Here is a 144,179-nt window from a genome sequence, read left to right as displayed (position 1 = left end):
CCAGAGAGCTTTGGCTATCAGGAGGTATAGAAATTACATAAATAAATGAATGAATGAATGAATGAATGTGGGGCAGTAGATACTTGTGGGATTCTCTCCTCCCATACCTGCTCTCTGAGAACAGAAGGAGAGGCTCTTCTCTGTGCATCCCCTGAGAAAATAGGGCTTTCTCAGTGGCTATATTTTGAAACACCTTGCTCCATGTAGCATGGATGATCCCCTCTCTTGCTCTCTTTTGCCAGTGGCTAAAAATATTTGTTTGTTTGTTTGTTTATTTACTTATTTATTTACAAACAATTATTTCTAGGCCACCTTCAAGAGTGGAACCCTCTCAAGGTGGCATACAAGATCAAAACCATACAAAGTTGATACAATAAAAATCTCATCAAAGGCAATTGAGGCTCATAGTTTATTTAAAATTAGTCCATAGACCATTTACATTTCTTTATAAATGAAAGGTCAGTAAAAATAAATACCTATACATTCAATAAAAATTATAAAAAACAAAGGATTATCAATAAAAATCAATAGAAACAGAAATCACCTATAAAATCCAGTAGCCCAAGACACTCTGTGAAGTCCAGCAAAAACAGCCAGTTTGGTCTTCAGAGTTTTCTTGAAGACCTGCAAAAAAGGGGCCTGATGAACCTCCCAATAGAAGCAGATTTTAGTGGTGCAGGGCCACCACAGAGAAGGTGGCCCCGCACCCTTGTAACTGATCTTGGTGGTGGGCAAGTGAAAAGGGCCTCTGTTGATGACTTCAGAGTGCAGGCAGGCTGGTATGGAGAAGGTGGTCATTTGAGTAACTTGGGCCCATCCCATTTAAGGCTTTAAAAATGAGTGCAGAACTGGATGATGTCAGGGGCTGTGGCCCCGCCCTTGAAGTTACATTGGGGGCATGGGCCTGTCCCCTGAAATCAACCCCTTTTTTTCTTTGTTGGGACTTTCTGGTGTGTGGGGATTAGTGGGTGAGTCCTAACGCCCACCGCCTCTCATCCCCACTGTTACCTCTGAGATCAGAGATACCAGCGGGGATCCTGCTGCTGGCATGTGGCAGCAAGGGAATCCCTCCTATTTCCTCCTATTTCCTCCCATTTCAGATCGGAGATAGTGGTGGGGTTGCCATCTGAGAGGTATCCTCCAGGGGGCGTGACTTGGAACCTTAGCCCCGCCTCCTGGAAGAACCTGAAGAGGTGGCACGAGCCAGGCTGGGGTGCCTCACTGGCCAGAGGTTCTGCACCTCTCCTTTAAAGGTTAAAACCAGCATTTTAAATTGGTCTCAGAAACTTACCGGCAACCTGTGCAACTGGTACAGTACCGGGGTCACATGAACTGCCCGCCAGGCTCCCACCAATATCTGGGGGCCATATTCTGCTGAAGTTCCAGAACCACCTTCAATGGGGTTGGGTTTTTAAAACTTCAACAGGCTTTTGCCTGCTAGGCATCTGCTGTTTTATCAAAAGGTTAGGTTTTATCTGTGGTCTCTGCTTTTGTAATGTATTTTAGGGTACAATGATGTTAAATTGTTGCAAGCCACCCTGACTGGTCTACATAGGTAGTAGAAGGGCAGGATGTTTGTTTTAAAAAACTCTCCAAAAATAAATACATAAGTATGTTTCCCAGCCCTCTTTGAGGCAGATTTCAACTTACATTACTGCTAGTAAATCTAAAGAAATGTCAAGGATAATTACATTTCAACCACCTGAAATGGAAGGTTTCAGACTAATATGATGTGCCTGATACAGATCATAATGTAAATAATTATAGACATTCTCAGCCTGAAAGGTTTGCTCAGCTTTTCTTCTTCTTCCAAGGTGACATTCACTGGTGTCTCTCTGTTTGCCTAAATGTCTGACTATGTACACAGTGGATATTTTTGTGCTTTACAAATCTCCTTGAGGAAGGAAAGCTACGTCTGCCATACAACAACCTATATCAGTCTAGCCCAATTTCATGCCCTCCAGCTGTGATGGATTACAAGTCCCAGCACCTCCAACCAGCATGGCCAGTGCTGGCTGGGGATGATGGGAATTGCAGTCCAGTACATCTGGAGGGCACAAGGTTGTGGAGATTTACATGGAGAAAAATAAACTGCAGGCGGGGAGGGAAAGTAGACGTTAGGCAAGCAATTTAAGAGACAACTTTATGCATGTTTAGACTGAAGAGCATCCTACATCTCTCAGCATTCCCCAGCCAGCATGGCTGGCTGGGGAGTGCTGGAAGCTAAAGGTCTTTTTTTCTGTCTAAACATGCATAGGATTACACCCTTAATTGCTTTGACCGCCTACTAAAGGTGTGCACCCACCAGAGGGTTTGATGCAGAGCCCCATTTGGTGCTTCAGAAAATGGCCTGATTCTGCAGAGACTGATTTGGGGGCTGTCCACTTTGCCTCCATAAAATATGGATGTTTTCAAAGTATGAGGAAATATAGCGGTTCACTGTGGGCATGCGTTTGCCTAAGGTTTTCAAACACAGTCGTTTACTACCAAATAATGCCAGTGGCAATGATGTCCTTCAGTCCCGTAAAGTTCCCATTTGCCATTTCCATACTGCTGTTTCTCCCTGTTTTGTTCCATAGATTGAGAGAAAAATGAGCAGTTACCATATTCCTTTTTACTGAGTATGGGAAGATGGAGGACTGAGTGTAAGCCCTGTAGAGGTAGGCAGGCATCTCACAAGAGATTTGCATGAAATGTCAGCCTGTTATACAAAATGCTGTCTTATATTCTAATGATGAGCTCATTCTCCGAACTAGCCCATACAACCTCACAACCCCTGTCACCAGTCCTTTCAACATGTGGTGGTGGTGGTGGTGGTGTGATCCACCCTAACAAGGCTTCTACACTGAGATTCTGGTAATGTCATCGTTATTATTGCATGCTTATCCCACTCTTCCTAGCAAAGAGCTTCGAGTGTTATGCATGGTTCCTCCCTCATATTATCCTCATTTCAACCCCATGAGGTAGTTAGGGATGTATGAAAGTTCCGCCACGGATCTTGGGGAGGCCGAATGCCAGTGCATTTGGCCCCCCGAAATCGGTGGCGGAAAGGCCCGCCCCCCCGGGATGGGACTTACCTGGGGCGGATCTTCCTGGCAGCGGCGGCTGCGGCGGCGGCAGTTTGGCGGCACCTGCGGCGGCCGGTCTTCCGACCGGCTGCCGCTGCCGCCATTTCCAGTTAAAAAAAAACAAAACGCAAAAAAAGTTATAGGCTACATAAAAATTTACGTAGCCTATCATGGCTAGATTTTAAAAAAACACTGTGATAGGCTACGTAAATGTTTACGTAGCCTATCATGGCTGACTACGCTACGCTATTTGCGTTCCCCTTATTTTCACTGTCTTAGTCTACGTAAATGTTTACGTAGACTAAGACATGCCAAAATAAAGAACGCAAATGGCGGCGGCTATGGCCGCCGCCATTTGCGTATGCGCGTTTTTTTTCTTTTAAATCAGCCTTGATAGGCTACGTAAACATTTATGTAGCCTATCACAGCTGACTGCAGGGACGCAAATGGCGGCGGCTACGGCCGCTGCCATTTGCGTCCCTGCTAGCCAGCGGCCGGATGTCCGGCTGCTGGCGGAGCCGGCTGGTGGCTCCGCAGAATTGCTGTGGAGCACAGCCGGCCGGCCAGGATTCCGGGGGGGAGGAACGGAGCACCTCCCCCCCCGGCCAGGACCGAGGGGAGGGACGGAACGCCTCCCCCCCAGCATCAACATAATCCGTGGAAAGGTAATTCACTTTCATACATCCCTAGAGGTAGTAGGGATGGGCAGATTCCCTACCTTCTGGTCTGTGGGAAATCCGCCCGCAGGGGTGTGTGTGATCCATTCCTCCCCCGGAATCCACTTTGGCCGGCTCCGCTCCATGGCGATTCCACGGAGCTGCCAGCCAGGTCCAAAGTGCCAGCGATACGGCTGCCATGCCATATTGCTGGCTGAAGGGGACTTGACTGCGGACGCAAATGGCATCCAGGACTCCAGCACTATGCCATAAATGGCTGCATTTAGCTTAAACTAAGACCTTTATGGCTGCAAATGGCATTCTGGATGCCATTTGCGGCTGTGCTTTTCATTCACGTCATAGACTATGCATATATTTGCGTAGCCTATCACGTGAATGAAAAGCATGGATGCAAATGGCATCCAGGATGCCATTTTTGGCCGTAAAGGTCTTGGTTTAAGCTAAATGCAGCCATTTACAGCTGCATTTACCTTAAACTAAGGCCTTTATGGCTGCAAATGGCGCCCTAGATGCCACTTGTGTCCGCAGTCAGTCTCTTCAGCCAGCGATATGGCATGGCGCCCGTATCGCTGGAAATCCGGAGCCGGAGGATCCGAATGAAGAGGATTCTGCGGGGAGGCGGAGATAAGTGTTTTGTTCTGCCACAGACTCGGGGGGGGGGGATTCTTTAGAATCTAGCCTCATTGGAGACTGTGGCGGAATTCTCCGCCATCTCTGTGAGGTAGACTAGGCCGAGAGTGACTGACCCAAAATCACCTAGTGTGCTTCATGGCTAAGAGGAGGAGTTAAATCCAAGTCTCTGTGCTCCACATTGGCTCCTGCCCTTTTATTTAATATGCCTGTTTATTTAAAACAGGGGTAGGGAACCTCTGGCCTGCAGTGGGTTCCCATCTGGCCAGTGGCTTCTATTCCCCAGTCTGCCTCCTCCCCCTCACTCCTACCTACCAGCTGAGCCACCAGTGGCTTCTATTCCCCAGTCTGCCTCCTCCCCCTCGCTCCTACCTACCAGCTGAGCCACCAGTGGAGGAACAGCACAGAGTCTGCTGTGTTTCTGGATGCTGTGCTGGATGCTGAGCAAGGGAAGCCTCTTTCTCAGCACCTAGCACTGACCCCAGTGGGAGGAAGAGGTTGCTCTGTGTGTCATGGTCCCAGGAGTCATGCGGAATCATCCTCAGAGGAAGAGCTTGAACCTTTGGAGCCAGATGTCCCCAGGGAACAGGTAATCTCAGAGGACTCCAGCACTACCCAAGATAGTCCTGGGTCCTCAGGGATGGTGGCTTCAGATCCTCCTCCTTGTGAGACAGAGAGCTCAGCTTCTGAGGCAGAGGGGCATGCTGAGCCACCACCTAGCCCCCAAGAATTCTGATGCCTTAAAATTCAGGCTAGGATGGTGGCCAGGTGAAGGAGTGCCTGCTTGTTGAAGAGGGCTCCTCATGCATAAAGGACTCCTTGTGAGTAGGGTCCTCCTGATGAGGAGGACTTCACACACAAGACTCTAATGTGATGCAACTAAGCCCAGGGTGGGATGCTGGAAGGTCCGGCATATAGGTCTTCAGTTTAGAGGTGCTGCTTGCTGGAACAACATCTTTCTATCAGCTCCAGTGCCCTACCCTTGCTTCCTTGACCTTGCTTCATAATTTGCTTCCCTGACTGCTTCCCTGTGTTTTGACCTTGGCCATGCATCAGACCTTTTTCTTGGAACTCTCCCTCTTGACTGGTGATACTGTACTTTTACCTTTGCCTGTTGACTGACTTCTTCTGCTTTGAACAGCCCTCTTGCTGGACTGATGCAACTGTGTGTGACCTTTTTGCCAGTTTGCTGACTTGCTATTGGATTTGCCTAATAGTTGGCCTTGAGCTGAGCTTGACCCAGCCATATCAGGAAACTGAGCAATGATCAGTGTGAACGTATATGGATGTATGGATGTATATATATGGGGGAGTGTTTGGCTGGATGGATAGGTATGAATGGGGCATGCATGGATGTGTGGGGCCCCACCACTTTCCGTTGAGTGAATGTAGCTCTCAGCTTAAAGTTTTTCACCCCTGATTTAATATGTCATTGTTTCATATCTATTAAATAAATAATAGTTAAAAGACAGATGATGGATCAACTAAAAATTATTAAATTGGCCAACAGCCAATCAATTTGTATTGTAAGAATAAAGAGGGAGAATCCAAACAAAATTATTAAATTGGCCAACAGCCAACCAATTTGTATTGTGAGAATAAAGAGGGAGAATCCAAACAAAACGAGAATAAAGAACACTGGGAGGGACATACCCTAGTTGTGACTGTCCAGGCAGAGAGAGGACTTCGAGACTCTTCAAAACGTTTGGCGACTCGTAGAAACCGAGTGTTTCTTGACTGGCCCTCCCACATAGGGAGATTTAACATTAAAAGATGGTGCGCAGAAGTACAGACCCATCCATGTATGTCCCAGTTAAATATCAAATGCATGAAAGCAAGCTGTATATTAGATGTGCATGTAGGGTTAGGTGGCAGCATGCTCCTATTGCATGCTCAGTTTACATGGTTTTCTGAATATGTCCATGGGCCTTTTGCGTTGCCTGAAAGGTTTGCTGGGCATTTTGGATAAAACTATGCACTGATTGCCACATAACACTTTTCTGCCGTTTCTAATTTTTTCTATATTTCTCTACACTTTTCTTCTTGTTGTTTATTTGCTCAGTCGCTTCCGACTCTTCGTGACTTCATGGACCAGCCCACGCCACAGCTTCCTGTCGGCCGTCGCCACCCTCAGCTCCCCCAAGGTCGAGTCCGTCACCTCCAGAATATCATCCGTCCATCTTGCCCTTGGTTGGCCCCTCTTCCTTTTGCCTCCCACTTTCTACATTTCTGAAAATCTACAGTGTTCATATGAAATTTGACTCAGTAAGCTTCTTATGTTAGAGACTCTTTGGGAGGTGATGGGTATCTGGAAGGATTTAAGCACTGGAAGGATTTAAGCAGGGGCTGGCTGGCCATCTGTTAGGGGTGTTGCCACTGAACTCTCCAGGGGAAGAGCCCACACTGTACAGGGCATTGGACTAGATGATTTCTGAGGTTCCTTCCAACTATTTGATTCTATGTTGAGTAACAACCGTAATGCTGAATTTTGCTTATTTAAAGTGTTGCTTTCTTGTATCATCTCCCAGGGAATCTATTTAACTTAACGGTGGTGAACAATAGCTACTGCTTAATTAGGATGATATAAAGAACGTCCCCCCCCCCATTTAATGGAACTTGGCCACTGACAGCTAATTGAATGGTGACTTACCCAGGTATTAAATAAGCGGAAAATGCTACATTTTGCTTTTCCTGAGTTTTTCCCTCTCAGTTAAAGATTAAAAACAAACATAAAGTTAAATGGAGGGTGGGTTGTGATTTAGCTCTCATAATTACCCTTTCATTGCAGTGACCATTTTGGAGTCATTTGAAGACCATCAAGATGTTTGACTTTAAATGCAACTTCTCCCTTCTTCAGAATAATGTCTGTGTGTGATTTTGCTATCATTCATTTAACCTTTTTATAAAAACAACCACCGAATAATTCCTTCACAGGAACATCTGCTAGTTCTCTGTAGGTAAGTATTCAAACAACCACAGTTTTACTATCTCAGTAAAATATACCAGAGGGGCTCTTAAGTGTGGAAAGAATAATAATTCCAAGCAAACACTAAAATTACAAAAAAAAAGAAAAAAGAAAGTAAGAGATACATAGAAAGAAAGCCAATGGCAAAGGAACGATGAATCATTACTACTCCAGGCACCTCATTTTTTGTGCCTTATGCAAAACAATGTGACCTGCTCAAAGCCACAGAAAAGCTGGTGGTTCAATGAAAGCAGAAAAGTTGAAAAAATCACGGACCTTTGTCTAGGAAAAAAAGAGACAATGACTATAGAAGAAGCTTTCCCCTTCAAAGGCTATAGCACCAAAGGTGCAGCCAGGTAACATTATACTCTGAATGGAATGAATAATTCCCTTGAGACCACCATCTTGTGTTAATTCAGTTGTGAAGCATGCAAGTAACATTTTTTCTCCCCATCACCACCTTCCTTCCATTCCATGCTTTACAGCTGCTTCTACATTCCTGTTATGTTAGCGAACAGACAAAGAAAAAATACTCTGAACATGGGCAGGTTTGTATTTTAATCTCACCTATATTGTAAACACCATCATGACTATGGGAATAAAATGGAGTTTGCTTCTGCTGTTAAACACATTTTCCTGGGAATAAGCACTATTTTGTTTAGAAAAGGATCTCTCTCTCTCTCTCTCTCTCTCTCTCTCTCTCTCAAAATGAACATCTGGAATAATGTGCCCAGCCAGCTACCCCTTGACTATGAAATATATTTTTTAAAAATAAGAAAGAACACTGTGCTGAGTAGTGTTAGCCCCAGTGGTTTCTGGCATGCCCAGGTGCTAACACTGGGCCTGTTTGCTGCTGGTCCCATCATCTGCCCTTTGGGCAACCACTGGGGTGTGGCAGCCCTGGACTTTGGCCCTGAAATCTAGTCCTAGCTGCGCCATTGTATACCTCTGTCTGTTTCCCTAATTTCTCTTTCAACAAATTCCATAAAATGCCATTGATCTCCAGCTGGTGAGTGAGGGCATATGAATGCTATGTACACTGCAGGTGTTGATAATGAGTTTATTCTTTTTAATTATAATAATTTCCATACCATCACTGGAGCCAAATAGCGTTTTTTATACCTCTGGTTGTGAATAAATATGAAAGCAGAAAACATATCATTATATCTTAGTGAGATGATAATGAAGCCCTTTGCTCACATGAGGGGGAAAATCATGAGGCGAGCTCCATCCATGATGACTCAGAATTGCGGAATGGGCTACCTGGGCATTTACAGTCCTGCAAGGAGGTCAAGTTATTAGGAAACACAGCCAGGTGCATCACCATAATTGCAGCAGTAGCAGAGCCCAACTTTTTCTGACACCCAGATTCTCTACATGTCTATATGAAGGTATAAGGTGGTTGATGCATGCAAACCAACCATTTTGCCCACCCACTCCTCATAATACTATCCCTTCCATATACAGGATATTTCTGGAGAAGAACCCCAATGTGAACTAGGCTATCTCACAGCCACCTCCATGACTGAACCAACACTTACAAGTGTACTTTCATTATTTTATTGACTTACTCATTTGGAGTGTTTAGGCAGTATCCAATGTGACATGAGCACTAATGTAAATTATGGTGCGGTAGTGTAAAGGACCGCTAGTGTCACACCAACAGCATCCCCAGAAAACTCACCATGCCAGCTAACACTTTGTTGTTCAGTCATTCAGTAGTGTCTGACTCTTCGTGACCCCATGGACCATAGCACGCCAGGCCTTCCTGTCCTGCACTCTCTCCCGGAGCGTGCTCAAGTCCATATTCATTGTATCGGTGATGCTATCTAGCCATCTCATCCTCTGCCGTCCCCTTCCCCTTTTGCCTTCAGTCTTTCCCAGCATCAGGGTCTTTTCCAGAGAGTTTTCTCTTCGCATTAGGTGGCCAAAATATTTGAGCTTCAGCTTCAGTATCTGTCCTTCCAATGAGCACTCAGGGTTGATTTCCTTTAGGATTGACTGATCTGACCTCCTTGTAGTCCAGGGGACTCGTAAGAGTCTTCTCCAGCACCACAGTTCGAAAGCATCAATTCTTCGGCACTCAGCCTTCCTTATAGTCCAGCTCTCACAGCCATACATTACTACTGGGAAAACCATAGCTTTGATTATACGGACCTTTGTCGGCAAGGTGATGTCTCTGCTTCTTAATCTTACTATGCTGTCTAGGTTTGACATAGCTTTCCTCCCAAGAAGCAAGTGTCTTTTAATTTCAGGGCTACAGTCTGCGGTGATCTTGGAGCCCAAGAAAATAAAATCTGTCACTGATTCCATTTCTTCCCCTTCTATATGCCAGGAAGTGATGGGGCCAGATGCCATGATCTTAGTTTTGTTAATGTTGAGTTTCAAACCAGCTTTTGCACTCTCCTCTTTCACCCTCAACAAGAAGCTCTTTAGATCCTCTTCGCTTTCTGCCATTAGGGTGGTATCATCTGCGTATCTGAGGTTGTTGATAATTCTCCCGGCAATCTTAATTCTGACCTGTGATTCATCCAACCCGGCATTTCTCATGATGTACTCCGCATATAAGTTAAATAAGCAGGGCGTAGGGATGGACGAAAGGGACTTACCTGGTCCCGCAGCTTGCTTCGTGGTGGGGCTAGGGATGGCGGAGAATTTCTCCCCGAAACTTCGGGGGGCCGAGCGCCAACGTGTTCAGCCCCCCGAACAAGTTTCGGGGAGAAATCCTCCGCACCCCCCTGCCCTCCGCACCCCCCCCGGGATGGGACTTACCTTCACCGAATGTCCCTCCCGGTGGCTGGTCCGGCCGGCGGTTCGGCGGGTGTTCGAGTGAGGCGGGAGCGGCAGCCGGTCTTTCGACCAGCTGCTGCCACCGCCATTGCAATGAAAGGAAAAAAAAAAAAAACGCCCCCTGATAGGCTACGTGACGATTCACGTAGCCTATCACAGCTAGATTTGCAAAGTCAGCCGTGATAGGCTACATGAATCGTCACGTAGCTATCATGGGTGACTTAAAAAAAAAAGAGTGTACGGATAATGGCGGCCCCCATAGGGAGCCGCCATTCCCGTTCCTTATTTAGTCGCTGTAGTCTACGTAAATGTTTACGTAGACTACGGCGAAAATAAGGGCAACGCTATTTGCGTTGCCCTTATTTTCGCCGTAGTCTACGTAAACATTTACGTAGACTACAGCGACTAAATAAGGAACGTGAATGGCGGCTCCCTATGGGGGCCGCCATTCGCGTACGCGCTTTTTTTTTTTTAAAGTCACCCGTGATAGGCTACGTGACGATTTACGTAGCCTATCACGGCTGACTTTGCAAATCTAGCCATGATAGGCTACGTAAATCGTTACGTAGCCTATCATGGGTGTGTGTGTGTGTGTGTTTTTATTTTCCTTTTTTATTTTTCAATGGTGGCGGCAGCCGGTCAGAAGACCGGCTGCCGCTGCCGCCCCTGCCGAACCACCGCCGAACCGCCACCAGGACCTGCCGCCGAGAGGGACATTTGCATGAGGTAAGTCCCATCCTGGGGGGGGGGCAGGGGGTGGCGGAGAATTTCACCACCAATTTCGGGGGGCCGAATGCATTGGCATTTGGCATCCCGGAGATTCATGGAGAAATTCTCCACCATCCCTAGCAGGGCGACAATATGCAGCCTTGTCGTACTCCTTTCCCAATTTTGAACCAATCGGTTGTTCCATGTCTGGTTCTTACTGTTGCTTCTTGACCCTCGTACAGGTTTCTCAGGAGACAGGTAAGGTGTTCTGGTACTCCCATCACTTTAAGAATTTGCCACAGTTTGTTCTGATCCACACAATCAAAGGCTTTAGTGTAGTCAATGAAGCAGAAATAGATGTTTTTCTGGAATTCTCTTGCTTTCTCCATGATCCAGCGAAAGTTGGCGATTTGATCTCTAGTTCCGCTGCCTCTTCGAAACCCCGCTTGTACTTCCAGTAGTTCTTGGTTCACATACTGCTGAAGCCTAGCTTGTAGGATTTTGAGCATCACCTTGCTGGCATGTGAAATGAGCACAATTGTACAGTAGTTTGAACACTCTTTGGCGTTGCCCTTCTTTGGAATTGGAATGTAAACTGACCTTTTCCAGTCTTGTGGCCACTGCTGAGTGTTCCAAATTTGTTGGCATATTGAGTGCAGCACTTTAACAGCATCATCTTTTAGGATTTTAAATAGCTCAGCTGGAAGACTGTCATCTCTGCTAGCTTTGTTGTTACTAATGCTTCCTAAGGCCCACTTGACTTCACTCTCTAGGATGTCTGGCTCAAGTTCAGTGACCGCACTATCATGGCTATCAGGGACATTCAGATCTTTCCTGTATAGTTCTTCTGTGTATTCTTTCCACCTCTTCTTAATCTCATCTGCTTCTGTTAGGTCCCTGTCTTCTTTGTCCTTTATCATGCCCGTCTTTGCACAAAACGTTCCCTTGAGATCTCCGATTTTCTTGAAGAGATCTCTAGTCTTTCCCATTCTGTTGTTTTCCTCGATTTCTTTGCATTGTTCATTTAAGAAGGCCTTCTTGTCTCTCCTTGCTATTCTCTGTTCCATGGGGTTTTCTTGGCAAGAATACTGGAGTGGGTTGCCATTTCCTTCTCCAGTGGACCACATTTTGTCAGAACTCTCTGCCATGACCTGTCCATCTTGGGTGGCCCTGCCCGGCATAACTTAGTTACACAAGCCCCTTTGCCACAACAAGGCAGTGATCCATGAAGGGGCAGCTAACACTACTGGTGTTCCATTAGAGATCCCTTACCATAGTGCAACACAATTCGTTAGTGCTTGGATACTGCCCATTATAAGAAGAAAGAATGCTGTGGTGAGTAGTGTGAGCCCTAGCGGTTCCTGGAATACCCAGGTGCTGACACTGGATACTGCCCTTTATATCCTGCCTGCTTACTGAATTTCTCAAGGCGGCTTATAACAGATTTAAAATACATCAAAATAAGCAACAGTTATTAGGGAGAACTAAGGTGTGTATCTATTTATTAACAACATTGAGTTTCCCCCTCAGATGTGCCCAGCTGCTACTCTGCTTCTTAGTCTCTGGAAAATGGCAGATCTCAGAGGAAATAACCCCAGCTTAGTAATGGAGGTCAAAGTAGCCAAATCAAATGTTAGTCTCTCATAAGGCTGGGCCTCTTCACCTGGGTTGCTACTGCTCATGTCTCTCTTAGTTCCAGGAGGCAGAGACAAGAAGCACTGGAGGAAAAAATTGTCTGTAAGTCTTCCGCTGTCCATGTTTTAACAACTTTAATTTTTCCAATTAACAAAACTCTTCAGAGGCTGAGCACTAGTACGAGTTGCAAAGATCTGTTCTTCATCCCCACACACTGTCTATCAGTGGCCCAATTTTGGTGGAGCCCATTTCTACTGCCTCAGTTCAAGGAGCAAAAAAGCACTCAAACAATAGGTGAAATATCACCTTTACAACCACACCTCCACACAGAAAAGTCCATTACCAATGCACCAGACTAGAACTTGCCCTGTGGTGGCCTTCCTAAATCTTTTCAGCTCAGTTTTAAAAGGAGTGTAAGGCCATAACTTACAAAGTCAAACTCCCACATTTAGTCCCAGGGCACCTTGCTCTAACTGCAAGCAAAGAACAGTGTAATCTCAATTTTATTTTCAAGCAGTTGTTGACTGCCTGCTTCCTTTAATCCTTTTACAATTAGTCAATATCCATTCAGGTGAAGTAGCTAGTACTATTGAAAGAACATATTGCAGTAGTCCTAATGAACTTAGCAGAGAAACAGTACAGCAATGCCCTGTAGTTCTTCTTCCCTGGCTCCAGGCTTGTAAAGTGGCATGTTGTAGATTCCTCTGTTTGTAAAGGGAGCCTAAAGCAGGAAAGATAGAGCGGGAGAACTCTTGCACCCTACACTTCTCCCTAACCTCAAAAATGGGTGGGGGCAGAAGATGGTGTGTACAGCCATAAGATGCTGCAAGGGAGATCTCAGCCAGCCAGCTTTGTTTCTGAAAGACAATCCCATGGCTCCAACAGCATGCACTATGCATTCACTGCAACGTATCAAGGTTCAAGGACAGACATTCAGCAATCTTTTGGCAAATGCCAACATGAAAACTGTACTCTGAAACCAACATGTGTGAAGATCTTATTATGTTAAGGGTGGAATCCTATGGGGATAGGCAGCCACCTCCAAACTCAGAGGGGACCACCTATCCAATGCAGGGCAGGAGAAGCTTCTTCAGCTACCCTGCATTTGCATCTAGACAGCAGCTGCCTAGTTGTGGGAAGGCGGAGCAGGGGAGGAAGCTGCCAGACGATACACAGGATGTGTCCTGCCGGCATTTCCTCCTTCCCTACCCTGGAACACCACCCTGGAATGTCCCATTTTTGCCGCTCTGCACTCCTCTTCCTAGCATGGGGCTGTTCCGAGCTGCTTGCAAGGCAGCACTGGAGGGGGGAAGGTTGGTTCTCAGGGAACCAACCTTGGAGCACAGGCTCCAAAGTTGGTTCCTGGAAACCGACATCTCCTATGGCTGTCTAGCCACTGACTAGCGGCCATAGGATTGCTCCCTAATAAGACTACTGCCTTATTACAGGATAAAGTCCATTTCCTAAACATCATGGGCCCGATGATCATAATCCCTCAGAGAATAGGTGAATACAACTGTTCAGCAATGTAAATCAATGCAAATAGGGCTGTGATGAGTAAGAAAAACAGATTTTCACTTGTGACTCCCCCACTTTTTTCATATGATGCTTCCTATTAAGTTTCTTGTGAAGAATTAAATCAAAGCGTCCCACAGAGCATTCAATCTCCTATTATTAATAAAGAAATCAATTACCACACAACACCAATTTATCATTTGCATTTGTTCTGCATTGCTTCAGAGGTTTAATAATCATAATGGTATGTGAAAAAGTTTTTAAAAAGAATAACTGTTTCTTAATTCGTCAAACAAACAATGCTCCAGTTACTTATCTAAGAAAACAAAACCTTTAATAATAAAAGGAACATAAATCAAATGAAGGGCTTTCCCCCGTTTCTGTTTAACAAGATTTTGCTAGTTATTAGAACAGCCACTTCATCCTATGCATTTTATTTTATGTGAAGCTTTTATATCTTTCCTTTGTATGAAGTAAGGCGGCTGTGAAATTTGCAATTTTTGAAATTTGTGAGTTGCTTCTCTATTAAATGTTTTTTTTTAAGCCAGGGTGGGAAGAAGGCAGATCTGAATATACAGGTAAAACGCTGGTTGATTTGCAGTAGGTTGGCAAGGATTTCTTTTGACTCCCAGTTGTTTAACAATAGCAGCAAAAAGATGACCCCACCTCCCATCAAATTATACTGCTGAAATTAAGGCACCAGGTGTGGATTTTATTCTGGAAGGACAGGGACCTCCATTCAGTTCTGGTACTCAATTCACTGGGCTCAAAATTCTTTAATTCTAGTGCATGTCTATTGCACCTGGTTCCATTTGGTGGATCTCAGGCTTCTAGTAGAAAAACAAATATAGCACAGAAGCCTTCAGTCTGCCCATGCCTGATATAATCCATAAAGACATGCAAGGTAAACTGTTCATTTGTCCACATTCCGTTTGCATGGGCATACTACGCCCCACAAAATATTTGTGTACCTTGTCCCAAGGTAGTAACCTTTTGCTCTGAAGAGTGCTACCTTGGATTTCCCTAAGTCTTAATGTGGGGATTAGTAAACAAAACATGCACAACAACATGTTACCCAGAATTTTTGCCACATGCTTGAAAATTGGAGACTGTGTTAATTCAGCTGCTGGGGTCACTTTGATTTTCTCCCCATTCCTTTCTCCCCTTCACTTTTGTGATTAAAAGCTCCATTCATGTTGTTATTCATTTTTAAATCACATTTGTTTTCAGTTCTTTTATTCATTTTCCTTAGCTTTCCTTTTTCTTTCTTTAACTTTTCTTTTCTGCAGTGTTGGTGGCCACTGAGTTTATTTTGTCAGCGGCCTCCTGGTAGCTGCCATTTTATTTTTCTAGAATACCCTTGATTTTGCCTAATTCAGGGGCAATCTGGGAAAAATACAGTATCGGGGGCATTCTAGGAAAATAAACTGATACCATTTCATTTCAGTAGCCACCAAATTCTACTTAGCTGCTGCTGCTGTTGGCAAGGAAAGCTTTCCATTTATTTATTTATTTATTTTTTCATTTCATTTCATTTCATTTCATTTCATTTCTATACCACCCAATAGCCAAAGCTCCCTTGGCAGTTCACAAGAATTAAAACCACAAAGTACAACATAAAACAATATAAAATATGAAAGCTTAAAACTATAATATAAAAGTATGACCAGAATAAAACCTAGCATCAACGCAGAGATTTAAAATACAGATTTAAAACAGCAGAGCTAAAAGACTAGAGAACTAAAATGCTGGGAAAATAAAAAGGCCTTCACCTAGTGCTGAAAGGACTACAACATAGGTGCCAGGCAATTGAGGCAAACATCTCTAGAGAGCTCATTCCATAGTCAGGATGCCACAGCAGAAAAGGCCCTCTGTCTGGTAGCCATCTGCCTCACTTCCTTTGGCAGGGGCTCCTGGAAAAGGACTTCCATCTCCTCCTCTTAGGGGTGAACGAAAGTCACTTACCTTTTCTCGCAGCTTTTTCGCGGTGGGGGGGAGTGCTTCGCTGCTCCCCCCGCGAAGTTCAGGCCGGGGGGGGAGGCTTCCCGCCTCGCCCGGCCGAAATTCAGGCCGGGGGGGAGGCTTCCCGCCTCGCCCGGCCGAAATTCAGGCCGGGGAGGAGGCTTCCCGCCTCGCCCGGCCGCGAACACGAAAGTAAAAAAAAAAAAAGTCCCCTGATAGGCTACGTGACGATTCACGTAGCCTATCACGGCTAGATCTGGAAAGTCAGCCATGATAGGCTACGTGAATCGTCATGTAGCCTATCACGGGTGACTTAAAAAAAAAAAAAAAGCGCGTATGCGAATGGCGGCCCCCATAGGGAGCCGCCATTCGCGTTCCTTATTTAGTTGCTGTAGTCTACGTCAATGTTTACGTAGACTACGGCGACCAAATAAGGAACAGGAATGGCGGCTCCCTATGGGGGCCGCCATTATCCGTACACACTTTTTTTTTTTATTTTTTAAAGTCACCCGTGATAGGCTACGTGACGATTCACGTAGCCTATCACGGCTGACTTTGCAAATCTTGCCGTGATAGGCTACGTGAATCGTCACGTAGCCTATCAGGGGACATTTTTTTTTTTCTTTCATTGCAATGGCGGGGGCGGCAGCCGGTCGAAAGACCGGCTGCCGCTCCCGCCCCGCTCGAACACCGGACGAACCACCAGCCAGACCCGCCGCCGGGAGGGACATTCAGGGAAGGTAAGTCCCATCCCGGGGGGGGCGGGGGGGCGGGGGGGGCGGAGGATTTCTCCCCGAAACTTGTTCAGGGGGCCGAACACGTTGGCGCTCGGCCCCCCGAAGTTTCGGGGAGAAATTCTCCGCCATCCCTACCTCCTCTGCTCTCTCTCTCCCGGTAACATCTAGTAAGACAAAACACATGGCAGGATATCACCACATTATGAGTTTCCCTGCACCTGCAAGTGACCGGCCACTGAGGTGGGCAAACCTCCAGATGTTGAATGGATTCCTCCTGAATGGATGATGAATGAAATAATGACAAAAGCCCCATTCTCTCACCCATTGGTTACTTGTGGCATTCATTTAATAAGGAATGAATAGTGAACTCAATGGCCACCATGCAGCTGAACTTCTTATTCTTTAGGAAACACCCCACCCACCCCCCGTGAAAGACTGGGCCTGGGTGGAAATGCTGCTAGGCTTGTAATTGTCTTCAGGAGGAGCAATGGTGCTTCAGAAGGAGGTGAGGCTGGGATGCTGCCTCATACAGTCCGTGAGCCCACTGAGATATAAATGGTGTCAGAGAGACAGGACAGGAGGCAGTGGAGAAAAGGTAAAAAAGCCCTGTTGGTGAGGGTGGACAAGCAAACAGCCAGGCAAGTATGGTTTCTTGGAGGATGGCTAGCAGTGGCGGCTGATGACTCCAGTTCCAGAGGGGGCGGTGATTCCATCTGGTTTTCGTTAGGGCTGTGCACAGACCCCCCACTTTGCTTCTGGCCAATTCGGACCCCATCCGCTTTGACTTGGATCTGGATTTGAAGTGAGAGTTGGACATCCAAATCGTTCATTTTTGGCGTTTTCCCATTGACTTGCATGGGAAAATACAAACGGACATAACTTTTTCAGTTTTCATGAAACATACATGAAATTTGGGGAAAGTTCAGCCCCCATAGAGGGGTATCAACCTACCAAATCTCAGACAGTTTGTCCAGCTAGTTTTGTGCATGGCACAGGTGCAATTTGATTGTTTCACGGAAAGCTCTCAAAGCAAAGAGCTATAACTTTTCACTGCTTTTACAGAAGTGCATGAAATCAGGGGAATGCACAGCCTCCCTGGAGGTTATCCCACCTGACATTCCAGACAGTTTGGTCTAGGGATGGCGGAGAATTTCTCCACGAATCTTCGGGAGGCTGAGTGCCGACGCATTCGGCCCCCCGAAAGTGTTGGGGAAATTCTCCGCTGGCCCCCTGCCCCCCCCGGGATGGGACTTACCTTCGGCGAATGTCCCTCTCGGCGGTGGGCCCCAGCGGCGTTTCGGCGGCGTTTCGGCGGGGGCGGGGGCGGAGGCGGCGGCCACTCTCCCGACCAGCTGCCGCCGCCACCATTACAAAATAAAAAAGTACAGAAAAAAAACCCACCCGTGATAGGCTACGTGATGATTTACGTAGCCTATCACGGCTAGATTTCCAAAGTCAGCCGTGATAGGCTACGTAAATCGTCACGTAGCCTATCACGGGTGACTTTGGAAATAAAAAAAAAAGCACGTACGCAAATGGCGGCACCCCATGGGCGCCACCATTTGTGTTCCTTATTTTGGCATGTCTAGTCTACGTAAAGATTTACATAGACTACGGCGAAAATAAGGGAATGCTATTTGCGTTGCCCTTATTTTCGCCGTAGTGTACGTAAATCTTTATGTAGACTAGACGTGCCAAAATAAGGAACACAAATGGCGGCGCCCATGGGGCGCCGCCATTTGCGTATGCGCTTTTTTCCCCCCCAAAGTCACCCATGATAGGCTATGTGACGATTTACGTAGCCTATCATGGCTGACTTTGGAAATCTAGCCGTGATAGGCTACGCAAATCGTTACGTAGCCTAACACGGGTGTGTGTGTGTGTGTTTTTACTTTTTTTTCGCGGCCGGGGAGATGGGGCGCTCCTCCCCGGCCTGAATTTCGCCAGCGAGGGATGGGGTGCCTCCCCCCACAGCCTGAATTTCGGCCGGGCGAGGCGGGGCGCCTCCCCCCCTCGACTGAACTTCAGGGGGAGAACCGAAGCACCTCCCCCCCACCGCGAAGCAAGCTGCGGGACAAGGTAAGTCCCTTTCGTCCATCCCTAGTTTGGTCTAGGGATGTCAGAGAATTTCGCCACGAATCTTGGGGAGGCCGAATGCCAGTGCGTTTGGCCCCCTGAAATCGGTGGCAAAATGGTCTGCCACCCCCTCACCCCCCCCGGGACGGGACTTACCTTGTGCGAATGTCCCTGGTGGCAGCGGCTTCGGCGGCGGTTCGGCGGCGGTTCGGCTGCGGTTCGGTGGTGGTTCGGCGGCGGTTCGGCTGCTGTGGCAGCCAGTCTTCCGACCGCCTGCCACCGCCGCCATTTCCAGTAAAAAAACCCAACAACCCAAAAAACATGATAGGCTACATAAACATTTACGTAGCCTATCACGGCTAGATTTCAAAAAAATACCGTGATAGGCTACGTAAATGTTTACGTAGCCTATCACGGCTGAGTAAAAAACAAAAAACCACGCGTAAATGTTTACGTAGCCTATCACGGCTGACTTAAAAAACAACAACGCACGTACGCAAATGGCGGCGCCCTTGGCCGCTGCCATTTGCGTTCCTTATTTTGGCACGTCTAGTCTACGTAACCATTTACGTAGACTACGCAAAAATAAGGGGAACGCAAATAGCGTGGACGCTACGCTATTTGCGTTCCCCTTATTTTCGCCGTCTTAGTCTATGTAAATGTTTATGTAGACTAAGACGTGCCAAAATAAGGAACGCAAATGGCGGCGGCCATGGGCGCCGCCATTTGCGTACGTGCGTTGTTTTTTAAGTCAGCTGTGATAGGCTACGTAAACATTTACGCAGCCTATCATGTCTGACTGCAGGGACGCAAACGGCGGCGGCTACAGCCGCCACCATTTGCATCCCTGCTAGCCAGCGGCTGGATATCCAGCTGCTGGCAGAGCCGGCCGGCAGCTCCGCAGAATTGCTGCGGAGCACAGCCGGCCGGCCAGGATTCCGGGGGGGAGGGACGGAACGCCTCTCCCCCAACCATAAACATAATTCGCGAAAGGTAAGTACCTTTTGTACATCCCTACTTCAGGGGCACCTCACTGGTATTATGATCTGCTTCTGATCACAACGAGGCACCTCTGAATCATCCCACTTTGCCTCATTATTCAGCCTTCGGACCGAAGCAGTGCACAGCCCTAGTTTAAGTTACAAGCAGCCAAAGCTCAGAAGGTACTATCCAAGGTGCTGAACCCATTTTGGGGATATGGTTCAGCACCTTGGATAACACAGTTAGTGTTTCTGCAGGCGCTAACTAAAACCCAGAATGGGATTACTGCCCCTCTGGAACTGGAGTCACCAGCTCTCACTGACTGCTGGAGAGAACAGGACTAAGAAGTGGATGAATTGAGTTGGGGGAATGGATTAGTGATATACGAATGTTATGAAATCCATTCTGTTTCTTTTCTGTAGCTTGTTAGGGATCTTTCGTTCTGTCAGATGCAGTGATTTGAGAAAGTGTGTTGAATCCGGTCTGTGTTTTCCAGTTCGCCGTTTGCAAACTCTGGAAGTTTGCCCCTGTCTGCCTCTTTTCAAGGAGGGAGGGAAATCCCATTGAAAGCAAATTGCCTTCTGATTTGGAGGTGACAGACACTGCTTTCCCACCCAAGCAGGAGTGCCTAAAACAACTGCTTAAAATATCTTAAATTAATATCTTAAAAGATGCCAAGCTCTGCCAGATGAATTGCATGAATGGCACAATCCTATGCAAGTTTAGACAGAAAAAAGTCCTACAACTCCCAGTATCCATGCTGGCTTGGGAATGCTGGGAGTTGTAGGGATCTTTTTCTGTCTAAACATGCATAGGGTTGTGCCCTAAATATTTATTTTATTTATTTATTATTAAATTTATTAATCGCCCATCTGGCTGGTCACCCAGCCACTCTGGGCGATGTACAACATACAATAAAAACAGTTTAAAACAATAAAATTCTACAATAAAAACATTTTCTAAAATACCCTAACCCAACCCACCCCAAATGCCTGCCTGAACAACCACGTTTTTAATGCGCGGCGGAAGCTCATTAAAGAGGGGGCATGGCGGAGTTCCCTAGGGAGGGAGTTCCACAGAGTGGGGGCCACCACAGAAAAGGCCCTCTCCCTCGTCCCCACCAGTCTAGCTGTCCTGGCTGATGGGACAGAGAGAAGGCCATCCGAGGCTGATCTTGTTAAGCGGCCTGTCTGGTGCTGCTGGAGGTGCTCCTTAAGATAGGCTGGGCCGGAACCATATAGGGTTTTAAAGGTCAAAACCAACATCTTGAATTTGGCCCGGAAAACAACTGGTAACCAGCGCAACTCCTTCAGCACTGGAGTGATGTGATCTTGCCGGCGGCTGCCTTTAATCAGGCGAGCCGCCGCGTTCTGTACCAGCTGCAGTTTCTGAACCGTCTTCAAGGGTAACCCCACGTAGAGCGCATTACAGTAGTGTAAACGAGAGGAGACCAGGGCATGTACTACCAATGGGAGCAGATGGTCGGGAACGAAGGGGCGCAGCCGCCGTATCAGATGGAGTTGATACAGCGCTGTCTGGCTCACAGCTGACACCTGAGCCTCCATGGACAGGTGGGAGTCCAAAATGACCCCCAGGCTGCGGACCTGGTCTTTCAAGGGTAGCCGTACCCCATTCAACACCAGGTCAACATCCTCCAGCTTCCTCTTGTCTCCCACCAAAAGTACCTTGGTCTTGTCAGGGTTCAGCTTCAGCCTATTCCTCCCCATCCAGCCACTCACCGTCTCCAGACATTTGGACAGGGATTCTACGGCCAACCTTGGTGAAGATTTAAACGAGAGGTAGATCTGCGTGTCATCCGCATATTGATGACACTGCACCCCAAACCTCCTGATGATAGCCCCCAGTGGCTTCACATAGATGTTAAATAGCATCGGGGAGAGGATGGAACCCTGTGGCACCCCACAAGTAAGTGGCCACGGGTCCGAAACCTCCTCTCCCAGTGCTACCCTCTGGTACCTGCCGGAGAGGAAGGACCAGAACGACCGCAATACGGTGTCCCCAATGCCCAACCCCTCCAGGCGGTCCAGGAGGATACCGTGGTCAACGGTATCGAAAGCCGCTGAGAGGTCGAGGAGAACAAGGAAGGAGCATTCACCCCTATCCAGAGCCCTCCTCATATCATCCACCAAGGCGACCAAGGCCGTTTCTGTCCCATGCCCAGGCCTGAAGCCCGACTGAAATGGGTCTAGATAATCAGTTTCTTCCAAGTGTGCCTTCAACTGCACCACCACCACCCGCTCAATCACCTTGCCCCTAGGGGTGGACGAAAGTGACTTACCTGTCCTCGAAGCTTGTTCGCGGTGGGGGGGAGGCGCTTCGCTGCTCCCCCCGCGAAGTTCAGGCCAGGGGGGGAGGCTTCCCGCCTCGCCCGGCCGAAATTCAGGCTGGGGGGGAGGCTTCCCGCCTCACCCGGCCGAAATTCAGGCCGGGGAGGAGGCTTCCCGCCTCGCCCGGCCGCGAACTCGAAAGTTTTTTAAAAAAACAAAAAAATAGCGTTGCCCTTATTTTCGCCGTAGTCTATGTAAATCTTTATGTAGACTACAGCAACCAAATAAGGAACGGGAATGGCGGCTCCCTATGGGGGCTGCCATTATCAGTACGCGCTTTTTTTTTTTTTTAAAGTCACCCGTGATAGGCTACGTGACGATTGACGTAGCCTATCACGGCTGACTTTGCAAATCTAGCCGTGATAGGCTACATTAATCATCACGTAGCCTATCACGGGGGCGTTTTTTTTTCTTATATTGCAATGGCGGCGGCGGCAGCCGGTCGAAAGATCGGCTGCCGCCCCCGCCCAGGACGAACACCCGCCGAACCGCCGGCCGGACCCGCCGCCGGGAGGGACATTCGGCAAAGGTAAGTCCCGTCCCGGGGGAGGTGCGGGGTGCGGGGGGGTGCGGAGAATTTCTCCCCGAAACTTGTTCAGGGGGCCGAACACGTTGGTGCTCGGCCCCCCAAAGTTTCGGGGAGAAATTCTCTGCCATTCCTACTTGCCCCAAAATGGCAGATTTGAGACTGGGTGAAAGTTGTTCAAAACTTGAGGATCCAAGGAGGGCTTCTTTAAGAGCGGTCTTATCACTGCCTCCTTGAGGGCTGATGGCATCACTCCCTCCTCAAGGGAGGCGTTCACCACCGCCTTGATCCCCTCACCCAGTCTCTCTCTGCAGCTCATAATGAGCCAAGATGGGCAAGGATCAAGGAAGCAGGTGGTCGGCCGTACCGATGAAAGCACCTTGTCCACTTCATCAGGAGGAAGAAGCTGGAACCGATCCCACAAAACCGGTTTGCCACAGGCCGCCTCTTGCTCACTAACTGTATGCATAGTGTGCAGAGTAACACACCTAATCTGATCAATTTTATCTGCAAAGTGCCTTGCCAAGGCCTCACAGGAGGCCTTAGATTGCTCCAGTGGTTCCAGAGCCACAGGACCGACCAGGCTCCGGACCACTTGGAACAGCCTCCTGGGACAGCACTCTGCAGACGCGATGGAGGCAGCATAAATAGCCAGTGAAATCCAAACTTCGAAGGCTTTCTCCTGCTTGGGTGAAAAAGAAGACTCCCCCATCCACCCAGGGAGTGAATGTGTTGGAGGTAGTGGGTAAAACAAGGGTTCATAAAATAAAAAAGGGATCCTCATAATTTCATATGATTTTTAAAGGAGAGACCCACAAAACCAGTATCCAGTCACAGAGCACATCTGCCTCCACTGACTGAAGTAAAAAAAAATATGGATCTTCCACCAGCCTAAAAATCCTGCATTTAAAATGAGGTTTTCTGCTTCTGTTTTAAATGCAGGCTCACAACTGACTGCCTTTACACACACTCCCTTACCCCCCTCCCCCTAGTCCTCCTGGTAGCTTAACTTCTGCTTTACTGTTTTCTAGTGCCCCCAATCCTGGGCATTTACTTACTTGGGAGTAAGCCTCATTGAACTCAATGGGACTTACTTCTGAGTAGGCATAAGATCACTCTGTAAGTCTGCAACCCTTGGGTAAGCCCCATTGAACTTAATAGGGTGCTCTGAAAGAACAGAGGACGTTGCTTCTGAGCTTGGTGGGGTGGGGGATCAGATGTGCCTCCCTTCATTGCAGGGAGGCATTTTACCCTCTTCTCCCTCCGATTGAGAAGTGCAGTGGCAGGAGATGCCATCGGCAGACATTTGTCTGTATTTGTCTCAGTGATAGGCTAATGGCAGCCGCCATTAGTGTTTCACCTTCTGGAGAACCGCTCCGCAGGAAATCCTCCAGAGCTGGAGGTAAGTGATGTGTTCCGCCGTGGAATCCGGAGGTCAGGTTCTCTGGAATCTGGCCTCATCCAAGTCCATGGCGGAATTCTCTGACATCCCTAGAATGGATATAAAAAAAGCTTTAGCCTTTGTGATGAGCAAGCTCCCCCTAGTTCTAGGATGCATCTGGGAGGCATTTTTGGTTCTTTTTCAGAATGCAGAGCTGATAAATTGGCTCTGAAGTTTTATCAGCAGGGGACTTCATCACCTGTTAAACTTGAATGAAAACCCCAAGAAGGATAGGAAGATGTGATCCACTGAACTGAAAGGCACAAGCATCATAATATTTCAATACTACTGCTGAAGTCAAGGTAAAATAGACAAAATGAGACATGTCGCTGCCACTGAAAGTAACATGTTTCTGGTACCGTGTTACAAAGCAAAGCATGTGACATGCCTACAGTCGGCAAGTGGAGTTGGGTTAGGGAAATGTAGATGGTGAAAACATCATGAGTTTTGTTTTACAACACCTTACCAGGGAGAGAGAAGGGAGAGACATGTGTTCGCTCTTTTTATCATCAGCTGCACATCTCCCATGTTGTCTAGTTCTGGCCTCAGTGTTTTGTCATCATTTTAAACATCCCCAATGCTATTTGCATTGCCCTTATTTTCGCCGTAGTCTACGTAAATCTTTACGTAGACTAGATGTGCCAAAATAAGGAACGCAAATGGTGGTGCCCATGGGCCGCCGCCATTTGCGTACGCGCTTTTTTTTTTCCCCCCAAAGTCACCCGTGATAGGCTACGTGATGATTAACGTAGCCTATCACGGCTGACTTTGGAAATCTAGCCGTGATAGGTTACATTAATCATTACGTAGCCTATCACGGTTTTTTTTTTCCACTTTTTGTTTCGCGGCCAGGGAGACGGGGCGCTTCTCCCCGGCCTGAATTTCGGCCGGGCAAGGCGGGATGCCTCCCCCCCCCTCACCTGAACTTTGGGGGGAGAAGCGAAGCACCTCCCCCCCACCGTGAAGCCAAGCTGCGAAAAGGTAAGTGACTTTCGTACATCCCTATCAGAAGCTGAGACTGGAGGCTTCCCTCCGACAAAGGTGCAACCTATAGGAGTGTGCCCTTAAGCATTTAACACAGGGGTGCCTCTCTGGATGTTTTGAAGCTCCAACTCCCATCAGCCCCAGCCAATTGTAAGGGATTATGGGAGTTGTAGTCTAACAATATCCGGAGGGCCACATGTTCCTCATCTTTGAAGTAGAATATGGCCAATTTCACTGCAATTTTTAAATCATTCTATATGTTTGTTTTATTCATTTTTTACAATGTGCAAATACTGTGGTGGGAAACACTCAAAGCATTCCTGAAGAACCTTTTTTTCCCCATTCGGTATGAGCGAACCCTTTTGTTAGATGCTGAAATAACCCCAGGATTTAGTTTTGAACTCTTTGGACTCTTCAGCATATTTACCATATTTGACTCAGTCCTCAGATATTACAATCATCCTGCAAGGCTGCAAGGCTGTAGGTTTTGAAGTCCCAGAAGCCATGTTAAAACCACCAGGCAGCTTCCCAGATGTGTTGAAGAGTCAGCTTTACTATGAATATGTATGCTCAAGAAGCTAGCTGTGTTTTGACTGTGACTGTGAATTGGATAATAATACAGCAGTCAGAAAGTGACTCTGTGTTCATTCCAGGCTAGAGTGCTGTGCTTCTATTGAGGCTATGAACTTTTGTTAATCTTGTAATTAAAGGGTAGTGAATTGTAGCACAGGGCATATTGATTTTACGCCACAATCATATTTTGTTTTCCTGCATTCATTGCCACTGTGTTTACTTCTGTTTGATCAGCTTAAAGACAACATTAGCCAACTGAGAAAATAAGATTAGAATAAGTTGTTCAAGGCTTTTTTTAGAAAGATTGTCCCTTCATTGACTCCCCCCCCCCCCAGACTAAAACAGTTGCTGAAGAGCCACTGGGAAAAGAAATAAATGGGACCCCTCCCCCAAGTTACAGCAGCCATGGGTACAAAAGGGAAGCTCATATTACAACTGGTCAATGAGGATAGAAAAGGAAAATGTGTGCCTTCTTCCATGTTGTAACTATATCCCACTTTTGAGCATATGAGTGAAAAGGAGGGATATGAATTAAAAAGTAAATAGCCCACACTGGAATGAATGGGAGCTGTGAAAAAGAACTACTGGCCAAAGGATTGCCAACTTATGGTAGCTTATATCCCCTCTTAGTAAAACGTAGCCTAGTGCCACCACTGACAGAGGCACATCAACTCCTGGAAGCTTCTGTGGGCATGTTTCCACGCGATTGGCTTCACTTTGCAACTTTGTTGCGATGTTTCCCCAATCGCATCTTCTCCTTTTCCTGTTTTCCACAGCCCTTAAAGACCCAGCTTGTCATCACTGTAGCCTGGGGCTCTGTGCTGTTCCCACTGAGATCTAATCGAATTATTTTCTTGATGGCTGGGTGGCGTCTGAGTGGCGTCTGGGCTGGGTCTGATTACATCATCAGTGTTCCCACCTCCTCGGCCATGTTGCCGGGACAACAGAAGGAGAAGCTAATGGAGGAGTATGGGATTTTAAAAAAGGAATAAGCTTTGCTGTGAAGAGAGGCTTTCCCCCAGATGCACCTGCATTTCAGGAGCAAGGCTCATTGAGCATAGTGGGAGTTATTGCTGAGTAGACACACATATGCTTGTGCTGGGAAAGGGAGGAGGGAGAACACAAAGAGGGAAACTAACCCCCATTTTTACCCAGAGGACCTCATTGACCACAAGGGGAGTTATTTCTGACAAGACAGTAATGGGTTTATTGTGGGAAAGAAAGCAAAACCAGCCCCCATTTTAATGCACAGGATCTCTATATGGATGCTGTGAAGGAGTTACGTCCTAAGGCAATGGACCAAAGCCTTGAGATCACACTTAATCACACATAAGGAATTGGGCTTAAAAATGTGCCATTTCAACTGAGGGGGCATCTCTGTAAGTTCTGACATAGGCATTCAAAGGCAAGCCTCATTCAGAACAATGGGAGTTACTTCTGAGTAGACACTAATGGGTTTGTTGTGGGAAAGAGAGTAGTAGACAAAGAGGGAATTCAGCCCCCATTGTAACCCACAGGATAGCTATAGAGAAGCTGTGAAGTATTTTCTTCCTAAGGCAATTCATCGGAGCCTCGCTTGGTTGCTTAAACGCATTTAAGCAGTTGGGCTTCAATGTGTGCCATTTCAATTGAGGGGGAATCTCAGCCTCATCCACCACAATGGGAGTTACTTCTGAGGAGACACTAATGGGTTCATTGTGGGAAAGAGACCAAAACCAGCCCCCATTTTAATGCACAGGATCTCTATCTGGAACTGTGAAGGAGTTACGTTCTAAGGCAATGGACCGAAGCCTCAAGATCACACTTAATCGCATTTCAAGAACTGAGGGCTTTGATATGTGCCCTATCAATTGAGGGGCTTCTCTGTCATTTCTGTGGTTACTGAGAGGGCAAGCCTCATTCAGCACAATGGGAGAAAACACCCCTTGACTGGGGTCATGGGCTGTGTTCTAGTGCTTGTTTTCAATGATGTTTTAAAAGTTGGTCCCTCAGCATCCTGCTCCAAAATGGCGATGAAACTTCTGGAAAACAGGGAGGGAAATAGGGGTGCACGAAAGTCCCTTACCTGTCCTCGAAGCTTTTCGCGGTGGGGGGGAGGTGCTTCGCTGCTCCCCCCGTGAAGTTCAGGCCGGGGGGGGAGGCTTCCCACCTCGCCCAGCCGAAATTCAGGCCAGGGGGGAGGCTTCCCGCCTCGCCCGGCTGAAATTCAGGCTGGGGAGGAGGCGCCTCGCCTCGCCCAGCCGCGAACTAAAAAGTTAAAAAAAAAATGCCCCCGTGATAGGCTACGTGACGATTAACGTAGCCTATCACGGCTGACTTTGCAAATCTAGCCATGATAGGCTACGTTAATCGTCACGTAGCCTATCACGGGGTGTTTTTTTTTTCTTTTATTGGAATGGCGGCGGCGGCAGCTGGTCGAAAGACCGGCTGCCACTCCCGCCCCGGACGAAGACCTGCCGAACTGCCGGCCGGACCCGCCGCCGGGAGGGACATTCGCCAAAGGTAAGTCCTGTCCCGGGGGTGTGTGTGGGGGGTGGGGGGGTGCGGAGAATTTCTCCCCGAAACTTGTTCGGGGGGCTGAACACGTTGGCGCTCGGCCCCCCGAAGTTTCGGGGAGAAATTCTCCGCCATCCCTAGAGGGAAAGGGCTGGGTCACTGAGGTCAGAGCGACACACCCACAAAGGCCAGGCTTCATGCCCCATGGGCAGGACTATGATACTGGACCCAGTGCGATTGTGGAAACAGGTCAGTAATGGAGCCGCCATAACTGGGAAAAGTCGGACTATAGGCAGTATCAGAAGAAGTGGTTTTTCTGCGTTAATATGTGGGGCTGGTGCTGAATGGCCATGACATCATGGAAACACAGAGACCTCACTGAGCAGCCAGGTTGGAGTAAATCGCTGGTGGAAACACAGCCTGGCTATCCTGGCTAAAGCTATCCTAGCTGTCAATGCTACTGGAATTATAAAATGAACAAGGTGTAGGGCAACCTGATCCCATGCATCAGACAGTTGGCCTCCAGTTGGTGGCAGTCTGTACCCCTTTTCATCAAGCAGTCCATTTCCGAGGGGAGGATAAAGATGCCAGGGCTCCACAAACTGGCTAGAAGACTAACAACTGAGTGGGCCTTGTTATCTCCTCCCTTTCAGCCCCAACCCCAGGGAATTGACACTGTTCCTGAGCTGCAGCAAAAAGCTTCAGACTGAAGTGGTGTACAGCCCTACTTCAAACCCAGGCCTTTGCTGCAGACTGTGTAGCTTTCTTCCAAATGCCCCACTTTCCCCAAGGGAACCAGAACAGGACCATATTTGGCAGTCAGGCAGAGCGCTGCTCTTCTTGGACAACCTGCCTGGTGTCTGCCCTACCCGTTTATGCTTTGGCCTGACTGAGGGGAGTATGTGCAGTGGCAACACCACAGCAGAAGAGGCCAAAGAACACGCACAGCACTAATAGTCATGGAAGGTGGCAGACGGTTGTGCTCGTCAGAGAATGCAGAGTGCATGCACTGCTGCAACTCCAGCAGCTATTGACTTGGGGGGGGGGCGGTGTTTCTAGGGAACAGAGAATTTGGGGGCTATCCATGCTGGGAAGCTACACCCTGCCCACCCAGAATGATGTCCTACCCCTGAACGGATGATGTTTGTAAGTTTAAATTGGCTCATTCCCACCACCCTGCTTCAATGCAGTCGATCCAGAAAGGTATAGTATACTTTTTCTTTTAAATATTTTCTAAAAAGGGAGAGGAAGGCTAGCACTTTTACAAAAGAACTAGGAACTAGAACAGATAAAATTCTTCTCCGTGAGTTTTATCACCAGCTTCTCTTTCATTACATAATGTAATGCTATCAGGTTGTCATTTGCTATTACACTGTTGAGAAAATAGCCTATGACAAGTCATGCAGATATAATGAGAACTGTAAGTACATCTACATTTGGATGTATAAAATATTCCTAATACGCATGGTGCAAAGAGTTGCTTGAATACACTGTCACCTTTGGTTTGATCATAGGGAAGCCAATCTCAGATGCCGTGTATCATCATCATACTTTTTTAAAAAAAAAAATCCATTTGATCAATGCTATGTTGAGCTCTCCTCTGGAGATCAGGTACCATATTTTGAAACATTTATGCACCAGCATCACTTTCACAGGCTCCAGTTCTGCATGGGGGCATTGCTGGGGGCAGGGTGGCTATAACGTTCAGTGCATCAGAGGACATAGCCCAGACACACACCGACTCAACAGTCAAATGTGGACAGCCCTCACATCAAATTATTTTACAGTGTTCTAGTTTTGTAAGTTTCTATTCTGAATAGGTTTTGTATATTAAAAGGGGGGCAGGGAAGTACTAGAATTCTCCCCTTCATATCGGGGATTGCCTAGATGTGTGGAGCATGGTTGTTATATGCTACTCTCCCCAAATCTGGTGTCCTCCAGATGTTTTGGACTTCTGCTCCCATCAGCCCCAGCCAGCATGGCCAATATTCAGTGCTGGGAGTTGCAGTCCAAAACATCTGGAAGGCACCAAGTTGGGGAAGGCTGAGATATGCAGTTGATCCTCCATCTCCAAGGAAATAAAGTAAGAATATAAGAAAAGTCCTGCTAGATCAAAGCAAAGGCCTACCCAGTCCAGTGTGCTTTTCCCCACAGTGGCCAACCAGATGCTTCTTGGAAAGGATGAAGGCAATAGCCCTCCCCTGCTTTTGCTCTTCAGCAACTGGTATTTAGAGGAATGCTTCATCTAATCCTGAAGGCAGGCTCAAGGTAGCACATAGCCATCATGACTAATAGGGAGCCATTTATTGCTTTATCCTATATGGATATATTTAGTACTTTGTAAAAGCCATATAAACTAGTAGCCATCACCTCTCACTTGGCTGTGAATTCCATAAATTAATTATGTATTCTGAGAATTATTTATTTAGGTATTTAAGGGCAGAATCTCATGCATGTTTAGACAAAGAAAAGGCCTACAACTCCCAGCATGCTCCAGCCAGCCATGCTATCTGGGAGATGCTGGGAATTGTAGGCCTTTTCTCTGTCTAAACATGCACCTAAGGGAGCAATCCTACTGGGATAGGCAGCCGCCTCCAAACTCAGAGGCGACCACCTATCCTATGCAGGGCAGGATGCAGGGCATACATTTGTAATCTTGACTGATGCGTTGAGCTTAAAGGTCCAGTTTGTGTATCCCAAGGTTAAGAGTGCTTGGAATAAGTCCCACTGAACCCAGTGGGACTTATTTCTGAGTAGGATTGGTCTGTAAGTGTAGTGCTGTGATCCCCATTGGAGTTTTATTGCCCAAGACACATAAAGCCATAGGGCTGTATCTGGACTTAGTCATAGTCATGACTCATTTAGATCCCATTGATTTCAGTGGGTCTATTGGGATGATGGCTCTCTTCACACCTTGAATTTTATTCCATTACAAACCATTCCTTTTGATTCCTGATCCTTTCTGGGATTTAGACTGGCCCTGTATACAGGTATCTCTCATACAGCTTACCTCTGCTGTATTCCTTTTCATGGCTAGGGATGTACGAAAGTCACTTACCTTTCCGCAGGGGTGCTTCGCCGTGGGGAGGAGGCGCTTCGCTTCTCCCCCCGAAGTTCAGGCGAGGGGGGGTAGCTGTCCCGCCTCGCCCGGCCGAAATTCAGGCCGGGGGGGGGAGGCTTCCCGCCTCTCCCGGCCGAAATTCAGGCCGGGGAGAAGCGCCCCGTCTCCCCGGCCGTGAAACAAAAAGTAAAAAAACAAAAACAAAAAAACCCCGTGATAGGCTACGTAACGATTAACGTAGCCTATCATGGCTAGATTTCCAAAGTCAGCCATGATAGGCTACGTAAATCGTTATGTAGCCTATCACAGGTGACTTTGAAAAAAAAAAGAAGCGCATACGCAAATGGCGGCAGCCTATGGGCGCTGCCATTTGCGTTCCTTATTTGGTCCCGATAGTCTCCTTAAAGATTTACGTAGACTACGCTGTAGTCTATGTAAATCTTTACGTAGACTACCGGGACCAAATAAGGAACGCAAATGGCGGCGCCCATAGGCCGCCGCCATTTGCGTACGCGCTTTTCTTTCCCCCCCCCCAAAGTCACCTGTGATAGGCTATGTAACGATTTACGTAGCCTATCACGGCTGACTTTGGAGATCTAGCCGTGATAGGCTACGTTAATCGTTATGTAGCCTATCACGGGGTTTTGTGTTTTTTTAACACTTTACCTTGTAATGGCGGTGGTGGCAGCCGGTCGGAAGACCGGCTGCCGCCCCCGCCCCCGATGAAAGGCCGAAGAACCGCCGCCAGGACCCGCCGCTGGGAGGGACATTCGCCAAAGGTAAGTCCCATCCCTGGGGGTGGCGGGGGGGTGGCGGAGTATTTCACCGCCGATTTCGGGGGGCCGAATGCGTTGGCACTCGGCCCCCCGAAGATTCGGGGAGAAATTCTCCACCATCCCTATTCATGGCTAGGTGGAGCTGCATGGAAAGATTGGGACAGAGGGTGGCTCACGCTCCCCCACCCTGATCATTGGTTCCTGTAACATGATTGATGTTTCACCCATCCCTCCTGTCTGCCTGCCTGCATCCCCTCCTTCCTTATCTGTCATCAGCAGTGGCTGCTCTCCCCCTTATTCTGCTTTCCCATCAACTGGCTTGTTCTCCCCCCCCCTTATTCTGGCTTCCCAACAACCCTGCAAGGTGGGCTAGGAGAAGAGATAGGGGCTGGCTAGGTGGGAAGGAGTACTATGGAAAACCACCTCAGCATTACTGCCTTATCTAAAACAACTCCACACCCCAAAAGGAAACCATTAAAAATGACCATTCCAAGCTCTGCATGATGAATTTATTCAGGGGAGGAGAAAAGGCACTTTTAAAACCCATTGAAATCTTAACTGTCAAGCCTTTCTCTGGCATGGCTGAGAAGGGAGACTCCCCCATCCACCCTGGGAAGAAAAAAGCCCATCAATCTGGTGAGCAAAAGGGAGAAGAAACATTCAGTGAAGTCAATGGGAGGGTGAGGTTCAAAGTAAATGCATTGAAGGGGATGGGAGACCTTAAGACTGCTACTCTAAGTAGACTTACAATGCACTCCTATGCATGCCTACTCAGAAGCAAGCCACACAGATTTCAGTGGCACTTACTCCCAGGAAAGGAAAGCCTTACAGCCAATGAACTTACTCAGAAGTAAGCATTGCTGTGTTTAGGAGGTTCTCAGAGAAGCATTTGGGATGGTTATCCACTTTACAGCTCAAGCTGTAGTGGAATGGGAGAGAGGCAGAAATGGTCACTGGAAGCCCACCCCCACCAATTTGTTGACGTGACAATGTTATTAAACACCACCCAGCAATACCCCCTAGCACACCCCCACACAAAGTGGGGCAAACTGAGAGCAGCAGCGTCATTTCAAGCTCCTGTGAAAACCAGTGCTTAAAGAAGAACGATCCTGCTAAAAAACCAAGGTGTGAAGAGGGTTGATGACTTAGCCTGGTTCCAGCCCATTGAATCAGGCCTGCCATTTCGAATGCCTGCTGACTTCATTTCTTGCAAAGTATTCATGGTGGCTTCTGTATTGTTAATTCTTTGTTCCACATTGTTGATGCACAACTTTCTTAACAATTAGTTTCCAAACAGATAGAAAAGAAGAAGCCGGCGAAGAAGTCAGTTTGGTCAAATGTTAAAAAGAGAGAAGTGAATGCTACTGGCAAACAACTTAATTTAGAATCATCAGCCATTAGCCAGAAGCAATTAGCCAGGATCATACATCTATGTAATGCTAAATTTCTGAAACGGCATATGAATGTGTTGCTCCTCTTGCCTTGAGAGCCATTTACCAGTTCATATGCACGGTGAAGATACAGGTGTAGATCATTCAACATCACCAGGACATGCTCTGCTACTTTTTGCTTTTTTGCTTGAAGGTCCTAAAGTATTCAAACAAAAATCCCCCCCCCCCCCGCCAGCATATATAATCTCAAAACTTTGTCTGGATATGTAGGTTTTCACTTCCCTGCTCTGATGATTTTGAAATACCCTGGATCTGACATTCTGTCACTTGATTTCAGTAATGAAGTTGTTCAAATGGACTGAAAGTATTTTGCCAACTGTCACTCTGTATTGAGATTCATGGAGTTTCGTTTTTATTTGGAGGTAAAGGATGAGTCAGCTTGAAATATCAAACAAAGTTTAAGACACTATTGCGCATAATAATGGAGCTTTTAAAATAGCTAGCGGCTATGCAGTTCCATCAAACTGTCATTTATCATGCAATCGGGCTTCTTGCAGAAATGATGTTATGAAATGAATTTGCTAAAACAATGCCCTCTTTCCAACTCCCAGTGGAGGATTCTTAAGAAATGAAACTTCATGGCTACCATTTGAGCAATCAGAACTCAGATAAATGTTGCCTAGGTCATTCTGGTACTGAAATGATGGCCATATTTTTGGGAAAGCGAAACTCATCTAAATGTATATTTTAACCCATTTTTCAAATATACAAAACATGGAAAATAGGAACAGATTATAAGCTCATGTGATTTCCAGCGCCCTCCTCTCTTCCCCTTTTCTCAATATGTGCCCCTATATGGCCCTATCTGCATAGCTGTATTTTATCCAAATACTGGCTGCTTAGGCCTATGCCCTGCCATGTAACCTTCTGTCTGAAAAATGAATTAAAAAAAAGGAATTAAAATGAGAAGCAAAAGGGCGAGTGTGAGGGAAAGGGAGAGAAGGAATTGTTGTTAGTGCCAAGATATATGTCTGGCTTATGGGACTTGCATGCATGACACAGAACCGATTTTGGCTATTAGCTGTGCTCTGCATATTCAGGCTACTTTAGAATGTGTCAGTCAGTACTTATACAATAGATAAGGTTCCTATGGTAGCAAGGATAATTGTTGGTGATCTGCCAAAATTCCCTCACCAGCTTGATCATCCTGTTCGAAAACTCTGAAGAGGGTTCCCCCTTTCAGTGATTTTTCACAGGGGGGGTGGTGGTGCTGCAAGCAGGAGTGAGGTGTTCACCTTACTTCATGGGACAGTGCTTGAGTGTGCCCCTCTACTGATGGATACAATTTTTTTGCCCACTCAGCTACCAATAAACATAGAGAAAAGGCAGGAAGTATCACCCTCATTCTGAGTTGCCTTCTGTCATCATTCATCAGCTTATGAAATCTTATTGGCCATGTATCATTGTCATGAAGCCAAATCAGAGTCAGGGCAATGTTTCCTTCCCTTATACTGGCATCTTGTAGAGAGGGTTGGAGCGGGTGTGTGCGTGTGGGGGATAAAATAAAACTGTCTTGTGACCACCAAAGAATTTTTATGTTGCCTCTATTGCATTTGTAGAGTGCTGTCCCAGCAGGCTGTTTCAAGTGGTCCGGAACCTGGTTGGTCCAGTTGTTCTGGAACCAATGGAGCATTCTAAGGCCTCCTGTGATGAGTTTGCAAAGCATTTTGCAGATAAAATTGACCAGATCAGGAGTGCTATTCCAATGTGCTGTGGATACAGTTAGTGAACGAGGGGCAGCCAGTGGCAGACTGGTTGTGTGCGATTGGTTCCAGCTTCTTCCTTCTGAGGAAGTGGACAAGGTGCTTTCATCTTTAAGGCTGACCACCTGCTTACTCGATCCTTGCCCATCTTGGCTCATTATGAGCTGCAGGGAGAGACTTAGGGAGAGGATTGAGGCAGTGGGAATGCCTCCCTTGAGGAGGCAGTGACGCCATCAGTCCTCAAGGAGGTGGTTATAAGACCACTGTTACAGAAGCCCCCCTTGGATCCCCAAGACTTGAACAACTTTCGCCCGGACTTGAATCTGCTGTTTTTGGGCAAGATGAATGAGCGGCTGGTGGCTTTGCAGTTGCAGGCACACTTGGAAGAAGCTGATTATCTGGATCCATTTCAATTGGGCTTCAAGCCTGGGCATGGGACAGAAACAGCTTTGGTCACCTTGGTGGATGATCTGGGGAGGGCTCTGGATAGGGGCGAATGCTCCTTCCTTGTTCTCATTGATTTCTCAGAGGCTTTTGATACCATTGACCATGGTATCCTCCTGGACTGCCTGGATGGGTTGGGCATAGGGGACACCATATTATGGTGGTTCTGTTCCTTCCTCTCTGGCAGTTACCAGAGGGTAGCAGGGTAGCTCTGGGGGAGGAGACTTCAGACCTTGGCTGCTCACTTGCGGGGTGCCACAGGGTTCTATTTTCTCCCCGATGTTATTTCAAATCTATATGAAGCCACTGGGGGCTATCATCAGGAGGTTTGGGGTGCAGTTAGGAGTGTACAAAAGTCACTTACCTGGTCTCGCAGCTTGCTTCGTGGTGGGGGGGCGCTTTGCTGCTCCCCCCGAAGTTCAGGCCGGGGGGGAGGCTTCGCCTGGCCGTGAAATAAAACGTTTTTTTTAAAAAATGCCCCCGTGATAGGCTACGTGACGATTTACGTAGCCTATCATGGCTAGATCTGCAAAGTCAGCCGTGATAGACTACGTTAATCATCTCGTAGCCTATCACGGGTGACTTAAAAAAAAAAAAAGCGCGTACGCAAATGGCGGCCCCCATAGGGAGCCGCCATTCGCGTTCCTTATTTGGTCGCTGTAGTCTACGTAAATCTTTACGTAGACTACGGTGAAAATAAGGGCAACGCAAATAGCTTTTTTTTTTACTTTTCTTGGAATGGCGGCGGCGGCAGCCGGTCAAAAGACCAGCTGCTGCCCCCGCCCCTGTCGAAGCCCTGCCGAACCGCCGCTGCGACCCGCCACCGGGAGCGACATTCGGGAAAGGTAAGTCCCATCCCGGGGGGGGTGCGGGGTGCGGGGGGGTGCGGAGAATTTCTCCCCGAAACTACTTCGGGGGGCCGAATACGTTGGCACTCGCCCCCACGAAGTTTCGGCGAGAAATTCTCTGACACCCCTAGGTTCAGTGTCACCAATATACAGATGACACGCAACCCTACCTCTCATTTAAATCCTTGCCAAGGTTGGCTGTAGAAACCCTGTCCAAGTGTCTGGAGTCAGTGAGTGGCTGGATGGAAAGGACTAAGCTGAAACGGAACCCTGACAAAACCAACATACTTTTTGTGGGAGAGAAGGGGAGGTTGGGGGATGTTGACCTGGTGTTTAATGGGGCATGACTACCCCTGAAGGACCGGTTCCACAGCCTGGGGGTCATTTTAGATTCCCAGCTGTCCATGGAGGCTCAGGTGTCAGCTGTGAGCTGGACAGCGCTGTACCAACCCCATCTGATACAGCGGCTGCACCCCTATCTCCCTAACCATCTGCTCCCATCAGTAGTTCATGCCCTGGTCTCCTCTCACCCAGACTACTGTAATGTGCTTTATGTGGGGTTACCCTTGAAGATGGCTCGGAAGTTTCAGCTGGTGCAGAACACGGCCGCCCACCTGATTAAAGGCAGCCATCGGTGAGATCACAACACTCCAGTGCTGAAGGAGTTGCACTGGTTACCAGTTGTTTTCCAGGCCCAATTCAAGGTGTTGGCATTTAAAACCCTATATGGTTCCAGCCCAGTCTATCTTAAGGAGCACCCCCAACAACACCAGGGATGCCACTCAACAAGATCAGCCTCGGTAGGCCTTCTGTCTGTCCCATCATCCAGGACAGCTAGGCTGGTGAGGACTTGGGACAGGGCCTTTTCTGTGGTGGCCCCCACTCTCTGGAATTCCCTCCCTAGTGACCTCCGCCATGCCCCCTCTTTGATGAGCTTCTGCCGGACTTTAAAAACCTGGCTGTTCAGGTGAGCATTTCGGGTGGGTTAGGGATTTTTAGAGCGGTGTTGTTTTGTTATGTTGTTTTGTTCAGTTGATTATGTAAATTCGTTGTATTTCATGTTATTAGTATTGTACACTGCCTAGAGTGGCCAGGTAGCTGGCCAGATGGGCGGCAAATAAATAAATAAATAGGCAATGAAAAGGGGCAAAAAAGGTGTGCAGATGGCATTCATGAACAATGTTACGTATACACTTACAAGTCCCTTTGACAGCTCTTTGACAGATACCAGATAGTTCCTTGACAGATGCAAGCTCACTTTTACAGAGAGTTTAAAGGTAATATAATTGATCCATATGTATACACTCATTTATATATTCTCTCTTTCATTCAGGCTGGCTATTTTCAAGTCCTCTGCAGAGAAGAACATCTTTGTGGATTGTGCCCTGTGGAATAGACATATGAACATAGGAAGCTGCCTTATACTGACCATTGGTCCATCTAGCCCAGTAGTGTCAGCACTGACTGGCAGCAGCTCTCAAGGGTTTCAGGCTGGGTTCTTTCGTAGCCCTACCTGGAGAAGCCAGAGATTGAGCCTGGGACCTTCTGCATGCAAAGCAGGGGCTCTGTCACACTGCGCGGTGGCCTCTCCCTTTAGGCCTGGAGTGTACAGTCTGTTGTCCTTCATGGAACCAAAAATCCACCATCTACAGCAACCAGAACGGCTACAGTAGCTGTGTTAGTCTGTTGCAGCAAAATCCACAAAGAGTCTTGTGGCACCTTAAAAAGTAACAAATTTATTCTGGCATAAGCTTTCGTGGACACTGATGAAGTGGACAGCTTCCACGAAAGCTTATAGTAGAATAAAATTGTTAGTCTTTAAGGTGCCACAAGACTCCCTGTTGTTTTTATTTACTTGCTTGCTTGGTTACCCTCCCTTCCTTCCTTCCTTCCTTCCTTCCTTCCTTCCTTCCTTCCTTTTTAACATTTTATAAGCCTGCTTTTCTGCAAAGCCCCCAACACAGTCTGGTGTGGAATGAATTCCAAACTACACTAAAACAAAAATACAACCATCACAATTAAAACACCAAATAAAATGAGAACAACAACAGAGCAAAACAAGACACCAAAGAAGGCAGATAAATATCGAACGGGTCAGAGGAGTGCAGACAACCCAAATTAAAGGCCCGCCTAAATAAACACTAGCTTTGGAGTCCCAAAGTCTGGATGCAGCAACCGAGAAGGCATCATCCTGCATAACTACTGACTGTGGGATGTGGAACAGGCTGCCCAGGCAGCTCCCTTTCTCTAGGCAAACAGAATTATACACAATGATTGTGGGCAATGATAGCTACATTAACCACTGAACACTGTGTGTGTGTGTGTGTGTGTGTGTGTGAGTTGTACTCTAGGTAAGGGATCCCCATGTAGGCTTAAACAAAAAAATCAGAGAAAATAAGAGTTTCAAAGGACAGTATCCAATTCGACACAAGTACTAATGTAAATTACAATGCCCTAGCATAAGCGACCTCTAGCACAACACCACTAGGATTTTCTGGTGTGACGGGTTTTCTCTGTCATGCCAGCAAAGGCTATTGGTGTTGGGCTAGAGGTCACTAATGCCAGGGCATTGCAATTTACGTTAGTGCTAGTGCCGAATTGGATACTGCCCAAGATGATTTAGAATGTGTGGTTCTTCATTTTGGTAAAGTCCTTTGGTGATGCTAGTGGGTTGGGAGAATCTCATCTCTACTGTAATTTTTAAGTCTCTACATTGTGATTTTTTTGGTCTGTGGTGTATGGTCTTGGTCTGTGGTGTATGGCCTCTGGTCTGTGGTGTATGGTCTTTTTTTAAAGGAAACTTCATTGTCCCTCCTTCAATTTCTATGTACATCTAATAAATAGAATTGAATGGAGCAAGAATCTTGTCCTATCATGCTGAATTAGTTTCTTTACTGGAAATGCATAGTTTCTTTGTCAACCATACCAATTAGTATAAATTAGCATAGCTATGTGAATTAAATTGTTAATGAAACTGTAATTTGTAATTTGCTATTGATTTCAGGGGTGCCAGCTTCCTTCCAATGAAGCATTAACTACTTTCTCAGTTAGGCCCCAATGCTCCATGACAAGGTAGATTATTAAACTCTAAGTGAAATACATCAATAGGAATTTATTTTAGGTTGAAAGTTAAATGTTGATGAATTGGTGTATGAACAAAAAGAACTTGGTATCATATTGAGACCTGATAGATGTGCTGCTGGTGTGGTGTGGTTGCCAGTTCTTCATGTCTGCATCCACACTGCACCTAGAATGTTTGAGTGATGGAATCACATGGGGTAGCTGGATCAGACAGGATGTTTCCACTAAGCACACCTTTGTGGGGTGGGAGTAGAAGTACTGTCAAAGGAATTTGACACATGATCTGTCTGTCCCATATGATTCTATCATTCAAATGTTACCAGTGTGGCATGATATCCCACCAAGAGCCAGTGGCAACCATGCTGCTCTGATAAGGTATGCTCCACTTTCCAGAGTGGAAATGGTCCTCCTGTTCATGATAAGGATCACCAAGTCTCTAGCGTCCCAAAGCCTAAGACTCAAGTGGTCAAGCCTGTTGACGACACAGGGTTTCCAACTCTGTCAAAATCAGATTGGTGGGGTTGGGCCTGGGAGCATGGCCCAGCTCCTGGGGCAGGGCTCAAAAGTAAAGGGACAGAGCTGGAGCAGTGATGGCCCAGGAGGAAAATACAGGAAAAAATTTAAAAAATCAAGAAGGGAAAAGTTTTTTGTTTTAGAAAATGGAAAACCTTTTATGAATGATGAATGAGATGCTTTTTCAAAGCCCTTTCCGAGCTCCACATGCTTTGCTCTCCAGCACGTTAACAGCTTTGTGGCTAAGGCAATCCGCTACTTTTGTTTCCTCATTTTTCCAATCTGAAGTTCAGTTCATCATCTTGAACTCTGAGAATTTCTCTACTCTTAAGTTTGGTTTCTCCTCAACTTCGATATTTTTTTTTAGTGCCCATGAAAATGTATAAGCATTTTTGTGTATGTTTCTTGTAAAACATGCATATTTTTTGCCTTGTATACACACTTTTGCAAGCCATTTTCCTAATATAATGCATATTTATATGTTATTTTCCCAGATATTTCCCCAAAACTCCATTGCAAAATTGGGAGAAGTGTGAATTTTGAAGGGTTACTGAGTTTTGGTTCATGTATTAGTTCAAAATATTCTAATAGAAGTGCCGACTTCCTTTAAAGACGTGTCCACAGGAGGCCCTTTTTCTTATTTAACTTGTCTGCCAGCAAGAACAGAATGAGAATCTAAACACACTCTATGTTAGGTGCTGTAGGACTGTCAAAACCTAACAAGGCTGTGTTGTACAGTCTGTGTCATACTACTTCTTCTACCTTCCCCTTTGACTCAGTGTAAGGTCTCAGACAGGACTCTGGGTTTTGTATGTTCCCTTCCTTGCTACTTGGAAAACTGATGGATTGGGCTAAAGATCTAATATCAATTAAAGGTACAACCCTATACATATTTAGACAGAAAAAAGTCCTGCAGCTTCCAGCATTCCCCAGCCAGCCTGCTGGGGAATGCTGAACTTTTTTCGGTGTGAACATGCATAGGATTGCACTGTATGTGAACTGATGTGGGCTTAAAATAGTTTCCTGTAAATAGTTGCATCCTGAACCTGTGCATGTTTAATTGGAAATAAGAGTGGGAGAAAGAGAGAGAGAGAGAGAGAGAGAGAGGCCTCAAAACAGTACTGGAAAATGTAGACCTCAATGAAAGAGTCAAATGCCCAATGCACAGCTTCCTGCTCAACCAGGAATCACTTTTTGTGTGTGTTCCTCCTGTCACTGTGAAAGCTTTTTCTCAGAGAATCTGTCCTCCCACATTTTTTTATTTTTTTTTTTCTCCTATGCAGCCCTAATTGCTCATACACTCCAGAGTTTATTTTATATCAGTCATAAAAGAAAATAGAAGCGGTCAAGACCCCCAGAAATGTTTACGCTTGGGTGGAACAGGTAACATTTAATGCACTTTTTGCAGAAAGTCCCTGTGTACAAAAATTCATTATGTTTTAATTTCTCTTTGTGATAGTTAATCTATCCAGCCATCACACTGCAATCAAATTTTGTGCTGATTCGTTCTATATTTTTATTGGTCTATCTTTATTAAATCTGAGCAGATTTCTCTCACAAATCCCTTTTTTCTTTCCTTCTTTCCTATTTTGCGAGACCTTTTAATGTAATCTCCCTTTATAATCAATCTGAGTATACCAGCACCATCCTATACATGACTACTCAGAAGTAGACATGCTTCCAGACCTCAAAATTAGTCTGTTCAAAAGTCAAAATTAGTAGGTTCATATAATTCTTGAATATATAATGAGTTCTCAGTTTGATCCAACAAACTTTAATATATAACTCCACTTTCTCTACCAGCAACCCTGTGAGGCTGTGGAAACCATGGGACCTGGATTCATATAGAAGTGGGTGAGAGAGAAAAATACTGACCCCAGACTAGAGTGCGGTGCCTCCAGCCCATCAGGACGCCTGTCCCCTGGAGGGGCATGGGGAAAAACCAGTGAGCAACTTAGATATAAAAATTAACAAGGAAGGGAATGGAGAGAAAGGAAGCAAATGAATAAACACTTTAAAGTAAGATTCTAAAGCATAAAAGAGAGTGATGGGAATCCAATAGTGATACAGTCCACAAATGTAGCTTATGTCTTAAGACCTTTCTCAGGCTGTGCAGTCCAGGACTCAGAGGAAGTGTACTAGGCTTCAGTTACTGTGGCAACTGGTTGTGTGGCCAGTACTGCCTGGTAGTTAAGTGAAGGGCAGAATGCTGTTATTGTTGTTCTCTTTCCCGATCTTTCTTCAGACATCTCAGGGCCTCTCTTTTCTGTCTCTGTGCGGTTCCTTCAAAACCTTCCTTTACAATCTCTGCCTCCTTCTCTTTCCTCACACAAGCCCTCTTCAGGTATTCTCAATCCAAGTATAATAAACACCTGAGGAAGGGAAGCATGCTAACTGTGTTTCCCTATGCGGCTGCTTCCATCCTTGCAAAAGAAATAAATTGGTGGGTTTTTAAGGAGAGGAGAACTGATGTCCTGGTGTACTCTAAGGTCTCATTAGACAAATTAATGGAGTATAAGGCTATCAATGGCTACTAGTCATGATGGCTATATAATACATCTAGTATCAGAGGTGATTTGCCTCTCAATACCAGTTGCTGGGGAACATGGGCGGGAGGGTGCTGTTGCACTCATGTTGTTGTTGTTTATTATTACTGCTGCTACTACTACTACTATTATTTATTACATTAGTATTGTGCCTTTTTTCTTCCTAAGTACCCAAGGCAACATACACAATCCTCTTCCTCCTCTCCATTTTATCCTCACAACAACAACCCTGTGAGGTAGGTTGGGCTGAGAGTCTGTGAGTGGCCCAAAGTCACCCAGTGAGCTTCCATGGCCGAGTGGGGACTAGAACCTGGATCTCCCAACTCCCAGTCCAACACTCTAGCCACTACACCACACTGGCTCATGTTCTGCTTGTGGGCTTCTCATAGGCATCTGGTTGGCCACTGTGGGAACAGAATGCTGGATTAGATAGGCCTTTGGCCTGATCCAGCAGGGCTCCTCATGTTCTTACTCTGTGACATTTGTGCTGAAAATTTCTCCCACTTTTTTTCAACCCTTCTCATTCAATTTGATAGAAAAGAAATGACGTTTGAAAAGAAATTCAAGGGTGAAAGATTTATGCGATCTGAAGAGAAACTAGAGTATTCTGGTAAAAGGGACTTCTGGTTTGGGACCGATGTAGTCCTGGCAGCTTCCACGGACTCTCCATGGAAGCTGTCTCAAACAGCTTTTTAAAAGGTTGAAAAACCTTTTCATCTCCCCCCTAGAATTGAAAGGGGGGCAAGGCAAATAGCTCTAGATTTTTGCCTGGAGAAAGGTAACCCCCATGCGATAGTGGGGGAACTGGATGCCAGGGTTATCCTTCTAGGGCTGTGTACCAACGCGAAAAGCTGTAATGAGATTGCGAAGATTGATTGCGAAGAAAGAAACTAGCACATCTGTACGGAGCTATGGGCTGCTGCAGCACACAAAGAAGGACTTTCACATGTAGCACCCCCATGTGACTGGCAAGTGGCGATGTGAGTCCTCACAAATGATCGCTCTGTGTGATCACTGTTTGGGGAGTACTGTTCACATAGGGGACACCATGAGTGTAACTGGACTTCAGTTAACCTACATTTTCAGATATTTGATTTCCTGTTTAAGTCCGGGGAATTTCAGCAAACTATGGACGTTCGGCATGAAGAAAAGTACAAACTGAAGCTTTCCACATCGCTCCATGTGTAGGTAATTTGGCAAATCTGTGAAATAGTTTGTGAGATGTGCTTCTTCTTAATCACATTGCTTGCAGCAAGAAGTGGTATCCTTGCAGTTGCTCAGGCCTCAGTCCATTTAGTCTTCATAAGCATTCACTGACATTTGCCATATCATCTCCCAAACAAAACTCAACGGAGATGCTAATTAAAAATGGCTTTAAGATTTATTCTGATGGAGAAGCATTGAACAAGTTCTGTTTTCAGAGTTAAGCGATTAATGTGCTGAGGTTTGCTTGAAGGTGAGCGAGGCAGAAATTCAAAACATTGTTAGATATATGTCAGAAACAACTTTGCCAAAGTTTCACAGCAGTTGCAACTATGCATAGATCTTTTTTCCCCCCTAGTAGTTAGAACATGTTCCATGCCTTTTAAATTATATACCCTTTCCAAAGATGTTTTAGCATACTTTGTCATTTGGGTGGTCGTGCTCTTACTCTTACCTCCTCAATTTCTTGTGCAAAAATACATACATGTATTTCTGGTGTATTAGGTAGACAAATACCCTTTGTTTTACATTAAGCAAATTGTCTATGTCTTAGCTATAAAAACCTCATACTGTATTTTCCATTGTTGTTTTTGACTGAGAGACTGTGAAATGCCCAACTGGGCTTTCATGTTATCTCTTTACTTGTGTTTAGATACAAGACCTATGGTCTTTTGTGTTTACCAAGCAGTCTTGTTGACCAGAAGAGAAGGAAGATACTATTTTCATGCCCGTGTATGAACTCCTAAAGGCATCTAATTGGCTGCTGTCCAGATTGAAGTGGTTCACTAGACTGACCTTGGTCTGATTCAAAGTCTGTGTCTGTCTGTCTCTGTCTGTCTGTCTGTCTGTCTATCTATCTATCTATCTATCTATCTATCTATCTATCATCTATCTATCTATCTATCTTAATATAGGATATTATAGAATTATAATATTAAGAATTATATATTAATTCTTAATATAGGAATTCATCCTTTGCGTTTGGGTCCAGTGGTGGTTGGTGACTCCAGTTCCAGATGGGCAATGATTCCAGTCTAGGTTTTAGCTACCACTGGCCAAAACCCTAAAGGTGCTATCCAAGGTGCTGAAACGTATCCCCAAAATGGGGTCTGTACCTTGAATAGCACCTTTAGAGCTTTGGCTGGTTGTAACTAAAATGAACCAAGATTGGAATTACTGCACCTCTGAACTGGAGTCACTAGCCACCTCTGTTGAAGTACATATACAGCCCAGATAGCTTCGGCTATGGGGCAGTGTAGAAATATAATAAATAATAATAATCTTATATACATCTACTCCGAAGTAAGTCCCACTGAGATCACTTCCATGTTACTCCCAGGTAAGTGGGCATAGGACTGTTGCCTCTTAAAAGTTAAATCCCTAAGGGGAGGGGGAGAAACCCCCAAACAGTCCAATTAAGTCTGAGCATACTCATTGGCCACTGAATGCTGACTGATTTTGTGGGTGGAGGGGAAATGGAATTGAATGTCCTGGAAGAGGGCATGGCTGGCTGGATAATTTTCTGGTCCAAGCCCTGAGAAGAGAGTGCACAAAAATTTGGATAGCATTTTTGCCTCTTCAATAAACCACAAACATCCCACCTTTGTAACCAGACCAGACTTTGAAATCCCCAGGGCCACAGGCCAATTAAAGCTAAGTAAGTCTTGAATGACATCAGGTACAGGAGCGTGGGTTATCACACTTTTGCCAGGTAACAAACCTATTAACATTTAAATTGAGAATCCCCTGGTGGGAAGGAAGGTTAACGCATGCAAACTTGCTCCCTGTGTGTAAGATAGACAGGATCCAGAAAAAGAAATGAAACATACATACATCTCAATCAGGAGTAACTGCTTTGCAAAAATTTCTAGCTCTCCAGATGACATTTGGTACCTTTGAAATGGCAGTAGTCTCATTGCGTAGGCCAGGATCATCACAGGATCCTTCTTGTCAAACCATGCTTCATGTGACCATGTCTGCATGTTGCATTTGGCTCTTCCCGTTCAAACAGAGCATACCTTTGGCTGAACATTCAATAAATCTACAGGTAGAAACACAGGGTCACCGTTTATGCTCTCTCCCCTGCATCTTTCCACAGTGCATAGTTCAATTATAGAATACATTACCAGAAGATATAGTGATGGCCACCAACTTGGATAGCTTTAAAAGGGAGTTTAACATTACCAATGGCTCCTAGTTGTAATGGCTATATCATAGAAAGTATCATAGAATTGTAGGGTTGGAAGGAGCCTACAAGACCATCGAATCCAACCCCCTGCTCAGTGCAGGAAACTTGATTCCCAGGCGGTCTCCCATGTAAATACTAACCAGAGCTGACCCTGTTTAGCTTCTGAGAGATTACCTCCAAATTCAGAGCCCTAGCAGGGCTCTTCTTATGTTCTTTACACACTATACATGATGATATAAGCAAAGGGTCATTTCTATTAATATGCACCATAAAGATACCACACAACTGAAAACTCTAACAGCTGTTTTACATTGGTCTGATATCTTTTTCTGTGTAACTGAAATAGGCTCCTTGAATGTGTACCTTTATGTATGGCAGGGGGGAAATGAGCAGGGCACCAAAGTGGACGTTGGTACATTATAGGCATGGGTAAATCTAATCAACGGATGGATGAGAAATTAGTTAGGTTTGCATTTTAATTAATTAATTAATTAGTTAGTTAGTTAAAAATGGATACCTGCCTTATATCATTAGGATCTCAGGGCAGCATACAGATAAAATCAATTTATACAGTATGAAACAATAAATAATTTAAACAGCTAAAACATATTAAACCATTAAGCAAGCTAAAACAATTAAACAGTTAAAACTGTTTAGGGAATGCATTTAGTCCTCAAAGGGTTTGATAAAAAGCCATTTTTTAACTTGGTGCCAAAATTAAACCAATGCCTGCACCAATCAGGCCTCCAGGGGGAGGGCAATCTACAACCGGGGTGCCACAGCAGAGAAGGCCCTCTCCCATGTCCCACCATAGTGTATGTCTCACACTGGTGGGATGCAGAGGAGGGCTCTTTCAACAGATCTCAATCCTCAGGCAGGCATATATGGGGGGAGGCGCTCCCTCCCAAGCCGCTCAAGGCTTTAAATGTCATCACCAGCACCTTGAATTCTGATCGGAAGTGTATTGGCAGCCAGTGCAATATACCTTTAAGACTGGTGTTATGTGATGTTCATGAGATGTTCCAGTCAACAGTCTAGTTGCTGTATTTTGCACTAGCTGCAATTTCCGAGTCATCTTCAAGGGCAGCTCCATGTAAGGTGCATTGCAGTAGTCTAATTGGGAAGTTAACTAGTGCGTACACTACTGAGGCTAGGTTATCCCTGTCCAGGAAAGGCTGTAGCTGGTGGATCAGCCAAAGCTGGCCTCAAGTACTCCGGGCCACAGAGACCACCTGGGGCTCCAGTGACAAAAATGGATCTAGGAGTACTCCCAAGCTATGCACCTGCTCCTTCAGGGGGAGCGCAACCCCATCCAGGACTGGTTCCCAGACTTGGGAACCAGTGAACCACCAATCCACAGAGCTTCCATCTTGTCAGGATTCAGCTTCAATTTATTGGCCTCATCCAGTCCATTACAGCCACCAGGTACTGGTCCAGCACTTTTACTGCCCCAGCTGGCTCCAATAACAAGGAGAAATAGGGCTGAGCATCATCAGTATCCTGGTGACATCCCACTTCTAATGACCTCAGCCAACAGATTCATTATACGTAAGCATATGAAATTCATGCTCTTCAAGTCTACATATGAACTGGGATGCAGGGATATGGTGATATTCACACTTTCCTGAAGTTTGCAGTACAGTTCATAAATAAAATAATAAACCCATCAAATGTGTATTATAGCTGAAAAGTGCACACAGAAATGTACATGTTAGAGAAAAGAGTTCACAAAAGCACATTATATTAGGGAAACTTGCAAAGAAAGTGTATAATAAGAGAAATGCATTAAAATGCATTTGAAAAGTGCATTTTAAAAATGTGTACATAGGTATTCTTGTGCAAACTTTAAACAAAGTCAGATTTGCAAACTGATGAGGGAACAGAATGGAATGAACTTAATGTAGGACAAATTAGATACGGAACAGAATAAACTGAACATCCCTAGTCTAATCCTCAGAGTGTGACATATGTATGTAAGCATATTTTCAGAAAGCTTCAGCTAATGAGCAGTATAGAAATGTAATAAATAATAAATAAGCATTTCTGTATAAGCCTTTTCGATGGAGATTCTTTTTACAGGCCATTTAATTGTCTTCAAGGAACTACAGCAAAAGTGGTGGTTGAGAAAACCTTTCACAGAAGGTAGGGAAGAGAGTTCTGTGGAAAGGCAGTGGGCTGGCTAAACAAGAGAATGGACCAATCGAAGTAGCAGAGAGGGGAAGAGGTTGAATCTTGATTTGAAAGAGCCAATCAAGCTTAGCCTACAGGTTTCTAGTATATTCTCAAACTGCTTTTGAGGAGCAGTTTCATAATCCTGAGTCTGTGGCGGCTCTCTGGGAGATCATCTGGTGATGATAAGATGGAACTTTGTCATACTTCCCAACATGGCAGGAGGGAAATAAATTGCTCTATAAGCCTTTGAGGCACAGATGCAACATCTCCACCAGCTACATAGATGTGCATCTTTCATCACAAGCATGCTGACTATGCACTCATGTGGACTGAAATACTGTCACTACCTTCTTTTAACTCATATTCTTTCAAGATCAGGGCTGGCCCTGCTGTTATTCAGAATGAGGTGGCTATCTCAGGCACCAGATATTGGGAGGCTGAAAGCGGCAGCCAGTTGTTGGAAGACAGAGTTGTGTGTGCCACATGGCCTGCCCAGTGCCCACTAAGATAGCCTACTTCCCTCAGATGTGGTAGAAGTTGCTGCCATGTTGCTGCCAGGGTTGAGGGAAGTTTCATTTGCCAGCCTGGTCAACTTCTGTACATGGAATATGAGTAGGGAGGATGCCATTTTTTTCCTTTGTCTTGGGCTGACCTTGTTCAAGATGTCACTGAACATATTGCTCTCTCATGTCCTGTAATGTAGGAGGTGAAGGTTGATACATTGACATTGGGTTAAATGTGGTACAAAGCAGGAACATGTCTTTTAAACAAATACGTATTTGAATATTTATAGGACAGATACAGATGAAATTATAACATAGCAAAGCAAAATTAAGAAATGCTAAAGGTTCAAAGGGTTGCACCACTAGGAGCGGAAATGCTCTGTTCTCATTGTAAAGATGTGTAGGCTGCATGTAGATGTTCAGTGTGCTTTTTCTCCATTCATGAAAAGGGGATTGTGATTGTGGCAGCAGGCACTCTGCTCTCCATACTCCTGACATCCACATATAGACAGAGTAAAACACTTGAAGAGACCTAGGTGTGCAGGTGTGATTAGTGCGATCTGTACACTGCATTTTGTGAATCATGCTGACATGTCTAGGGATCTATATGCATAAGCACTATCATTTGTACATGGGGGGAGGGGTTAGGGCCCGTTACTGAGATAGCTTGCTTCATGCATAGTAAAAATTACATTGTATGTCTGAATAGGACTGTAGCCTCTGATTGTTCCGATATTATAAGGAAAACAATTGAACCCTTGATCCCACCACTTCTACATTAAATGCTATTATTCCCAGAGAAAAAGAATAAATTCGATCGAAATTAACATGGTGAGATACTTTACCAGGGCCGGCCCTACCGTTAGGCAGGGTGAGGCAGTTGCTTCAGGCAGCAGTTGCTGGGAGGCAGCAGCAAGGTGTTCAAGAAGAGAGCTGTTTGCCTTGCAGCCTACTCTGTGTCCCTTAAGTTAGCCTGCTGCCTTCAGGTTCAGTGCAGGACAATGCCTCATCATTAGTGTTGAAGACAGTTTCCTCTGCCTGTCCAGACAGATTTTGTACATGGAATGGGAAGGAGCACCATCTTGTCCCTTCACCTAGGCAGCAAAAGGTCTTGGGCTGGCTGGCACTGTACCTTACTATGATGCAGTTAAAATAATTTGTCTTCATCCTGCCTTTTACAGCCCCCTCCCCAATTCTTCTTTTGGTTTGGTCATTGGCCATTGACTAGGGATGGGCAAACGAGTGATGCTCAAGCTCACCAAGACTCTCCGAATATCAACTCATTGCTCATCTCTCCTCAACTGGTGCTGGAGTTTGCGATGGCTGTTTGTTTTGCTCGAATGGGAAAATTGCACAAAACAAACAGCTATCCAATGGGAAAGTTATGCAACACCCCCAAATTTGTGCAAATTTCTCTCATAGACTAAAGTGTGAGTGATTTAAAATGTTGCATTTAGGGGAAGTTGTGCATTTTTCAAGTACACATTTTGCAAATGCAAGTTTGGGAATTTGCAAACATTTTTGGGAAAATGCGCTCTCGTTAGCGTTTTCATTCAGGATTGTGAATGGGGCATTTTCAAGTGATTTGTGAACCGAAATAACATTCTCATGCATCCCTGCCATTGACTCATCTGTGGCAGAGTCCCCACGCTTTTGCCACAGAATATTGCAGAAAATTCTGGGGGCAATTCCTGGTTCAGACAAAGTTCTCTCCTCCATACACAATTACAGTTGCCTGGAAGACAAAAGTGGGAATGCAGTCAGTGGCTCCATGACCCATCACATCCCCTGCCAGGCCCAGGTCCTGATGTCCGTGCTTTGGGTGGAAGGTCTGAGGGGGGGAACCAGCTCTACCCATATAGGGTGCTTCCAGGCAGAGGGCTCTGGGTGCTTCCAGGTAGAAGGCACTGTGTGGCTATTTTGTCTGCTTCTTCTGGACAGATTTTCTGTGGGAAGAAAAACTACAATAGAAGAAGAGGTGGGAAAACATGGGAGGGCTACAAATGGAAGACAGTGTGGTTTGGATCTCCTGTAAAGTTCTGTGAATGAGGCAGGGCAATGGCATGATAAAAGTCTCATTTGAAAACTCCCATAGTCTCTCCCTCTAATTTAGGACCCTATGCAGGCTCAGATTCAAGGGTCAGAATAGACCATCTGCTGAGGGCCCAGAGGCTCAGAAGGGCCATCTGCAACCCTGCCCTTGAGCCTCCTGCCATTGCCCCTCTCCTCCTTCCCCATATTGAGAACAGGGGGGTAGGGCTGGCAGGGAAGGGGGGGCAGGATCTGAAATCCCTCCCTGCATCCACACAGTCTTAATCATGTGGACAAGAAAGACTAAAGGGGGCTACTGTGTTTGGGCCTGCTGTGTGTCTATGTGTTCTCTTTTAATATCTTCTATTGGAAGGGCTACCAGAGGGCTGTCCTCTGTTTTGAAGGCATCTTCTATTGGAAGAGCTGTCCAGAATAAGTCCAGTTTAAAGATGGAAAAAACCCAACAAAAACATTGGAAGGAAGAGCTGGGCCTTGAAGCTCCCCATCAACAGCACTTGGGCAGCAGACTGGAGGGCAGGTACAGAGGTCACCTGGCCACAGCCTTAAAACACTGTGGTGAGATGCACTGTATTTCTATTTAAATTACACTAACTGTTTCTAAATTTGCATCTGTACATATATATTAGCATATGCACATTTTATGTAGATAGGTGTCCTCTTTTGTTCCCCATTTTGGTTATGGATTTTTTTCTTTTTTGGTGACTCAGAAGTGGCCATCTTACACCCACTGAGTTTTCAGCACTGGTCCAAAAGTGAAGAATGCAGCCAACTAACCTCTGATCAGTTTCTGACAGACCCACATGTCCCCCAAAACACATGTTGGTAACCACTGCTTCATGGGGATATAATAGAATCCAGTATGGATAGAATGAGAAACAATTAACTAAAATATCCTTTCTGTGAACTGCATTCTTGAATGGGTTGCATGCGTGACATTTTTTTTTTTTTTCATATACTTCCATGGAATCAGGGTTCAGTGATGATACTACACCAGTAGATGTTGAAGCTGGCTGCCACACTTTACATTCTATAAGATTCAGTCAACCCACTGAAAGGGCACTTGTTTACAAGCTTATGTTTTAGTAGTTTGTTTGGCCACTTTTTTCTGTAGAGAGAGATCCCTCTCTGTGTCTATACTAGCAATTTAAAATGGGCAGAAATTCAATATGTGGAGCTTTTCTCAGCACTGCATCTTGAGGTTGGGGAAAAAAACAACACTATACCTCCTGAATTTCTGCCCTGCTTAAAGGCACAGACAAAAAGGTTTCAAAATACCCCTGTGAAATGTTACTAATTTGATCAAAGATTGCAGTCATCCCTTGGAATACGTACAGGTGTCTTGCTTGAAAGAGATATTCCAAATATATGCCTCAGGTGAAATTCAGTGATATAAGCAACTCCAGGATCCAGCACAGGAAAGAAGACAGTAGCCCTCCTATTGCAAGACAGGTGGCAATAAATCTGTAGCTAGCATTCATGTTTCCCCTTCATGGATCACTGCCTTGTTGTGGTGAAGGGGCTTGCGCAACTCAGTGAAGCCATAAGCTATGCCGTGCAGGGCCACCCAAGACGGACAGGTCATGGCGGAGAGTTCTGACAAAATGTGGTCCACTGGAGAAGGAAATGGCAACCCACTCCAGTATTCTTGCCAAGAAAACCCCATGGAACGTATCACAAGGCTAAAAGAGATGATGCCGGAAGATGAGACCCTCAGGTCGGAAGGTGTCCAATATACTACTGGGGAAGAGCAGAGGGTATTTCCAAGTAGCGCCAGAAAGAATGAAGCGGCTGGGCCAAAGCCGAAAGGACACTCAGCTGTGGATGTGTCTGGTGGTGAAAAGAAAATCCGATGCTGTAAAGAACAATATTGTTTAGGAACCTGGAATGTCAGATCAATGAATCAAGGTAAGCTGGAGGTGGTCAAACATGAGAAGACAAGATTGAACATCGACATCTTGGGAATCAGCGAACTAAAATGGACAGGAATGGGCGAATTTAATTCAGGTGACCATCATATCTACTATTGTGGGCAAGTATCCCTTAGAAGAAATGGAGTAGCACTCATAGTCAACAAAAGGGTGGGAAAAGCAGTACTGGGGTACAATCTCAAAAACGATAGAATGATCTCAGTATGAATCCAAGGCAAACCATTCAACATCACAGTAATTCAAGTCTATGCCCCAACCACTGAGGCCGAAGAAGCTGAGGTTGATCGGTTCTATGAAGACCTACAACACCTTCTAGAACTAACACCAAAAAAAGATGTCCTCTTCATCATAGGGGATTGGAATGCTAAAGTAGGAAGTCAAGAAATCACCGGGATAACAGGCAGGCATGGCCTTGGTGTACAAAATGAAGCAGGGCAAAAGCTAATAGAGTTTTGCCAAGAGAACATGCTGATCATAGCAAACACTCTTTTCCAACAGCACAAGAGACGACTCTACACATGGACATCACCAGATGGTCATTTATTTTATTTTATTATTAAATTTATTAATCGCCCATCTGGCTGGTCACCCAGCCACTCTGGCCAATGTACAACACACAATAAAAACAGTTTAAAACAATAAAATTCTACAATAAAAACATTTTCTAAAATACCCTAACCCACCCCAAACGCCTGCCTGAACAACAGCGTTTTTAATGCACGACGGAAGCTCATTAAAGAGGGGGCATGACGGAGTTCCCTAGGGAGGGAGTTCCACAGAGTGGGGGCCACCACGGAAAAGGCCCTCTCCCTCGTCCCCACCAGTCTAGCTGTCCTGGCTGATGGGACAGAGAGAAGGCCATCCGAGGCTGATCTTGTTAAGCGGCCTGTCTGGTGCTGCTGGAGGCGCTCCTTAAGATAGGCTGGGCCGGAACCATATAGGGTTTTAAAGGTCAAAACCAACACCTTGAATTTGGCCCGGAAAACAACTGGTAACCAGTGCAACTCCTTCAGCACTGGAGTGATGTGATCTCGCCAGCGGCTGCCTTTAATCAGGCGAGCCTCCACGTTCTGTACCAGCTGCAGTTTCTGAACTGTCTTCAAGGGTAACCCCACGTAGAGCGCATTACAGTAGTGTAAACGAGAGGATGTACTACCAATGGGAGCAGATGGTCGGGAAGGAAGGGGCGCAGCCGCCGTATCAGATGGAGTTGATACAGCGCTGTCTGGCTCACAGCTGACACCTGAGCCTCCATGGACAGCTGGGAGTCCAAAATGACCCCCAGGCTGTGGACCTGGTCTTTCAAGGGTAGCCGTACCCCATTCAACACCAGGTCAACATCCCCCAGCCTCCTCTTGTCTCCCACCAAAAGTACCTTGGTCTTGTCAGGGTTCAGCTTCAGCCTATTCCTCCCCATCCAGCCACTCACCATCTCCAGACATTTGGACAGGGATTCTACGGCCAACCTTGGTGAAGATTTAAACGAGAGGTAGAGCTGCGTGTCATCCGCATATTGATGACACTGCACCCCAAACCTCCTGATGATAGCCCCCAGCGGCTTCACATAGATGTTAAATAGCATCAGGGAGAGGATGGAACCCTGTGGCACCCCACAAGTAAGTGGCCACGGGTCCGAAACCTCCTCTCCCAGTTCTACCCTCTGGTACCTGCTGGAGAGGAAGGACTGGAACCACTGCAATACGGTGTCCCCAATGCCCAACCCCTCCAGGCGGTCCAGGAGGATACCGTGGTCAACGGTATCGAAAGCCGCTGAGAGGTCGAGGAGAACAAGGAAGGAGCATTCACCCCTATCCAGAGCCCTCCTCATATCATCTACCAAGGTGACCAAGGCCGTTTCTGTCCCATGCCCAGGCCTGAAGCCCGACTGAAATGGGTATAGATAATCAGTTTCTTCCAAGCGTGCCTTCAACTGCACCGCCACCACCCGCTCAATCACCTTGCCCAAAAATGGCAGATTTGAGACTGGGCGAAAGTTGTTCAAAACTTGAGGATCCAAGGAGGGCTTCTTTAAGAGTAGTCTTATCACTGCCTCCTTGAGGGCTGATGGCATCACTCCCTCCTCAAGGGAGGCGTTCACCACCGCCTTGATCCCCTCACCCAGTCTCTCTCTGCAGCTCATAATGAGCCAAGATGGGCAAGGATCAAGGAAGCAGGAGGTCGGCCGTACCGATGAAAGCACCTTGTCCACTTCATCAGGAGGAAGAAGCTGGAACCGATCCCACAAAACCGGTTTGCCACAGGCCGCCTCTTGCTCACTAACTGTATCCACAGCGTGCAGAGTAACACACCTAATCTGATCAATTTTATCTGCAAAGTGCCTTGCCAAGGCCTCACAGGAGGCCTTAGAATGCTCCAGTCAATATCGAAATCAGATTGATTATGTACTTTGCAGCCAAAAATGGAGAAGCGCCATACAGTCAGTAAAAACAAGACCTGGAGCTGACTGTGGCTCAGATCATGAGCTGCTTCTTGCAAAATTTCGGCTTAAATTGAAGAACGTAAGGAAAACCACTAAACCATTCAGGTATGACCTCAATCATATCCCTGATGAATATACAGTAGCGGTGAGGAATAGATTTCAGGGATTAGACCTGATAGACAGAGTGCCTGAGGAACTATGGACGGAGGTCCGTAACATTGTTCAGGAGGCAGCAACTCAATCCATCCCAAAGAAAAAGAAATGCAAGAAAGCCAAGTGGCTGTCTGATGAGGCTTTACAAGTAGCTGAGGAAAGAAGGGAAGTGAAAAGCAAGGGAGAAAGGGGAAGATATATCCAACTGAATGCAGAGTTCCAGAGAATAGCAAGGAGAGACAAGAAGGCCTTCTTAAATGAACAATGCAAAAAAATCGAGGAAAACAACAGAATGGGAAAGACTAGAGATCTCTTCAAGAAAATTGGAGACCTCAAGGGAACGTTTTGTGCAAAGACGGGCATGATAAAGGACAAAGAAGGCAGGGACCTAACAGAAACAGATGAGATTAAGAAGAGGTGGAAAGAATACACAGAAGAACTATACAGGAAAGATCTGAATGTCCCTGATAGCCATGATAGTGTAGTCACTGAACTTGAGCCAGACATCCTCGAGAGTGAAGTCAAGTGGGCCTTAGGAAGCATTAGTAACAACAAAGCTAGTGGAGATGACAGTATTCCAGCTGAGCTATTTAAAATCCTAAAAGATGATGCTGTTAAAGTGCTGCATTCAATATGCCAACAAATTTGGAGCACTCAACAATGGCCGCAAGACTGGAAAAGGTCAGTTTACATTCCAATTCCAAAGAAGGGCAACGCCAAAGAGTGTTCAAACTACCGCGCAATTGCACTCATTTCACATGCCAGCAAGGTGATGCTCAAAATCCTACAAGCTAGGCTTCAGCAGTATGCAGACCGAGAACTACCGGAAGTACAAGCTGGGTTTCGAAGAGGCAGAAGAACTAGAGATCAAATCGCCAACATTCGCTGCATCATGGAGAAAGCAAGAGAATTCCAGAAAAATGTCTATTTCTGCTTCATTGACTACGCTAAAGCCTTTGATTGTGTGGATCACAACAAACTGTGGAAAATTCTTAAAGTGATGGGAGTACCAGATCACCTTACCTGTCTCCTGAGAAACCTGTATGAGGGTCAAGAAGCAACAGTAAGAACCAGACATGGAGCAACTGAGTGGTTCAAATTTGGGGAAGGAGTACAACAAGGCTGCATATTGTCACCCTGCTTATTTAACTTATATGCAGAGTACATCATGAGAAATGCCGGGTTGGATGAATCAGAGGTTAGAATTAAGATTACTGGGAGAATTATCAACAACCTCCGATATGCAGACGATACCACCCTAATGGCAGAAAGCGAAGAGGATCTAAAGAGCCTCTTGTTGAGGGTGAAAGAGGAGAGTGCAAAAGCTGGTTTGAAACTCAACATTAAGAAAACTAAGATCATGGCATCTGGCCCCATCACTTCCTGGCATATAGAAGGGGAAGAAATGGAAGCAGTGACAGATTTTACTTTCTTGGGCTCCAAGATCACCGCAGACGGTGACTGTAGCCATGAAATTAAAAGACGCTTGCTCCTTGGGAGGAAAGCTATGGCAAACCTAGACAGCATAGTAAGAAGCAGAGACATCACCTTGCTGACAAAGGTCCGTCTAATCAAAGCTATGGTTTTCCCAGTAGTAATGTATGGCTGTGAGAGCTGGACTATAAGGAAGGCTGAGCGCTGAAGAATTGATGCTTTCGAACTGTGGTGCTGGAGAAGACTCTTACGAGTCCCCTGGACTGCAAGGAGGTCAAATCAGTCCATCCTAAAGGAAATCAACCCTGAGTGCTCATTGGAAGGACAGATACTGAAGCTGAAGATCAACTATTTTGGCCACCTAATGCGAAGAGAAAACTCTCTGGAAAAGACCCTGATGCTGGGAAAGACTGAAGGCAAAAAGAGAAGGGGACGGCAGAGGATGAGATGGCTAGATAGCATCACCGATGCAATGAATATGAACTTGAGCACGCTCCGAGAGAGAGCGCAGGACAGGAAGGCCTGGCGTGCTATGGTCCATGGGGTCACGAAGAGTCGGACACGACTGAACGACTGAACAACAAAAGCATTCATGTTGGCAATACAACACAGATATAAGGGAATACAGCCCATGTTTTATATCAGTTATAATTTTGCCAGATCCTTGTTTAATTCTTGAATGTAACTTCTCTTTATGAGAGGAAAGCACTTTTGAAAAGAAAAAAGAAAGTTGTCTTGGTATGAAAGCTTCTGAAGCAAGTGAAAAAGGAACGAGTCAGCCTAAAAAGCAGGAAGACACAGCATCAAGCGTGAGCAGCCCCTGAATATTATTATTATTCATGTTATGTTAAGAAAGGATGGCTCAGTGTGAAGTTAACTTTCTTCTGCATGCTGGGAAAAGCCATTCCCAGAATGTATTTATTTATATAATTTAGAGCCTGTCTTTCCTAGCAGTGGTGCGGCTGGTTAATTTTAGACCCTGGATGGAGGGAGCAATTCTATCTAGATTGACAGTTGCCTCCGATCCTGGGGGCAACCGCCTATCAGTGCAGGGTGGGAGGAGAGGTGAGGAGTGGATGTCCTCCGCACTTCCACTGCTCTGCTTTCATGGCTACACAGCCGATTTCAGCTGTCTAGTTGCGGGACCTTGGAGTGTGGGAAGGGGTGGCTGGACGACACATAGGATGTGTTGTACCGGCACTTCCAATCTCCCCGCCCCCACGAACACCCCATTTTCCCCACTCTGTGCTACTCTTCCACACGCGGAGTGTGGGGCCGATTTGCACTGCCTACAAGGCAGAATGGGAGGGGGTGGAGGTTGGTTCTCCAGGAACCGACAAATCCTGCGGCTGTCTAGCCTCTGGATGGCTCCCTTAATGAACTTACTGGAGCCCCCTTCAGTTGGACATGTGCATTAGTTCAGTGGGAAACACACAACTAGCTTTCCTGATATGTTTGAAGAACAACACTGTTTGCCACAGCCCTGATTTTTCTTAAAAAAATATTCTGCTCACCTTCATCAAGGCTGTTAAACCATGTGTGCCCTGGGAACTGATGTGAGAAGACACCTACAGTATGCCATGGATCCCAGAATGGTCAATTTCTACACCAGCCACAGGTGGCCCTGTTTCCCTACTGGAGTGGCATGGTTAAAAATAAGGGTAGATGCTAAATTTCAGTGTCTTCTATGCAAAACTTTGCCTTTTTTATAGTATTGTCATGGTCCAGCAATGTTTTTGAAATTTATCAAGCAAGAGTATATATTCAGGATGTCTTACACTTATGGTGTAACTAAGATTAAGTGATCCTCAGGATGCCCTCATGCCTAAGAACACAAGAAGAGTCTTGCATTAGGCCATAAGAAGAGCTCTACAGAGTCAAAGGCCTGTCTAGTCCAGCATTCTGTTCCCACAGTGGCCAACCAGATGTCTATGGGAAGCCCACAAGCAGGACATGAACACAATAGCATGTTCCCAATCATGTTTCCTAGGAACATATACAGAGACACACTACCCCTGATACTGGGCATAATAGCATAGCCATCATGACTAGTAGCCATTGATAGCCTTACAGTATCAGACCAATGTCTATGTAGCCCAAAGTTCTTTAGATCAGGGGTAGGCAACCTTGGTGCACTCCAGATGTTTTGGACTACAACTCCTATAAGCCCCAGTCAGCATGGCCATTGGCTAGAGATTCTGGAAGCTGTAATACAAAACATCTGGAGGGCACCAGGTTGCCTACCCCTGCTTTGGGACCAGCAAAGGTCGGGTGGTCACCAGAAAGTAGGCAATCAGCCAATTTCCAATACACCATCTAGTGGGCTACCTCCTCCTTCTGCCGCTGACTAGAGATAACCTGTTAGTGATACATTCCAGGGATGAAAATGGCCATGCATCTCACCCCAATTACACCATTCTGCCCGCCCCCCTGAAAATGAGTTCAATCCACTGAGCGTCACTGAGATTTAATGACCATTTAATTTGTTAGGATGAATAAGAGATTTATAAGTCTGGCATTTTATTGTTCACCTCTGAACTTCCATGTTCCTTCTTTTATCACCTCCTTGTCCCCTGCAATATTTGTTGCATTTATGCAATGCTCTTTGGATTTGCGCTTCACAAATTTTCATGTCACACATAAGCCTCTTGATTCTGTGCTTCGGGAGCCTGTAAAGCTATAGTGTGTAACATAGCCAGCAAAAAAAAAAAAAAAAAGATAAAGAAAAGAAAAGAAAGAAAGAAAGAAAGAACAAAGAAGAAAAAAGAAAAGGAAAAAAGAAAGAGAATATTCTTTTTTATTATTATGTTAAAATGTATAAAATCGTCAGCCTCCCTCGGTTAAAAAATGAGGTTATTTGTATGCGGATGAGCATAATGTGCATGAGAAGAGAATGTTCATGCAACAGTGGTTGTTATTATGCTGAAAATATTCCTTGGTCTTTACTACATATAATCTTTTGTAGAGTTGAGGTGGGAAGAACCTTAGTGTAAATATGATAATTTACACATCTAATTTTTTGTCTTCCGAATAGTAGCAGAAAAAAAAATACAGCTATTTTAAAGCAAAGAGTCTGTCTCTATCATGTTCCTTCACATCTTCTCTCTGTTTAAACTGCAGATCCTTAGGTTTTACAGATGGCCATGTGTATTATTATTATTATTGTTATTATTTTCTTCTTCAGGAACTAGGTTTTATACATAAAAACAGGCCCTACCCTGAGGGACCTTCTGCATGAAAGGCTTTAGGGCAATTTAGGCATTGTCTTTCCACAAGCTGGATGTGGAATTAAAATGGAGGTTCCACACAGCACTAAATATACCAATATTTAGGGGTAGGTAAATGGTCTTCTCCCCTTCATGGATCACTGCCTTGTTGTGGCGAAGGGGCTTGCGTAACTCAGTGAAGCCATAAGCTATGCCGTGCAGGGCCACCCAAGATGGACAGGTCATGGCAGAGAGTTCTGACAAAATGTGGTCCACTGGAGAAGGAAATGGCAACCCACTCCAGTATTCTTGCAAAGAAAACCCCATGGAACGTATCACAAGGCTAAAAGAGATGACGCCGGAAGATGAGCCCCTCAGGTCGGAAGGTGTCCAATATACTACTGGGGAAGAGCAGAGGGTATTTCCAAGTAGCGCCAGAAAGAGTGAAGCAGCTGGGCCAAAGCCGAAAGGACACTCAGCTGTGGATGTGTCTGGTGGTGAAAAGAAAATCCGATGCTGTAAAGAACAATATTGTTTAGGAACCTGGAATGTTAGATCAATGAATCAAGGTAAGTTGGAGGTGGTCAAACAAGAGATGGCAAGATTGAACATCGACATCTTGGGAATCAGCGAACTAAAATGGACAGGAATGGGCGAATTTAATTCAGGTGACCATCATATCTACTATTGTGGGCAAGAATCCCTTAGAAGAAATGGAGTAGCACTCATAGTCAACAAAAAGGTGGGAAAAGCAGTACTGGGGTACAATCTCAAAAATGATAGAATGATCTCAGTACAAATCCAAGGCAAACCATTCAACATCACAGTAATTCAAGTCTATGCCCCAACCACTGAGGCCGAAGAAGCTGAGGTTGATCGGTTCTATGAAGACCTCCAACACCTTCTAGAACTAACACCAAAAAAAGATGTCCTCTTCATCATAGGGGACTGGAATGCTAAAGTAGGAAGTCAAGAAATCACCAGGATAACAGGCAGGCATGGCCTTGGTGTACAAAATGAAGCAGGACAAAAGCTAATAGAGTTTTGCCAAGAGAGCACGCTGATTGTAGCAAACACTCTTTTCCAACAGCACATGAGACGACTCTACACATGGACATCACCAGATGGTCAATATCGAAATCAGATTGATTATGTCCTTTGCAGCCAAAGATGGAGAAGCTCCATACAGTCAGTCAAAACAAGACCTGGAGCTCAGATCATGAGCTGCTTCTTGCAAAATTTCGGCTAAAATTGAAGAACGTAGGGAAAACCACTAAACCATTCAGGTATGACCTAAATCATATCCCTTCTAAATATACAGTGGAGGTGAGGAATAGATTTCAGGGATTAGACCTGATAGACAGAGTGCCTGAGGAACTATGGACGGAGGTCCGTAACATTGTTCAGGAGGCAGCAACGAAATCCGTCCCAAAGAAAAAGAAATGCAAGAAAGCCAAGTGGCTGTCTGATGAGGCTTTACAAGTAGCTGAGGAAAGAAGGGAAGCAAAAAGCAAGGGAGAAAGGGGAAGATATATCCAACTGAATGCAGAGTTCCAGAGAATAGCAAGGAGAGACAAGAAGGCCTTCTTAAATGAACAATGCAAGGAAATCGAGGAAAACAACAGAATGGGAAAGACTAGAGATCTCTTCAAGAAAATTGGAGACCTCAAGGGAACGTTTTGTGCAAAGACGGGCATGATAAAGGACAAAGAAGGCAGGGACCTCACAGAAGCAGATGAGATTAAGAAGAGGTGGAAAGAATACACAGAAGAACTATACAGGAAAGATCTTAATGTCCTTGATAGCCATGATAGTAATGTCCTTGATAGCCATGATAGTGCGGTCACTGAACTTGAGCTGGACATCCTCGAGAGTGAAGTCAAGTGGGCCTTAGGAAGCATTAGTAACAACAAAGCTAGCGGAGATGACAATATTCCAGCCGAGCTATTTAAAATCCTAAAAGATGATGCTGTTAAAGTGCTGCATTCAATATGCCAACAAATTTGGAACACTCAACAATGGCCACAAGACTGGAAAAGGTCAGTTTACATTCCAATTCCAAAGAAGGGCAACGCCAAAGAGTGTTCAAACTACCGCACAATTGCACTCATTTCACATGCCAGCAAGGTGATGCTCAAAATCCTACAAGCTAGGCTTCAGCAGTATGCGAACCGAGAACTACCGGAAGTACAAGCTGGGTTTCGAAGAGGCAGAGGAACTAGAGATCAAATCGCCAACATTCGCTGCATCATGGAGAAAGCAAGAGAATTCCAGAAAAACGTCTATTTCTGCTTCATTGACTATGCTAAAGCCTTTGATTGTGTGGATCACAACAAACTGTGGCAAATTCTTAAAGTGATGGGAGTACCAGACCACCTTACCTGTCTCCTGAGAAACCTGTACGAGGGTCAAGAAGCAACAGTAAGAAGCAGACATGGAACAACCGAGTGGTTCAAAATTGGGAAAGGAGTACGACAAGGCTGCATATTGTCACCCTGCTTATTTAACTTATATGCAGAGTACATCATGAGAAATGCCGGGTTGGATGAATCAGAGGTCGGAATTAAGATTGCTGGGAGAATTATCAACAACCTCCGATATGCAGATGATACCACCCTAATGGCAGAAAGTGAAGAGGATCTAAAGAGCCTCTTGTTGAGGGTGAAAGTGGAGAGTGCAAAAGCTGGTTTGAAACTCAACATTAAAAAAACTAAGATCATGGCATCTGGCCCCATCACTTCCTGGCATATAGAAGGGGAAGAAATGGAAGCAGTGACAGATTTTACTTTCTTGGGCTCCAAGATCACCGCAGACGGTGACTGTAGCCATGAAATTAAATGACGCTTGCTCCTTGGGAGGAAAGCTATGGCAAACCTAGACAGCATAGTAAGAAGCAGAGACATCACCTTGCCAACAAAGGTCCGTCTAATCAAAGCTATGGTTTTCCTAGTAGTAATGTATGGCTGTGAGAGCGGGACTATAAGGAAGGCTGAGCGCTGAAGAATTGATGCTTTCGAACTGTGGTCCTGGAGAAGACTCTTACGAGTCCCCTGGACTGCAAGGAGGTCAAATCAGTCCATCCTAAAGGAAATCAACCCTGAGTGCTCACTGGAAGGACAGATACTGAAGCTGAAGCTCAAATATTTTGGCCACCTAATGCGAAGAGAAAACTCTCTGGAAAAGACCCTGATGCTGGGAAAGACTGAAGGCAAAAGGAGAAGGGGACAGCAGAGGATGAGATGGCTAGATAGCATCACCGATGCAATGAATATGAACCTGAGCACACTCCGGGAGAGTGCGCAGGACAGGAAGGCCTGGCGTGCTATGGTCCATGGGGTCATGAAGAGTCGGACACGACTGAACGACTGAACAAATGGTCTTCTAAATGTTGTTGGACTTCAGCTCCCATCATCCCCAGCTGGCATTGGAAATTGACAGGGGTGATGGGCATTGTAGTCTGACATCTGGACAGCCACGGCTCCCCCCCCACACACTATATTATCTATGTAACAAGCTCCGCACTGAGCCTGAGGCCCGCTTGATGCCATTGCCAACACAGTCATCTTTTCAGCACCAGCTTAAGACTGCCCTCTACTCCCAGACATTTAATGGCATATGATGGGGTACTTATGTCAGCTGCCTTGAACAGGTCTGTTATCGAAACTGTGTACTGAAATTGTTTTTAGCCATTTAATTGTTTTGAATTTTGTACCATAAACATTTTAGACCATGTGTTATAATGTTGTATTATAATGTCTCTAATGTTGTATTTTTGTATCTTTGTGTGTGAATTGTTATGAACTGCCCATAGAGCCTCAGATGATGATGATGATAATAGATCCAGCAGTGCTATTCTCCATGGCCAAGAAGCTTCTGTAATGTTTCTCACAAGTTATTTCACCAAAGATCCTTTCTAATGCAAATGGAAAATCTCTTGTTTTGAAGCTTCAGCCCATTTTATTAATTCCTGTTGATCCAGGCTGTATGTGTGCGTGTGTGTGTGTGTGTGTGGGGGGGGGGGCAGGGAGTAGTGATTAGTAGTTTCTGATTTGCCACCTTCAATAACCTCTCAGAATTTCCCAATGTCAGTTTCTCTTCTCATGGGGGAAGGGGCTTTAATTACTAAGTTCTTGTCTTTGCTTCCCATCCTGCCCGCATCCATCATTTTTAATGGTGAAATAACACATTTAATGGTGTGCTCTTTCACCATTAAAAAAGAGAAAAGAACAAATAATGAAAGGACAATTGGAATTAAAGCACACAGATCCACACACACTGTAGTAGAATAAACTGCCCCCCTTACTCATAAATGCAAAGATTCTCACTTCTCATTCTCTCTCCATTTGTCTCTCTTTTTATTTCCACATCTTCTTTCTCTGCTGTTATTACTTTCCCAGCATAGAATTATGTCTTGTATTAGAGACTACCCTGAGCAAACCTTTGTAACCTATTATTATAGTTAAAGCGTTGCTCAGCATTCTGCCCAAGTTCATTATAGCTGTTTTGTCCATTATAGCTGCTCATTAAGATGGCAAAAGACTGCATTGTTATACGTACCCCAGCTTTAACTCTTACCTTAGCAGTCGCTAGTTATCAGCTAAACTGCAAAAGCTCTTGTATGACATCAGTTTTGGTACATTTCACATAACAAATCTGCAAATGGGAACCTAAAGCAGGCATTTTCTTATTGATCCTCTGAGGTTCTGATAACTTTGTCCGTCCCCAGTTGAAAATATTTTGTTTCAGGCTCCCTGGTTACCTTACCCCCCCCCCCAGATTATGACATACACCTAGTACAGGAGCCTGTAAGATCAGTAAATCAGTAAATCAGCCTGCAGATCAGTAAACCTGGGGCAAAGATTGAAAAAAACGCCTTTCTCTGATAACATCGAGCTTCAGCAAACCTTGGCAACTGTTCACTTGAACTGTTCACTGGGGGGCGGCGTAGCGAGGAAGAGAAGGAAAGATATGAGGCAGGACTTTTTCCAGGAGTCTACATGAAAAATGGAAAAGCAGATGCTACTGTGGTTTAAAAAAACAAACAAAGACAAACTCATGAGGGTTACCTGTTTGGGGGTGAATATTTTTGTGCAAAAAGGTGGGGTCAAATGTTACCTGAAAGACACCTTCAGAGTAGAGTTGTGCACAAATGGCCTTTCAAAATTCTCTGCTCTACTTGAGGGAAGATAAATGGGTGGAGGGAGAAACACTATTTCACAAGTTATCTCTAGTGGGAGGAGAAATACTCAAGGATGGGCCTTATTATTAACAATGGCAGCAGCACAGTGTCTTTCTTTTTCCCAGAGTTTTTTTTTATCTCCCCCGCCCTGCTTTTTTTTTGTTGCTGCAGCTGCAAGTAGCAAAAGCAGCAACTGTGTATTTTTTCCCAGAAAAATATCTTCTGAATTTTCGGGGGCTCAGCTGTACCTGAAAGTTTAAGTTTTTTGCACCAGTTTGCCCTTGGCAGCTACTTTAGAGCCTTTTCTGTTCTTTTCCTTCTCCTTCTTGTTTTTTCACTGGGGCTTTTTCTTCCTCACAGTGCGATATTAGCCAGTTGGGGATCATGCTGTGATCAAGGTTACTTCACAATGCTCCGTAGCCGACCAAATTTTGCGAAGTGACAATGTCACAAAGCCAATTGAGACTGAGGGCAGGAAGCCTTGCCCTCATTCTGAATGGACACAGGGACACAGCTGCAGCCTGAATGGGAGCTAGCTAAGGGAGTGCTGCCACCGCACCACAGTGGTGGCTATACAATGTCAAAACTATGGCAGTCACACCTCCTGCATCCTTACTCTTCAAATCATGAATTTTCTGCCTCCAGTGAGATACTGACCTGTCATTGTTCCTGATCTCTGGCTGTCCTTACACAAAGGGCAAACACTTTCCCCCACTTCTGAGCAACAATTATAAAAATGGGGCACTTTTCACAGTGGGGAGAAAGGTTTGCAAGAAGCCTAAATATGAGTTGCAGACAAAGATTACAATTTATAGTGTGCTGGTCTTTAATAAAGCCATTATTAATTGATCTAAAATTGTGTTAACTTTTGAGTGTACTTATTTCAATTATTACTTACATGTATACTCTGCTTCCTAGCCAAGAAAGGCCCCTGAAATGGGCTATATTGCATTGGATGATATGGTATTCTAGTTGCCTTATGTATTTGAGGGAATTTTTTGTTTTTATTGGGATGAGCATGGTGTCTCCAATGGGGCAACACTGGGCGGGATACTGACATGTTTTTGATATATTTAGGGCAAACCCTGATTGTAGCAGGGGTGAAGAATATTGGCCCTCCAGATATTTTTGGACTTCAGTTCCTGTTAACCCCAGCTAGTATGGCCAATGTTCAGTGATGATGAGAATTGTAGTCCAACAACTTGTGGAAGACCACAGGCTCCCCACCTTTTCCTTATAGGGTCAGACACCCAATTTGTATTCTCCCTCAGGCACCCCTCTTTACAGTTCTGGTTTTCCCGTAATTGAGATATAATATTAGATGCATACTCTACAGAGCCAAGTCCTTGATGAGAGTCAGAAGTTCAATTATAGTGGAAAATGGAAGATGGTTGCATCTCATTTGTCTGAATATAACAATGATCCCACTGTTAAAAAGAAAAAGAGAAAGAAAGCTCAGTGGCTTGAACTTTGGTATCAGCTCATTTCCCAAGTGTAACACTGCAAAGCCTTATTATTTGCTTACTTTTAGTCACATAGCATTTTAATGGGTTTGTTCGCAGCCTTCTTGAATGGAACACTGCCATTACATATTTCACTGAAACTTCCATCCAAGGCTAAACTTTCACTATGGAAAATAGGAGAAGAAAGACAGAAAGACAGAAAGTCAGACAGACAGACATTCTACTGCCTCATGTCCACTTTGAGTTCTACTGTATTTCTTCTTTTTTCCCTTCCGTTTTCTGCATAGATGGGCTAAGTAACATAATCAGAGCTCCTTTCATTGTGGTTATGCATGTATGTGTGTAGGCAAGATTTAAGCAAAGTTGAAAGGCTCATTTTGTGTATATGTGTTTTTACATATCATTTATCTCTATACTTATCATTCTATTCTGGAGTTGGCTGTAAAAAAAAAAAGTGTATTTTTAGGAGCGCTTGTTGTGGTAGCTTTTTTAATACTGCAAAATTGTAAAAGATGTAAGATTCCCCACCCCCAGGAATAATGACGTATGGCCTGAAATGGTGGAGGTGAATGTTGACTACAATTCCAACCTCCCTATGTGGCATCCTTGAATATAATGGGGACTGAAATATTCCAAAACTATTCCCTTCCACATCCAGTGCAATGCTTTGTCTATACCTTCACAGGTTTCCATGACCCTGCCCAACCATATCTTTCTGATGTTATTTCCCATGATAGTCTTGACCACAAACCACTGACCTTCTCCAACTTTAACTTCCTCAGCCATCAGCAGGTCTCCTGCTCTCTTCAATAGCATCATCAGTTCATCTTTGATATCCCTTATGTTCCTTCTCAGAGTACCCATGTGGAGTTACTGCTCTCTTTTCCTTCAAATGCCTCCTCATAAATTTAGTTTTTTTCTTAGAGCATAACCCCTCCAAATTTAATCTTGAAAATGTATGAACAGCATTTGGTGAAGGTTCAGATGTCTTGCACATCTCTTTGTCTTTCCGCCACAGCTACTGTTCTCCGACTTGGCCTGTTTCACTTCCTTTTGTGGCAGGAAGTCAGAGAGATAGTTTGCAAAACTGAATTTTATTGGAAACATTATGGTATATATGAAAATTTGGAGAGGGTCTTTATGTTCATGTATGTTGCATTACATAGGACATACACATTTTAAAACATCAATATGAATGGGATTTAAGGTATTGGAATAAGATCAAAGCACATTGTGAAAGAAAGTTTAATTTTTGATTTTTTTTTGGTCTGAAAACAGAAATTATGGAAGAGAAAGCACTGGGGCAGACATCTCACAGAAGGACAGGGGGAATGAGTGATGGGAAAAAAATGAGAATATTTTAATAGCTTTTCACGTGATGAGAAAGATTAGAGGAATTGATTTAATTTTCACAGGGGAGATATACCAAGATGCTTGAATGATGATGAGGCTTAGAAAACAGAATTAAGAATTACAGAATTGGATTTTGCCTTGAGAATCTTAATCGCACCAATGTGGCATGCAGTAGAACTGGAATGCTTAATGGATTTCCAGTTGTGTTTTGTTTTGGTTAAAAAAATCCTCAGAAGTAAAAAGAAAATATCATTTTGTTGCTGATGTGCTTATTTTTCTATTAAATGGAAAGACATGTGTCCTTATGTAAATAAAACTGTTGTTCAATTCTGGAAATGGTTCCATCTCCATTATATGATGAATCAGCAGCCCCTGGCTTGAATCCAGCAGTTCCTCCAGCAGAACATCAGCTGCGAGCAGAAGGGGGTTTCCCTCCTCCTGCAGCCCACTACACTCCCCCCAAATCTGCTGCAGAGGGTTGGGGGACTCTGAGAGCAGACCTGGGGGTGTGCATGTGTACGAGGGGCTTCAAGGGGGAGGAGAGGATGGGAAGTTCCTGTTTTATTAGGTGGCCAACTAGTGAGAGCTTCTTGGGCCTTTTGGGGGGACACATTCATTATGCCCAACTTCTTCAAGCTGTGAACACCATGCACTGAGCTCAGAAAGGCACAAAGTGGTGCCAGCAGGGCTGCAGTATCCACCCAATCCAAGGTATGGCTTTTGGAATGGCATTCCCCCCTGTGGCATTGTAGGGCTGGGACAGGGGACCTCTTTCAACCCAAGGGCTGAATTCCATTTTGGAGAAGGTCTCGGGGGCCTCATCCCAGTGTGGCATGGGGCAGAAGGCAAAGGGGAGGGGACAAAGATACAATCCCCTGCCCAGCATCATTTAGCCTGAAGCTCTTTACCACCAGTAACCAAGCCTTAGAAGAAGCATTTCAACCTTTTAGAATGGGAGAAAATTGCACAAAAGCTGGGAAGCCACCAAACCATTGGCTGTTGGAGGAAAGGGCATAGGGCTGGAGGGAGTGGATCCCAGGAGGGGCAGATTTGGCCACCAGGCCTGAGGTTCCCCACCCCTGGAGTAAGGCCTTTTCAGTGGAGGCAGCCACAGTTTGTGATTCTCTATAGAAGAAGGAGCTTTGCCTGACCACCTCTTCGTCTTAAAACATGTTTATATTAAAATGCATTTTATGGTACCTAAAGTGCAAGTCAAAGTAGTTTACTCAGAAGTAAGTCCCTCTGAGTTCACTAGGAGTTACTTTTGGGTATGTATGTTTGGCTGCAGCCTTAATCTTAGCCTAGCTCTTACCGCTGCCTGCTATGATGCCCTGTATTTATAATCTAGCTGAAGTGGTTGGTGAACACTTTAGTTTAGGATGAGCTACAATTTTTAGGGCTCATAATAAGTGTTTAATTTGGGTAGAATTTTCTTGTATGAATAATTCTGTTTATTGGTGTTTTTTTTTAAGAATTGCTTTCTTTGGAGTGTATTTTTGTTGTGATTATATAAGTCACACATGTAGCATGGCAGAGAATGCAACACATACGTTTGAATCAATAAATACTGATATTTTTAGTGACCTTCAGAAAGTCTTGTTTGAAGTTAAGGTGAAAGAAACCCTTGTACATTGTTAGAACTTATGTGACAGTTCCTCAGTCACTTGCTGTTTGGACTGGCCTCAATACCATAATTAGGGCTGTTCCCAAGAAGGTGGTTTGAAGACTAGAAACTGTGGCTGAGATCAATGGCTCTGTATGTGTGAGGGCTACATCAGTGTAACTAGGGAAGAGCCTGCATACCTGTGCATGCATGGGACATTTCTTTTCTCATTGAAGGGAATGGGAATAACCCTACAGGGCTACATGGCTCTGGATCATTGCCTCTCCTCATAATCTCAAGATAAAGGAGAGACGTACAGAGGGAACAGGCATATACATTTTATGAGCCAAGTGTTATCTTATAGGTAGGCACTAAATAAATCTTAACACTGCAGAAGAGGATACATTCCAAAGAATAACAAGGTGTTCTGAAAGCACTGCACACTCCAAAGGAGCCGATTACAATGGTTTTGAGAGCATGCAGAGTGATTCGAAAATGAGTGCTCTATCAGTAAACCACTCTGAAAGTTGTGTCATCGAGGTGAACTTGGAGATTGCCTGTGCCCCAGCAGCATAGGCAACCCCAAAGACCTTCCTCACCCAGAATGTCTTGCTGGGAAGTACTCTTCACAGGGAGAGAGGCATTCAGGGAGTGGCCAGGGAGAAAGCAGGAAAGCGGGGAAGGGAGAGAGAGGAGGAGGAAGCAGCCAAGGGGAAAGTGAATAGGAGGTGAGGAGGAGGATGCAACAGAGGCAGTGGCAACCAGGAGGTGGAGGGAGTGCAAAGGAGGTGGTTGGTGGCAGGCATGGCAGCTGGTGGGGAGAAGGCAAAGAGGGGAAGAACAGTGGTGGTGGCAGTGGCAGCAGCTGCCACCGGAGATAGGGGCAAGCAAGAAAGAGGGGTGTGGGCCACCAAAATACCCCCTTGCTTAGGGCACCAAAATAGGTCTAGATGGTCCTGGTTCTGTGGAGGATGGTTCAAGAACATTTTATGTAGTGACACAGCAAAGTAGTGCGGAATCTGCCACTGGTGTGGAGCTTATATTAGTTATTTGGAAGAATGAGCAACAGCAGGGAACAGAGGAAATTTAAGTGTTTATTTCAAGGTCAGATAAAAAGAAGTACACAAAATCTGTTTGCTGTTTGCTGTGATTTAGTTTAAATGCCTACTCCGAAGGAGTGGAAACTAAATGCAAATTGCAAAATAAATGACTAAAGCTGAATGTAGCAGAACAAGATTGAGAGAATCAGCTTCATCCATTATGCAAAAAATCTATCCATCTCCTGAAACTAATTTTTAGATAGTATTTCCAGAGACAGGGTATTCTCTGCCCCCCCCCCCTTCTTCAAGCAAGCTACAAAACAAATCCTTTTATTCCATTTGTTATTATTTGGGCATGGGAATAATTTGTAGAATAACTCTAAATTTGAGAGGAAGCATAAGGCTGAGTCCAACTGACCATGTACTAGTTATAAAAATTAAGCAGCCATCCAAGTACTTTGAGAAATACCTCCTCTCAGAAGAGTTTTCATGTTGTTAGCAACCACTAAATTCTCCAGTCTTTTATGAGCATTGTGGGTGACTGGCAAGTTACCAGTGGAAATTGCCCTGAAACTGCTTATATTGTATCTTGCTAATCAAAATGGATCCCAGTTTAATAACACCAGTGTGGGGTGTGCGTGTGCTAGCTTTAGTTGGAATAAGTAATGAGCATAATGCATTTGGGAAATGTGCACTGTGAGTGACAGAACAGCTAGATAGAAGGAGTGCAAGTGTGAAAGGTTCAAATAAATGTCATATGCAATAGACATTTAAAGCAATTTCCTCTGGCTGCATTGGCTTAACTATCAAGTTTACTCAATATTCAGAAATGTCCTAAGAAATTAGTTTTAAATTATTAAAGGTCTTGTTAAAATTACTGTGAAATGTTCAGAACAGACAAAAAGCTTCTTGCACATTGAAGGCAGACTTTTTGATTTCTGAGAGCCATTCTGAGAGCCATGTGCCTTTAAGCACACACAGTGGAGCCATATACAGTCAAGGCCAGAAATATCGGAACAAGGATAACTGTTTTGGCAGTTGGCATCTGTACACCACCACATTGTAGTTGAAAGGAAAGTAGGAAACACACCCAGATGGGCGCAAAGTCAGGACTTTCAGCTGTAATTCAAGGGGTGTGACAAAAGTGGGGCACTAACCATTCAGGAAGGACAGCCAGTGGCATACAACCCCCCCACATCATTGGTGGCTCATAAGTACTGGAACAAACCAACATCATTTCAAACTTAAGGATCTCCTTTAATATCTCCTGGATCTCCTGGATGAAAATCCTTTACAGTCAATGACTGCCTGAAGTCTGGAACCCATGGACATGACCAAATGCTGAGTTTCCTCCCTCGAGATGCTTTGCCAGGCCTTTACTGCAGCTGCCTTCAGCTGCTGCTTGTTTGTGGGTCTTTCTGCCTTCAGTCTTGTCTTCAGTAAGTGAAAAGCAGGCTCTATTGGGTTGAGATCAGGTGACTGACTTGGCCATTGAAGAACATCCCACTTCTTTGCCTTCAGAAACTCTTGGGTAGCTTTTGCTGTATGTTTTGGGTCATTATCCATCTGCAATATGAAGCGGCGTCCTATCAGTTTGGCAGCATTTGGCTGAATCTGAGCAGAATGTATAGCCCTATACACTTTAGAATTCATCCTGCTGCTTTTATTAGCAGTCAGGTCATCAATAAACACCAGTGACACAGCTCCATTGGCAGCCATACATGCCCATGCCATAACACTGCCTCCACCATGTTTGACAGATGATGTGGTATGCTTTGGATCATGAGCTGTTCCTTTCCTTCTCCATACTTTTCTTTTCCCATCATTCTGGTACAAGTTAATCTTGGCTTCATCAGTTCAAAGAATCTTATTCCAGAACTGGACAGGCTTTTTTAGGTGTTTGCTGGCAAAGGCTAATCTGGCCTGTCTGTTCTTGAGCATTACTAGTGGTTTGCACCTTGTTGTGAAGCCTCTGTATTTACATCCATAAAGCCAACTCTTGACTGTAGATGTTGACAATGACATGCCTACCTCCTCAAGGGCATTCTTGACCTGGCTAGATGTTGTGAAAGGGTTCCTCTTCACCATGAACAGAATTCTGCGGTCATCCACTTTAGTTGTCTTCCGTGGTCTTCCAGGCCTTTTGCTGTTGCTGAGCTTGCCAGTTAATTCCTTCTTTTTCAGGATGTTCCAAACTGTTGTATTGGCCACTCCCACTGTTTTTGCTATCTCTCTGATGGGTTTATTTTGTTTCCTCAGCCTAATGATGGCCTCTTTCACTCGCACGGACACCTCTTTGGACCTCGTGTTGGGGATTCCAGTGAACAGCTACCAAATGCAAATTTAACACTCAGAGCCACCTCCAGGCCTTTTATTTGCTTGATTGGTCATGGGGTACCCAGGAAACAGGCCACACCTGGCCATGCAGCTGCTTGTCAGCCATTCGTTCCATTACTTGTGAGTCACTAACGATGGGTGTGTGTGTATGCCACTGGCTGTCCTTCCCGAATGGTTAGTGCCCCACTTTTGTCAAACCCCTTGAATTACATCTGAAAGTCCTGACTTTGCTCCCATTTGGGTGTGTTTCCTTTCAACTTCAATGTGGTGGTGTACACAGAGGCCAACTGCCAAAACAGTTATCCTTGTTCCGATATTTTTGGCCCTGACTGCATGCTACTATTATTTACTCTCCTGCAAGAGTGTGTGGACCCAATTAAGATTAGGACCATGGCACTTTGGGAGAGGAGAGTTTAAGCTCCCTGCCCTGTTTTTGTGCTAAAATTCCTTCCTTCCCCCATGGGACGGCATAAAAAAGAAAAGAAAAACAATGTCTCCACATCTGTGTTGGTATACCTTGACTAGAGAACTACATTGCAAAATTGGAGAAATGCGAATTTCAAAGGATCACTGAGTTTCAGTTTGAATATTGGTCCCAAAGTGCAAAATGAGGTAAGTTTGTGTTAAAACTAGGGATGGACAAAAGTCACTTACCTGATCCCGAAGCTTGCTTCGCGGTGGGGGGGAGGTGCTCCGTCTCTCCCCCCAAAATTCTGGCCTGGGGGGGAGGTGCCCTGTCCCTCCCCGCCGAAATTCTGGCTGGGGGGGAGGCGCCCCATCCCTCCCCGCCGAAATTCTGGCCGGGGGGGAGGTGCCCTGTCCCTCCGGCCGCAAAACGTCGTCTCCTGCCAGGACGCAAATGGCGGCGGCCGTAGCCACCGCCGTTTGCGTCCCTGCAGTCAGCCGTGATAGGCTATGTAAATGTTTACGTAGCCTATCACGTTTGCTTGTTTGTTTGTTTGTTTTTACTTGGAAATGGCAGCGGCGGCAGCCGGTCGGAAGACCAGCCGCCGCCGCCCCGCTGCCGGAGCCGCCGCCGCCAGGGACATTTGACCAAGGTAAGTCCTGTCCCGGGGGGGGTGGGGGGGTGGCAGGCCATTTCTAGCGAAGTCCCAATCTGCATATTCGTCTAGGAGGTTTGGATCAGGGTTAGTTTGTCTTGGAATTCATTCACACAGGTTGAATTTTGCAGTCTCTGGAAAGTAGTCTTATTTTAAACACTGACCATCTCAGAGGAAATATATAAACTGGGTGCCTTCAGATTGAGGCCAGCTACTGCTACCAATGAGAAGGCATTGTGCAGCTATTCTTTTTCTCCCTAAAAGATTTTCTGTGGTAAGAAAGAAGACAGAAAAAGCAGTGGGGAAACATGGGAGGGTTACTAGTGGAAGACAAATTCTGTCTGGACCCCGTTAATATTCCATGAATGAGGAATGGTGATCGCACAATAAAAGCCTCATCTGGAAGTACCCACTATATCAGAAATGTTAGGCACAGAGGAATATATAATTTACGTTCCCTCCTAAACCACTGTTCCTTATTACAAATGTGAAGAACTAATAAGACAATGAACACAGAAGCTCACACTTGGATCTTAAGCACATGTTTAATTTTTTCACTAAAGGCAGGATCCAATGGAGTTCTTATGCCGCCACGGATTTTGTTGTGTCTTGCCGATTCCCTTCTGCAAGTGGTGGCTGTTGCTTGTGGAACAGAGATTTAGTGCTGCCTTCCAGGAGCAACTGGAAATGAGCAAAAATGCACATTTCAGGAACAGGTCAGGTCAGTGGAGATCACAAAAGAGAGTGAGCTTGTTTGGAGTTTTCCTCTAGAAAGCGTTAAATCTCCATTGCGCAAGCAGAGGGTTCCAGTTGTGCAATGGAATCAATGGGAACCACTGCTTGCACAGCAGGATCAGTGGGCTGCCATAAAATTGGTGGGGGCATAAGTGCCCCATTGGATACTGCCCGTACATAGGAGATCTTTACATAGGTCACAAGTGTGTAATACTTGTGATCTACCGAGTGAAACGCAGCCCACCAGGCATGTATGGCAACCTATGGGAACAGAGAGACAATAAACCTGCCAGTTTAGGAGTGGAAAAATGGGGGCAGGGGGCTCAAGAATTTTGGTGGGCAGTGCTTTGTTCGGTGCTATGGCACATTATGCTATAATACCTTTTTACTATGAAAAAGATATTGTTTAACAACTTTAGTATTAGCTTGCTGCATTCTCCCAAATATGCTAAACAGATTCAAGATGATTTCTGATACTACTATCTCTGACCAACAGGCATAGGGTAGCTTTCATTCTTATATTGTGTTTTAGTGTGTTAATAGGGGTGGATTAGAGACAGACAAAGCTGTTATTTTACTTTCTCCCATCTTTGAGAGTTTTTTTAAAATCAAAGTTCTTTCCTTCCTGTTTATGAAGAAATGATTTTTTCCTAAGTTTTTATATAAAAAAATGAATTGAACAAAATTCTCACCCCTCCTTAGTAACTACATACTTTATTTTTGAAGTTTTATTAATTTTTGGTTTCAAGTTCTTATGAACCTTCAGCTCCCAGGCTGGGGAAGGCTGGTAATCCAACTGAGGAAGCAGATAAACAGTGGTCCCAGCAGTCTAAGCTCTTCACTTAAGAGCTTGACCAGTCAGAGTAATTAAGTTGTATACCGGTGTACTTTTCCTGGTCTTGGACCTATGTTTGGGCAGGAAAACACACACACACACACACACACACACACTATTGTTTTCACCTTCTTGGTGGTCTGACATCAGAATGTCTGACATCCAAAGATAAATGTAATCTTATGACTAACATTGTTGACATGCAGAATTCATTATGGGAAGAACTTGCCTATTTTTTATGGTTTGGGGTGGGGGGGCAACATAATGGTTTGCATCTCCTTTCTCTGCAGATATTCATGCTGTGCACTGGAAAGAAAGTCAAATCACATGTCTCATGGCCTGACTGATGATTATAGTGTCTGCATGCAAGAATACAGCCTTGAATCAATTAATGAGCTATGTGCCAAGGATTAAGCCTGGGCAATCAAAAATAATTAGGTATTAGAAGCAAATCTTTACCACTCAGAGACCAGGGAGAGAATCTGACATTTAAAATGCTGTTTATAGATAACTTGAAAATCCTAATGATCTAGAATGGAAATTATTATTTACATAACTGTGATATATTTTGGAGAGTTTATGTACCTAACTAGAACCCTCAGAGTTCTTTACTGAGACTGTGTAAAGAAAGACAGGCAAAATAGTGTGCCCACACTCCTTTTTGTTCTTCTCTTCCTGTGGCCTTTCCGACTGCCACCAGGTGGAAATCTTTTTTTCCTCTGGCTGCCTCCACCAAATCAACCTTGAAACTCTCTGGGTTGCAGGTATTTACTTTAGGTAGTGTGTGGGTTGGCTATAAGATGAGGGACAGATAAACCAAAAAGAAAAGAGACCACAAAGTTCTAAACAACAAAATTTAATATTTATTAAAGAAAAATGTTGATAGGAAAAAAAGTTTTAAGATCTGAATGGATACACGCACACGGGGAATATGATAATAAAATAACAAGGGATAAATAAATGAATCCAACTAACCTAATCAGACTTTGTCCCTATTTTATCCAGGTCCCTTATCCAAGCAATATCTTACTGCCAAATGCTCTTAAAATGGAGCATTATCCTCTGAAAAAGAGGACACGTGGCCACTGTACGTTATTCAGTATTCCCCTACATTTGCACATTGCAGGGAAAAATTGGTAGAGGTGGGCAAGCTATATTTCAGAGAACTCCATCTGCCATTAGTGATCTTCCCTACTAAGCTTCCAAGGAATCCCTTCCAAGGAAGCCATGGTGTTTCCCAGAACATAGTTTGAAAACTACCAGTGAAAACAGTACCAGGCTTGTTATAACATATAGGGTGAAGTTAAGAACATAAGAAGAGCCATGCTGGTTCAGACCAAGTGTACATCTAGTCCAGCATTCTGTTCATCCAGTGGCCAACCAGCTGTTGACCAGAAACCCACAAGCAGGACAAGAGTGCAACAGCACCCTCCCATACATATTCCCCAACAACTGGTGTATATAGGCTCGTTTGCCTCTGGTTCTGGAGGAAGCACATAGCCATCATGACTAGTAGCCATTGATAGCCTTCTCCTCCAGGAATTTGTCCAACCCCCCTTTAAAGCCATCCAAATTGGTGGCCATCACCACATGCTCTGGTAGCAAATTCTATAGTTTAACTATGCACTGTGTGAAGAAGTACTTCCTTTTATCTGTCCCAAATCTCCCACCAATTCACTTCAAGGGATGACCCCAGGTTCTAGTATTTTGAGAGAGGGAGAAAAATGTCTCCCTCTCCACATTCTCCACACCATGCATAATTTTGTATGAAATTGCAGTTTCATAGAAAAATACAGTTACTTACAAACAATCCAAGAGAATCTGCAAGTAGCTGAGAGATCCTGGATGTCTTCCTAGTTTCGATTGAGTTGAATCATCTTTCAAACTGGGGTGAAATATTATCTGACAGGTATAAACTTGACAAACTTATCTAGGTGTTCTGGTTGAACAGCAGTAGACACAATGACATAGGCCCATGTCATGTGAATTGGTTGCACTAAGCTCTCTGGAAATAATTTCTTTTCTCACTCAGTATTGTTTCTTTTGTTTCACCATCCTCTAATAGATGCACTGTTTCATTTAATCAAAGATGATAAAACATTTCTATTCTTGTCCGGGTTAAAATAATCTTCATAGTAATTGCTTACTTTTTGATAGAGTTGCCACAGACTCCCTAATCCTTTTAATTCTTCCTTGGCAGCTTATACGTGATAAAAAGTCAGACTGTAGAAGGGAGAAGCAATACAAATCGAACACCATTAAAACCCAGCTGTTTGTAACGAAGCCTCTCAGCTCCTTTTATCTGCTAAGGAACGATGGCTGGCTCTAGGCTTTAACATTTCTTTGTCCTCTGGACCATACGTGTCTGCGGAAGATGAACTGGTGTGGAGGAATTATTCCCCTGACTTTGCACCACTTTCTTTATCCATTATCTATAGTCTCATTGGTTTTGCTTGTTTTGCCAATGGCTGCCTACCTAGCTTTTGGAAAAACTGAAGAGTTCCTGTACTTTAGTTAATCATAGAATCGGTTGCAGTGCAAAAAAAACAGACAGAAGAACAGTTGGGTTCAATTTTTCTCACTTTGTCCAAATGAAGTGTGTGTGTGTGTGTGTGTGTGTGTGTGTGTTGGGGGGGGTATATTCACTGAAAGAATTTCTGTGCCCTCACATGACCTGAAATATAATCTCATAAGAACAAACAAGCTGGTTTTGCCTTTTCTGCCCCCCCCCCCCAAATAAACCTCCCTTATAGTTCCACATTGTCCTTCTCAGGAGCAATGTCATATATTAGAGGTGGCTTCCTCATTGTTTCCCTCCATGTTTGATATTTCTTATCAGGTTTTGATCCAGATTCTTGCTTAAAACTTCCACATGAATTTAGGCCTTTAAAATGCCTCCCTTAATGTTCTGTCAGAAATCTAAGTAATAGATTTTAGCAACCCCACAGATGAATCATTCCCTGATATGTATTAGAAGTGAAGAAGAGCTACCAGCAGGTGTAATGTTTAGAAGTGAAGTTCATGTTTTTATAGCAGTTATAAAAATAGAGAGAATATGGAGAAGTTCCTTCCAAGATCTTGCTAACTCTCTCTCTCTCTCTCTCTCTCGTAGACATGGTAAAGCAACCATGAAAGTTCATTGATACTACAGTTGTTTTAATTAAACCAAAGTCCGCCATGAAGAATTATCTACATTTTCCTGGATCCCTGAAGAATCTTATACTTTCTTGAGCATTGTCCAGTTCGAGAGGTCAGAAGCAAGCAAACAGGATCCATTAGAATGTGGTAAATGCTTGTGCTGGGATAAAAAGAGTAGAGTGTAAACAGTTCTGGACATGACATTGATGCAAAAGAAGCAGGAATCAATCACACATATTTTGTGCTTCCTGTCTCCACACTTTTCCATCTCATCTAAAATAGGGAAAGGAAGGAAGGAAAACTCCAGTGCATAAGAAAAGGGTTTTATTATTAAGCCCAATGTATTTTGAGCAGTTGTTCTTCTCAGCAACACTCTTGAACAACAAGTTTCCATCTGGGATCTGTGAATTCTTGCAACTTCACAGTTCTAACAGTGTGCAGATAACCAGGTTGAAATTCATTATTCAAGAGTAAAACCGGACCAAATCTTTCAGTCCGGCTTTTTTTTTTTTTTAACATATCATGGGAGGAAGAATAGAAAGTGCCCCTGAACATTTTACAGGAGGTGAATGACTTGTGGTCCCCCCCCCCCACATCATTTTTTAACTCAAAAAACAAAGGCCTTTTCTCTGCCTTTTGCCAACTTCACTGTTAGACACTGAGGGATCACAGAATGATTTGAACATCCCTATTGTAATTCCATTTCAGAAGTTACACAAGTCTAGTTTTGGTCAGTAATTGGATGGGGACATGGTCCTGTTGGAACCTTGCAGGAAGGGCAGTAACAACAGGTAGCAATGGGTGAACTTTGCCTAAGTGAATTTGTTATCTTTTCAGAAAGTAACAAATTCATTCGTGTGAGCTCAGATGAAAGTTCTCCTTTGATACAAAACCTCCACTTTGAAGCTTATTCTGACTTGGGTTCATATCGGATTTAGATTTTTTTGTTTTTTTGTTTAAGTTGCATGGAAATCTGTACATATTTCCATTAGGGATGTCAGACAAATCCATGTAGGTGTTGAAGTTCACCAAAATTTCAGCAGCTCACCCCCCCCCCTTTGGCTCACCAACCTGCAAGCTAGCCCAGCTCAATCTGTATGAGTAGGGTCAGCTTGCGGATTCCCCTCCCCCTCCCCCCAAATAGCCATTCACACAAATTTTGGCCATAATTTGCACAAATCATGCCCATAAATTGCTTAATTGCTTAATCCATTCCAGTCTGAATTCAGGCCAGGTTTTGGGATGGAATCAGCCTTGGTTGTCCTGATGGATGACCTTCTTCGGGAGAGGGACAGGGAAAGTGTGGCCCTGTTACTTCTTCTTGATTTCTCAGAGGCTTTTGGTACTGTTGACCACAGTATCCTCCTAGACCATCTCTGTGAGTTGGGAGTTGGAGGCACTGTTCTGCAGTGGTTCAGCTTGAACTTGTGGGGTCAGTTCCAGAGAACAGCACTGAGTGACTGCACCTCAGCTCCAGGGCAGCTGAACTGTGTGATGCCACAGGGCACCATCCTGTCCCCAGTGTTATTTAATATCTCCATGAAGCCATTGGGAGCGGTCACAGGAGATTTGGGGCAAGGTGTCACCAGTATGATGATGACACCCAGCTCTATTTCTCTGTGATGTCTGAATCAGGAGAGGCCGTGCATGTCATGGATGAAGTTATGGCTTGGATGAGGGCCAAAGTTGAATCTCGATAAGACAGAGACTCTGTGGGTTGGCAGTTCCCAGGTCTGGGAATTGGGATGTTTGCCTGTTCTGGATGGGGTTGCGCTCCCTCTAAAGGAGCAGGTCCCTAGTTTGGAGGTGCTCCTGGATCCAACTTTGTCACTGGAGGCCCAGGTGGCCTATGTGGTCCAGAGCATCCATTACCAATTCCGGTTGGTATGCCAACGTTGCCTGTTCCTGGATAGGGATAGCCTAGCCACGGTGATCCATGCACTGGTAGCCTCACAATTAGACTATGGCAATGCCCTCTCTGTGGAGCTGCCTCCCTGCATAGTTCAGATGCTGCAGTTAGTGCACAATGCAGCAGCTAGGGTGCTCGCTGGGACACCTAGCTTTGCTCACATAATACCTGTGTTAAAAGAACTGCACTGACTGCCTATTAGCTACTGAGCTACTGTATGTACAAGGTTATGTTATTATCATATAAAGCCCTAAACAACTCGGGACCAGGATACCTAGCAGACTGCCTTCCCCTATATATACCCAGATGACATCTAAGATCATCAGATCTTAGCTGATCATCCTGAAATGAAAGGAATGTCTCCATGAAGAACCCCGATCATGGGCCTTCTCTGTAGTGTCACCCACCCCCGGAGAAACCCTCCCCCATGCAATTTGGGAGGTGGAAAATACGGCACCTTTCAAGCATGTCCCTCTAACTGCTGTTGGGTCATACTTGGTTTTACATGGTAGTTTAAAACTTTTAAAGTCTTAGATTATGTTTTATCATGTTTTATCATGTTGTATTTTGAGTTTTTTATTGTTGTGAACTGTCCAGAGATCCTTGGCTGTTGTGTAGTATATAAATGTAATAAACAAACAAACAAACATTTTGCACAAATTACAGCTTAATTTGCTTAGTTTGCACAAATTGCACCTGCAATTTGTGCAAAATTTAGCAGAAATTGCACCTGCAATTTAGGCAAAATTAAACAATTTATGGCCACCATTTGTGCAAATTAAGCAAATTACAGCTGAAATTTATGCAAACTGCACTAATTACAGCCACAGTGTGCATAAATGGTGATTTTAGAAGGAAAAAAATTGAGAAATTTCCCAGATTCCAGAACAAAACCAGCAGCTGGGGTTGCAAATGCAATCTGAGCCAGGGCTTCTGGGAAAATCCATCGAGCCCCCAAAGGGCTGGAATTCCCCATTACAGCCATACCTAATTTCTGTGCACATTTTTCTAAACGTATGCATTTTTGGTGCACATTTTAAAAATGTACACATTTATCTCCCACTGACTAAAGTGTCTTTGTGCACTTTTTCAAATGTATGCAGTTTTGTCATACCCCCCTTTTCCCAATGTACATATATTTTCCCCCTATGCATATTCTTTTTGTGAATGGATCAGATCACAAGGTCACCAATGTACAGATTTCTGTTCCCAAACTGTGTTTGGGTCTGCATTGGGTTCTGCATTGGGTTACAGGGGTGTGACCTGAGTAAGTTTATATGAATGCAGCCATTTTCTCCCCCATCCCTACCTAGCAGTCACCTCATTTGACTAGATTAGCATGGTTATGCACAGGCTGAATGCACACCTGACATCCATCAAGTTGTCAGCTCAAGAGTCAATGTGGGCTTGACATATGTGGGAAAGAAAAGGCAGAGCACTCATCAATTTAAGCACACTTGACATTTACAGTAGATCTTTCTTAGACTTACAATAGTGTGTACAACTGTGATTCTTATCAGAAACAACTGTATTTCTCTCAAGGGTTGCAAGTTGCCCATTATATCCTTCTTAGACATTCATCAGGTGACAAAGTTAGTATATTCCGGGGTTAATTTAGCTTCTTCTTCTTTTAAATAATGTGATGCGTCGAACATATTTTAGCAATAGTAAGACTGATTATCTCCCCCCACCCCGAGAACTTGCTTAAAAAAAATCAGATATGCTGTAAAGCACTCAAGACTGTCAAACAAAATTATAGTGCTCCATTTAGATACCATTGGTAATTATTCAAAAATGCCTTTAACCTGTAGAACAACTGAAACAAGGAAGCCTAAAATAAAACACACGCACAGGATAATTTGCAATAAGTAATAGAGTATTTACCTTGGGAACACTTTCCACATCTGTAATGATCATTTGAAATACCCCAGGCAGTGCTGTACATAGGCACCGATAAACAAGTCTCAGGGCTCGCAAGATTATTGTTATTGTATATGTGTGTGCATCAGAGATGAGGAAATGCAGAATAAGAGCACGCTGGCTGGTACTATCAACAGGAAGTCTTAATGCATGTCTTCCAGTTCTGAATAATATTAGCAATCAAGTGTTTCCTGAGCTGGCCCAATGCCCTGATGTAGAAAGGAATGAGAACATCTTCAAATACACAGCAAATGTGGAGAAGTGTGGGAGACATATGGCTATGGGTTCCCCACATCTCTGAGTGGCAAAACAAAAAGTCATCATTATCACTTTAGAACAGCCTACTCCCCGCTTGGTGCCCTTTAGTTGTTTTGAACTTCAACTCCCATCAGCCCTAGCTAGTGTGGTCAATGGTCAGGAATGATGGAAGTTGTAGTCCAACACATCTGGAGGATACGAGGTTGGGAAAGGCTGCCTTAGAACATCAGTGGGAAATCATTTTAGCCTGAGGACCAGATTGTTACCTAGGAAAGCTCTCAGGGGCCACATACCCATAGTAATCATGGCCAGTAATGGGCATGCACAGTACCTGAAGTGGGCCACCCTGCTTTTTCACAGACATACTATTCACAGATACCCCATTCATGCATATTCTCTCTCTCTCTCTCTCTCTCTCTCCTTCCCCCCCCCCATATAGAATAATAGATTCATAGAATGGTAGGGTTGGAAGGGGCGTATAAGACCATTGAGTCCAACTCCCTGCTCAATGCAGGAATCCAAGTCAAAGCATCCCTGACAGATGGCTGTCCAGCTTTGTCTTGAATGCCTCCAGTGTGGGAGAGCCCACTCCCTCCCTAGGTAATTGGTTCCATTGTCGTATTGCTCTAACAGTCAGGAAGTTTTTCCTGATGTTCAGCCGGAATCTGGCTTCCTGTCACTTGAGCCCATGATTCTTTGTCCTGCACTCTGGGATGATCGAGAAGAGATCCTGGCCTTCCTCTCTGTGACAGCCTTTCAAGTACTTGAAGAGCGCTATCATATCTCCCCTCAGTCTTCTCTTCTCAAGGCTAAACATGCCCAGTTCTTTCAGTCTCTCTTCATAGGGCTTTATTTCCAGTCCCCTGATGGTCTTCATTGCCCTCCTCTGAACCCTCTCCAGCTTGTCTGCATCCTTCTTAAAGTGTGGTGCCCAGAACTGGACACGGTACTCCAGATGAGGCCTAACCAGTGCTGAGGAGAGGTGAACTAGTACTAGTATATAGTACTCCCCATCACACTACACTGGAGCCCATGACTCACAGTTGGTGTGGGAGCTAGAGCAAGGAGCTGCTAACCCAGTAAAAGTTCAGAGGACACCCTGACAGCAATTCCTTTTCCTGGTCCTCTGCTGGTTCATCCTTCACAACTGAGTCTGTTTCTTTCTCCTCAGTAGGGATATATGAGAAATTCATCTCAGTTCATCTTTTTAATCAGGATTTACCCAGTTCGTGCCTTCTCAACTGAACACAGACTCGTATGCAATCATTTGCGAACTGCCCAGAGAGCTTCGACTATTGGGCGGTATAGAAATGAAATGAAATGAAATAATGAATAAATAAATAAATAAATGCTGTCGAAGTCCATACATTTCCGAACTTGCAATCTGATATGGAGTCAAGTCGGAATGAGCTTCAAGTTAGAATTTGGAAAACTTCTATGAGTTCGAGTTTTGCTGCTCCACACATCCCTACTCCTGATTCCCAAGTAGCCTTCTCCTCCTGAGTAGTCACTTATAGCCATGCTGTGTCCAGACATGTGCTCCTCCAGCAGTCCTGCACTTGCCACCAGGTCTGCTGCCGCCTTTGCTTTGTGGAGACCCAGTGGGATGAGGGAGAGGAGTCAGGGATTGCGGCAGGGTTGGCAATAGGGTCAGAATGTATTGGGGGCCCCCAGCAAGTTGCCTTTGGCCTGCTGGGAGATCCTCAGGAACGTTGACGAGGGAAAGTTTTCCAGTGGATTCCAAACTGTCTCCCCAAGTTATGTGCTGGATGAGATCCTGACACCTTGATAGAGACTTAAACCTTCCCACACAGCACCCCATGATGGGGTGAAAATTGTGCTCCTTCTGCCCATCAGCCAATCCACAGCAGTCAGCTGAGGAACAGAGTGGGCCCGATATTCATCCCCATGGTGCTGTGCTGGACTGGGAATTTTTTAGCCTCACCACCTAGTTCACTATGATGGGGATGGAAATTGATGGGTGTGGATGAGCGGAGGAGTGGGGAGAGCCCAATTTTTATCCCAATCATGGGCTGCTGGGTGGGGAGCTTTAAAACTCCATGTACAGCATGCCTGTATAGCATCACCCACTCATGTGCCACAGGCCACAGACTATATGTGCCTCAATTACACCAACCCAGTGCAGAAAATGCCTCTGGAAATTATTGGATAAATTCCTAGTTGCATCATGCATTCAATTTCTGTGTTTATTTCTATTTGGAATAAGGAAATGTAGCAGAAACCCAGCAAGCTGCACTGATCTAGCATTTTATTTCAAGCTCCCTTGATACGTTTGAATATCCCAGCTTCGCTTGTAATCGTTTACTTTTCTCAAGCACTGCTTCCCGTTTTAATCCTGGTCCCCTAACTACCCTTGATGACTCCAGTGAGAATGTTTAAGCACACACACAAACACCCCCCCTCACAATAATATTTAAATGTTCATATATATATATATATATATGTGCATTTTCTGCCAAAATACAGATTTAGACCCGTATTTTGATACGTTTAAATAGTTGAGTACTGTGCCGCAACAAACATTCAAGGAAGTGCAAAATCCAGTAGATAACTTTGTTCTGATCAGCACATTAGGGTCTAATCCACACCTTAGTCCAAGCAGTGTGGATCAGGTTATTTCATGTGGGGATTTGCAAAGATTGAATTCCTCAAGCTTCCCCGCTGTGTGGCTGGGAGCAGCTTCTCCACCTTTGACAACATTGTTTCTGTAGTACAGTTTCCAGTAAATGGGGGGGATGCCTTAACTTAAGGCTAATGTTGTTAACCCACATCATGAGTTCATCTCGTTCAGAGTGCAGTTTTTGAGATGGCAGTTTTCACACCTGATGCCAGTACTTGATGCAACTATCAGTTAACAATTATTAACTTGATATGGTGGTTAGTGCTGGGCCATGGTATGAAGGTATGTATTGTGGGCACCTTGCTGAAGCTAAGCAAGATTGGCTTTGGTCAGTGCTTGGATGGGAGACTGCCCAGGAGCCCAATGAATGCCACCTTGAGTTCCATGACAGAAGAAAAGTGAAATCTCTACAAAATAAATATAAATCAATACTTGGTCACGTTAGGCAATAAGGTCCAGCTACTTGAAATAAAGCACATAATGGCTGTCATGCATATTTCTTCTGGTGCTTAAATGTTGGTAACTGAGGGGAGAGAATGAGGCACCACTGCACTTTGAACGAGGCATGACCAGTTGAACTGAAAGAAGATATGGCCGGTCCAGAGATGACGTAAGAGCTGCAATGAGAGATGGGTGAGCTGCCCCAAGCTTGGAAATGATTTGAGATCTCACCCAATTTGGGGGGTGGGGGAAAGAGTTTGGAGATCATTTCTCCAAGCCAATTCAAGGGCTAAGAAAAGCTCCTGCCACCACTCACAATCCTCCAAAGCCCTCCCTTCCTGTCTCTGCCCTCTGCAAAACACTCTCCCCCTTCCCTTTGCTTCCCCTTCAAGTAGCAGATGTGGCGGCAGCAGCAGCAGCAGAGGGGCACATGAGGAGAGGATTGGAGGGATATTTTTTCCTTTACTTCCTTCTCTCTCCACCTCCATGGCATGCTGGGTAATGGTGTTGCAGGGCACAGATGCCATGGGGCCATGTGAGATGTGGTTTTCCTGAGGGCTGCTGTGAATGGAAAAATATGTTTGGGGGTAACTCCATCCCCTAACAGTCCTTATTTTCTTTTAAAAAGCTAGGACTTTTTGAGGGTTTGTTTTTTTGTTTTGCTTTTGGGTACTGCACTTGCATATATTAGCCAAGTGCTTATTGCATGCTGATTCTGTGTGATCCTTTTCCTAGAAAGGCAGCATTCATCAGATCCTGCAGAGCAGCTCCTGGGTTGAAAACATTCTCATAGCATTTTGGATTGGGCCTCCTGCCAGAGACAACTCACAAGGGCATTTCATCATGTAATGCATTATATTCAGATATACAGTAGATAGCCAAGTACAAAGTCGTGCATTGCAGCATCAGCTGGGAAGGGCATATGCATGCATGAATTATTCACTGCTTATCCCTTTCAAATATGCCAAGGCAGTGACTATGAAGAGATCAAGCTCCTGCTGCCATGTATTTTGAAGGCAAGTGAGAAACCATCCATGCCTGCACGGTTCGCAGCCAACATAGCATGCATGTACTCTGCACTCAGGAATCTGTACAAAGTTCAAGGCCTGTGAGAAGGACAGCGCCTGGCTGGAGTCACCCTACGATGACAGGAATGCATTGGGTGAATGCACGCACAAGTACAATGGGGTGTAGAGTTCAAGAAAGGAGGGACTGTCCCACCAACATGCTTTGAAATGAAATCGAAACATTCGTGACAGCAGAGTGAATGGTTAATTGAGGGGGTTGTCCCCACTGAACTCTCTTCTAGAGTGACCTCACAGAACCTTTACAAGCAAGAAAATGACAAGAATCAATAATGCTAAATCTGCACAGCATATACACACTCTCTGAGAACTGTTTTCACGTTCCATCCATCCATCTATCCATCCATCCATCCATCCATCCACAATTGAACCCTGCACTGTAGCTTTCTTCTTCTTACCTGTACATAGTCCACAGTTGGTTCTAAAGTTGGATTCAAAGCAATTCTCTCCCCCTCCCCCCCACACTGCTTCTCTCTCTCTCTCTCTCTCTCTCTCTCTCTTCTCTCCTGAACAATACTGGAGGCATTTGTCATTGTTGTTGTTCAGTCGTTCAGTCGTGTCCGACTCTTTGTGACCCCATGGGCCATAGCACGCCAGGTCTTCTGGTCCTGTGCTCTCTCCAGGAGTGTGCTCAAGTCCATATTCATTGCATCGGTGATGCTATCTAGCCATCTCATCCTCTGCCGTCCCCATCTTCTTTTGCCTTCAATCTATCCCAGCATCAGGGTCTTTCTAGTGAATTTTCTCTTCGCATTAGTTGGCCAAAATATTTGAGCTTCAGCTTCAGTATCTGTCCTTCCAATGAGCACTCAGGGTTGATTTCCTTTAGGATTGACTGATTTGACCTCCTTGCAGTCCAGGGGACTCATAAGAGTCTTCTTCAGCACCACAGTTCGAAAGGATCGATTCTTCGTAGGGATGTACAAAAATCACTTACCTTTTGGGGATTATGCTGATGGTGCAGGGGGAGGCGTTCTGTCCCTCCCCCCAGAATCCTCGCTGGGGGGGAAGGCGCTCTGTTCCTCCCCCCCCAGAATCCTGGCCGGCTGGCTGTGCTCTGCAGTGATTCTGCGGAGCCGCTGGCCGGCTCCGCCAGCAGCCGGATATCCGGCTGCTGGCCAGCAGGGACGCAAATGGCTGCGGCCATAGCTGCTGCCGTTTGCGTCCCTGCAGTCAGCTGTGATAGGCCACGTAAATGTTTACATAGCCTATCACGGCTGACTAAAAAAAGCAAAAAAACAACACGTGTACGCAAATGGCGGCGCCCATGGGCGCCACCATTTGCATTCCTTATTTTGGCACGTCTTAGTCTACGTCAAGATTTACGTAGACTAAGGCGGCGAAAATAAGGGGAACGCAAATAGCGTAGCATCTACTAAGGAACGCAATAAGGAACGCAAATTGTGGCACCCATGGGCGCCGCCATTTGCGTACGTGTGTTGTTTTTTTGCTTTTTTAATCAGCTGTGATAGGCTACATAAACATTTATGCAGCCTATCACGATGCTTTTTTTAAAATTTAGCTGTGATAGGCTTAGGGGTGGACGAAAGTCCCTTACCTGTCGTCGAAGGATGTTCGCGTTGGGGGGGAGGCGCTTCGCTGCTCCCCCCGCGAAGTTCAGGCCGGGGGTGAAGGCTTCCCGCCTTGCCCCGGCTGAAATTCAGGCCACAGAGGAGGCTTCCCGCCTCGCCCGGCCGCGAACGCGAAAGTTTTTTTTTAAAAAACAAAACGCTTCACGTAGCCTATCATGGCTAGATCTGCAAAATAAGCCGTGATAGGCTACGTGAATCGTCACGTAGCCTATCAGGGGGCGTTTTTTTTTTCTTTGATTGCAATGGCGGCGGCGGCAGCCCCGCTCGAACACCTGCTGAACCGCCGGCCGGACCCGCCACCGGGAGGGACATTCGGTGAAGGTAAGTCCCGTCCCAGGGGGGGCGCGGGGGGCGGGGGGGGTTCGGAGGATTTCTCCCCGAAACTTGTTCGGGGGGCCGAACACGTTGGCGCTCGGCCCCCCGAAGTTTCGGGGAGAAATTCTCCGCCATCCCTAGATAGGCTACGTAAACATTTACGTAGCCTATCACGATGTTTTTTTAAAATTTAGCCATGATAGGCTATGTAAATCTTTATGTAGCCTATCACTTTTTCTTTTTTTTTTAACTTGGAAATGGCGGCAGCGGCAGCCGGTCAGAAGACCGGCTCCCGCCGCCGCACTGCCGCCAGAGCCGCCGCCAGAGCCGCTGCCACCAGGAAGATCCGCCCTAGGTAAGTCCCGTCCCGGGGGGGCTGGGGGTCAGGGGGCTGTTCCACCACCGATTTCAGGGGGTCGAATGCACTGGCGTTTGGCCTCCCCGATATCCGTGGTGGAACATTTGTACATCCCTAAAAACAAGGAACGCAAATGGCGGCGCCCATGGCCGCCGCCATTTGCGTACACGCTTTTTTTTTTTTACTCAGCCGTGATAGGCTACGGCCACCGCCATTTGCGTCCCTGCTAGCCAGCGGCCGGATGTCCAGCTGCTGGCGGAGCCGGCCGGCAGCTCTGCAGAATCGCTTCAGAGCACAGCCGACCGGCCAGGATTCCGGGGGGGGGGGGGAACGGAGCGCCTCCTCCCCCAGCAAGGATTCCGGGGGGAGAGACGGAATGCCTCCCCCTGCACCATCAGCATAATCCCCGAAACGTAAGTGATATTCGTACATCCCTATCAGTGGTTGGGTCATAGACTTGAATTACTGTGATGTTGAATGGTTTGCCTTGGATTCATACTGAGATCATTCTGTCATTTCTGAGATTGTACCCCAGTACTGCTTTTCCCACCCTTTTGTTGACTATGAGTGCTACTCCATTTCTTTTAAGGGATTCTTGCCCACAGTAGTAGATATAATGGTCACCTGAATTAAATTCGCCCATGCTTGTCCATTGTAGTTCGCTGATTCCCAAGATGTCAATGTTCAATCTTGCCATCTCATGTTTGACCACCTCCAGCTTACCTTGATACATTGATCTGACATTCCAGGTTCCTAAACAATATTGTTCTTTACAGCATCGGATTTTCTTTTCACCACCAGACACATCCACAGCTGAGTGTCCTTTCGGCTTTGGCCCAGCCGCTTCACTCTTTCTGGCGCTACTTGGAAATACCGTCTGCTCTTCCCCTGTAGTATATTGGACACCTTCCGACCTGAGGGTCTCATCTTCTGGCATCATATCTTTTAGCCTTGTGTTACGTTCCATGGGGTTTTCTTGGCAAGAATACTGGAATGGGTTGCCATTTCCTTCTCCAGTGGACCACATTTTGTCAGAACTCTCCACCATGACCTGTCCGTCTTGGGTGGCCCTGCACGGCATAGCTTATGGCTTCACTGAGTTACGCAAGCCCTTTTGCCACAACAAGGCAGTGATCCATGAAGGGGGCAATTGTCATACATACATACTAAAATTTAATTGTACCATTTTAAGTGCTATGTGAAATTTATTTTGATTTAAAAGGCAAATCAGAAATATTTAAGACAAAGTGAGCTCTGTGGGTGCATTTTGGTGAGATTTTTTTGCTTTGTACTGTCATTTAAAACAAACAAGCAAAAAACAACAACAACCCAGCATCTGCGTACTGTGGTCATTATGCAACAAACTTGAACATGATGAGCTGAATGCGGAAGACAAATCAGGATCCTGTGATGGCAATCAGGGGGAAAATGCCAAAGACAGCAACTCTGAGACTTCAAGGTGCTTCAAAGATTGTTGCAGAGCTTCACTTAAAGGTGCCCCCCCCGAAGGGCAATTAACGATTTTATTGCACACTACAGTGAGACCTTGGAGGGTATATTCCCATATACCAGCCTTCCCCAACCTGGTGCCCTCCAGATATTTGGACTTCAACTCCCATCAGCCCCAATCAGTTAGAGCCAATTGTTAGGAATGCTGGGAGTTGTAGTCCAAAACATCTGGAGGACACTAGGTTGGGGAAGGCTGTCATATATCATACTATCCTTTCTTCCATAATTGATAGTAACATATTAGCCCCCTTCAGAAGTTACACTCCATGCATGAGTAGAGGAGAGAGGGAGGTCCACATGTCCTGGACCTGCCCCCAGTGTCTCTGTCAGCTCCACTCAGGCTCATATGAGGGCATGTACGTGCAACCTAAACCCATAGAGGTTTCCCTTCATTCCTTCTACCCAATGTGTGAGGGTGGAAATTGGAATTAGTGGGTGCAGACATTGCAGCTAGGGTTAGCAAACCCAGCCTGCTCCCTCCTCCCTTCTTGGAATCGGTGGTGGCTAACTTCTATAGGAGGATAGTGAAGGGTTTTTTTGCAAGGATAGATTTTTTAAAGATGCTTTGTGAGGGTAGATCTCTGAGAAGGAATGGGTGAATCTGTGACTTTCAGTTTCTCTGTTTTTCATTTTTGCCATCTTCAGTTCAGATTGTCCCAAACTGTGAATTTTTTAAAAAAGTTTACCTGAAAATTCATGTGCGTTTCTGTGTGCATTTCTCGTAATACATGCATTTTTGTATGCAGTTTTGCCTAATATACACATTTTGTGCAATCAGTTTTCCTAACACAATACATTTTTTGAATCTTACTTTCACTAATATACACATTTTCATAGACATTTTTTGATTGGAGAACTCCACTGCATAATTCATAGAAGTGTGAATTTTGAAGGATAAACGAATTTCAATCCATGAATTGGTTCAAAAGTGCAAAATGAGGTAAATCAGCATTAAAATGTGAAAGAATTTCCCCCCCCCATCCCTGTCACTGAAAAGCAGGACATAAATGTATTTAATAAATAAAAAGTGCCCATGTGGCTATGAACAGGCCACAAACAACCTGGCTGCAAAGCTTTCATCAGAAGAAATGATGAAAAAAGTATTGTGAACAGGGGCAAGGAAGATGTTAAAGATGGGTGAGGAATTTTTCTGCTTCTTTTTTATATATAAGAACTTACCAAAATTCACAAATTTCTGCATAAGCAGGATGGAAAAACTTGAGATTTGTTTATTCTTTAAAACCTAAGTGGGAAAAAGTGGAACTGATAGAGTTTGCCATCTCCCAGGCAGGAGGCTGGGAGTGCTTAGATCAAAAAAGTCTGGTTTTGGATCTGTGTGTCCTCACCTATGTTTGTGGTGCTGAATTAGAGCTGCCACTTCCTTTTCCTGACAGGCTTCCCATCTTTAACAGCCAAATGGCAAGCAGGTACAGCATGGTTCCTTCCATCCTGGAAACAGTTGTATTTACTGAATGTGGCAAATGTAGATGAGTGAGAATTCCATGCAGCTTGTTTTTGATAAGATCTTACCAGAATTCACAAATTTATTCACATACAGGACAGAAAGAATGTGAAAACTTTGAAAGTGGAGGGAAGGGGTAATTGACAGTTCCATCCATTGCTAGAAGAGTATTCAATGGGACTTAAGTTAGTTACATGTTTACATGTAATATGTGAATGAGACAAACAGATGTTTGGCATACAGATACACTTATCAGAGAGCCACGATTGACAGCAAGCAACATCCTGTCAACTTTGTGCTTGGTCAGAAACCTGGGTTTGCTTTGCTGCCATGGGATGTGTATAATTGAGCAGATCTGGAGTGCCAGGAATGGGTGCAGCTCCCTTGCACACTGGGTATTACACCTGGGCTTGATATATTGTTGTTGTTCAGTCGTTAAGTCGTGTCCGACTCTTCATGACCCCATGGACCATAGCATGCCAGGCCTTCCTGTCCTCCGCTCTCTCCTGGAGTGTGCTCAGGTTCATATTCATTGCATTGGTGATGCTATCTAGCCATCTCATCCTCTGCCGTCCCCTTCTCCTTTTGCCTTCAATCTTTTCCAGCACATCAGGGTCTTTTCCAGGGAGTTTTCTCTTCGCAGGGCTTGATATATGGAAAGTGGCTAATTGTTCTTCCCTTATTGATTTCTATGGGACTTTTAGGTGAGCCTTGCTTTCTCTTGATCCTACTCATCGACCAGACTGAGCAACATTAATTCAAATATGGTGGCTTAAATGGGTGCAGCTCCCCTGTACACTTGGCTCAATCACCTCTGCAGTAGCTTAGTGGCTTTATGAAGAGCAATAATTCCAAATGGCCTTATATTGAGCAATAACCACATATTGGAAGGGGAGTAAAAAGAACCATTTCAGTGCAATAAAGACCAGTTAGGCTAAACAACTGGCTCATTAAATATATTTGTTATACAGTATGGAAGGATCCATACTGAAAAATATAAAGCTAGCAGTGTTTAGCCATGTATTTTTAAACCACAGACATTTGTGTCCATATTTACATTCTTTTTCTCCTCATTTCCTGAATAAATATAATTGCTATTAGAGACATCCTAGTTCAAAGAAATGCGCAGTTCTTCAGAGTATTTGTTTGTTATTTTTCTTATGTCAGAAGCCCTGTATTGTATCTTTATATGTATAGGCATTTCCTTGTTGGGGGTTGTGGAATGGTTTGTCCCTAGAGAGCCCTCGTAGAGGTAGAGAGAGGTAGTGAAAGAAAGAGTGGGAGAAAGAGAGGAAGTGAGTGGAAAGAAAAATGTGATAAATAAGAGTTTGGAAGTAAAATGAAGATGTGTTTTCATTCAAACCTTGTTTCTGGGTCCTCCTTGCAGTGAAGAAGTTGTAAAAACTATTCATGCATCCCCTCTCACATGATTGATTCTAAGGAGGAAAGTGAGGACACAATAGCTAGCTTTGCCCCCTCTGTTGCCTCCCCAACATCAGCCCCATATAGGGGGTGAGGCCAGCAAACATGATTCCTCTCCACCTCCCCCCACTCTCTCATGCAATTGGGATCACATGAGAGGAAAACACAAAAGACTAGGGCTACTGAAGTATTTCATTTAGCTAGGAGAAAACTTATTGTATGTGTTTTAATGGAAATTTGGCAATTTTAGATTACATCAAACTACTAAAATCACTAGAAATGGGTAACTTCACATTGTGCTTCATGTATGAAATCAATCATTTTCACAAGATGCCCAGTGAAATTCTTAGAAGACTTTTCTGGGTGTGGGGAGTCATTTTGGGGTTGCAAGCAATTGTTCTCCAATTGATCCTCACACAATACTTAAAACTTCTAATAAGCCTAGACTGAGCTTTCGTGACAAATGAACTGTGAGAAAAAGGAGGGTTTTCATGTGTAAACATTTGGTATAGCACTCAAAATATTGCTGAGGCCATGATTGACTGCAATCAAATAAGGTATGGAATGAATATCTGTGGGTGAATAATAACACATAGGTGAAGGATTTTCAGCCATTTTCCTTCTCATTTTCTGAGTGGGAAGGAATATGACACTTGGTTTATAAAGATCCTTTTCCTCTTCATCTCAAAGGAGAAGATGGAGAACCTAGCAAATACATGATGGAGAACCTAGCAAACCTAGCTCTCTTCAGACAGTGGGCTCCCTATGGTAGCTTGGCTATTTCATCACCAACCAATCCTATCCAAGCTCTGCCTTCTTGCCCTTAATGTGCAGCTTCTCACCATTTACTCAGTAATGGTAAGAGAAGCACATTCTGAACATGTTCAGTGGCACAGTTGTCTCTTCATATATTCAGGGTTAAGCTTTAGCATTCAAAACAGATGATTAGGGGTGAGCCTTGGCAAAAGATTAAGTCATAGAAACAGCCCTGGCTAGTTAAGCTGACGATAGCCCTGGCTTGTTTTCAACCAGCAGTGATGTCCCTACTTTCTTTGTGTAGGGGAGAACTGGGATATGATTTAGCATCAGGGCAACTAGAACAGGGATGGGGAATAAATGGCCCTCCAGATGTTAGTAGACTGTAAGTCCCATCTGACTGAGCATAGGCAAAAGCCCATTTCAAGTCCCACTCTGTGGTGGGGGTGGTGGAAGCAAAGAAGTTATTCTCTTGTGGCCCCATTGCATCATCACCATATTGACCAGAGGAGTTCCTTTGAGTTTGTAAAGGGGGCTGTTACATTCTGGGCACCAGAGTGGGTGAGAAGGAGTTATCATCAATCCGCTCTGACAAGTTTACAGTGTTTTCCTGACTTGGACTCCACATTGATAGCAGGCTCTGGGGTGGTGATGGAGGCTGCCACTTGTCCAGTGGATGAATTTCATCATGTTCAACCGGAGAACATGATGAAACTAGGGATGGTGTGGGCACCCGTTTCGGTCTGCAAATCTGTCGGACTGCCTGTGCCCACACCCCCCAAGCTGAACCTGCCAAGCCCTCCCCCCACTCGCCAGTCCCTGGACTGCCTTCCTGCATTCAGTAAGCAGCCCACAACTTACCCGGACCTGTCCATCTCTGTTCCAATCACCCATAGCCTTATACGCAAAAAGCACTGTGGATAGCCCACATACCCTAGTTTCACAGTACAATTTTGCATATAAGTCTATGGGCACGGGCTGCTGATCGCCATGTTTTTTTTAAAAAAACATGGTGATTGGGACAGAGATGGGTGGGCCTGGGTAAGTTGCAGGCTGCTTACCGAGCACGGAGGGGGGCTTGAGTGCAGCCCGGAGGGCCAGCAGGTGGGGACAGGGGCTGGGCGGTCACTAAAAGAACTTGGACAGGAGGGCGCTTGTCCATCCCTAGATGAAACCAGCTTTGGAGTGCTTCTGCACCCAGTGCTGCTCCTAGAGAGTCAGGGAGGTGCTGTGGCCAGGAGCACCTTTGCCCAGTTTTGACTGGTGCACCAGTTGCACCCCTTCTTGGACAAAGCAGATCTGGCCACAGGGATCCATGCCTGAAACTAGGGATGTACGAAAATCACTTACCTTTCGGGGATTATGCTGATGGTGCAGGGGGAGGCGTTCCGTCCCTCCCCCGGAATCCTCGCTGGGGGGGAGGCGCTCTGTTCCCCCCCCCCCCCGGAATCCTGGCCGGCTGGCTGTGCTCTGCAGCAATTCTGCGGAGCCACCGGCCGGCTCCACCAGCAGCCGGACATCCGGCCCCTGTCTAGCAGCGACGCAAATGGGCGCCGCCGTTTGCGTCCCTACAGTCAGCCGTGATAGGCTATGTAAATGTTTATGTAGCCTATCACGGTTGATTAATAAAAAAACACAAGCACGCTTGTACGCAAATGGCAGAGTCCATGGGCGCCGCCATTTGCATTCCTTATTTTGGCACATCTTAGTCTATGTAAACATTTACGTAGACTAAGACGGTGAAAATAAGGGGAACGCAAATAGCGTAGTTTATAGCGTAGCGTAGTAGGGAACACAAATAGCGTAGTAGCGTGCGTGTTTTTTTTTTTAATCAGCCATGACAGACTACGTTAACATTTACATAGCCTATCATGGTGTTTTTTTAATAATTTAGCCATGATAGGCTGCGTAAATCTTTACGTAGCCTATCACATTTTTTTTAATTTGGAAATGGCGGCAGCGGCAGCCAGTCGGAAGACCTTCCGCCGCAGCCGCCGCAGCCGCCGCTGCCGAACCGCCGCCAGAGCTGCCGCCAGAGCCGCCGCCACCAGGAAGATCCGCCTCAGGTAAGTCCCGTCCCGGGGGGGTGGCGGGGGGTGGTGGGCCGTTCCGCCACCAATTTCGGGGGCCGAATGCACCGGCATTCTGCCTCCCCGAGATCCGTGGCGGAACTTTCGTACATCCCTACCTGAAACACATCCCATTTAGGTTATTGCAATACACTCTGGGACTGCCCTCAAAGAGTGTTCAGTAAGTGCAGCCAGTGCAAAATACAGTGGTCAGAATGCTTTCTGACCTACACTTTGTTGACCATAGAATTAGGGATGGCAGAGAATTCTGCCATGGATCATGGTGAGGCCGAATGCCAGTGCATTCAGCCCCCCGAACTCCATGGCAGAACGGCCTGCCCCCCCGCCCCCCGCAGATCCCCCCCCGGGATGAGACTCACCTGGGGCGGATCTTCCAGGCGGCGGCTCTGGCAGCGGCTCCGGTGGCGGCGGCGGCCGGTCTTCCAACTGGCTGCAAACGCCGCCATTCCCACTCTGGTAAAAAAAAAAAAAAGAAAGAAAAAGAAAGACGTGATAGGCTACGTAAAGATTTACGTAGCCTATCATGACTAGGTTTTTTTTAAAAAAACACACGACGTGATAGGCTACGTAAATCTTTACGTAGCCTATCATGGCTGGGTGGGTTAAAACAAACAAACAAACAAACCGCGTACGCAAATGGCAGTGGCTACGGCCGCCACCATTTGCGCTCCTTATTTTTGCCCTCTTAATCTACGTAAATATTTATGTAGACTATGATGGCGAAAATCAAGGGGAACGCAAATAGCATAGCAGGCGCTATTTATGTCCCTTTTTGATTCCCCGTTTTAGACTATGTAAATATTTATGTAGGCTAAAACGGGGAATCAAAAAGGGACAAATATAGCGCCCGCTACCCTATTTGCTTTCCCCCATCATAGTCTATGTAAATATTTACGTAGATTAAGAGGGCAAAAATAAGGAACGCAAATGACGGCGGCCGTAGCCGCCACCATTTGCGTATGCTTTTTTTTTTTTACCCAGAGCCCTCTGCGGCCAGAAACCTGGCTGCGGACGGCTCTGGCCTGGCCGGGCCTGGCTGGCTGCTCCGCGGAGCTGCTGCGGAGCACAGCCGGCCGTGGAGGATTCCGGGGGGGAGGAACAGAGCGCCTCCCCCTGGCAAGGATTCCGGGGGGAGGGATGGAACGCCCCCCCATCAACATAATCCGCAAACAGGTAAGTGTCTTTCGTACATCCCTACATAGAATCATAGAATAGTAGGGTTTGAAGGGTTCAATGATGTAGCCTATCATGGCGAAAAAAGAGAACGCAAATGGCGGCCACCGCAGCCGCCGCCATTTGCGTGCTAGTTTTTTTTGCCGTGATAGTCTATGTTAATATTTATGTAGCCTATCATGGTAAAAAAACAGGGGCGCAAATGGAGTAGCGGCTGCCATATGTGCCCCTGTCTTTCGCCAAAAACATGAATGCAAAAACATTGCTGTCCTCCCAAGAAGTAAGGATGCACAAAAGTCACTTACCTTTTCGAAGGGTGACATTCGCGGTGGGGGGGAGGCACTCTGTCCCTCCCCCCGAAATTCTCTCTGGCCGGCTCTGCTCCACGGAGATTCCACAGAGGCGCCAGCCGGGGCTGCCCGCAGCCAGACATCCGGCCGCTGGGCAGCCTGCAGGGACGCAAATGGCGGGTGCTGTAGCCGCCGCCATTTGCATCCCTGTATTTTGCCGTGGTAGGCTACGTAAATATTTACGTAGCCTATCATGGCAAAAAACAAAACAAAACAGCGGAAGCAAATGGTGGCGGCTATGGCGGCCGCCATTTGCGTTACCGTTTTTTCCGCCGTTTTAGCCTACGTAAATATTTACATAGGCTAAAATGGTGAAAAAAAAGGGAACGCAAATGGCAGCTGCCGTAGCTGCCGCCATTTGCGTCCGCTGTTTCCCCCCCCACGATAGGCTACATAAATACATACGTAGCCTATCACAGCCTCTGCAGGGACGCAAATGGAGTCCCTGCGTTAGCCGTGATAGGCTACGTAATTATTTACGTAGCCAATCATGGCTATAATGAGGAAGCGAATGGCGGCCTCAGACGTGGCCGCCATTCGCAAGTCAGCGCAGACGGCAGCAGGTAAGTGCTCCATTTTGTGCACCATTCATGGGGCAGGGGGGGTGGGGGGCTTTGTTCCGCCACGGATTTCAGGGGGCCGAATGCACTGGCATTCGGCCTCACTGAGATCTGTGGCGGAATTCTCTGACATCCCTACCAAGAAGTAAACGTCTTCTGATTTCCTGGCTGCAGTCAGCGTCTGCAGTAATCTTTGTGCCTAGAAAGACAAAGTCTGTCACTGCCACCGCGTTTTCTCCCTCTATTTGCCGGTTATCAATCAAGCTGGTTGCCATAATCTTGGGTTTTTTGAGGTTTAACTGCAACCCAGCTTTTGCACTTTCTTTGTTCACCTTCGTCATAAGGTTCCTCAGCTCCTCCTCGCTTTCAGCCATCAAAATGGTATCATCTGCATATCTGAGATTGTTAATGTTTCTTCCAGTGATTTTAACTCCAACCTTGGATTCATCAAGCCCAGCACATCACATGATGTGTTCTGCATACAGGTTGAATAGTTAGGGTGAGAGTATTCAACCCTGCTGTACTCCTTTCCCAATCTTAAACCAGTCCGTTGTTCCATGATCTGTTCTTACTGTTGCTACTTGGTCGTTATACAGATTCCTCAGGAGGCAGATAAGATGATTCCCCATACCACCAAGAACTTGCCACAATTTGTTATGATCCACACAGTCAAAGGCTTTAGAATAGTCAAGAAAACAGAAATAGATGTTTTTCTGAAACTCCCTGGCTTTCTCCATTATCCAGTGGATATTGGCAATTTGGTCTCTAGTTCCTCTGCCTTTTCTAAACCCAGCTTGTACATCTGGCAATTCTCGTTCCATGAATTGCTGGAGTCTATCTTGCAAGATCTTGAGCATTACCTTACTGGCATGTGAAATAAGTGCCACTGTTCGATAATTTATTTATTTATTTATTATTAAATTTATTAATCGCCCATCTGGCTGGTCACCCAGCCACTCTGGGCGATGTACAACATACAATAAAAACAGTTTAAAACAATAAAATTCTACAAGAAAAACAAGAAAAAAAATTCTACAATAAAAATACAAGAATTTGAACATTCTTGAGTGTTCCCCTTTTTTGGTATGGAGATATAAGTTGATTTTTTCCAATCTGATAGCCATTCTTGTGTTTTCCAAATTTGCTGGCATATGGCATGCATCACCTTAACAGCATCATCTTGCAAGATTTTAAACAGTTCATCTGGGATACCATCGTCTCCTGCTGCCTTGTTATTAGCAATGCTTCTTAAGGCCCATTCAACCTCACTCTTCAGGATGTCTGGCTCTAACTCACTGACCACTCCATCAAATCTATCCCCGATATTATTATCCTTCCTATACAGATCTTCCGTATATTCTTGCCACCTTTTCTTGATCTCTTCTGCTTCTGTTAGGTCCTTGCTATCTTTGTTTTTGATCATACCCATTTTTGCCTGGAATTTACCTCTGATGTTTCTAATTTTCTGGAAGAGGTCTCTTGTCCTTCCTATTCTATTATCTTCTTCCACTTCCACGCATTGCTTGTTTAAAAAAAATTCCTTACCTCTTCTGACTAATTTTGGAATTTTGCATTTCATTGGGCATATCTCCCCCTTTCACTGCTGCCTTTTGCTTTCCTTCTTTCTTGGGCTGCTTCTAGTGTCTCAGCAGACAGCCATCTTGCCTTCTTGGTTTTCTTATTCTTTGGGATGCTTTTTGTTGCCGCCTCCTGAACAATGTTGCAAACTTCTGTCCATAGTTCTTCCGGGAACCTATCTACTAAATCTAGTCCCTTAAATCTATTCTTCACCTCCACTGCATATTCATTAGGAATAATATAATTATATATTAGATATATATAAGTGAGCTCATATCTAACTGATCTGTGAGTCTTCCCTATTCTCTTTAGTCTGATTCTAAATTGTGCAATAAGAAGTTCTTGATTTGAACTACAGTCAGCTCCAGGTCTTGTTTTTACCGACTGTATAGATGTCCACCACCTTTGGCTACAAAGGATGTAGTCAATCTGATTTCGGTGTCGAACATCTGGTGAAGTCCATGAATAAAGTCGTCTTTTAGGTTGTTGGAAGAGAGTGTTTGTTATGTACAGTGACTTGTCTTGGCAAAATTCTATCAGCCTTCATTTTGTTCTCCCAGACCATGCTTGCCTGTAATTCCAGGTGTCGTTTGACTACCCATGTTAGCATTCCAGTCTCCTGTAATGATAATAACATCTCTCTTTGGCGTATTAGCCAGTAGGTGCTGCAGATCCTCAAAGAACTGATCTACTTCTACTTCTTCAGCATCTGTGGCTGTGTTGCAGAACTCTGAGTCAGAGAGACCACGGAGTGAAGGAAAAAGAGTTTCTTTATTTAACGTGCGGGCTTAAGGCTGGAATCATTTCCAAAGAGCCAAAAGCCCCGATTTACATCAGCACATTGTTTTTATAGATATTGTGACACATAGGAAACGGCTCCTCCTCTCCCTCCCATGTGGGGTTGCAGTCCTCAACATTTCTTCTCCTAGCACCATTGTTATAATACAAGAAATACAATACAAGAAATATAGTACAAGAAATGGGTTATAGGGTAGCCATGATAAGCAGAGAACAGAAGAGAACAGCAGAGAACAAGATATACCATTCTATGACCTTAGCCTTTGTTGACAAGATAAGAAATTCCTGTGTCTCGTCATCTTACAAACATATATTTCAGAGAGCAAGAGCTCAGCAAGAACATGAAGCATGAGGCTACTTAGTCTGACCCCCAATATGTAGGGATGGGGGAGAATTTCTCCCCGAAACTTCAGGGGGCCGAGTGCCAACGTGTTCGGCCCCCCGAAGTAGTTTCAGGGAGAAATTCTCCGCCCCCCCGCCCCCCGCAACCCCCCCGGGACGGGACTTACCTTTCCCGAAGTCCCTCCTGGCGGCGGGTCCCGGCGGCGGTTCGTCAGGTCTTAGACAGGGGCAGAGGCGGCAGAGGTGGGAGTTAAAGGGTTATTTTTTCCATCTTTAACTCATACTTCATTTCCTGGTTGGAAAGGATGAACTTCTGTGATGGGAATTGGGGCTTATTTTCTAAGACAAAGCGACGCTGGGCTTGAAGAACTTTGCCCAGTGTTTGGACTTCTTGTTTAAGGCTAACGTTTGCTTGCTCTTGATGCCACTCCAGTGTCAATCATGAAGTCAATGTCACGGCCTCTCACAGTCAATGTCATGGCCCCTCTCAAGCTGTCTTCTCTCTCGCCCATTCTGGCTCCTTTGGTTTTCTCCTTTGTGTATTTGATTCATTTTATTTGGGCATTCACGCCACCAATGTCTATCTTGTCCACACTGGGCACACTGGTTCTTTCTTAAGAATCCTCTGCTTCTGCTGGGTCTTCTTCTATTTTTTCGTCCACATCTTCTTGGGCCTCTGGGTCGAGAGGGGTATACTGGCGATAGGCATCTAAAAGACGCTCCAAGTATGCTCTGGGGCCTCGGTGGCACCTTGCAGCACTTTAGACACTTTGGTCATATTAACTGACTTCTTCATACCTGCCTTCATGGCTTCTAACAGCAGGGTTTGATACTGGGTGAGGCACTCTAGCCCCGCTTGTGTTTTGGGATTTTAGCGGGGGGGGGGGTTACTTACAAGGAGACTTTATTGGGTAACTTACAGCACACAGGCGTACCTAATGGTTGGATCAGACAGCTTCTCTGAACCATGAGCTATTGAGCTAAATGGGTTTTATACCATACATGTTACTCACGAGGCAGCACAACACTAGCAAGCATTTTCAGCATAGGCTAGAAGTGTTTGGTTCTCAGGCACAGCTTTCTGTAAACAAACTTCGCTTCCCAAGCAAAGTGCTTGATAACACTTTCACTCATTAGTATGGGAAGAGAAATCTCTCTCTCTTTCTTTTGCTTTCTTTTTCTTGCTGATCTGCCTGTATTGCAGATCATGTTTCAAACTTTTTACACAAAACTTTCTGCTCCATGCAACAGCCTTGTCTCTTCATTTGTCTTTTTTCAAGTTAAACTCACTTACTTAAACCTTTCTGCCTTACACTAGTCCCAATGACACACATTTGGGATAGGCTCTTCTTCTCCTTCTAGTTACATTTTCTTCATCTTAAAGAACTATTACATTATTGTGGCTACTTTACCCCAGGTAATAAGCTCCAGGCATAATCAGCTGCTTCTAATTCACCCTGGGGGCAACTATGGCCACGCTTCTTCTCTACAAATGTTCTTTCTCTTTGCCTCTTGCCTTCTCTTTCTTCTTTTTTCCCCCCTTTCTCTATCTGTCTGCCACTTTCTCTATTTCTCTGTCTTTTTCTACTTGCCTCTGTCTTTCTCTACTTGTCTTTGTCTTTTCTCTTGTCATCCATTGGGAACCACACTCAGTATCATTTGGAGTTGCAACTAACACTAATCTGCAAATATCACATATATTTTATGATATCTAAGAAATCATAAAATATACACAACAAACTTTTTCTGCAATTTAACACGATGAATGGAGAACACTTTTTGCATGGTAAGGCATGATGGAGCAGATCCAGCAATTGGGGCGGGGGAGCTCTCGGGGCTATCTATCACTAGACAAGCTAGCCAGGGATTTACAATATCACCCCCCCCTCTTTTCTTCTCTTCCCTTTCAACTTGGTACACGAAAGCAAAGTGCCAAAACTCAGGACACCGAGGGGTGATGGGCATCGCCTTATACTTGCATTTTTCAGGCAGCCATTAATCTTCTTCGGGGAGGTGGTGGGGTGATTTGCAGGACTTCAAAGGCAAGCTTCTCAGTTTGTTTGTATTTGTAAATCCCAAGCTCAAGATGAGGTACAGGGCAGCTAAATTTTTGCTTTGGCACAGGCAACAAATAACTCGGGTCAGCTTTCTTCGCTGGGGTCTCAAACAGGAAAACAGTCTTAATTTAAAGTTGTAACATCACTGACAGCGTCAGCTAGCCAGCTACACAGATTTCACTGTTTTTTAAAACAGTTAGTCTAATATCTTCTTCTCAATCAGGTTGGGTCTCCCAGCTTACACAGTTTATTGCAACTTCCAGGAGCATGGTAGTAGCGTGATTTTGGCTTGGCCAGGAACATGCTGTCTGGTTTCTCGGTCTCTTCAGCACACACACTCAGGCAGTCTAGCACTGGACACTCAAATTAGTGAGATGTCTTCATTGCAGGGAATCCCATGGCAAAAGCTTAATGGTTACGCTCTTCCGAAATCATATAGCTGATGGTTTACAGGCTCTATGAAATTTTAGGACAGTTTAAAGCTAAACACGGCTACCTTGACAGAGATCTTTATCGTGGTCTTTCCACTTCATTCTGCCTTGGGACAGTCTTATGGCACACTTTTCACTCGAAGAGGGGTCTAGCCTGTGCCCTGGGGGCTGATTCTTCACTTTTATTCTCCATTTTGAGCCTTTATCTTCTGGGTCTTCATTTTTAGTTTCTATTTCTTAGGGATTTTATCTCAATTAGGCGAGGTGATGATGTTGCACAACTCAGAACGTTGTGGGCAATTTTCCTGCCCTCCCTCTCGGCGTGCTAGGCTAACAGCTACTTCTTCGGCCTCACACTCCCACACTTCATTAAAAGCCAGGCTGTCCTGCAACATTTCTCTAATTAACAGCCTCAGATCTTGTTCTTTTTTCTCTCTCAGCTCGACCTTGAGCTTTCTGCTGTTACCTCTCTCTATTATGAATCCTTTTTAAAAAAATCTTTTTCCTTTTTTTTTAACATACATCTCAAGGGGGTGCAAGTCTTGCTTCCCCCACCTCCCATAGCCTCCCTCCTAAGATGAAGACAGACACAAAGAGGGAAGGGGATTGGTCAGCGAGTAAGGGGTCTCACTGGCCGACAAAGCAGTTTCCTCAGCGCCTTGCTGAGTATTAGTTCCTGCTCGGGGGAGTGATCAAGTCCCTCCTTCCACCCCCAATCGGGTGGGTCACCTTTTGTATACGTATACTAACACTGACCTTCTTCATAAGGCGGGGCCCTCTTTTTTTCTGCCCAGTGGCATTCCTTTCTCCCGAAGGCAGGGCCCTCTTTTTACTCCATATACTTGCCTTTCTCCTGAAGGCTTCCAAAGTGGGTTTCAACTCAATTGCAGTTGCAGTATGGGCAGGGCTCAAGTTCCTTCCTCCACTTCTCAAGGTTCTCTTGCTGCTCGCTGCCGTTTGGGCGATCCCGGCGCAGGCTTTCTCCCGTTCACCGGACAAAAAGGTCGGTGGCGCCAAGAAAGGGAGGCGTGCGCCGAGCTCTCCCTCCCGGTGCAGCGATAAAGAGCAGGCAACTGCCACCTCTCTGTCTCAGAGCCTGCCACATCCAAGTCACGGCACCATTTATGTTGCAGAACCCAGAGTCAGAGAGACCACGGAGTGAAGGAAAAAGAGTTTCTTTATTTAACGGGCGGGCTTAAGGCTGGAATCATTTCCAAAGAGCCAAAAGCCCCGATTTACATCAGCACATTGTTTTTATAGATATTGTGACACATAGGAAACGGCTCCTCCTCTCCCTCCCGTGTGGGGTTGCAGTCCTCAACATTTCTTCTCCTAGCACCATTGTTTATAATACAAGAAATGGGTTATAGGATAGCCATGATAAGCAGAGAACAGCAGAGAACAAGATATACCATTCTATGACCTTAGCCTTTGTTGACAAGATAAGAAATTCCTGTGTCTCGTCATCTTACAAACATATATTTCAGAGAGCAAGAGCTCAGCAAGAACATGAAGCATGAGGCTACTTCGTCTGACCCCCGATATGGCTGCTACAGTTGGGGCATATATTTGGATCACTGTGATGTTAAATGGCTTACCCTGAATTCGAATTGAGATCATTCTATCATTTTTTGGATTGTATCCAAGCACTGCTTTAGTCACTTTATTATTAATTATGAAGGCTACTCCATTTCTTCTGCGGTCCTCTTGTCCACAGTAGTAGAACTGGATGTGAATTGGCCCATTCCAGTCCATTTCAGTTCACTGACACCCAAAATGTCTATATTTAATCTTGACATCTCCCCAATAACCACATCCAATTTGCCCTGGCTCATAGATCTTACATTCCAGGTTCCTATGGTGTGTTGATCTTTAGAACATGGGATTCGTCGTTCACCACCAGCACCATCGGCTGCTAGCTGTCCTTTCGGCTTTGAGCTAGCTGCGTCATCACATCTGGGGCTAGTTGAACTTATCCTCTGTTCCTCCCCAGTAGCATTTTGACCATCTTCTGACCTGGGAGTCCCATCTTCTGAAGGTATACCGACATAGGCCCAGTGATTAATTAACTTTAAATTTGTCAATAAGGTTGAGAGCTGCATCTTTGTCAACACACTTTGCCTCAATTCCTCAGACTCCCTTCCTGAAAACATCTGTTCAGGCACAGGTATCTGTCCTATATCTTCATTCAGCTTCTCTGCAATCTCCTTGTCCTCCTTTAGTACTCCTTTAACTCCATTGTCATCCAATGGTCCAACTGCCTCCCTAGCTGGTTTCCTGCCTCTGGTATGTTTAAAGAATTCTTTATTGTGCTGCTAGTGATATGCTCTTCAAAAAGCTTTTTTTGCATCTGTCATTTGTCTGCTTGCATCACCTTTGTGCAAGCTAGTCCTCCCTTTTGTTTTCCTCATTTGGACAAACCTTCCTTTTTCTGAAGGAAGCCTTCTTTTCTCTAATAGCTTCTTTGACACTGCTCGTTAACCGTGCCAGTGACCTCTTGGACTTGGTGCCACCTTTCCTAAACTTCTGTGCCTCCCACCACCAAGAGAAGTTAGAATGCACACAGCATAGGGCCTTCTTTATGGCAGCACCCCAGCTGTGGAAATCTCTCCCAAAGGAACTTAGGCTGGCCCCTTCCTTGTTGAGTTTTAAGCCAGCCTGTTAAACATTTTGTCCCATGTGGCTTTTTCATATTTTAGATGTGCTAGTTCTGTTTGGAAGATTCTCCCCTGCTCTTAATGTAGATGTTGCTGATGTTTTAAAGGGTTTGAATTGTTTTAGAATCTTCAAAATGTGTCTTACTTTTTTTTTTTTTAGTTTTAAAATTGTTTCAAGTTTTGATTGTAAGATGCCTGGTGGGTCCTATTTGGGCTGAAATGTGACTCATAAATGTATCAATGAAATTAAAGCAGCCCTAGCCAGCAGAGCCAATGGTGAGGGGAGATAGTCCAACAACATCTGGAGGACTACACATTTGCCATTCCTGGGCTGAAAGAACAGGGGAGGTGATGATCAAAATTGTGCCCTGTCCTGCCCCACTCCTAACTCCAATATTCTGAATGAGGTCTTCCATGAAAGGCAGATCCCAAGGAAGCATCCGCAATGCAAAGCAATAACATTTATCAATGAGTTACATCTCACACAGCAGGCAAATTGCTTTCTTATTAAACCAACAACTATATTAATAAAATGCAAGGGGTCGCAGAACACTCACTCATGTTCAGCCTCAAGCTATCAAGACAGTCTGTGGTGATTGTAGCACTGGCATTTGTTATAATAAACTCCCCCCACCCCCACACGCAGCCTTCTTCTGACTGGCTGCCTTTAATAACCATAAACCACAGGAAACATTATAGGAAATGTACTAGTTATCATTGATCTTGACATCTGTAAATAAAAGATATATTTAATGAAATGTTCCTAGGGGGAAACATGTAAACTCACCTCCAGCAGGCAGGTATTTTGTTCATAAGTGGAAAACATTGCTGTATAAGGTAAACTGAAATGTGTGTGTGTGTTTTAAAAACAAATACATTCTAGAATATATTACAGGTAATGACTGAAACATGTTTTAACTGCACATTTCTATGTATGTGTAGAAATCACATTAAATTCAACAGGACTTCCTCCCAGGTAAGTGGGCATAGGTTGCAATCCTATACCCACTTACCTGGGAGTAAACCTCATTCAACTCAATGGGGCTTACTACTGGGGCACACCAATACCGTTTACAGGTGCAATGGGTTTTCCCAGAAAACCTATCACACTGGCAAATGCTATTGGTGTTGCATTTCGGCCTGTGCTGTGTAGCACTCCTTTCTGGTGTGCTCTGCTCTGCCCATTAATTGTATGCTGGCTGAGCTAAAAAAAAAATCCATGAATTGTTACATGCCAGCAAAAGTTATATAAATTGTGGCAGATTTTTTGGTGAACTTTTCTGAATGGAACACCCCCCCCCTCCGATTCTGTCAATGAGCAGATGAGAGAATGAAAGATGCCTGACAATCCACAAAACACCCACAGAATGGATTGAACAAAATCTGTATATCTTTACCTGGAATTAGACTTCTCTTTCTTCAGTGCTTCTAGAAATCAGTGATCTTCAAATTCCTGGTAACCAGGATGAGTCATTTCTTCCCTTCCACAGGCATAGAGAAGGACCTATATCAGAAGTAGGTAAACTGTGGCCCTCCAGGTGTTGTTAGACTCCAACTTGCACAGCGCCAGCCAGCATGGCCAATGACTGGGGATTATGGGAGCTGTAGTCCAACAGCATCCGAGGGGCACAGCTTCATGGCCTATATGAATTGTGTTACTGTAACCACAAAGCATGTAACTGAATAATATCTTTGAACTTAGATCACTCCACACCCAAATTCTGTGTTGAATCAACTCCACTAGTATGCTGGAATCAAGCTGTTAAAAAGAATAAGCCAGAACTGGGTAAAAGAAAAGAAAAGAAGGCAAGTCTTTGAATAGAGCTTGTCAAGTGTTTCCCATTGACAGATGTTCAACATTCAATTGTGGTGCTGAGGGGCGACTTGGCCGGAAAATTTCTTCAGAGCCACCCTGCCACTAACGTTAACAAAGGGCAGCTAGACTAGACCTATCGGTGGTGGAAAAGTAATCATCTCCACAAAGCCAAACCTTTTGCTGGTGATTTCTTCTGCCTTTTGTATTCTGCTTTAACTGTGAGCTATATATCCTTCTTGGAAAGTTGCCAAGGTTTGAATTGCATTATCCTGTATGATTTACAAGATAGATGGCACAACGGTGGTCCTAAAATTATATTGTTGAAGAACATGAAGAGTTATGGCTGCCTTTTTCTGCTTAAGAACTTTGTACACTGCAGATTGATCACCCAGAAGGTGTAATAAGTTAGAGCAAGTTTGCACAATCAATATCTATGGTTCTCTTTCTGCAGCTGGTTCCCTGGACAAGGTTGCAGGTTTCTATTTATATGTGTGGTAGGCCTGTCAAGTTTGACCATATGGGGAAGAGGGGTGGGATGAAGCCCTTTCCCAACCCCATCCACCACACCCATTCCCCATGGCAAAGAGCTGACTGGCTCCACCCACCTCAAGAGCAGTGGTCTCACTAATAGATACAATGGAGGGCTTTACTTCCACTGAGAAGGTCAGTGCTAACTCCAGATTTTGGAGGGCCCTTGGGCAAGATACCTTCAAAGGCCTCCCTGTCTCAGCATGTCTACCTTCTCATCACTATTGTCACCAGCTACTTTTGCTCCTGATCCTCTTTCTCATCACTGCTCCCACTTGCTTGCTTGACAGGCAGAGAGCCAGTGAGCAAGTAGGCAGTGGCATCTCCTGCTCCTCCTTCTCACCTCCATCCTTGTCTGGCCCACAGCATGAGGCAGGTGAACAATCAGGTTGCAGTGGTGAGGAGGAGGAGCACCTGCAGAGGGCCCCTGCTGGTGTGTGGGCCCTTGGGAGGTGCCAATTATGCCTACACTTGGTGCTGGCCTGGATACAGTGATCGTTATGGGTGGGTGTAGAGATGTGAAGGCTTGAAAAAATATTGGGATGGGGGATGGAAAAAATCAGGGAAAAGCCATTTTTTCTACACATTTTTCAAAAAATCAGGGGCGGGGAGAAATAGAAAATCCCCTCAATTTTAAAAAAATATTTTTCTAGTCCCCCCCCCCATTGTTTCTGCATTTTTCCCCTCCAGATCTTCACATCTCTAGGTGGGTGTGGTAGGGGTGGGGCATTGTGGTGCTTCACACCAGAGCTCCCTCTCTTTATCACTTTCATGGCAACCACAAATGCAAGGTTTCTTCTGGATAATTGAGAAACAGACCTCGGTTATTTAGTCATTCCCTAGTTACAGCAGAGGACAACATACAGTTACTCAAAAGTAATGATACCTCCCAGGTAAGTTTTAAAGTACTGAAGATGGGCAAACTCTTTGTCTTCGGTATGCCTCACCCAGTCCCACCAGGTTTCTCTTTGATTCAGACAGAAGTAAAGCCCAACATGGGCACCCTCAGATGGGGCTGGCCAGGGAACAAGGATGTCCCTCTCTGGAGAACTAGCTCCTTCTCAGCCAGGCAGGGTCTGTACTCACTGGGGAAGGCTTGGCGGCAACACCAGCTCCCTGCAACTATCTCACTAGGGTGTCCTTTTATGAATCTCTAAGGAAGTTGACAAAAGTGGGCATTGATTTGCATAACATTTGCATATGCTAATACATATGTATAGATGCAAATTTAGACATACTTCTTATAAATTAAATGGAAATACACAACAACTCACCAGAGTGTGGAGGAATGTCCCTTTTCTCTTCCCAATGCCAGAGCTCAGACCTTGGGAGAGGCAAAGGCTGCTGAACTTTCCATGGCAGCATGAAGTATTATTTTACTCCCATGTAAGTGCATGTGGATTGGGATTACCATGCACAGGGAGGGGAGGATTAAAACCTCCTCCCATTTCCCCCCCCAAATCCCACCCCTCCCTTGGGGGTGGGGTTAAAAAAGGAGAAAGCCTCCATTGAGGCCAATGAGGCAGTCACTGCTCAGATTTTCCCCTCCAAGGTCACAGCATTGTCTACAACCTCAGAGGGGGAAATCCACAGCATCCTCTGGTAACAGGATTGCACCCTTAGGTAGGGATGGATGGACTCACCTCCATCCAGATTCTCTGCGTGCTTACTGAGTCACTGCCAATGCTCACCCCCCCACCCCTGGACCCACTCGCAAGCCCCTGTACTCACCTGGACCTTCTCACCAAGCAGCCATGTGCCCAGTGAGCAGCCGTGGCAGCCATCCGCTTCTTCAGTGAGTTGCCAAAATGGCAACTTGTTCTTTTCCATAAATCTAATCTTACGCAAATGGTGGACGTGAGGGGGCCATCTATGCAACGTTACAGGCGCAAATCGTCCATTTATGCCTGTATTGGTGTGGAAATTGATATTTTATGGCCGATATTTGCACAAGGTTAGAGTTACAGAAAAGAATGCGTTTTTTTTTTTCATAAAATGGTGACTTGCTGAGGGAGCGGATGGCACCAGGTGCTCGCAGAGAGGTCTGGTAAGTGCTGGGGGCTCACGCGGCTTGGCGGGCAGGGATGGTAGCTCTGTGGGCACAGTCCAGGAGGTCAAGCTGAGGGGAGTCTGTCGGACTCCACCCCCCCTTCGAGCATCTCCGACATCCCTACTCTTAGAGCTTTAAAGGGATTTTGCAGCAGTCATCTGACCCCTTCCCTTGTTGGCTTTTAAAAAGCATATGCCAATGTTGCTCTTTTCTGCTTTTTCACGTGATTTCATGCTGCTGCTTGAATTGCTTTCTTTTGCTAATGGTTTCCTTTTTCCTTTTTCGATAGTTCAAAGGTTTTATTGAGATTTTGTATTTGTTAGCTGCCTTGTGAGTCCTCTGATTAAGAGGTAGGGTATAAACATTTTGAACAACAGAGACTATCAGTAAACAAACAGTTCATGGGGCAACAGTGAAACTCAATAGCTGTATGTGACCACCATCTCATGTTAACTGCCCGTGCACCCTGGAGGAACAGAGTCCAGAATATGTGGCAGAGAAAGGAACATGGATTCCCTGAAGGATGGAAATGCAGGAAGTCTTTGCTTTAAACAAAGCATTGTTAAAAGGCTCTGACCCATGAATGGGCTTAAATGGTCTGGCAATTCTTCTACAAGTGTAATGAGTTTGGAGATCAATACCGTCATTCTGGCATAGTATGGAATAGGGAAAATATTAACAGCATTGAAAATTGTCCTGTGTTTTCAGCCACAGAAAGCAATAGATAGTGTTCCCTAGACTATTTTTCTAGGACTAAAAAGGCATCCTAAAACAATAACAACCTCCCACACTTTCTTCCACTTTAGTGCAAATATTTATTGAACGTTTAAGTAAGGGAATTGAACTAATAATTTTTAATGGCTGCATGTGTGAGAGAAGAGTAGATTAACTCTTTTTCTCAAGAGCACAGTGAGCAGAGCCACTGTATAAATGTGTGTGGGGGGCAATGTGTAACCTGTGGCTCCATCCAGCACCCTACTCCCCACTCTGTGGTTCCTGTTGCCATCAATGCCCCCCCATTGTCTTATTTTTTTAAAGGCATCTGGAGTAGCCATTTTGACTTTTTTGGGCCCTTTTAGTCAAAACAGTGCAAACAAGCTAATTTTGACCCCTTTGCCACTCCATAGCTGCTCCAGACATCATTTTTATTTTTTCCCAGTGCCATGTTGGGGGTGGGGGTGAGGGGTCTGGGAAAAAAGTGTCCACTGGGCCTCTGAAAGTTGCCTACCCTTGGTATAAATGAAACAGGTAGCATACAAGGGTAAGGAATATGACATACGACATTGCTTTCATATCAAAATAATGACATAAAAAACACACACACACACACATGGCCATGATGGTTAATTTTCTAGATATGTTTTTCCAGGCCTACATTTTTCCATGGAAAATTTTGCATTTTTAGAAATACACTATTTCATCTCATTATATTTGGTAATTTAGAATTCCTGACATTTGAGGGATGGGAAGGAGTTAGGATGGTGAGTTGGTGCCATCTGCCAACAGGAGCTGTCCATGTACCTTGAAACGGGACATTTGGTGGGCAAGGTGGGGAGGAGCTGGCTTTGGATGCTACTAACACTCAAAAGTGGTCTGTGTTAAATGTGTGTCTGCGTGTATCTCCTTTCTGTTTAAAAATTTAAAACAATTATTTCAGGAAGAATTAAAAACATCAACAGCTCACCAGGCTCCATGCCTGTCACAATAAAAAGGTCTATATGAGGTGGCAGAACATTATCAAGGAAGGGGCAAATTAGGTGTCCCTTGGAAGGGAGTTCCAGAAGTTGTTGTGTAAAATGTCTTAAAAACAACATTTTAAACACAGTTCCCTAACAGAAAGATGAAAACTGGCCTCTCAACAGCCAGGAGGCAAAAACCTTTTGGCATGGAGGGTGAAAGAAGAGCTTTGGTATCTCCAGCAAAAGTGCGGGGGCGGGGGGGAGTAAGAGGGGGCTTCATCCCCTCCAGTATTAAAGGTGTAGGAAAATCAATTGTAAGCATGGCTAATTGTTCCCTCTCTGCACCCTTGCTGGAAATCTTTCCAGCAAAAACATGTGGGTCTGTGCCTTTAGATAGATCTCTCCACATAAAGTGGTCAATAAAACATACAGAGTTTTGTAACTATTAGCTTTCTGAAACAATAGTCAAAAATTGTGTCAGATGTGCAATACAATTAGAAGACTGTGATCCTCTATAATCTTATTTTCCTTATTTTTTTAAAAAAAGACATTTCTCTGGTAGCCATTAAAAGACCATTTCTCTTAAAAAACATATGTACTTGACAACAGTAATAATTCCTAATAGTGTACTTAATTAGTAACCTGGTGCCATGGTGACATTACCCTAATTATAGCCTGAGATTATATTGACATTTCAGCCAGGAATATGGCATTAATTCCTTGCAACTTGTAATTAATTGGAATGAATTCACAGTAGCATTTTGAAAGGCGAAGCAGCTTGAAACCTCCTTTGACTTCATGAGTGGGAACAATACCATTGTGGCACTTGAATCATTCCTAGAACCAAGGAAAAGCCTCATCTGCAATCCTTGGGAATCCCTACCTGGACACAATAATCCACATCTCACAGAATGAGACTGTGCGGCTGGGAAAAGACAAGTGCAGTGAAGCATTAGGGTTAGGGATGGCGGAGAATTTCTCCACGAATCTTCGGGAGGTCGAGCCCCGAGGCATTCGGCCCCCCGAAAGTGTTGGGGAAATTCTCCGCCAGCCCCCCGCCCCGCCCAGGATGGGACTTACCGCGGCCGAATGTCCCTCTCGGCGGCGGGTCCTGGCGGCGGTTCTGTGGCGTTTCTTCGGGGGCGGGGGCGGCAGCCGGTTTCCCGACCGGCTTCCACCGCTGCCATTACAAAATAAAAAAGTAAAGTAAAAACACACACACACACACCCGTGATAGGCTACGTAACGATTTATGTAGCCTATCATGGCTAGATTTCCAAAGTCAGCCGTGATAGGCTACGTAAATCGTCACGTAGCCTATCACGGGTGACTTTGGGGAAAAAAAAGTGCATACGCAAATAGCAGCGGTCCATGGGCGCCGCCATTTGCGTTCCTTATTTTGGCACGTCTAGTCTACGTAAAGATTTACGTAGACTACGGCGAAAATAAGGGCAACGCAAATAGCATTAATCGTTACGTAGCCTATTATAGGGTTTTTTTTCCCCACTTTTTCTTTCGCGGCCGGGGAGCCGGGGAGCTTCTCCCCGGCCTGAATTTCGGATGGGCGAGGCGGGGTGCCTCCCCCCCTCACCTGAACTTCGGGGGGAGAAGCGAAGCGCCTCCCCCCCACCGCGAATCACCCCTGCGAAAAGGTAAGTGACTTTCGTACATCCCTAATTAGGGTTGCATAGTGGAAACTCAGGTGTGCTTCTAACCCTTTCTCAGGTATGCTTAACACTAGGGTTGTGCACGGACCCACTGTTTCATTTTGGATGCTGCTTCAGACCTGGCTGGAAACTGCACAGCCTCCCTGGAGGACATCTAGCTTGCCAAATCTCAAACAGTTCAGCCCACTAGTTTCTGTTCAAGGCACAGGTGAAATTTGTTTATTTCCCTCGAAGCAAAGAGCTATAACTTTTAATTGCTTGCATAGAAGTGTGTGAACTTTGGGGAACACAGAGCCCCCCTGGAGGGCATCCCACTTGTTAAATCTCAGACAATTTGGCCTGGCAGTTTTTGTGCAAGGCACAAGTAAAATGTGCTGTTCTCAGAAATTCAAACCTAAGTTCATAAAGGGATAATCAAGTTAGGTGTTCAAGCAGTGAGGAGGTCACTATTAGGGATGAACGAAAATCACTTACCTTTCGGGGATTATGTTGATGGTGGGGGGGGGAGGCGCTCTGTTCCTCCCCCCCCGGAATCCTCGCCGGGGGGGAGGCGCTCCATTCCTCCCCCCCCGGAATCCTGGCCGGCCAGCCGTGCTCCGCAGCAATTCTGCGGAGCCGCTGGCCGTAGCCGCCGCCATTTGCGTCCCTGCAGTCAGCCGTGATAGGCTACGTAAATGTTTACGTAGACTATCACAGCTGATTTAAAAAACAAAAAACAAAAAACATGCGTACGCAAATGGCGGCGGCCATGGGCACCGCCATTTACGTTCCTTATTTTGGCACATCTTAGTCTACATAAACTTTTACGTAGACTAAGATGGCGAAAATAAGAGGAACGCAAATAGCGTAGCGCCATGGCCGCCACCATTTGCATACGCGTGTGTGTGTGTGTGTGTTTTTTAAGTCAGCCGTGATAGGCTACGTAAACATTTACGTAGCCTATCATGGTGTTATTTAAAAATCTAGCCGTGATAGGCTACGTAAATCTTTACGTAGCCTATCACATTTTTTTTTTTTTTTAACCTGGAAATGGCGGCAGCAGCAGCCGGTCGGAAGACCAGCTGCTGCAGCCGCCACCACCGAACCACCACCAGAGCCACCGCCAGAGCCGCCGCCACCAGGAAGATCCGCCCAAGGTAAGTCCTGTCCCGGGGGGCGCGGGCGGGGCGGGCCGTTCCACCACCGATTTTGGGGGGCCGAATGCGCTGGCATTCGGCCTCCCTGAGATCCGTGGCAGAACTTTTGTACATCCCTAGTCACTATCCCTAAACTCTGCTGTAGGTTTATTTGAAGTGCAAATAATACTACTTTCCTATTCACGGTCAATAACCTCAGGGTTTGGCTGAATTGCCTGGGAAAGCACTGGCTGGTAGGCAGGAAGCATACAAAGCAAACAAAGACAGCAGCCCTGCCAGGGGGGCACAGGAGGACACAGCAGCGCCTCGCCCACCTCTGCCCCTGCCAAGATCCCGAAGATGCCTCGTGTTGGGCTTGCTTGCTTTGCAACACACAGTGTAGTATTATATTATTCAAATAATTTTTTTTATAATATTTCTATGCCACCCAATAGCCGAAGATCTCTGGGAGGTTCACAAAAATTAAAACCAAAGAGCACACAATAAAACAATTTAAAATATATAGAACATTAAAACCACAATATTACAATACAACCACAATAAAACCTAGCAGCAGTGCAGGAGTTTAAAATACAGATTTAAAACAGCAAAGCTAAAATCTAGAAAGCTAAAATGCTAAAATGCCTGAGAAAATAAAAAGCTCTTCACCTGGCGCCGAAAGCAATACAATGTAGGTGCCAGGTGAACCTCATTAGGGAGCTCATTCCAGAGCCGGGGTGCCACAGCAGAAGAAGCCCTCCTCCTAGGAGCCACCCGCCTCACTTCCTTTGTCAGGGGCTCCTGGAAAAGGACTTCCATCTCCTCCTCCTCTCTCTCTCCCAGTAACATCTAGTAAGACAAAACACATGGCAGTATATAACCACATTATGAGTTTCCCTGCACCTGCAAGTGACCGGCCACTGAGGTGGGCAAACCTCCAGATGTTGAATGGATTCCTCCTGAATGGATAATGAATGAAATAATGACAAAAAACCCATTCTCTCACCCATTGGTTACTCGTGGCATTCATTTAATAAGGAATGAACAGTGAACCCAATGGTCACCAATGAACTTCTCATTCTCTAGGAAACACCCCCCCCACCCCCCCATGAAAGACTGGGCCTGGGTGGAAATGCTGCTAGGCTTGTAATTGTCTTCAGGAGGAGCAATGATGCTTCAGAAGGAGGTAAGTCCCTCCTAACAAGCTTGCTGCCCTATTTTGGACCAGCTGAAGTTTGCGGACCATTTTCAAAGGCAGCCCCACGTATAACGCATTGCAGTAATCCAGACGAGAAGTTATCAGATCATGGATAACTGTAGCTAGGCTATCTCTGTCCAGATAAGGCCGTGGTTGGTATACCAGCCTGAGTTGATAGTGCTCCATGCCACTGAGTTCACCTGTGCCTCAAGTGACAGTTCTGGATCCAAGAGCACACCCAAACTACAAACCTGATCCTTTAGGGGGAGTGCAACCCCCTCCAGAACAGGTTGAATACCACCTAGCCGGGCAGACGAACCACCCACTAACAGTACCTCCATCTTGTCTGGACTGAGTTTCAGTTTCTTGTCCTTCATCCAGTCCATTACCGTGCCCAGGCACTGATTCAAAACAGCCACTGCCTCACCTGGGCTTGATGAGAAAGAGAGGTAGAGCTGGGTGTCATCCGCATATTGATGGCACCTCAGCCCACACCTCCAGATAACCTCCCCCAGCGGTTTCATGTAGATGTTAAACAGCATGGGGGATAAAATAGAGCCCTGTGGAATCCCATGGCACAATTGCCATGGCACAGAGCAATAATCCCGCTATACCACCTTCTGGAATCGGCCATCCAAGTAGAGCGGAACCACTGCAGTGCAGTGCCTTCAACTCCCAACCCAGACAACTTATCCAGAAGGATACCATGGTCGATGGTATCGAAAGCCGCTGAGAGGTCCAGGAGAATCAATAGGATCGCACCCCCCCTGTCCCTCTTCTGGCAGAGGTCATCCCACAGGGCGACCAAGGCAGTTTCTGTTCCAAAACCAGGCCTGAAGCCTGATTGAAATGCCCTAACCCCGGCGCCAGCTTGTCTGGCTGAAAGGGGGGGGATATTGCGGGCGGGTGGGGTGAGATGATGTGGGTGCTTGTCATTGGCAACCCCAGTGGAACCACCAAGCAGGGAGGGGCAGGCAGAGTTGCCTTAAGCTCTGCCCCCCCTCCCAGCCAAAGCTCTCTCGCTCACACAGCTCTTGAGTGAGGGAGACACAGCTGCTGCTGCCGGCATGCGCTGTGCCTCCAAGAGCGCTGGTGCTCTCCTTTCAGCGCATGCGCCCTTTGCCTGCCTCGTGCCGCTGCTGGCCTCACGCCATGGCAGACTTTGCAACCGGCCCAGCAGGTTCCCGGCGGCGGAGGCGCTGCATCGCCATTCGGCAACGATGCTTGCTTTGGCAGCACACACTCCCTTGCCCGCTTATCGGCGGCGGCGGCGCTTTGTGACCTCTTGGGAGGCTGAGCCCGCTTCGGCAGTGCATGCCCCCCCTTACCTGCTGATCGGCAGTGGCACTTCCCGGGTTTCTGGGTGGCTGCGCCCGCTTTGGCAGAGCACCCCCCCCTTGCCTGGTGTCTTCAGTGGTGACTGCCTGACTGCCAAAGAGGGAAGGGAGGTGCCCTGCACACTTGGTAATAGACAGGGGAAAAAGCTGGGTTCTTCCTCAGGGGTTGAGACTCAACTGGTCCCACCTTGAGCCGTGCTTATCGAGACAAGGGAGCAGACTAAGGGATGGTGCTCGCCCCCCCCCGTTCGTTAGAATGTGGTGCGAGCTCTTTGCCCAGGACAAACCTCGAGACAGGCCCAGTGTAACATATTCCTTTCTTGCAGCATTCTTGGCCATGATCAATCTTCTTCCAGCACGGCTTCACAGTAGGCTATGAGCCTGTACTTGTTCGACACCAGTAGGTCCAAGTCATCTGGTGCATTCAACCATCCGGGTGTCTTCAGGCATCTCCCACCTCAGCCTGCATTCCGAAATCAAGGTCTGCACCTCTCGCAGGACCAAAGGCATCCTGTGCCACTTTGGTATAATATGTGGTAGCAGCATCCAGGCCAGTCCGCAGCCCTCTACGCTGATTATGGACCCAGGGCACTTTTGCATTAAGGTCTACAGTATATAGTCTTATTCTACCTAATGTGGTGCAACCTTCCCATTTGCGTTACAAGATCACCCCCCCCCGGGCACCTCCCCTTCCATCCAGCTGCAATAGCAAACCATTATGGGGCTACTTTATACCTTCTCTATAGTAAATCTGGATCTCGGCCATAGCTGCCGCCGTTTGCATCCCTGCAGTCAGCCATGATAGGCTACGTAAATGTTTACGTAGCCTATCACGGCTGATTATTAAAACTAAAAAAAAACCCGCACGTACGCAAATGGCGGCGCCCATGGGCGCCGCCATTTGCCTTCCTTATTTTGGCACGTCTTATTTGCGTCCCCCTTATTTTCACCATCTTAGTCAGTCAATGTAAATGTTTACGTAGACTAAGATGTGCCAAAATAAGGAACGCAAATGGCGGCACCCATGGGTTGCCCAATAGCGTTGCCCTTATTTTCGCCGTAGTCTACGTAAATCTTTACGTAGACTACAGCAACCAAATAAGGAATGTGAATGGCGGCTCCCTATGGGGGCCGCCATTAGCCGTACGCGCTTTTTTTTTTAAAGTCACCCGTGATAGGCTACGTGACTATTTACGTAGCCTATCACGGCTGACTTTGCAAATCTAGCCGTGATAGGCTATGTTAATCGTCACGTAGCCTATCACGGGGGCATTTTTTTTTTTAACTTTTATTGGAATGGCGGCGCCTCTGCCCCTGTCGCCTCTGCCCCTGTCGAAGACCTGATGAACCGCCGCCGGGACCCGCCGCCGGGAGGGACATTCGGGAAAGATAAGTCTTGTCCCGGGGGGGTGCGGGGTGCAGGGAATTTCTCTCCGAAACTATTTCGGGGGGCCGAACACATTGGCACTCGGCCCCCTGAAGTTTCGGGGAGAAATTCTCCCCCATCCCTAGAAATCCATAGGCGGCTGCTTCTTCTTCTTCTTCTTCTTCTTCTTCTTCTTCTTCTTCTTCTTCTTCTTAATAATTGCATTTATATCCCACCTTTTTTTCTCTTGCAAGGAACCCAAGGCGGCTTACATTCTCCTCCTCCTCCTCTCCATTTTATCCTCACAACAGCAACCCAGTGAGGTAGATTGGGCTCAGAGTCTGTGACTGGCCCAAAGTCACCCGGTGAGCTTTCATGGCTGAGTGGGGACTAGAACACAGATCTCCCAGCTCCCAGTGCAACACTCTAGCCACTACACCATGCTGGCTCTCTAGTAGCCCCTTGGGAGGTGATGAAATCTGCCAAATTTCAGACAATTACGCGTAATGTAAATAGGTAATGGCTAGATGCCTTTAAAAAATTTTTTTTTTAAGCATACTAACAATCATTTCTTATTATTATTTCTTGGCAGAATTGGATGAAAATTGCAGGTGTTAGATGTTGCTTCTGAACACATCAAGCCCGCCAAGTTTCAAATGAATAGGTGGAGAAGGGTTTGTGCAATTGGAGCAAGTAGTCCCAGCTAAGAAACGCACACAATTTGAGATGGGCAGGTGCAGCAGTTCTTGAGGAAGGGGAGCCTTCCCCCACTCTGTGGATTTTTTGGCAATTTGTTTGACAATGGCATACATCGCAGAAGTGTCCCTGAGAAACCTTCAGGAATTTAGAAGGATAGGGTGTAGGGGCTAGGAAGTTATGTTAGGGATGTACGAAAGTCACTTACATTTTCATGGAATCTTTCGCTGTGGCGGGGGAGGTGCTCCATCCCTCCCCCCGGAATCCTCAATGGGGAGGAGGCGATCCGGTCCTCCCCCCGGAATCTTCGACGGCCAGCTCCAGGCAATCCACAGCCAGATTTCCAGCCGTGGACGGGCTGCTGTGGATGCAAATGGCGGCCGCCGTAGCGGCCACCATTTGCATCCAGCCAGGCAGCCTTGATAGGCTACGTAAGAATTTACATAGCCTATCATGGCTACACCCCAAAAAAACACAGAGCGTACGCAAATGGTGGTGGCTACGGCGGCCGCCATTTGAGTTCCCTATTTTTCGCCGATTTGTCTTACATAAATATTTATGCCATTTACATACGCTCGGTGTTTTTTTGGGGGGGGTTAGCCGTGATAGGCTACGTAAATTCTTATGTAGCCTATCACGGCTACAAGGATGGCAATGGCGGTGGGAGATCCCGGCCACGGCCGGCCAGGAGACCAGCTGCCGCTGCCACCACCACCAGAGCCGCTGCCGCCGCCAGAGCCACCGCCGCCGCTGCTTCTGCCACCGGAGCCGCCGGCGGAGCCACCGCCAGAACCACCACTGGATCCGCCGCATCTGCCCCAGGTAAGTGCTGTCCCGGGGTGATTCTGTGGGGGGGCGGGGGGACAGGAGGCCGTTCTGCCACGGATTTCAGGGGGCCGAATGAACTGGCATTCGGCCTCACAAATCCGTGACGGAATTCTCCGCCATCCCTAGTTATGACGAATGAAAACAGTTTAAAACTTTTTTTATTTTCTACTCAATTGGCAGGCACACACATCACAGAAAGTGTAATAGCAGGGGGTGGATGATGGATGTGGAGAACACACAAATCCCTCAAAAACTCTTGAATGCTCTTGTACCTGGGAAAGAAAACAAGCAAAGAGCAGTACCACTTCGGTACAAAGCCTGAATGATAAGGCACAGTGGGCTGATTTGGAGATGCCTCGTCATGATATGAAGTGGATCAGACCAGCCCTGAGATGCCTGAAGTGACGCGGTTCCTCCACGAGGCACCTTGTCTGCCTTGGAGATTCAGAACTCATGTTATCCCTTCTGAGTAGCCCAGATAGGCTGTCTCCAAAATGTATCAACTTCTGAAAGTTCATGTGGAGGAGGAGGAGGAGGAGGAGGAGGGAGGGGGAAGGTGAGAGGATGAGGGAGGAGGGGGGAAGGTGAGCAGAGGAGGAAGGTGTGTGCTTTGGTGAATGGGAACTCTAGGGCTCAACCTAATCCAGCAGTCTCCAATCCCAGACAGTGGTGGAGGAGGGCAGTATAGTTAGGCAAAAGGCTGCATTTGTTTATCGTGTGAGGTGGTTGGTTGGGAGAAGACTGTGTTTGGTTAGATTGGGGGGGCACTCACTGTGGCTTCTTCTTCCTTGACAGTTCAAATCTGACTTTTCTAGATATATATTTCTTAAATTACTAGTTAGCTTCTTCTTGGCTTGTTCCTTCGCTCCCCCCACCCCTGCTGTTCCATTGTTCATTGTGTGAGGTGGTCGGTTGGGAGTCAGAAGAGGGTTGTGTTTGTTTTTTAAGTTTGGCACTCATTGCAGCTTCTTATTCCTTCCTTCTAGTCATTCTCCATTCAGCTCTGATTTTTAAAAACAAACATTTACTTCTTAGCTTGTTCCTTTGCTCCCCTGCCTGCCTTTTTTATTATTCAACCATATAGTCCCTCCTTCCTTCCTTCCTTCCTTCCTTCCTTCCTTCCTTCCTTCCTTCCTAAAATAAAGAAATATTACTATAGCGGCCTACCTGTGCCTTGCCTTATTGTATGGCTTCCCCCCACCCCCCCACCCCATTCTGAAGTGAACTGTCTTTTTCTTTTCCAGCTTGATGCCTCAAAAACATAAATTAAAGAAGTTTTTCTTCTTCTCCTATTCTTTGCTTGCTCTTGGCTCTTATCCCTCCCCCACCGCCTGCTGTCCTCCTGTATTTCTTGAACTTTATATGTTTTCTTTAAAAAAAATTAAAAATAGAATAATAAATAAAACCCTTTGCTTGTAGGTATTTCTGTATTTGCTTTTCTTTTGCTCTTGTGTGTCTGTGTCTCTCTCTGTCTGTGTGCTTGTGTTGTGGTCAAGCAAACCAATATGTCCGCATTGCAATAGAATGGGCAAAGCAGTACATACAGATTATTTATATTAACTTATTATTCCAATAATACTCCACTATGTGGCAAAACAAGTCAGCCCAATATGAGGCATCTTCAGGGTCTTGGCAGGGGCAGAGGTGGGCGAGGTCCTGCTGTGCCCCTCTGGCAGGGCTGCTGTGTTGCTTCCTGCCTCTGTCAGTCCAGCAGACAACTGTCATTGCTCTTCGTTCAAGTCAATGTGCCCACCTGGCAGGGATGCTGTCTTTGTTTGCTTCCTGCCTACCAGCCAGTGTTTTCTCAGGCAATTCAGCCAAAGAGACCCTGCTATTATTAGGGATGTCAGAGAATTCTGTGACGGATCTCGGTGAGGCTGAATGCCAGTGCATTCGGCCCCGCGTAATCCATCACGGAACGGCCTGCCCCCCTGCCCCCCGTGGATCCCCCCCGGGATGAGACTTACCTGGGGCGGATGTTTTGGACAGCGGCGGCTCCAGCGGCGGCTTCCGCAGTGGCGGCGGTGGCTGGTCTTCCGACTGGCTGCTGCCACTGCCATTTGCAGTCTGTGTTAGATGTGATAGGCTACGTAAAGACTTATGTAGCCTATCATGTCTGGGTAAAAAACAAAACAAAAATGCTATGCAAATGGCGGCAGCTATGGCTGCCGCCATTTGCGTTCCTTATTTTTCTTTGTCTTAGTCTACGTAAATATTTATGTAGACTAAGACGGAGACAAGAAAGGGGAACGCAAATAGTGCCCAGTATGCTATTTGCATTCCCCTTTCTTTTCTTCATCTTAGTCTATGTAAATATTTACGTAGACTAAGACAAAGAAAAATAAGGAACACAAATGGTGGCGGCTGTAGCCGCCGCCATTTGCGTACACATTTTTTTTTTTTTACCCAGAGCCCTCCGCAGCCAGAAATCCGGCTGCAGACGGCCCTGGACTGGGCTTGGCCGGCTGCTCCATGGAGCCGCCGTGGAGCACAGCCAGCCGTCGAGGATTCCGGGGGGAGGGATGGAACGCCTCCCCCCCACCATGAACAGAATCCGCAAAAAGGTAAATGTCTTTCGTACATCCCTAGCAATCATTGACTGAATAAGTAGTACTTACTAGGGAAAAAGGGGTTATTTGCATTTCAAATAAACCTGCAGCAGTGGATAGTGACCTCCTCACCACTTCAACACCGAACTTGATGATCCCTTTGTGAAGTTTGGTTTGAGTTTCCGAAAACAGCACATTTACCTGTGCCTTGCACAAAACCTAGTGGGCCAAACTGTCTGAGATTTGGCAAGTGGGATGCCCTCCGGGGGGGCTGAGAGGGGCCTAGATTTCAAGCGCCTCTGTGGAAACAGTGAAAAGTTATAGTTGTTTGCTTTGAGAGTTTTTGTGGGAAAAAAGCAAATTTTACCTGCACCTAGCACAAAAATCACTGGGCCAAACTGTCTGAAATTTGGCATGTGGGGGCCCCTCCAGTGGGGCTGAGAGTTCCCCACATGTCATGTATGTATCATAAAAACTGAAGACATTATGGGCATTTGTGTTTTTCCATGCATGTCAATGGGGAAACACCCCGAACAAGCGATCCGGATGTCTGAGTCTTGCTTCAGATCTGGATCTGAGACGAAGCAGAGAGGGTCCAAAAAGGTCTGAAGTGGAGCAGGGCTGCTTCAGATGAACTGAAGTGGCATCCGAAGCAGAGCGGGGGGGGGCGGTCCATGCAAGCCTTACTAAACACTGCAGTACTCCTGCAATATATTACTTCAGCATCCCTGCTGCAAATCACTGAGATTGAAGAGCTCTGATATCCACTGTGATTAGAAGGTAGAGCTGTCAGTCACAAAACTACACCCATCCTCTCCCTTCCCCCTATACTCAGCCTAGTGTTTTCTTTATATGGAGAGCTCAGGGAGAAATGTATCACCTTTTGCAGACACACTGCCTGGGTCCTTCTGAATCTGAATTGCGAACATGTCTTCAGGAGGGTTCAGATTTCGATTCAGTCTGATCTGGAGGAGCTTTGCTTTGAACATCTCCCAAATCTTTCCAAATCATCCCTATTTGGTTCAGGATTGGGCAAACACAAAGCACGCCCCTAACGTATAGCCATTAAGACTAGTAGCGATTAATAATGTTATCCTCAGTGAATTTGACTAATCCCCTTTTCCAGGCATTTTAGTTGGTGGCCATCTCTACATCCTATGGAAGTGAATTCCATAGTTTAGCCATGTGTATTTGAGAGAAGAAGAAAACCTTTCTCTATCGACTTTCTCCACACCAAGCATTATTTTCTACATCTTTATCATGTCCTTCCTTACTGACCTCTCTTTTAAACTAAGTAGCCCCAAATGTTGTAACATTTCTTTGTATGGGAGTTGCTCAAATCCCCTGTTCATTTATAAACAGGATTGCTTTCAGAGGCAATTGACATTAGATGAATCTTTGCCTAAGCCAGCAAAGCACATTATTATGAGGGTCTGGCAGAACTAAATGCTACCTTATTTATGTTGAAGTGGTAAAATAAATCACTTATGGAATAAACAAATAATCAAGTTTCCCATTAAACCCCATAAAATCCTCTTAGATAAAATGCAGACTGATTGGAGTGATTTTTTTCTGAGTGTATAATTAAAAAAATGGTTGTTTACTTCACTCAGAAGTCTTTTGAGTTGGAACTATGAAGTGGAGTCACAACAGAAGTCTTGAACCTGTGCCTGGCATGCGTAAAGCTTGAAAGAAGAAGAAGAAGAAGAAGAAAACCCTTAATGATGTTTTTGATCACATCCTTAAATCAAAATTATGGCTGAGTACACACATTTATTTTTATTTACTACACTGGGATAAAATCAGATTAAATCCAAGAACTTCTCCTTGACTGACGTGTGGAATGTTCACTCAAGGATAATATCATCCCAAGAGCTTTTTGGTGCCTGAGATGGAAAGTCCAAATGACACACTGTGTAATCTTTTCTCATATGACACCTTACAGCTGTCCCCTCTTCTGGTTCTTCCCCCAACCTGATGGTTCCTGGCAGCCTTACCAGTCTGCCCTCAGGTCTGGTGCTGCTGCTGCTGAATGCCAGGTCGGCCCAAAATAAAATCTCCCTCATCCATGATATGATTGTGGATGAGGGGGCTGACCTGGTATGCATTACTGAGACTTGGGTGGGGGAACTGGGAGGGGTCACTCTCTCCCAGCTGTGCCCTCTTGGGTACTCGGTGCAGCCCCAACACCGACTTGAGGGTTGGGGAGGGGAGGTTGCCGTGGTCTATAGGAATTCAATCTCCCTCTCCAGGCTTCCTGCTCATTCAAGTGCAGATCTTGAGTGTTTGTACCTTGCGTTGGGTATCCGGGACAGATTAGGGATTCTGTTGGTGTACCGCCCACCCCACTGCCCATCAGACTCCCTGCCTGAGCTGACGGAGGTGGTCTCGGACTTGGTGTTGAGGACCCCTAGGATGATGGTCCTGGGGGATCTCAACTTCCATGCCGAGGCCGCTGTATCCGGGGTGGCTCAGGACTTCATGGCTGCCATGACAACCATGGGGCTGTCCCAACATGTCATCGGCCCAATGCCTTTAAATTTCCCAATATAAAAGGACACACGCTTGATCTGGTTTTCTCGACTGGGCAGGTGGATGGTGATCTGAAAGTGGAGGAATTAACATCTGTCCCTTTGTCATGGTCAGATCACTTCCTGCTGAGGTTTAGACTTCTGGCAGCCTTTCCCCTCTGCAAGGGTGGGGGACCTATTAAAATGGTCCGCCCCTGGAGATTAATGGATTCCGATGGATTCCAGAGGGCTCTGGGGATTTTCCTGCTGGTATGGCTGGTGCTCCTGTCAAAGCCCAGGTCGCTCTGTGGAATGCAGAGATGACTCGGGCGGTTGACACGATCGCGCCCAAGCGCCCTCTCCCTCTGAGCAGAGCCCGGCCAGCTCCTTGGTATACACCTGAGCTGAGGGCAATGAAGCAAGAGGGGAGACGGCTAGAACGCAGGTGGAGGAAAACTCGTGCTGAGTCTGACCGAACACAGGTAAGAGCCCACTATCAAGCCTACTCTGTGGCGGTGAGGGTGGCAAAGAGACAGTTCTTTTCCACCAGCATTGTATCTTCTCAGTGTCGTCTAGCGGAGATTTTCCGAGTGGTTCGCAGCTTGTTACATTCTGGGCCAGGGAGAGAGATGGTGGAACCCTCGGTAGCATGCTGTGATGAGTTTGCACTGCACTTTGAAGATAAAGTCGCTCAGATTCGTCATGAATTGGACACCACCATTAATGCAGTTCCATTGGTAGAGGCGTTCAGAGCACCGTCTGGTCCAGTTTTATTGGATGAGTTTCAGTTACTGAGGCCTGAGGATGTGGACAAGGTGCTTGGCCAAGTCCGATCGACCACTTGTGTGCTTGACCCTTGCCCTTCATGGCTTATTAAATCAAACAAGGAGGGGATGTCTGGCTGGGTCCAGGAGGTTGTAAATTCCTCCTTGAGAGAGGGAGTGGTGCCTGCTGCTTTAAAAGAGGCGGTAATTAGACCACTCCTGAAAAAGTCTAACCTGGACCCAGAGGATGTTAACAATTATAGGCCAGTGGCCAACATCCCCTTCCTGGGCAAGGTGCTTGAGCGCGTGGTTGTAGGACAGCTCCAGGCACTCTTGAATGAAACGGATTATCTAGATCCATTTCAATCAGGCTTCAGGCCTGGTTTTGGAATGGAAACTGCCTTGGTCGCCCTGTGGGATGACCTCTGCCAGGAGAGGGACAGGGGGAGTGTGACCCTGTTGATTCTCCTGGATCCCTCAGCGGCTTTCGATACCATCGACCATGGTATCCTTCTGGATAGGTTGTCTGGGTTGGGAGTTGGAGGCACTGCACTACAGTGGTTCCATTCCTACTTGGATGGCCGATTCCAGAAGGTGGTGCTGGGGGATTATTGCTCTGTGCCATGGCAATTGTGCCATGGGGTTCCACAGGGCTCTATTTTATCCCCCATGCTGTTTAACATCTACATGAAACCGCTGGGGGAGGTTATCCGGAGGTGTGGGCTGAGGTGCCATCAATATGCAGATGAGAGCTCTACCTCTCTTTCTCATCAAAACCAGGTGAGGCAGTGGCTGTTCTGAATCAGTGCCTGGGCACGGTAATGGACTGGATGAGGGCCAATAAACTGAAACTCAATCCAGACAAGACGAAGGTACTGTTAGTGGGTGGTTCGTCTGCCCGGCTAGGTGATATTCAACCTGTTCTGGAGGGGGTTGCACTCCCCCTAAAGGATCAGGTTCATAGTTTGGGGGTGCTCTTGGATCCAGAACTGTCACTTGAGGCACAGGTGACCTCAGTGGCACAGAGCATTTTTTATCAGCTTAGGCTGGTATACCAACTACGCCCTTATCTGGACAGAGATAGCCTAGCTACAGTTATCCATGCTCTGATAACTTCTCGTCTGGATTATTGCAATGCGTTATACGTGGGGCTGCCTTTGAAAATGGTCCGGAAACTTCAGCTGGTCCAAAATAGGGCAGCAAGATTGTTAACAGGGACTGGCCTGTGAGCTCATATTACGCCAGTACTTTTCCAGCTGCACTGGCTGCCAGTCCATTTCCGGGCCCGATTCAAAGTGCTGGTGTTAACATTCAAAGCCCTTAACGGCTTGGGCCCAGGTTACCTGAAGGATTGCCTCCTCCCATATGTGCCTGCCTGGACCTTAAGATTATCCTCAGAGGCCCTTCTCCGTGAGCCCCTGCCAAAGGAAGTGAGGCGGGTGGCTACTAGGAGGAGGGCTTTTTCTGCTGTGGCACCCCAGCTCTGGAATGAGCTCCCTAGTGAGGTTTGCCTGGCACCTACATTGTACTCCTTTCGGCGCCAGGTGAAGACCTTTTTATTTTCCCAGGCATTTTAGCATTTTAGCTTTCTAAATTTTTATCTTTGCTGTTTTAAATCTGTATTTTAAACTCCTGCACTGCTGCTAGGTTTTATTGTGGTTGTATTGTTATATTGTGGTTTTAATGTTCTATATATTTTATATTGTTTTATTGTGTGTTGTTTGGTTTTAATTTTTGTGAACCGCTCAGAGAGCTTCAGCTATTGGGCGGTATAGAAATGAAATGAATGAATGAATGAATGAATGAATAAATAAATAAATATGAGGGAGTTGCTCCAGCTCCCTGTTCTGCACCCATTCTGCAACTTTATATATCTTTGTTGGATTAGAATTTGTTTTTGTATTTTTAGAAACAAGCCTCTCCCCACTTCTTAATTATACCATTGTTGATACAGGACATGTATCAATAAGCCTCCATTTCCAATGGTTTCCTCTCCTCAAAATTCCCTCGAGGAAATTAAAATGTGTTGAGCTTTGTGTCTCTGAAGTTACATACCAAGCAATTCACGGTTGTATCTTGCACATATACTAATATATTTCTTTAAAAAAGAAGAATCACAGGATCAAAATTGTTTGTAAAGGGAAACATGATGTATTTATAATGGGCTCAGCGGGGATACATGGCCAACTGGAGATAGCAGGTGAGGATTCTGAAGATTGGCTCCAGCACTAGGGAAGAGGTATTTGGGGCCAGTGGTGCTCTCCCAGAGACCAGCCATGAGTTATGGGGAATGAGGTGGAATGAGGAAGACCTCCTGGATGTAGCGAATGAGGCTGGGGAACTGGGCAAACAACAGCATGCTGCGCCATTTTCAGTGTGTGAAGCAGTTGACATTGTGAATGTCGGGAGAACGATATCCTCTCTGAAGTGATTATGTCACAGTCTGCTGATGCTACCACTTGCCAAAAAGAAAAAGAAAAAAAAAGATGGTGTCGTGGAGCCCTTTGACTATGTATGGGAAAATTAGTGTGTCATTAATGGATTTAGCATTACCATAAGTGTAGAAGAAATGGCACAATATTACAGCCTTTCAGCCACTTCTCAATGGTTTTCCAGGGTTTAGATGAGATTAAATGTCACACGCTGCAGGCCTCCTTCCCAAAAGAAAGGGGGAAGCCCCGATATCCTCAATATTATCCAAACAAAACAGAATTAATGCATCTTGCTGAACTGTTTTTCAGCTGATTATTTTACTAAATGACCCTTTCAAACAGCAGGAGCAGTGAGCTAGTGAATGAATGCTATTCGTGGTTTTTTAGTTCCTGTGAAAAGCACAGTAGCGAAAGCCCTGAAAGCCTCGAGAATGTTGTCCAGCAACAAGACTGCCACAACAACCTCAACGTGGGCTCAGCAAGGTACATTTTATTAGCATGCAAACTCATTTGTCAGCCTGACTAAATAAGCACAAATTTGAAAAGCAGCGGGGGAGGGGAGAATGAGCACAAAACACTAATTTCCTAATGGACTTAAGTGGGCCTAATGGGTCAACGAGTGTTGAGCTTGCATGTAGATTTGGCTGCTGAAAACACTTCTGGGTTGCTTTAGAGGAGATATGCCAGAAACGGTATTTGTGACCATTTGTTTGTGCCTTTTGCTGTTTTCCAATAGTAATATGAAGCCTTGACAGAGATGAAAACAACCAAAGGAGGGTTTCTAGACAACAAAAAGTGTCCTTTTTTTGTTTACTATTGCTACACAGTTTGCGAGGGGCTTGATAGTTTATCAAGAATGCATTTACACGACTACTAATTTGTTGCACAGCCTTTGGGACACTGGAATTAATCCCTAATTTGCTTACTACAAGGGCTACCTAAAGTGTATCTCTGTACATAGGATTAAATTCTAAGTAATGAGCTTCTGCTGCACCATCCACTGACAGGTTGATGTTTGTGAGGCGGGGGGTGGGTGGAGAATAACCATTGTCTTCCAGTATCACATACAAACCCATGATAAACACCTACCATGTAAGTAATTCCTCACTCCCATGACAAATCTGTGGAAGCTAGAGCTTCTTTAAACAAATTGCCACACTTGTTGCTTGCAAGGAAGAGCAGAAAAATAATAGGTCCAAGAAGAGACAGGTAGAGATGGGGGAACCAGGGATGCTTGAGCTCAGCAAGATTATCCAAACTCCTTTTAAGTTCTGTTTGCCTCACTCCCATTCTTGTTTGTGACCTGTTTTCAGTTTGTTTGAATGGGGAAAATGTGCATTTTGAATGAGAAAAATGTGCACTTTGGGTGCTTTTTTCCCCCTCAAAAGTGCACACTCCTCCCCCCTTGACTAAAGTGTGAAAATGTGTGCGTGTGTGCGTGTGTGCTTATGCAATTTTTAAAGTGCACATTTAAAACAACACATTTTTCAAACACAGTTGCAAATTCAGAAATGTGCGACTTTTTCGGGGACTTGAGCTTGTGTTCAGGGTTGCAAATGGGGCAAGTTCTGTGATTTGCAAACAGAAATGAAAGTCTCGTACACCCCTCCAGACAGCACTGGTCAGGGCAAGCAACAGCTTAGGCTGTACTTTACAACTGGATGAGTCCTTTTAACAGGCTGTTAAAGTCACTGGAATTAGAACCATCCCAGGATTACTCTGGCTTTAGGATGTGGATTGCAGTCACACATTTTGAAGGTCTTTATTACTGGTATGAGACAATCCATTGGTGCAAGGATCTATTTGGACCAGTGCTGAACAGGTACAATTAGAGTATAAAGACAGCTTCTTAAACCAAGTAATTGTTGAAGGTATCTGCTGTGACTTAGACTATATTTTCGTCTTCAGAGTGGTACTTCAGTACAAAACCTGAATGGCAGAAAGTTACATTGGTAATGATGGAGGAAGGAGCATTCTAATGAAGAAGGGGACAATCATAATGCAGTGTGGAGCACGTGCATTGAATGTGAAAGGTTCCATGGCCAATCCTTGGCCAGAAAAGAGCCCTGTCTGAAATCCTGAAAACCCAGCACTATTGATTGTAGATAATACTGAGTTAAATAGACCAAGAGATAAGGCAGCTTCCCATCCTTCCTCCTTTATCCTGGGTATGAATCTATATCAGAAAGAGGAAAATGGCAAGTGAGGGTAACTAGTGATTCCCAGCTACGATTTCCATTTAACACCATGAGTTTGATTATGTAGACGTCCATTACCACAAGATATTCCAGCAAACAAGCTGAGAGCACTTATTCTTGGTGACAATCTAGGCTTTAGAAATGAGCTGAGGTATGCATCTAAATCGCTATACCAATTCAGATTGTAAATGGGTGGGCTTGAATTTTTGAATGCTTATCTACATTAAAAAACAAAACAACCACAAAATGTCCTGCATGTAGAAAGCGAACACATCATCACTCTGGGGCTCTACCTTTCAAGGATGATGTTGACCCTTGCTATGCCTCTGCTCGGAGAGAGCAGGGTGGTAGGTCAACAACAACAATGAGCAACTGGAAAGTGAAGCCACACAAAAAGCCAGAGGTGACTTTGGTCACTCACCCCAGGCGTTTACAGGCCTAGTGAGAGGACATGGCAGTGGACAAGTGGGGTTTACCCCAAGAACTTGCTGGGCTATTACACAAGATATTCCCTCTTACTGAGTGGCCAGTCTTCTCAGGCAGCTCTGCCTGGCTCACTCTCTTGCTGCAGTGGTAGAGCTAGCAAGGCTTTCAGTGCATCTCAGCCTTGCTCTTGGGATAAGCTATTCCCTGACCTCTCTCTGGCATCTCTCTCCTCTTCCCATGGACTGACTCTTTCTTTCCTTTCATCAGCCCTGGAAGAAAGCAGGAGATGGAGCTGATTGGCCAGGATTGAGCTGATTGGCCAGGAGGCCACCTTGTCCTCTAGCCCTCCCAGCTGCTTCTCACAACTCTAATTTAGGTGGGTGTAGTCTGCACAGTGTTTTGGGTATATGGTTAATTTCTGTCATCAGCAGTGCAGGACATGCAAGAGTGGGGATGCAGCCCAGTGTTCTGAAAGGCAGGTACCAGGGTGACATGCTGCTAGGGTTTGGCAGTTGAACAAAGACAACTGGTGGCCAGCTATGGAAATCCTGGTGCAAAAAAGAACTGGGGAACAATTTATCTAAAAGTGCCCCCCCACACACACAGCCTGAGAGACAGAGAAAATTGGTAACACAAAACAGAGGTATTCATGCAAGACAGGGGTGAGCAACGCCTGGGGATCAAGGGGCCAATTCCCTCCCTGCCCCCAACACCCTATCACTGCACTGCCACACCTGCTACTGCTGCAGGCTTTCAGGAGTGTAATTTTTGCTGTAAAACAAGGCACGTGCTCCCTATAATTTAAAGGGGAATTGCCGTTTCCTATTATCAGCTGCCAATTTGGCAGGGGAGCCATAGCCAGACTGTGTGTGTTGCCCAGCCCTCGTATAAGAGAATGTTAGCTACTCCCCACCAAATTAAGGATATGTACAATAAACAGCCCTCTCTTTAGAGATGCCACCTTGACTCTTGACACCAGCATAAGTGGAGAAAGAGATACAGGATGCAACCAGAAATGGAATTGAACTGAGTAGGATGAAACCAGCCTTTCACTTTTCCCATCTGCTGAACTGGGATAATAAAGCAAGAGGATCCAAAGCCTGTTTGATGCTTAATTTTGTTTTCTTCTAGAAGGGTTGTAGTCAAGGCCAGGGGTCATTGGAGAATCAGAGTGAACCAAGTTGCCTGATGTATTTTCTGCCAATAGGAGGCCGAATACTTTTTTAAACAGTGTTTTTAGTTGTAAACAAGAAGGATGGGTCTCTCTTTTCAGAGCTTCCTTGGCATTGCATGGCATAATTGGGCCCCTTTCTCTACTCCCACGGAAGTCAGTGCAACTTGTTTAATCTGATGCAATTTCACACTCAATGTACTGTTCCATTATTTTGGAACCAGCTGCTGTATTCTTTTTTTTCTTTGTGTCTTATTCTCTGCTTACCACAAAAATGTGAATACATCACTCAGCAAAAGGCATGCGAGGCTGTTTAAATGGAAAACAATAAAACATAACGCTATTATACGTTCTTTATGTGATTGCACAACAGTCAGTGCAGTTTTGCCTGTGAAACATGAAATCCTCCATTTATATCTTAGTTACCTTAGCCATACTACAACCCTTTAACCTGTCTATCTGAACATAGGAATAATAATACTGACTTACCTTAGAAAGCTTCTATAAGGATTATTGATCTTAAATATTGGGGATTGTTAATGTAACACTAAACGAGGATCTGAGAAGTCAAGCTATAATTTGGCATAATGTCTCAACTAGGGATGGGGGAGAAATTCTTTCTGTTAACATTTTAATGTGAGTTTACCTAATTTCACACTTTTGAACCACTATGCGAACCAAACCCCCATTATTCTTCAAAATTTGCACTTCTGCAAATTTTGCCACGAAGTTCTCCTATCAAAAATTCATACAAAAATGCATGTGTTCTGGAAAATAATGTTAAACATGCATTATATTAGGGAACTGCTTGCAAAAAAGAAAGAAAAAAAAAGAGTATTTTAGGCAAAAAGGCATATAAAAGTGCAGGCATTAGGAGAAATCTACCCAAAAATGCTTATGAATTTTCATGGAAACCTTTAAAAAATCTCAAAGTTTGGGATGAACCAATTGAATTTAAGATTGGAAAAATGAGATACTGAGAGAAACTGAAATGGACAGATTTATCAATCCCTAGACTCAACATACACCATATTTTGTGAGGGACTGCAAAACTAGAAGAAGGGGGTTCTTCTGTCCCCAGGCATCTCACCATTCCCAGGTAAAATCTGGTCATGGGATATGGAAGAATTAATCAAGGAGACCTTAACTTAATCAAGGAGACACCTTAACTAGTTTAAAGGAGAAACAGGGCAGGCAGTGTGAAGTTTTGCACCTCTGGCATCTCAATAAAAAAACCAGGTCACCTTGCCTTCATGTATAGTGTTAGCACATCAGGGATTTGTGGTCTGGCTGGATGCCACCGATGCATCACAATGCTGCATACATAGCTCCTGAGCTACAAACTTAACTGGCACATGAAATACCACATGGTTACATTTTTCTTGCGTGCCCAGAGTCCCTTTCAAATAATTCCTTAATCCATAGTAGAGAGGATCTCAAATTGAGAAGGCCAATCAATGATGCAAAGACAGAGAACACTGTACTCTTTCCCAGAAGGTGGTATTAAATTAGGTCACTGGAGTTAACCCTTGTCTAAGAATGGTCTGAGTAACTCCAAGATATATTTACTTGAGACTGATCCAACTAGTAGGGGCTGTAGTATCATACAGCTTGGGTTTGCTATTCCCTCCCCTCTCGGGCCTAGCACAAGCTCTCTCACCGCCTGAGGCAGGAGAGAACACGAGAGAAGGTGTGTGATGTAGTGGTGGCAAGGGTTCCACTGCTGCATTGCACCACTTGCCACCACCACATTACATCCCTTCCTGCTGCATCATGCCCATTCCCCCATCACGGGCCCCCCTTCACCTTACCTTTGCCACTGCTGCATTAGCTCTATATAGCTGAAGCAGCAGCAGCAAAAGTAAGGGGGTGTGATGAGGGAACCAGTGGGTGGGTGGCTGCTCCAGAGAGCCCCGCTGGCTGCTTTCTCACTGCAGCAATTCACCACTCCTTCCACTCCGCCACCTGATGCGGGCTCCTCACCGTACTTCATGGGTGCTCTCCTCCACTTCCATGCTGTTAATTACTGAAGAAAAAACAACACAGGTGTTGGAATATTGTGCAACATAAAGAAGTTTAGATTCAATATCATGACCTATTTGCAGGATGTTTTCCAGAACTACCTCATGGCTTTTGACCCATGTTAACATGGACAACACAAACTGATAGCCAGAATTTGTTCACTACAAGTCTGCACAACAGAGATTATAGCTACCCTCATCAATCGTCTTCTCACTCAGTTTCCAAATGTGTCACATAACCTTTATATCTCATAAAGAAATCTATAATTATTTCTTGTCAAGGACCATCTGAATGGTGGAACTAATTTCTTACAATCAGAGCCACTGGTGTTCTTGTCTCTCATTTATTCTAAACTCCAACACTCCCAGAGAATACTTTTAATTTTATTATCTGTATGCATATCGTACACTGATATACAGGCGCTGTGCATACAAACCCTTTGCAACAACTGCCATAGCAAAAGGATGGGTGGTATGTGGCTACAGATATTAGAGAGACATTCTTGCTGGAAAGTTCAGTTTGGCAATACAATAGGCCTTTTCTCCAGATCACCAAATAGAAGTTCTTATTGCAATTGGTGGCCAACACAGAGTTAAGCACACTGTACCTTGTGTTGGGTACCCGGGACAGATTGGGGATTCTGTTGGTGTACCACCTACCCCGCTGCCCATCAGACTCCCTGCCTGAGCTGACGGAGGTGGTCTCGGACTTGGTGTTGAGGACCCCTAGGATGATGGTCCTGGGGGATCTCAACTTCCATGCCGAGGCTGCTGTATCCAGGGCGGCTCAGGACTTCATGGCCGCCATGACAACCATGGGGCTGTCCCAACATGTCATCGGCCCAACGCATACAAAAGGACACACGCTTGATCTGGTTTTCTCGACTGGAGAGGAGGATGGTGATCTGAAAGTGGAGGAATTAACATCTGTCCCTTTGTCATGGTCAGATCACTTCCTGCTGAGGTTTAGACTCCTGGTGGCCTTTCCCCTCTGCAAGGGTGGGGGACCTATTAAAATGGTCCGCCCCCGGAGATTAATGGATTCCGATGGATTCCAGAGGGCTCTGGGGGATTTCCCTGCTGGTATGGCTGGTGCTCCTGTCAAAGCCCAGGTCGCTCTGTGGAATGCAGAGATGACTCGGGCGGTTGACACGATCGCGCCCAAGCGCCCTCTCCCTCTGAGCAGAGCCCGGCCAGCTCCTTGGTATACACCTGAGCTGAGGGCAATGAAGCAAGAGGGGAGACGGCTAGAACGCAGGTGGAGGAAAACTCGTGCTGAGTCTGACCGAACACAGGTAAGAGCCCACTATCGAGCCTACTCTGTGGCGGTGAGGGTGGCAAAGAGAGACAGTTCTTTTCCACCAGCATTGCATCTTCTCAGTGTCATCCAGTGAAGCTTTTCCGAGTGGTCTGTGGCCTGTTACATTCTGGTCCAGGGAGAGAGACGGTGGAACCCTCAGTAGCACGCTGTGACGAGTTTGCACGGCACTTTGAGGATAAAGTCGCTCAGATTCATCATGAATTGGACACCACCATTAATGCAGTTCCATTGGTAGAGGCGTTCAGAGCACCGTCTGGTCCAGTTTTATTGGATGAGTTTCAGTTACTGAGGCCTGAGGATGCGGACAAGGTGCTTGGCCAAGTCCGATCGACCACTTGTGTGCTTGACCCTTGCCCTTCATGGCTTATTAAATCAAACAAGGAGGGGTTGTCCGGCTGGGTCCAGGAGGTTGTAAATTCCTCCTTGAGAGAGGGAGTGGTGCCTGCCGCTTTAAAAGAGGCAGTAATTAGACCACTCCTGAAAAAGTCTAACCTGGACCCAGAGGATGTTAACAATTATAGGCCAGTGGCCAACATCCCCTTCCTGGGCAAGGTGCTTGAGCGCGTGGTTGTAGGACAGCTCCAGGCACTCTTGAATGAAATGGATTATCTAGATCCATTTCAATCGGGCTTCAGGCCTGGTTTTGGAATGGAAACTGCCTTGGTCGCCCTGTGGGATGACCTCTGCCAGGAGAGGGACAGGGGGAGTGTGACCCTGTTGATTCTCCTGGATCCCTCAGAGGCTTTCGATACCATCGACCATGGTATCCTTCTGGATAGGTTGTCTGGGTTGGGAGTTGGAGGCACTGCACTACAGTGGTTCCATTCCTACTTGGATGGCCGATTCCAGAAGGTGGTGCTGGGGGATTATTGCTCTGTGCCATGGCAATTGTGCCATGGGGTTCCACAGGGCTCTATTTTATCCCCCATGCTGTTTAACATCTACATGAAACCGCTGGGGGAGGTTATCCGGAGGTGTGGGCTGAGGTGCCATCAATATGCAGATGACACCCAGCTCTACCTCTCTTTTACATCAAAACCAGGTGAGGCAGTGACTGTTCTGAATCAGTGCCTGGGCACGGTAATGGACTGGATGAGGGCTAATAAACTGAAACTCAATCCAGACAACACAGAAGTACTGTTAGTGGGTGGTTCGTCTGCCCGGCTAGGTGATATTCAACCTGTTCTGGAGGGGGTTGCACTCCCCCTAAAGGATCACATTTGTGGTTTGGGGTGCTCTTGGATCCAGAACTGTCACTTGAGGCACAGGTGAACTCAGTGGCATGGAGCACTTTTTATCAGCTTAGGCTGGTATACCAACTACGCCCTTATCTGGACAGAGATAGCCTAGCTACAGTTATCCATGCTCTGATAACTTCTTGTCTGGATTACTGCAATGTGTTATACGTGGGGCTGCCTTTGAAAACGGTCCGGAAACTTCAGCTGGTCCAAAATAGGGCAGCAAGATTGTTAACAGGGACTGGCCTGTGAGCTCATATTACGCCAGTACTTTTCCAGAAGTACTGAGAGAACAAGAGCTTTGCTCTTTTAAATCTGTATTTTAAACTCCTGCACTGCTGCTAGGTTTTATTGTGGTTGTATTGTTATATTGTGGTTTTAATGTTCTGTATATTTTAAATTGTTTTATTGTGTGTTGCTTGGATTTAATTTTTGTGAACTGCCCAGAGAGCTTCGGCTATTGGGCGGTATAGAAATGAAATAAATAAATAAATAAATAAATAGCCCACTGATTTCAGTACAAGAAAGCCTAGTTCTGACCATTGTGTACAGAAAGTGGATAGAGGGAACCCGGGGCCATCCAGTGAAAGTGAATGGATTGAGATTCATGAATGACAAAAGGCAGTTCATGAATTTGCTGCCACAAGTTGTAGTGATGGCACCAATGTGGATGGTAAGGAAGGACAGGACAACCTGTGAATTTTGTTTTCTCTCATTTTCTCCTTTTTTTCAGACTTCAGTTCATTCCATCCCATTTCTGCATCAGTTTGTGATTTTTTTTAAAGTGTGCAATGACATTCAAACGCATTTTTATACACATTTCTCCAACTATACACATTTTTGTAGACTTTTGCCTAGTACACAGATTTTTGTACTCATTTATTGTACACTTTTTTTGCAAGCAGGTTTCCCTTATAAATGAACTTTTTGTATGCTTCTTTCACTAATATGCATATTTTTTTGCACACATTCCCCTAGGGATGTGTGAACTCACCCCTGTCCGGGTTCTCCAGATGCCCGCCCAGCCCTTGCCCCCACTCACCAGTCCCAGGACTGCACTTCAGCCCCTCCCACACTTGGCAAGAAGCCCGCACTCACCTCAGCAACCTCGTTGAGCTCCACGGTTTCCATTTAAAAAATAAAATAAAATGGCAATCGCAAAAATGCACACATTTTTGTATGTGCAAAAATGTGCTTTTTTGCAAATGCACATATTCTCATGTGTGAACACCACATTTTTGTGAAGGCAAAATGTGCATTTTGGGAAATGATCATTTTTGTGCATGCGCAAATATGTGCATTCACAAAATGTGCATTTCTGCATATGTGAAGATATGCATTCACAAAATGCGCATTTTTGTGTGTGCACAAATATGCACATTTTTGTGATCGCCATTTTATTTCTAAAAAATGGCGACTGTGAAGCTTGACACGGCTGCTGGGGTGAGTGCAGGCCATTCGCCGAGCATGGGCAGGGGGTGAGCAGGGGCAGGGGATCGACGAGCGGAGCTCAGGTGTGTGGGCAGGAGTGGATCCGCTGGATTCCCTGACTGAACTGGGCTCCCACACCATCCCTACTTTCCCCAGATAAAAACTTCTGTAATGCAGTTTTTGTTCAGAAAACTGCATCGCAAAATCCAGAGAAACAAGAATACCAAAGGACAACTGTGTTTTGGTTCACATATTGATTTGGGAAATACAAATTTGATGAGTTCTTATCTATAGGTGAACTGAACTAAATTTTTCTCTTTCCCTATGGATAAGGCTATCATAAGAACATAAGAAGATGAGAAGAGCCCTGCTGGATCAGACCAAGGGCCAGGGCCTGCAGGAGAAGCCACCATCACTGGGGAAGAGGCGTGCTTGCTGCTGCACCACCACCACCACCAGGCCTTCCCTGTGGACTTCTGCCTGGCAGACCGCCAGTCCCTGCAGGACCAGGCCCCCAGGTACTGAGCCAGCTGTGCTGCTCCACCTGCCCCTCTCTGGAGGGGCTACATAAGCTGGCTGGCTGAGGTGGCCTGGGAGAGCCAGGGCCTGCAGGAGAAGCCACCACCACCACCACCACCACCACCACCAAGGAAGAGGCGTGCTTGCTGCTGCTGGGCCTGCTGCCGCCGCCGCTGGGCCTGCTGCTGCTGCCGCCGCTGCCACCACCACCAGGCCTTCCCCGTGGACTTCTGCCTGGCAGACCGCCAGTCTCTGCAGGACCAGGCCCCCAGGTACCGAGCCAGCTGTACTGCTCCATCTGCCCCTCCCTGGAGGGGCTACATAAGCTGGCTGGCTGAGGTGGCCTGGGAGAGCCAGGGCCTGCAGGAGAAGCCACCACCACCACCGGAGAAGAGGCGTGCCTGCTGCTGCTGCTGCTGCTGCTGCTGCTGCTGCTGCTGCTGCTGCCGCCGCCGCCGCCACCACCACCAGGCCTTCCCTGTGGACTACTGCCTGGCATTTTTAAGGGGATTTTAATTGTTTTGTTTGTTTGTTTTATTTTGTTGGGGGGGATTTTGTGGTGTTTTTAGGGGTGGGTAGCCTGCCTGATAGGCGGGAGCGAGGGGGCATATGTCCGCCTGATGGAGGCAGTGGGGGGAGTGTTGGGGGCCAGAACATACCGAGGCTGGGCGGCAGGCGCTGGCGGAGCACTAGGGGCAGGCCATGCCAGCTAAGGGGAACAAGGGAGAGATGTGTAGTATCTGTTCCCTGCTCTGGGCCTGTCCAGAGCCAAAGGATGGCTGGGGGAGGCGTGACCCCATCTTCTGGCCTTCATTTGCTGCTCTGCAATGCCAGGTCTGTTACCCAGAAAACCTCCCTCATCCATGACATGATCTTGGATGAGGGTGCAGACCTGGCATGTATTACGGAGACATGGCTGGCCGAGGCTGCTGCTCCAACCCTTGCAGCCATGTGTCCAGCCGGATTTTCATATGCACAGCAGCCAAGGGCTGGGGATCGGGGAGGGGGAGTGGGAGTGGCTGTTATCTATCGAGAGTCCTTGGTTTTCACCAGACCCCCATTCCGGGAGACCAAGGTTGCTGAGTGCATGTACTGGAGGTTGGGCCCGAAGGGCAGTCTGGGGATTCTGCTCATGTACCATCCACCCCGCTGCATGACTGGCCGAGGTGCTTGAGGTGGTATCTGATGTGCGTGTACAGTCCCCTAACTTACTGGTGTTGGGGGACTTCAACGTACATTCAGAGGCCATCCTCACAGGAGCACCTCGGGACTTCGTGGAGACCATGGCCTCCTGGGAGCTGCACCATATTCTAACTGGGCCCACCCATGTAGCCGGTCATGCATTAGACCTTGTGTTTGTTTCTGGAGAAGCGGGGAGTGATCTGGAAGTCGGGGGTATATCCACCACCCCATTGTCATGGTCAGATCACTATCTGGTGACGTTGGACTTCTCGGTTCCACAACCCCTCTGCAGGGGTGGAGGACCCATTAAAATGGTCCGCCCCAGGCGTCTTATGGATCCAAATGGATTCCTGAACGCGCTTGGGGATTCTCTGGGGCATGCCAACGGCCACTCGGTCGAGACCCTGGTGGGTGGCTGGAATGCCGCAATCACTGGGGCATTAGATCGGGTGGCTCCGAAACGCCCTCTCCCCCTGAACAGGGCTCGGACTGCACCATGGTTCAATCCGCAGTTACGAGCTCTGAAACAGGAGGTGAGACGGCTAGAGCGCCGGTGGCAGAAGTCTCGCTCCAAAGACCATCAGACACGGGCTAGAGCTGTATCTTCAGCCTATCACGTGGCGGTGAAGGCAGCAAAAAAGGAATATTATGCTGCCTCGATCGCGTCTGCAGAGTGCTGTCCCAGGAGGCTGTTCCAAGTGGTCCAGAGCCTGGTCGGTCCTGTGGCTCCACAACCACTGGAGCATTCTAAGGCCTCCTGTGAGGCTTTGGCAAGGCACTTTGCAGATAAAATTGATCAGATTAGGTGTGTTACTCTGCACACTGTGGATACAGTTAGTGAGCAAGAGGCGGCCTGTGGCAAACCGGTTTTGTGGGATTGGTTCCAGCTTCTTCCTCCTGATGAAGTGGACAAGGTGCTTTCATCTGTAAGGCCGACCACCTGCTTCCTTGATCCTTGCCCATCTTGGCTCATTATGAGCTGCAGAGAGAGACTGGGTGAGGGGATCAAGGTGGTGGTGAACGCCTCCCTTGAGGAGGGAGTGATGCCATCAGCCCTCAAGGAGGCAGTGATAAGACCGCTCTTAAAGAAGCCCTCCTTGGATCCTCAAGATCTGAACAACTTTCGCCCAGTCTCAAATCTGCCATTTTTGGGCAAGGTGATTGAGCGGGTGGTGGCGGTGCAGTTGAAGGCACACTTGGAAGAAACTGATTATCTAGACCCATTTCAGTCGGGCTTCAGGCCTGGGCATAGGACAGAAACGGCCTTGGTCGCCTTGGTGGATGATATGAGGAGGGCTCTGGATAGGGGTAAATGCTCCTTCCTTGTTCTCCTCGACCCTTGAAGACGGTTCGGAAGCTGCAGCTGGTACAGAACGCAGCGGCTCGCCTGATTAAAGGCAGCCGCCAGCGAGATCACATCACTCCAGTGCTGAAGGAGTTGCACTGGTTACCAGTTGTTTTCCGGGCCAAATTCAAGGGGTTGGTTTTGACCTTTAAAACCCTATATGGTTCCGGCCCAGCCTATCTTAAGGAGCGCCTCCAGCAACACCAGACAGGCCGCTTAACAAGATCAGCCTCGGATAGCCTTCTCTCTGTCCCATCAGCCAGGACAGCTAGACTGGTGAGGATGAGGGAGAGGGCCTTTTCTGTGGTGGCCCCCACTCTGTGGAACTCCCTCCCTAGGGAACTCTGTCATGCCCCCTCTTTAATGAGCTTCCATCGTGCATTAAAAACGTGGTTGTTCAGGCAGGCATTTGGGGTGGGTTAGGGTATTTTTTAAAAAAAAATATGGTAGAATTTTATTGTTTTAAATTGTTTTATGGTATGTTGTACATCGCCCAGAGTGGCTGGGTGACCAGCCAGATGGGCGATTAATAAATTTAATAATAAAAAAAATAAAAATAAGGGTTCATCTAATCCAGCATTCTGTTCACACAGTGGCCAACCAGCTATCGACCAGGAACCCACAAGCAGGGCATGAGCGCAACAGCACCCTCCCACCCATGTTCCCCAGCAATTGGTGTACATAGGCTCACTGCCTCTGGTACTGAGGGTTAGGGATGTTGCAGGTGCCCAACTGGGTCTAGGAGTCCGTTGGGGCACCCCCACCTGCGACACCTAGATTGTGCCCGCTGAGATGCTGTCCTTTCTTGCCCCATACTCATGCCCGCTCACACCCCACTTGCTTCCTCCAGGACTCACCATGATCCCATCCGGTGAGTGCCTGCCATTTTCCCGCCTTTGTTGTGTGTGCGAAAAGGAAGTTAAAAATGTGCATATTTAAACATGCACAGTTTGGGGCCAGGAGAGCTTAATGTGCACATTATTAGAGGCATAATGCAATTAACAGCTAGGAATGTACGAAAGTCACTTACCTTTTCGAAGGGTGACATTCGCGGTGAGGGGGAGGCGCTCTGTCCCTCTCCCCTAAATTCTCTCTGGCCAGCTCCGCTCCGTGGAGATTCCGCGGAGCCGCCAGCCGGGGCCGCCCGCAGCCGGACATCCGGCTGCTGGGCAGCCTGCAGGGACACAAATGCGGCTGCTGTAGCCGCCACCATTTGCGTCCCTGTATTTTGCCGTGATAGGCTACGTAAATATTTACATAGCCTATCATGGCAAAAAAAGAACAGCGGCCGCCATTTGCGTTCCCTTTTTTTTTTTTTTGCCGTTTTAGCCTACGTAAATATTTATGCAGGCTATTACTACAAAAAGAAAAAAGGAACGCAAATGGCGTAGTGGCCGCCATTTGCGTTCCCTTCCCCCCCCGCGCTGTAATAGCCTACGTAAATATTTACGTAGGCTAAAATGGCAAAAAAAAGGGAACGGAAATGGCGGCCGCCGTAGCCGCTGCCATTTGTGTCCGTTGTTGTTGTTTTTTGCCATGATAGGCTACATAAATGCTTACGTAGCCTATCACGGCCTCCACAGGGATGCAAATGGCCATTATCACGGCTATAATGAGGAAGCGAATGGCGGCCACAGATGCGGCCGCCATTCGCAAGTCAGCGTGGATGGCAGCAGGTAAGTGCTCCATTTTGTGCACCTTTCGTGGGGTGGGGGGGCAGGGGGCTTTGTTCTGCCATGGATTTCGGGGGGGGAATGCACTGGCATTCGGCCTCACCGAGATCCGTGGCAGAATTCTCTGACATCCCTATTAACAGCATATCCTACTACCTGTGGTCTTCCCATTGGCATCTGGTCGGCCACTGAGGGAAACAAGATGCTGGACTAGATATATTTTGGGTTTGATCTAGCAGGTCTTTTAAATTCTTATGAATTGGATTGGCCATGCTGTTGTTTTGTCAAGTACCTCAAAGTAATAAACTGTCATGCTGTCTTCCTGAATCTGTTAATGTTATGTCTGGTAGCTCAGTCCAAAATTTATCAACTCAGAAGTAAATCCAATTCAGTTGAACTTAGCAGTTTGTAATAGGATTATTGCAGTGTTGTGGTCATTTCAAACTAGTCCAGAAATAAGGGAAAACACACAATTCCAGTGGTGGGTAGGAAGAGGGCCATCTTAGGCAGCTATATAAAAATTATCAATGGATATGAACACTGATAGAACCAAAAGGTTTCATACAGAGCTGAACATCATATTAGATCATATGGGTGTCTTTTTAAGAGATTGAAAGAAGAGTAAGATCATTGCAATGTAAAAAACAAACAAAAATTTCCTCATTGTTAGAATCTTTAATTTCCTTTCCAATCCCTGTGACAGTAACATATCAGACCCCAAATAGCCTCAAAATATCCACAGTACTCCCAATGGATAAAATGGCCCCATCTGATAATATATCAACTAAAAGCTGGAGGGAGCAATCCTATGGTCATTAGACAGTGTTTAGGCAACTATAGGACTTTTCAGTTCCAAG

This window comes from Heloderma suspectum, chromosome 1, assembly GCF_057233095.1.
Source record: "Heloderma suspectum isolate Gila_16-S chromosome 1, 16-S_ref, whole genome shotgun sequence".
Lineage (NCBI taxonomy): Eukaryota > Metazoa > Chordata > Lepidosauria > Squamata > Helodermatidae > Heloderma > Heloderma suspectum.
Note: the sequence above shows the minus strand (reverse complement) of the source record.